Here is a 144,179-nt window from a genome sequence, read left to right on the forward strand (position 1 = left end):
TAGCCTGTGCGCTAAATTAACCAACTCACTAATACCTTAAGCCTCGCTCCCCTCAGTTTGTTACTGTAAATTTCTGTAAACACCGTGTAAAATGTATATATTTTTATAATTGATGAATCTGACAAACAAGATATAAAAAAAAGAAAAAAAGATTTTTTAACTACAAAAATGAAATAAATTGAGAAAAACTTTACATTTTGTGTAGATATTGTTGGTATATTCCCTATGTTTAAGAGGTAATCCCTATGGTATAGGTAATTATAGGTCAAGAGGGAGCTCTCTCTTTGCTGTTCTAAATAACATGGGGAAAACACGTTTTGGGGCCCCCCTTTTTTCTCAACCCCCGCTTGACGAATCACCCTAAAACTTTGAAGACAGGAGCTGACCGGAGCGGGCCACTAGTTTCACAAAGATTTGTCGCCCGACGCCAAAGTTATTGGGAAAAGAAATAATGCTTTTCCTGTGGAAACTAGGTCCTAACTATAACTACCTACTGGCGACCACCAGTAGGTAATATATATATGTATATATATATCAGGGCCACTGGAATTATGCGGCAGGAGAAGGATAAAATATGCGGCAGGGTTAAGTAAATTATACGGGAAGAAAAGGCAACATTCCCTTCATAATGCAGCATATTTTGCAGTCGTATTACTTCATTGTTTTGTTATTTTTAGGTTGAGCCTAGGCAGCGTGCATGCGCTGTCTGGAAGACCTGGAGTAATCCGTATACAGAGTAAAAACCCGCCTGCTGCTTGCTATTGGTTCCCTCCAATGTTGCTCTGCATTCCTGGCTCCTTGTTGGCTTTGCTCCCAAAACGTCCCTTCCATTTAATGGGAAGCATCACCGACCAACTAAAGTTTAGTTACACTGTAGAGCTGCATCAGTTTAGCTTTGGGATTACTTTATTTTTATTTTTTTGCCATGTCGACCACTTTATGGGCCGCCATGCTGCTAACATTTATTTATGTGCACGGGTGCCGCCCTTTGTGAAAGCGCGACACCGCTTTCATATTTTTCAGGCATTTTTTTAATAGGGCACAGTATTCTGCAATGTCAACGGGGAGAGCATGTGGCCTATAGCAAGAACTGCCGACTTTGGAGGTGGCGAACCGGGTTCAAGCCTCTGCGTCAGCTCACAATCCTGTGATTCTGGTAAAATCATTTAATCTCCTTGTGCCTACCAAAAAAAATAGATGTGTCCTTATGTAATGTAACTGGTGCCTTGAAATGCCAAATCAACATTTTTTTCTTTCAGTTAGCCCCCATACCATGCACTCAGCTCCCCAGAGAGCAGATGCCGCCAATGCCGGAACAATTAAGGCGATTTAGGCCACCAGCGGGGCAACAGCGCAGCATGCAGCACAACTTAAACTAACAAGGGTAGCGTGTTAATTAAACCACTTTTCCTTCAACGTTCCAACTGACTTATTTATACAGGGCGTGCAGCAGACCCCCTAATCTAAGTATGAAATGGGTCTCTGTTCAGCCATTCTTAGCCTGTGCGCTAAATTAACCAACTCACTATTACTTTAAGCCTCGCTCCCCTCAGTTTGTTACTGTAAATTTCAGTAAACACCGTGTAAAATGTATATATTTTTATAATTGATGAAACTAACAAACAAGATATAAAAAAAAGAAAAAAAGATTTTTTAACTACAAAAATGAAATAAAATGAGAAAAACTTTACATTTTGTGTAGATATTGTTGGTATATGCACTATGTTTAAGAGGTAATCCCTATGGTATAAGTAATTATAGGTCAAGAGGGAGCTCTCTCTTTGCTGTTCTAAATAACATGGGGAAAACACGTTTTGGGCCCCCCCTTTTTTCTCGGCCCCCACTTGACGAATCACCCCGAAACTTTGAAGACAGGAGCTGACCGGAGCGGGCCACTAGTTTCACATAGATCTGTCAACCGGCGCCAAAGTTATTGGGAAAAGAAATAATGCTTTTCCTATGGAAACTAGGTCCTAACTATAACTACCTACTGGCGACCACCAGTAGGTAATATATATATGTATATATATCAGGGCCACTAGAATTATGCGGCAGGAGAAGGATGTCAAAGTCAAAGTCAAAGGATTTATATAGCGCGCTACATACCCGGAGGGTCTCAAGGCGCTTGTAGAAGGGTGGGGAAATACTTGTCGAAGATCCAAGTTTTGAGTTGCTTTCTGAATGCTAGGTGGTTCTGAGTGAGACGAAGGTGAGTGGGGAGTGAGTTCCAGATTTTAGCTGCGAGGTAGAAGAAGGATCTACCTCCCATGGTGGTTTTGTTGATGCGAGGTACAGTGGCAAGGGCTTGGTTGGAGGATCGTAGCTGACGGGAGGGGGTGTAGAAGGAAAGTCGTGTGTTGAGGCATTCGGGTCCGAGTTCGTACAGTGCTTTGTGTGCGTGGGTTAGGAGGCGGAAAGTAATCCTCTTATTGACGGGGAGCCAGTGGAGGTTTTTCAGGTGACTAGAGATGTGGTCTTTACGCGGGATGTCTAGTATGAGTCTGGCTGATGCGTTCTGGATGCGTTGGAGTTTTTTCTGGAGTTTTGCGGTGATACCGGCGTATAGGGTGTTTCCGTAGTCCAGGCGGCTTGTAACCAGTGCATGGGTGACCGTTTTTCTGGTTTCGGTGGGGATCCAGCGAAATGTTTTTTTGAGCATGTGAAAAATGTTGAAGCAGGATGATGAAACGGCGTTGACTTGTCTGTTCATCGAGAGTGAGGAATCCAGGATGACGCCCAGGTTCCGTGCGTGGTCCGTCGGGATGGGTGCTTTTCCAAGGGCTTCTGGCCACCAAGAGTCATCCCAGGCGGAGGGGGAGGTACCTAAGATAAGGACTTCTGTTTTGTCTGAGTTCAGTTTCAGACGGCTGTGCTTCATCCACTCGGCTACTTCTTTCATTCCTTCATGTAGGTTGGTTTTGGCGGTGTTTGGGTCTTTGGTAAGGCAGAGGATCAGTTGAGTGTCGTCAGCGTAGGAGATGATGTTGAGGTTGTGTTGGCGTGCGATGGTCGCGAGGGGGCTCATGTATACGTTGAAGAGGGTGGGGCTGAGTGAGGATCCTTGTGGTACGCCGCAGATGACTTCAGTGGCCTCTGACTTGAATGGTGGGAGGCGGACTCTCTGGGTTCTTCCGGTGCGGAACGAGGTGATCCATTCCAGTGCTTTTCCCTGGATTCCGATGTTTTTGAGGCGCTGTATGAGTGTGCTATGGCAGACTGTGTCGAAGGCTGCGGAGAGGTCGAGGAGGATGAGGGTGACTGTGTCTCCATTGTCCAGTAGAGTTCGAATGTCGTCTGTTGCTGCGATGAGGGCAGTCTCCGTGCTGTGTTTGGCTCGGAAGCCGGACTGTGAGGGGTCGAGGGATTTGTTGGATTCGAGGAAGGCGGCGAGCTGGTTGTTGACGGCTTTCTCGATGACTTTGGCCGGGAATGGCAGGAGCGAGATGGGGCGGTAGTTTTTGAGTTCGGTGGGGTCCGCTGTGGGTTTTTTCAGAAGGGCGCTAAGTTCTGCGTGTTTCCAGCTTTCCGGGAAGGTGGCGGAGTTGAGGGAGCATTTGATGACGTCTCGGAGGTGCGGTGCTATGATGGAGCGGGGGCCAGGAGGTCTGGCGCTGGGCGCGGTCCAGGCGCGGACGGGCGTAGACGGGCTTACCTTTGGCGCACCTTCGGCGCGCATGGGGCGCGACCGCTGCGCGTGACCGCTGCGTGCAAAAACATCTGTCATAAGTGGATAGTGGAAGGGGAGGGGCGACGGAGGGTCAGCAGGGAGGCGGGAGCGTGATTGGAGGGACGGGGCTGGGACTGCACAAACAACAAAACAAAATGGCAGCAGCAGTAAACAACGGTGATCAGGGAGAGGATGGGGCGAGCAGTGAGCACAATATTAAAATACACAGCAGCGCTATGGTTACAGCGCGTTAAAGCAGGGTGCAGCGCTATGGGATGTGGCAAAAATGAAATGCGGTACAAGTAGCGTCTACTCACAGGCACAATGCGTCTCTAATAAATGTGGCAAATCAAGTTAAGTTATTAAGCACAAGTAGCGTCTAAACATGAGGCACAATGCGGCGCTATGAAATGAGATGGAATGCGACCTCAAAAGATTGCAAGCAGAGCCCAGGCAGCGTGGAACAAGAAGAGCTACGATACCAAAAGGGAATGCGGGGAGCGGCCGCTTCTGTGCAGGCAGGGTTAAGTAAATTATACGGGAAGAAAAGGCAACATTCCCTTCATAATGCAGCATATTTTGCAGTCGTATTACTTCATTGTTTTGTTATTTTTAGGTTGAGCCTAGGCAGCGTGCATGCGCTGTCTGGAAGACCTGGAGTAATCCGTATACAGAGTAAAAACCCGCCTGCTGCTTGCTATTGGTTCCCTCCAATGTTGCTCTGCATTCCTGGCTCCTTGTTGGCTTTGCTCCCAAAACGTCCCTTCCATTTAATGGGAAGCATCACCGACCAACTAAAGTTTAGTTACACTGTAGAGCTGCATCAGTTTAGCTTTGGGATTACTTTATTTTTATTTTTTTGCCATGTCGACCACTTTATGGACCGCCATGCTGCTAACATTTATTTATGTGCACGGGTGCCGCCCTTTGTGAAAGCGCGACACCGCTTTCATATTTTTCAGGCATTTTTTTAATAGGGCACAGTATTCTGCAATGTCAACGGGGAGAGCATGTGGCCTATAGCAAGAACTGCCGACTTTGGAGGTGGCGAACCGGGTTCAAGCCTCTGCGTCAGCTCACAATCCTGTGATTCTGGTAAAATCATTTAATCTCCTTGTGCCTACCAAAAAAAATAGATGTGTCCTTATGTAATGTAACTGGTGCCTTGAAATGCCAAATCAACATTTTTTTCTTTCAGTTAGCCCCCATACCATGCTTTTACTTATGTAGTGGCTCGCCCCTTTTTAGGTCGAGGACCGTCGCACTGCATAGCAGTGGGCGGAGTCCGAAGATTTTATATTTTTTAGTTAGGGGGGCTTGAACCCGCCCCTCTTCTCCATTGGCTGGCTTCCTAAACGAGAACGTTTGCGGCCGCCATTTTTTTGTTGTTGTTGTTGTTGCCAGGAACAGCCTCGCTGCCACTCCAGGTAAGTTTTCTTCTGCCCCTGATTGTGCCGTTTTTCTTGTTTCTGTCATCGCCTTGTTCTTATTTTTGGTGGTGGAAAGTGACTAATATGAATACACATGGCCCTGGTCACAAGGATATTTTGAAATTAGGGTGGGTTCTCTTCGAACCCAGCGCAAAGTTAAATTTAAGCATTTGTTTTGTGTTCTCCTTTAAAGGCTAAATTACCCACATGCACCGTGATGACGTCGGCACTTACTGCATACCACAACTCCACACATGCAGCGGTTCTGCAGCATAGGGTTGAAGCTTGTGTGTATTTATTTGTGGTGCGCGGTGTCAGATGAGCGAAGTACCTCTGCATACGCTGTGGGCTCGTAAGAGGGCGACAGAACGCCGCCTTCTGATTTAGCTTCCGTGCATGCGCTGAAAATATTTTATTTAAAACAAAAATATGATGTGTTCGACTGGTCTTGGCTGCTTTTGAGTCACCGCCAAGGTCAAAGCTTTTATTTTGCAAAACATTAGGAATATGCTTGGCTACAGTGGCCCCGTCCTAGCGTACCTGCTTTCCCACTCTGCACCTTCCCCACCTCCTCATCCTCTCGCCTCCCCGGTACTTCTACTCTTTCCGTCCGACATTCAACAGCGCCTCCTTTGCTCCTCCCACCGCGACTCCTCCCTTTCCTCAGCACCTCCATTCCATCGTTCCTGTCAGTCAGTTCACCTTTAAACTGGTCTCTCCTGAGGCTACTTTCAGTTTACCTCCAAGTCTTTTACCGCGTTCTCCAGAGCTGGCAATGGCCTTGCGGCTCCTGCCCTGGACTTTACTTCACGCCCCGGCGCTGACGACCTCACCCTATAGGTGAGTGAATTTCACAAACTTAGGGTTCAGACTGTTTTGAGGGTACGCAGGACAACTCTGATAACTCTTGGCACTGCCACGCACCACTCCACGCGCGCAGGTTGGACTGGACCGTGCACGAATGGGCGAGTGTAGGACATATATAAGACCTTATCTGAACTCCGGGCAGATGAACATACTGGGGGCAGTGGTGCTGGGGCATTGAGAAGAGACTTTAAGGGTGCTGGGGAAGAGAAAGGGGCGAGCGAGTTACGTTTCGGTGCGGCATGTTGTGTCAGTAAGAGAAGATCGGTCAAAAGCGCGATGGTGCTGCTTGTTGACAGTGACAAGTCAGGTAAACTGCAGCTGAAGCGGAGTTATCGACAGTGCAGCTGGTGTAGTAGCACAGGGCCCTGTTGGGCTTTCTACTGATCCATTGTACTCCATTTTTAACTGTATTTTACTATCTGTTTACCCAAAGTAAAGGCGATGGGGCATTTCCTGTACCAGGGCCCATAGCACCCTTGAGAAAGGGTACAGTGAACTCTGGGCTATTAAGAAGAAGGCAGATAATAAAATGGTTAGCGGGCTCTGGGAGTGCTGAGAATGAGATCTGACAAGGTCGTGATAACTGGGGTGAAGGAGAAGGGACTGGGGGTGAGCAAAGAAAACCGATGCACGTGACGAGGGTCCCGAATCACAAGGCGAATAGGTGAGTAAGAATGGGCCAGAACACTATGAGGGAAGATGTGAGTGATCAGGGGCTGAGGTACAGTGAGAAGGGATTGGCCAATTTGGACTGGGTTAACATACCTGCCAGCTCACATGGTGCCACCGTGTGATATTGTCTCCCATCAAAGGGTCTCCAGACGAGGAGGCAATATCACATGGTGACAGGAAAAACGAGATGATAGCCACTGCAAATAGTGGTCAAGTGAAGTCTTGTGTGTGTGTGTGTGGCTCTGTGTGTGTCTGTGGCTCTGTGTGTGTATGTGTGTGTGGGTGGCTCTGTATGTGTGGCTCTGTGCGGGTGTAAATGCAATAGGTCATGCATTTGCGAGCGATTAAGCTATTGGCATTGTAAATGACAATGCCATTTATTTAACAATTAAGCTATTGGCAATATAAATGACAATGCCATTTATTTATGTCTAGAGCAATGCCAATAGCTCTGCCTTTAATAATGCCGAGACCATTGCATTGTAAATGCTTGTTTAGACACTGCTGCTTTATTCTGGTTACAGCGTGTCTAAAGATAGGGGTGTGCACACCATTAAAGTGAAAGCAGGGTATTTGGTGCTTTTACCAAAAAACATTTGTTTGTGAACAAGGAGGTGAAAGTGTGTGCCTCTCTGTAGATCTGTACCCAGTGGCACTTTTCGGCTGGTACCGGGTCACCTTTTGCTTTACAGACCATAAGCAACGAGCATGGTGACTTTTTTGAAGAAACAATAACAAAAATTCAGATTGCTGGGGGCAAAGCTATGGAATTCTCTTCCCCTCCACATCCGTTGCATCGACAACCTCTCAGCTTTTCGTAAAGCCATTAAAACTCACCTCTTCCCCCCCCCTGTAGGCCTCCTTTCTTTTTTCCCCCTCTCAGTTGGTTATGATATGGTTCTTAGCGCCGGGACGCCCCGTCGCTGGGGCAGCTGTCGCGCTCTACAAAAATACATAACATAACATAACATTGCAGGGCTCGACAGCAGGAAACATCTCCAGACTTTCCTTCCCACTGCTTTACACAACTTTAGAGATTATTTTGAGAAGGGAACGTGATCTAATACTGAATCTATGTACTGTGGCTCTTGCATGCTAACTCGGCTTCCACACATGTCCAAATCCTGTGTTCTCCTGAAAATATTTATCGGACCCTCCTGTCTTTAATTTGCTCGATCTGAGGACGCTAAATTTCGAAATTATGTGTAGAGAATCGGTAGCGTATGTAGATTTCAAGCGCTCTGCTTAGATTGTAACGTGACACTGGGTTCCGAAGTATGGCTTACTTTAAAGTAGTGCTAAAGGAAGCATGCAGTAAAACCGAGAACATTATCAGCTAAAACACCGCAATTAAACTAGAAAACAGCATGAAAAGCTATAAGTTTCCTTCTGACAAGCGTGATAGGGTTTTTAAAAAATATGAAGTATGAAAGCTTTACCCAATTGACTAGTGACATATAGAGGAAAGTCTCAAAGCAGCGTTATTGTTCACTGAATTTTACAAGGCATAACCAACAATGGGGTATATTCTCAAGAACGTGTGTTAATAATCGCAAAATTCAAGTAACACAACTTTGCATATCGCATTATATCGCGGGAAAATAACACTGTGTTAACTTACTATTCACAACACGGGGGTACCATGCGATAGTCCCACGATAACGCTTCAAATGTCCGCGATAAAAATAATGTGATGCCGAAAAAAAACGCAAAACACGAACGGGATATTATAGTAGTAATGAAGCCAATCGCGATACAAAATTCAGCGTGAACCAGCCGAACAGTCGGATTCTGTACTAACTGTGACACACAGAACTCTGAGTTCGAATCCGTGACATCGTAAACAGCCTCTCTGCACAGAGGTGACACACCTACCATCCATTAACAAATCATAAAATTGCTAGCACTACATGTCGCACTCACACTTGTCAGAGTGATGTGCTTGTATAGAGGAGTGACATGCACGCAGGGAATGTGTGTTGTAATGAATTTATTTACACACTAGCAGCCCGTCCCGACGTTGTCCGGGTATGAATTGCTGCCGGCCAGTAGTATATTGTTTCGTAGGATTTCGTTTTGATAGCATTTCTTATCTGTGACAGGCCTGTGAAACGCTCGGATTCACAGTGCACTGCTGATGCACTTAAGAGTGCGCGTTCAGTAGTGTGTGAACTCGAGTTTCCCTATTTTATATTCCTTGCAATATTATATAGCGCGAACTCGACAACATGGCATGAGCACAATTTACATTACAGAAGAACACATTGATTTGTGGTAGGCACGGGGAGACAAAGCGATTTGCCTGGAATCACAGGATGTTGAGCTGATGCCGAGATTCTAACGTAGCTCCCCATCTCTAAAGTTCGCAATTCTAGAACTTGTGGTGGGAGGTGTGTCTAAAAGTGTATGTCGGTGCTGGCCATCAATGAGGGAGACCTGTGCATTTTTCAAATGGGTGGTGAAAAAATATGAGTATGTTGCTGGAGATGTGGGCCGCCGTGCCACCAATGTACATACGGGGGAGGGTAAACACCCATTATTCCGCAAATTTCTTTCCGCATACCATCACTCTGCATACTTTCATTACGAAAGTACCATGACTCCGCAATGCCATTATAACGAATGGCATTACATTTTATATGCTTTTACCACGCATACATTTACAATGAAATTCGTTGTAAATGCATGAATGGTAAAAGCATGTTTTTTAAAAATATTTAGATAAGGCAAGTATGGGTATAGGTGTATATGTTTTGGGGTACTGAGGTATATGTTTTGGGGTGTTTGGGTATTTTAATGGTTCAGATATAGTTTTGGGTTATGGGGTAAAGGGGTATTTTTATGGTTCAGGGCTAGGTTTGGGATTTGGGGTATAGGGGTATTTTTAGGGTTCAGGGCTAGGTTTGGGTTTTGGGATACAGGGGTATTTTAAGGTTCTGGGCTATGTTTGGGTTTTGGGGTACAGGGGTATTTTTAGGGTTCAGGGGTAGGTTTGGGTTTTGGGGCACAGGGGTATTTTAAGGGTTATGGGCTAGGTTTGGGTTTTTGAGTACAGGGGTATTTTAGGGTTCAGGGGTAGGTTTGGGTTTTACGGTACAGGGGTATTTTTAGAGTTCAGGGGTATGTTTGGGTTTTGAGGTACAGGGGTATTTATAGGGTTCAGGGCTAGGTTTTGGTTTTGGGGTACAGGGGTATTTTTAGGGTTTAGGGATAGGTTTGGGTTTTGGGGTACAGGGTATATTTATAGGGTTAAGATGGGTTAGTATTTAAGGGTGTTGGTGTATTTTATAGAGTAAGGGTGGGTTATGATTATGGGGTGCAGGGGTATTTAAAGTAGGGGTGGGCGGAGTTGGCGCGAACTTGGTACAATAAATCCGCAATATTTCGTTCCGTCAGATTTCCAATTATTAAAACAGAAACCTCATATATTCAAGGTAAAATAACAAGTATTTCTACATGCTAAAATGCATATAGTCATTTCACAAAAGTGAAATTAGCTTCCAGCAAGCATTGAGAGAGGTGATGATTTTGAGATCAAGCCCCTGCAAACCATTATGGGACGAGATTAGCAGTGGGAAGTGAATATTATAGTATCCAAATAATTCTACAAAGAGCTGCAGTTCACCTCGTTCTCCCCAGTTGTCCCCAAGAGGCAAATGCAATAGCATTTAAAATATTATACATCGAGCTGCAGTTCACCTCATGGTCCCTAGATGTCCCTGATGAGGCAAATGCAATAGCATTTAAAATATTACACATCAAGCTGCAGTTCACCTCATGTCCCTAGATGTCCCTGATGATGCAAATGCAATAGCATTTAAAATATTATATATCAAGCTGCAGTTCACCTCGCCGTCCCTAGATGTGTGGAGAGGTGTGGCTCACTGGTTAGAGGCGGCAGACCCGAGTGCAGAGAACGGCCCGGGACCAGGGTTCGATTCCCGACGCGGCAGGGTCTTGGACCAGGATCAGCGGACTGATAATTCTCGCATCGGTGCCTACTCCGACCAGGGAGCACACTCGGCAACTCTGGGCATTAGCTTGCCACATCTCCACAACGGCCCCACACAAACGCCGGGGATGCCTGGTTTCACCTTGGAGACCCCCAGGAGGGACTATCTCACAGGGAAAGCCAGGACGGGTTCCCCAGCGGTCTATAGCGCTACGAGGCCTCCGGGTAGCAGTGCGCTTTACAAGACACAACAATTTACAATGTCCCTGATGAGGGTAATGCAATCGCATTTAAAATATTATACATCAAGCTGCAGTTCACCTCGTCGTCCGAAGATGTCCCTGATGAGTAAAATTCAAAAACATTGAAACCCTTTCATGAATGCCAAAAATTATGCTAAGCTTATCCCATAATGCTTTGCACCGCCTTTTAGTTGTATTTTTGCCCATGACTGTGCTTGGGGTGGTTCTAAGAGAATGGGACCACCAATGAATTACTATTTAAAGGGAGCAGGAATGTATAGAACCTGGGAAGAAAAAACAACACTTGTAACGGAATGCCCCCAGCACACACCCACAGCACAATGCAGACACGCCCACAAGGGACTACTTTGCTGACACGGTTCTTTTACATTTTAAATGTATATGGTGCGCGTCTGCATAGCCTATGTCCTTCTGCTGCAACTGCCCTTTCCAACGCTGTATTGGGTGTTGTGATTGGTGCTGTGGTTCCCGAGTTTACCTGGCCAAAAGGTGCAAGTTCTCTCTTTATAATAGTAGTATAGATTCTCCACCTGTGGTCATTTTGTAATGTCCCATGATTGCTAAGGACCGTCACAATGTGAGGTGCTCATGTGATGAAACTGTCAATGATGTAGTCCTTACAGGCTATTCCTGCTGCGGCTGCAGTGGGGAGTGGTCCACCTGCCTCATCTTCATCGTCCGGTGCATCTGGCACTTGGATCCATGGGGCATTGCTGCGTACACATATGTTGTACAACACACAATATGCAACGATCATCTTGCACACGATGTCCAGGCTGTACAGGAGCCTTCCATCTGTGATGTCCAGGCACCTGAAATGTGACTTCAACACGCCAAATGTGCATTCCACGATGCCCCTGGAGCGTTAGTGGGCTGAATTGTAGTCCCTCTTGGCCTGCATGTTCGGGGCTCGGAGGGGTGTCATCATCCATTCGCAAAGTGCATATCCCTGATCACCTGTGACAGTGCAGAGAGACATGAGTCAACACTCTGTAATGTATGATGTTTTGGCAGGCTCAATGGTTCATTGGTGTGTGATATGTGTGACTTAGGGATTTCTGTATGACATGTGCTGCTTGTTGCAAATATTTGCAAACAAAACAGGTGATGGACCGAATGTGGATCAATGTCACACACTCACCCCAGTCCGAAGATCTGGGCCCAAATCCATCGTTTTTTTGCACTCCACACCACCCTGGGTTAGACAATGCGATATGAAAATCAGCTCTGACCCTGTGCCCCATGGGAACAGTCCAGTCCGAACTACAAAAGCCATGTCCTTCCCAGAACGGAATCAAGCATCCGAGGACCGGACCGGTTTCGAGGTAACACCTCTCATCAGCCCGGCTAGCTTGACTCCAGTGGTGTGGAGTGCCTGGGACCCACGTCTGAGCATTCCCAGCGCACTTAGGGCAGAATTTGCAAACAAAACAGGTGATGGACCGAATGTGGATCAATGTCACACACTCACCCCAGTCCGAAGATCTGGGCCAAATCCATCGTTTTTTTGCACTCCACACCACCCTGGGTTAGACAATGGCGATATGCAAATCAGCTCTGACCCTGTGCCCCATGGGAACAGTCCAGTCCGAAGTACAAAAGCCATGTCCTTTCCAGAACGGAATCAAGCATCCGAGGACCGGACCGGTTTCGAGGTAACACCTCTCATCAGCCCGGCTAGCTTGACTCCAGTGGTGTGGAGTGCCTGGGACCCACGGCTGAGCATCCCCAGCGCACTTAGGGCAGAATTTGCAAACAAAACAGGTGATGGACCGAATGTGGATCAATGTCACACACTCACCCCAGTCCGAAGATCTGGGCCCAAATCCATCTTTTTTTTGCACTCCACACCACCCTGGGTTAGACAATGGCGATATGCAAATCAGCTCTGACCCTGTGCCCCATGGGAACAGTCCAGTCCGAACTACAAAAGCCATGTCCTTCCCAGAACGGAATCGAGCATCCGAGGACCGGACCGGTTTCGAGGTAGCAACTCTCATCAGCCCGGCTAGCTTGACTCCAGTGGTGTGGAGTGCCTGGGACCCACGTCTGAGCATCCCCAGCGCACTTAGTGCAGAATTTGCAAACAAAACAGGTGATGGACCGAATGTGGATCAATGTCACACACTCACCCCAGTCCGAAGATCTGGGCCCAAATCCATCGTTTTTTTGCACTCCACACCACCCTGGGTTAGACAATGGCGATATGCAAATCAGCTCTGACCCTGTGCCCTATGGGAACAGTCCAGTCCGAACTAAGCGGCATAACTGTGTATTACGTAGCCTCACTGCTGCTCCTCCCTCCCACCGAGCCCATTCACTAGTGTGCGCAGCATCACTTGCACCCCTACAGCACACCATTGTCGTGCCTGTCTGCGCATGTCCACAAGCCTGACAATGACACAGTGATGTTGTGCTCTGAAGCTGGTCTGCCACGTGTATGTAGGCCTACAGTAGGACAGGGCGGACACAGATGTAGAGTACATGCCTGCCTGAACTCGTTATGCAGTTGAGGGTAGACCTTTGGCTTACGATGCAGTATTAGCGCCACACACAACAGTTGGCATGTCAGAACCCTGACCCCGAGAGGTCTTGCGCTTCCTTATTTACCCCTTCGGCCGATCGTGCACCCCAAGGGCATGCTACATAGCAACATTGTCCATTGCAGGACAGGTGGCACACTCCGCTCACACTTCCAGGGGGACGTAACAAGCTACATTTCTGCGATCTGCCCCAGTGGCTGAGGTAACTGGTAGCGTCCACTGTGCACTACACTCCAGGCCACAGCAGTATATGTCGAAAAGGAAATGTCTGTGGTCTGCATATCCAGCACATCCATGCCACAGTTGGCATTGTGTCCATTCTCATTCATGGGTCACTTGCCTCCTTCACACATGCCTGGTTACAACCTCTCCCCATATACTGCTAATGTGTGGCTGAGGTGCCATGTTGTTGATGGCTTATGCACATGGCTAGCCTAGGTAACTCAGTATGCTGTGCTGTCGTGTATGGTGGGGGGGCATGTTGTTTGGCATGTTGTATATGAATTTGTAACGTGTACATTCCCAGAGTTGAGAGTTGCATGAATATGGAGTTGAGGTGTGTGGTGTGTTCATTTGGTACTTACCAACGAGCAGTACATTTCTGTAGGTACCATCCTGGAAGTACTGGTTGATGATGGACTGTCGGAAGATGTAGGAATCATGCACACTGCGTGGGCAGTTGGTGACGGCATTGGTGAAGAGTCCCCGGTGGTCCACTATTGCCTGCACATTGATGGAATGCGTGTGCTTCCTGTTGCGGTAATTGTGTGCAGTGGCGGCACTGGGCACGAGGAGTACAGGTGTGCAGTGACTTGCCCCCAACACGTGCAGGAAGCCAGCTATGGTGTAGAAGCCTTACTTGGTCTCCAGCTGTTCCTGCGCAGTGTGGGGGAAGTTTGATTTTTAACTTTGGATGCTGCTACTGTTTTAAAATTGAATTTTAAAATCTTCGCTCACCTCCACACACGCATCACGCAAATCCCGGCTGCCAGGTGGGACATCCTAGGCCGCCATCTTGAACACTGAGCACTATAGCTGTCGGGGCAGTTCACTATAAGGCATGGCCGCTACAAGGACGCCAGCGCTTTAGGAGGGAGGTGGCTACCTCTGGCTCTAATGTGGGTGTGACCTGGACTCTTGCCCCATATTGGGCGCTCTTGTATTTCTAGACATCCCACTGATTTTAGAACTCTGATTTTTAGTCTTTATGTGCTGCTACTGTGATTTTTATTTTGGATGCTGCTACTGTTTTAAAATGGAATTTTAAAACGTTCGCTCACCTCCACACATGCATCACCCAACCCCCGGCTGCCTGGTGGGACATCCTAGGCCGCCATCTTGTTCACAGCGCGCTCTAGCTGTCGGGGGGCAGTGCGCTATAAGACATGCGCGCTTCAAGCAAGCGCAGCGGACTCGCAAAGCGGGCGTGCTGACGGCAAGCCCGTCTGCGCCCGTCACCGTCCCGGAAGCGCCCAGCGGCAGCCATACTGCCCGTTTTTCATCAGAAGCAGCCAGCGCTCGCCGGTGTTTGAGTCGCGCTGAGATCCTGTTGATTGGTGCTCACATGAGTAAGTGTGGACAGGAATGGAGGGTCTTGGACAATCTCTCCAGGACCTGTCGGAGGTGTAACTATCATTTTAATAATTTCTTGGGGGCTACCTCTCCTGCCACACATGACCCTATCGCCCCTCCGAAGTCCAGGTGCATTCAGGCTGCCCTAATGAATGCACGATCCCGTGTCAAACATGCGGCTGACATTTTTGAGCTGCTGGCCGACAGCAAGTTAGATTTGCTATTTATATCGGAGACTTGTCTCAATGAGTTTTCGTCTCCAGTTATTGCCCTGGCCATTCCGGAGGGGTACAAAATAGCCAGGACTGACCGCAAAACAGGCAGAGGAGGGGGATAGCAGTAGTATTTAGGGAGAATTGGATTTGTACGCAGGCAGAATCACATGACATCGTGGATGGGGATGCATTGGACTTTGCCCTCACCATCTCACCATCTCCTCACACTTTTTACTGGGGGCCTCACCAATCAATTTATTGCCCTCCTAGCTCATCCAGCTCCTTTTTAGAAATGCTAGGTGAAGCCATTGTGCTGTGAGCCCTGCACTATTCTAACTATCTCCTTCTTGGGGACCTTAATATCCATGTGGATTGTGCAGAGGCCGCCGACACTAGAGATCTTGCCCACCTAACTCAATGGATTCATTCCCCATTACACTGCGGGGGACATACCCTGGATGTAGTTTGCTCCAACTGTCCTATATCCGTACAGGATCCTCTCCCGGTTCCCTGGTCCGATCATTTTTTAATTTAATGTTCCTAGTCCACCAAAGCCATGTATCCACCTTTGAGGTCTTCAGAGAGCAAACCTCCCCACGTATGGAGTCTGCTGCTCTCTGCAGAGTGCTGTTGGATACTCGCCCTGTCACCTCTGGAGTTCTGTCGGACGCGTTCGGGGACTTTAACAATTGGATCTCAAGTGCGGTGGAACATTTTTCAACTTCACTGGTCCATAAGTGTTAGGGGACATTGAGACTATATGGGGCACAGACGGCGGAATATTAGCCGCAAACTACATTTCCCAGTACGAGGTGCGCCGCGCACGACGTGATCAGATTGTATCCGGGTCACGTGGGCGAAAACGCATATTGCTGGTGGAGTCGGGCAGGACGCTGCCGATTATTCTTGCCTTGCGGTTCCCGTGATGTGAGGCAGAGTTCCTGGTTCGGTAAGGGTGTTGATACACCGAGGATCCGTTTAATCTCATCCCCTGAGTCAGCATCAGCTGGTGTCCGGACTTTTGTTGCGTACGCCAGGATTGGGCACGGTTGATATGTATTGGATGCGGTCGGACTGGTAACTCTGCAATCTGTGTATAGCAGTTTGGACTATACTCTTGTCTTTCGTGGTGATGTCGGGACTGAATCGGGGAACTTTGAAGTTGATGCCAGGCATTTAGACGCATCAGTGTTCTTGTTAAAGGAACATGATGAATATGTACCTTGGATCCTTATCGGTGCTTTCTTTCCCTTCGTTGGCGAGCTTTACAAAACCGGCTGGTTTGTGAAGTTCATGCGAGGGAGAGAATCTTGGTGGCAAGAAATGGTATTGACTTTTAGCCATCATTAATAAATCTGAAATAAGCTTGATTATTATTTCTGAATTGTGGTGAAGAAAATGTTTACCTCTAATTTGGCATGGTGCACAATGTCATAAGAAACGGAACCAAAGTATTAGAGGTTTTGTGGAGGAGAAAGAAGATCAAGGATTTCTCTTCTTTAATCAGAGAGACTGATCTCATGGTTATGAACAAACTGAATTTCAAGTGAAGTTACATGCTCTTTTTGGCTGAGGTCCAAGAAAAGGTGTTATTGATACATGCAGTTGTTTTAACCGTTGCCTGCTGTTTTCTTTTCTTATATGCAGGAGTGTGTATGGTTAAAGAAGTTTCTTTCGGCATGAAAGGCATTTGGGTTTCTTCATCAGTTAGGATATATGTGCTAAGAATATTATATAGGATCCTTACGTCTTCTGTTGTTTTTACAGCTTCATGACTAGGAAAGATACTATGTACACCTCTTCTGCATACCTGATTATTGTATTTTTCTTTACAGGTTAGTAATGTGGAATTGTGTATTTAATATAGAAAGGAAGGGATTAAGGAGTCAAGCTAATTATCCTTTCTGTCTTGTGTCTTCTGACAGATCTCCCTCCCCGCTGTCCCCATCCTTTCCTTCCTTGTTATTCACAACCTTCCCTCGCTTGACCATCTATAAGTCTGCTTATTGTGTAAATGCAGATTTAGGGCGGTTGAGAGGTGGATACCATTTGAGCATCGCTTCAATCCTGAGGAGTCGCATTGGCCTGGAACAATAAGAGAGTAAGAATGACTCCCTCCCTGTGTTCCAACAATCTAAAAGAACATAAAAAATCTTGTAAAAAGCTGGAAGGTAGTTGGAGACTTGCCTACGGCCCACAGGCCAAAAACGTAGAAAATGCCAGAACAGCTACTATGCCGATATTAAGAGGGCCAAAGGCCTCTTTTACGCAGAGCGCATTGCACAATCTAAAAATAACTCTAAGGAAATCTTTTCAATCGTCCAGGGTTTCCTCTACGGGTCCTTCCCCCCGCATTTTAGGGACGACCTGTGGCCCGAGGGCTATCCCATGATGAAGGCCATGGGAAGGCCAGCAAAAAATTTGGGGGTCTGGTTTAGTGAGGACCTCAGATTTCTAACGCAGATCAATAAACTGGCAGGTGTCTGCTTCGCCACTTTGAAACTTCTCAAGAAATTTCTGCCATTCCTTCCGAAACCTGCTAAAGAAATGGTGACCCGGGCTCTCATTCTTTCGCGGTTAGACTATGCAAATGCTCTGTACATTGACCTTCCTGCATAAAAGCTAAAAAAGCTTCAGACCATCTGGAATGCAGCCGCTAGAACACTACTGGGTATTCCGGGTAGGTCCGGTGCCAAGCAACCTCTTCGCAATTTACACTGACTTGCGGTTGACCAGTGTGTTCTGTTGATGGCCCTTACCATCACTCACGCCCCCCTTTATAAATCAGGACCTATGTATCTCAGGAGACGCTTTTACTTTTATGTTCCTCCTAGACACCTTCGTTCCACGGGACAATGTCTTGCAGTTATTCCTCACCACCGCCTTGTCAGAAGGGAAGGCAGCTCTCTCTCAGTCAGGGCTACAAAGGCCTGGAACAGTCTGCCCTTTGAGCTCAGGAACAATCAGGACCTCAGGCTGTTTAAAAAGCAGCTACAAACTTTGCTTTTTAATTAACTCTCCAGCCAGGGCTTACGTCATCCTCTCTCCTCCAAGTTGGGCTCCGCGCATCTGCATAGCTAGGGGAGGAGTGGGGGGGGGGTCCGCCCCAGGCTGCACCTTATCTAAGGCGGCTGAGGCGGCCGGCACTCTCACTGACTGACTGGAGAGGCGAAGCCCGGCCGTTGCGGCCGCGGAGGCCTGCTGTGAGTGACCTGCACTGCTCAGCTGTGCTGTACCTGTGACTAGGGTGGCCGCGGCGCGCGGTGGCCGTGGTGGCCGGGCGGTGCTCAGCTCAGCTTAAGTTTACATTACAAAAGATGACATGACAGTTACAGTAGGAGGCACTTCCGATTGAGAACAGAAGCACCTGATCACGACGTCTGACGTCATCATCCATCAACTATCTCAGTACAGGGCCCCCACCACGTGCCACCTCCCTCCCAGACTCGCTCACAGGGCCGTCAATTAGGTAGTGTGCATGGTGCGCACAGCCGCAACCAATGATGACGGCCCTGTAACATTTTGGGCCAGCCCTCGCTCTCGCCGCCGCACTGGTGACGCGTTACGCGCGGCGCGCAGTGCACGCCGGCCCCTCCCGTCGTGTCGAGCCTCGAGGTCCGGGTGTGGAGACCGAGACCAGCACCATCCATTCTTGCCGTAACGACCGTTGCCTGCCCTGGCCCTGCTGCAGCTGCCCTGTTGCTTGCTAGTGCTACAGTAGTAGAGTACAGTACTGGGCTGTGGCTGTGGGTGGCTGCGGGCGCCGGGCGGTACTCTCTCTGCACGACTGGAAGCCTCTGCTGCCTGCTGCCATCAAGGCTCCTATCAGACATCGTCACGCACAACTATAATTGACTGAGGTGAGCTGGTGAGAGAGAGTCGGATCACAACTTCGCAAGTGAGTGAGTCAGTCGAGTCCAGTCATTGAGATGGATCATGGGGGCGGCACAGTGACCGTGCACGGCAGGCCGCAGACAGTCGACATACCAGAGTGGTGGTGGGGCTGTGATGCAATTGCATAGCTGCTGGCCTGGCCAAGGTTTCAAATCGCTACCTATGCTATGTGTAACAACATCTTCATAATTTCAGTATACGAGTGGCATTTCAACTACTATGAGTGACACACTGTCTTGAAAGCCATACAATGAAGACGAGGGAAACTTATAAATATTTCATTTGAAATTAGACTCACTTGAGCATAGCTGCCAAGGTTTCAGATTGCATTGCTATGTGTGACATTTTCTTAATTCCAGTGAAATTATGAGTGACATTTCAATGACTATGTGTGACACTTTATAGGAAACAAAATCAAGCAAGGAAGACTAGGAAAACATATAAATAACAGCAATTGCACCCATTTGAGCAACAACACTCTCTAAGAAGATGTTTAAACTCTTGGAAATAACCAGAAACTGAAGCACCTAGTGCCCTTCTAAGCTGACCATACTGTTAAACAAAACGAGGACTCAGATATGCACCACTCATTGGCCGTGCATGCCGCACCACTGCAAACAAAAGAAGGTTTCTCTAAATTTTACCAACGGGAGTTATTGTAGTAGGGTCAGATTATGTGTTGCAAAACCAGCGCAATGTGCCACTTGCTCACCTCATGTACAGAATAACAAAATGACTGCTATAAGGGGGGTGGGGAGAAAAGAAGGCGATGAGGACTGTTTTCCAGATTGGGTCTCATCACTTGAAATCATACATCATCGGTCGCTGGGGTACTGAATGTATCCGAGGCGCAGACTCAGCTACCGAAATTTTTAGCAGGTGTTCCTCTTAATTTCTCCTGCTCTGACAAACGTTACATTTTATTAAGAGCACTGATAAAGCACATAAAAGGACAAGGGAGGGAGGAATGTAAAGTGAGGTGACAGGTGAAGTTAGAAATGTGGCTTTTTCAGATAAAAATGCAAGATATTAGCTGAGTTCTAAAATCATTAATGGACTTGTAAATTGAATTTTAACACAAATGTGTACAGAAAATCTGGTGCATTTCTTCTTAACACGTGTTTTTGGATTTTATATATATATATATATGTAGGGACCAGTGAAAAAATTTAAGAGACTTGTGGAGATAGTAAGCGAGAGATGGGAGTAAGAGAGGCAGAGCCAGTGAGAGAAGGATAGCGGCTGGGTAAAGATGAGAGGCAAGTGGAGAGGACATTTGGATGCAAAGGCACGGAACCAGCAAGAGACATGATGAGCCTGGTCATAGGGAAAAGGGCAGTGGCAGTGCTTTAGAACTCACAGGTACATAAACGCATTTCATGTTTTTGATATGTGCTCAGCAACTGGTACAGAAGCCAATATTGTTCCCTTAGCCTGGCCCCTAACTCCTCCCACTTGCCATACCTCTAGCTTATTTTTATGAGTACCTGCACTTATTTTTTCCCATTAGAAGCACTGCATCAGACTCACTATTATTGTCAAGGATGTCACTGGATGGACCCACCCTGCAGTCGGTATCTGTCTATGGACAACGTTTTAAGCTACTTTGATAGGGGTTGCACATAGGTGGGGCCGAAGAAGGCACAATTACGAACTAAATTATCAAAATCATGTCACACGGTCACACCTAGCAATCTGAACCCTTGGCAGCTATGAAAGAGGGGTGGGCATCCCTTCACACGACAAAGCTTTGAAGACCACGCCCATACTTACATATTTCATAAAAGTGTTGATAGGAAGTATGTGTTTTATTCTATTGATATTTTATTGTAATCATGAGTCCGCCGCCACAGACATTTGCACCAGTTTTAGTCCTTTTCGAGTGTCTCGTTGCTGACTGCTCAAATAGGTGTAATTACACACACATTGTTTTTATTAGGTATATCATGAGTGCATGTAAGCCCATTATGAGATTTAACAAACTGGATTTTGCTTTGGGGTTGTGCTAAAAAAGTGGCGCAATCCCAATGCAACATCTGGGCCTCAACTAATTTTAATTTTTTTTTAAAAACCCTGCCAAAAAGAAATTGGCAACAAGGAGAAGCGTGTTAGTAGAACTTTTATGCTTAATTGGTTACAAAGTCTGCATTTCCTAATATTTTTATAGGGTTAAGGCATCTGCTTCAGAGGTGCCCAGTAACTATCAGGTAATAACAATTGGTGCGATAACCCTGGAGGTTAAAGTATTTCTTGGAGAAATTTCTGTTTTGTGTAGTCTCAGATCTGACTCGAAGTAGTATAGAAGGTTAATGTGCCTGCAAAGCACATCTTGTAATATGCAGGTGACATATTTTGTTTTAATGTAGCTAGGTAAAGTTACTGCTTTTAACACAGCCAGATCCTTTTGTTACTTGCAGTTTATAAATAGTAAGCCTTTTAATATAGCACAGTGAGCTATGTAAGATATGTGACTGCTACTACTTTTAACCCTCACTGACTCATGCAACAACACATCTTGTTCACTGATTTACACGCTTGCATGATTTATTTTCAATCTGTATGTGTTATTAAAATCACTCTGACGGGGCGTGGCCAAGATGGCGTCGGAGTAGGACGCACTTTCGAACCTCTCCGGCGCCGCTTCTACAAAGCAGCGTATAGCGGGGTCCTGAGAGCGCTGCTCGGCGCTCTGCGAATTGTGGTGACTGGCGGAGTGCTCCGGTGCCGCCGAGGAGGAGTTTTGGAGCCTGCGGCGCCTCTGGGGGTCGATCCAAGTTGCGGCCTGTGACGCCGCGTCCTCGCGTACTAGAGGACCCGGCCTCTCCTTGAGCGACGTCTCGCCCCTGGCGGGCCCGGCTGCTGCTGACGACCCCGGCGTGGGTCAGACGAGGAGCGAGGCACGTCCCTGCGGGGAGCTGCGGGGAGGAGCGCATCGGCGGACCCAGCGAGGCGGGCTCACAGACAGCGGCCTTGACCCCGACGGAGGCGGACAGGCCGGGGCGCCTTTGCTACCCCCGCCACCGGAGCACAGCGGAAGGTACACCGGAACGGCGGTGAGGCGCGAGGTACTGGCGGAGACGCGCAGGGCACCGCGGCTAAGTGGGACCTGAGCCGAGGGCGGATCGAGAGCGGCGCCTGCGAAACAGGGGCGCTTCCTCTACGTTGCTTGGTCCTGCCCGAAGGAGCATTCCACCTGCACCAGCGGCTGGGACAATTAACTGCCTGAGGTGGGAGACCCACCGTGCAGACTGGCGCCGCCATCTTGATGTACCCCTGTTTGGCGCTCGCCCTCGCTGTGCTGCTGGCTGGAGACGCTCACCGCGTTCCCCTCGGACCTGCGCCCGGCTGACCGCTGACCCTGTGCTGCTGCCCCTTGCACCCTGAGGTAGAGGAGGGGACGCAGCTGGAAGACGCGGAGGCCGGATGGTGGCGAGCTGCATTCACTGACCACCAGGAGGGGGTCTCTTCCCGCAACGGCCCGCATGGTCCTGTGAGCGCTGGAGGTGGGTGCCCAACCCGGGCACCGGAGTGCAGCAAACGCCCCGAGAGGGGGAGGCCGCCTTGCCGACTGAGCACGCCTGCTTGAACCCGGGACAAGGTGAACTACGCCGCCGACAGGAGGCCCGACGCTGTGAATCCCTTGCCGGTGACTGGTCCTCCCGACCGCGTCTGCCTAGAGTTTGGTGGAAGGAGGGTGACGGAGTTCACGGCCATGTCCAACTCACAGCGCAGAGGAGGGAATAAGGGGAAGGAGGGGGCCTCCAAACCGTCGCAGCAGCCTGCGTCGCCGGGAGCCAGTGGTTCCTCTAAACAGTCGGATGATGAGGCTCCGGCGACCAAGGCTTTCATGAAGGAACTCTTCGCTACCATCAAAGAGGATATTACCGAACTCCGTACACAGCTGGCCTCGGACCTCAGAGAGGTGCGGAGGGATGTCGATGGGATCGGCGAGAGGGTGGCGACGCTGGAGGACCATGACCTTAGCATGGCGAATGATGTGCACCAACTCCAGCAGGACATCCTACGTCTCACGGAGCAGAATCTGAGCCTACAAACCCACACAGAGGACTTGGAAAACCGCTCCAGAAGGAACAACATACGTATTAAGGCGGTACCGTGGGATGGTGAAGCGGGGGACCTGCGTGGGTACGTCCTGGCCTTGTTCCTTCAGATCCTAGAGGATGAAGAAGTGCGGGAAATCCTGATGGACAGAGTGCACAGAGTGGGGCTACCCAGGAGAAATGGGGGCCCACCGCCGGACATCCTTGTCTGTGTACATGACTTTCAGATGAAGGAGAGGATATTGAGGAAGGCTAGAACCATCTCCTCATTACAATTCAGGGGCCACCACCCCCAGCTGTACCAGGATCTAGCGGCGACAACCTTACAGAAACGGAGGGATTTCCGACCTGTGACCGCCTTCCTCCGGGAGCGCGGGGTGTCCTACTCATGGGGTCACCCCTTCCGGATCGTCTTTCGGTGGGAGAATAGATTGAGGCAGATCAACTCCCTACAGGTGGCGAAGGAGCTGCTGGGCATCGAAGAGACGACACCATCGCAGGAGGCACGTGGCTCGCCATTCCGTAGGCGGCGGCGCTCTTCCTCATGGCACAGGGTGGGCCCATCACCGGAGCGACGGCGACCAGATTCGGCGGCTAGTGCACAGGAGAGGGATGCAGCGGTAGCATCGGTAGCCTCCGCCACTGTGGCGGACTCCCAGCTGAGCTCTGGAGCAGCTTGACCCCACAACAGCGAAGTGGCGTCGGAGGGGGCTCTTGGTCTGAGGTCCTCGGGGTACTAAGGTACTTTTGGAGAAGACACCCCGGATTTCGGACCTGGGGGTCCCAAGGTGGACTCCCCTGCCCCTACCACAGTCCAGTGGGGGACTTTTGAACCGTGACCTGCTGGAACTGAAGACTGCGAGGTTCAGGTTCAGTGCCTTGAGTGGCATTTTGTTGTTCTTTGTTCTTGGAGGGGTGCTGGGGGGGTTTGTTGGCGCTCTGATTGTGGGTGACATAGCGGGGTGTTTTGGGGCGGGGTTGGGTGTTCGAGGGGTGGCGGCGACACTGTGTGGAGAATATGAGATGACAGGTTCATTATCGTTACTTTCATTTGTGTTTTACGTGGGGTTCTGGGAACTACCCTTGTTGACCCTTATGTGCCTTGGAGATGTGGCTGCCTCATGGGACTCGCGGGGTGGCCGGGAGGGCCTCCTGAATTGGTTGTGGCTGGGTTTCTTCCCTGGAGACCCCGTGGTTGTTCTTTCTCTTTGGGCTTGGCTGGTGGGGCAAGTACGAGTCTGGGGCGGGCCTCGTGACTGTTTGATGGTGAGCATGGCATGGAATCTGTGTGAGCCCTTATGCCTGTTAGCGTAGGGACTTGGAATGTCAAGGGCCTTAACTCCCCACAGAAGAGGCAGAAGCTCTGGAAGTACATCATAGATCACCATCTGGATATAGTGGCCCTCCAGGAAACCCATCTAGCTAGGAAAGATGAACTGAGGCTTCGTCATCGGCAGTTCCCCCTTATCTACAGGGCCTCTGCAGCCACGAAGCACAGAGGGGTGGCCCTACTCTTCCGGGCTTCCCTTCACTTTCAGCCCCTGGGTGTGAGTGCGGATAGAGACGGCCGTTGGCTTCTGGTGAAAGGTCTGTTGCGAGACCGCCTGTGTACCTTTGCTGTCTTGTATGCCCCTAATACGGGTCAGAATGGCTTTCTGCAGGATTTGCTGGACAGAATGGGGGACTTTGTGGAGGGTCACTTAATAATGCTAGGCGATTTCAACATGGTATGGGACAGAGGGCAGGATAGCTCTGGGGGCCGCAGGGTGGACACAGGCGTCTTTTCGGACAAAACTAAGCAACAGTTGAGAGATCTAGGGTTGTTTGATGGTTGGCGCTTTCTTCACACACAGGCCAGAGACTACACCTTCTTTTCCAACGTACACCACACATACTCCCGTATTGATTATATCCTACTCAGCCAGGCTCTTCGGGGAGATGTACAACTGGCGAATATTTTTCCACTTTCACTGTCGGATCACAGCCTCGTTGTTCTGGGACTGCGCTGGGCCGCTGGGGGGGATGGTTGGCGTAAGTGGTACTTTCCGGCGGCTCTGGTCCGGGACGAGAAGTCGTGTAAGGCACTGCGTAAGGCAATTGGTGATTTCTTCCTCCTTAACCCACCCTCGGACACGTCGGTATATACCACGTGGGACGCATGCAAGGCCTCCCTGCGGGGCACGTGCCTCGCTCTCAACGCGAACCTGAATAAACTGCGGCGCGAGGAGAGGGAGGCTCTGGAATTGGAATTGGCTACCTTGGAGCAGGCCCACAAGGCGAACCCATCCAGGGTGACCCTACGCCCCCTAACAGCGGTCCGAGGGAAACTGAGGGCCCACTACAATAACAGGGCGGAATTCACCCTTCTGCGACTCAGGCGTACCTCCTACTCCCAGGGCAACAAGATCGGGCGTCATTTGGCCCGACAACTGCGGGACAAACACGAGAAGGAATATATCGGGGGTATTCGCGATCAGGCAGGATCTGTCCAGCATAGAGACGCGGACAAAGCAGCCATCTTCGGGCGCTTTTACGCGGCACTCTATTCGAGTGACACTCTCGATCCCGGCGCACAGTCCAAATTCCTGGAGGGCCTGCCACTCCCGAAGGTTTCTAGAGAATGGAACGAATTGCTATCCTCCCCCGTCACCCGTGAGGAGATCTTGGAGGCCATCAAAAACCTGAAGCTGCACAAGGCCCCCGGCCCTGATGGCTACACGGCCCTCTTTTACAAAACATTTGCTTCTGAACTATGCGACTACTTGGTTTCCCTCTTCAACGCAATGGCGATTGAGGGCAGAACCACAGACTCTATGGCTGAGGTGCTAATCAGCATTATTCCCAAATCGGGGAAGGATCCTACCTACCCTTTGTTCATCCTACCGCCCGATAGCACTCCTCAATTTGGACGCCAAACTGTATTCCTCTATCTTGGCGACTAGGCTGCAGGACTTGATGCCGGCCCTGATCCATCCTGATCAATCGGGATTTATCAAGGGCAGACAGACCCATGATAACCTGCGCCGCGTCATACACCTCATCGAGAAGGCGGAGCGCTTCCACATACCCGCGGTACTCGTGGGGCTCGACGCAGAGAAGGCTTTCGACCGCGTCGACTGGGGCTTTCTACATCGGACTCTAGTGGCTTTCGGCTTCTCACCCGCGTTCGTGAAGATGGTTGAGGCTAATTACAGTGGGCCCACGTCCCGTGTTTTGGTCAATGGCCATAGATCCACGGCTTTTCGCCATTCCCGAGGGACGCGCCAGGGTTGTCCCCTCTCACCCCTTCTCTTTGCTCTGAGTATTGAGCCATTGGCATTAGCAGTCCGGGGTAATGAGGGGATTTTGGGTCTTCCCTTTACGGGTGAACAGCACAAGATCTCGCTCTTTGCGGATGATGTTCTGCTGTCCATCAGGGACCCGGCGCTGTCGCTGCCACATGTCCACTCAGTGCTCTCGGCCTACGAAGAAGTGGCGGGCTTTAAGGTGAATTTTGATAAATCCTACATCCTCAACCTGACTCTCTCGACGGGGGAGGTACACGCGGCCGGGCTGCTCACTCCACTTGCCTGGGCTTCAGAGTCCTTGCTCTATTTGGGCGTACGACTGACCTCTACCGTGAATGCCCTGTTCCACGCTAATTTCCCCCCGATGCTATCCTCCGTGAGGGCTGAGCTGGAACGCTGGAAGCCTAAATACATCTCGTGGCTAGGCAGGGTGCACGCCCTCAAAATGGTGCTCCTTCCCAAACTGTTGTATCTATTCCAGGCGTTACCTATTCCGATAGGGCTGGACTACTTCCGCCAATTAAAGACCATGATGCTCCGGTATGTCTGGCAGGGTGGCCGAGCACGGCTCCCATTCCACGTCCTGAGGCGCCCACGCTCGGAGGGGGGGGTGGGCTTTCCGGACCTGCATTTATACTACAAAGCTGCCCAACTGAGGGTCATTGTAGAGTGGTCCCAACAGCAGTCGGAGAAACACTGGCTCCACATGGACCGTAGCGTGGCGGGCCGCTCCGTTTGGGACTTAGCCTGGAAACCTAAAGCGGACCACCCCAGGAATGCCTACATTAGCACCCCCACGAGCACGGTGCTGAAGGTATGGGACACGGTGAGCGGAGACGACCGCTGGACCACGTTCCCGTCCCCTTTCACCCCAATTCATTTCAATCCGGCTTTTCCACCGGCTCTGGAGGAGGGACCGTTTGACGGATGGAGGGAGGGTGGCTGTAGAGCACTCACCCATTTGTTCCATGGCGCCGTACCCCTCACTTTCCACAACTGTATGAGGGACTATGGTGTCCTCCCGACGGAGCGCTTTAGGCATCTCCAACTCCTGCATTGGGCTACATCACCTGCAGTGGTGGACGCGGCTACCAGACCCTTGTCAAAATTTGAGTCCTTCCTTCTTCACACTACTACCATGAGGGGCGCGATCTCCTTCCTGTATAAACTGTTATTAGACTCTGCCGTGTCACCACGCCCACGATATCAAGATCACTGGGAAGCCACGTTGGGGAGGGACATCTCTGCTATCGAATGGCGGGCCCTATGGAGAGACGTGACAGCGCACAATCACTCTGCTGATCTCAGAGAAGCGCATATGAAAGTCATCTTTGATTGGTACCTATATCCCTCAAAGTTGCGCCGCATATTCCCAGCTACTTCGGATAGGTGTTGGCGGGGCTGTGGGATGTTGGGAGACTTTAAACATATTTGGTGGGACTGCCCTACCATCCAGCCGTACTGGGCTGAGATTCTATCCCACATTAGAGGCATCTTGGGTTACCCGATACCGAACTCCATGGACTTTGTCCTACTGGGGCTTAGAGACCCGCTACTTGAACACCAGACTAAGGCGGATAAGCGGGTGATGTGGCTGTGTTTGGGTGCGGCCAAAAAGACTCTAGCGGCAGCGTGGAAATCCCCATCTGCCCCGGCCATTTCCTTGTGGCATGCCCGACTGTGGCGTCTGTTAAGCATGGAACGCCTTTCTGACATCTTCCTGGGGCGCTTTAAGAACTTCATGTACAATTGGGGCTCACTTGTGAGATTTCTATCCCGAGGTTTGCCCTCAGCTGTGTGCCCGCCAACATTGCGATCTCTCCATCTTTTCCAGATTTGATTTCAAGAATGCCTGTGTTGAGTGCTATGAGTGCTAGTCGCCGTCACTGGGGGGAGGGTGATGTTGGGGAGGGTTGTGGGAGGGGGATAGTTGGGGTGTTCGTTCTCTGTTCTCCTTTCCCCCTTTTCTCTCGCTGCGACTAACTGTGCCTGGGGAGGGCTACAGTGCCACGTGCGGACTTTGAGCGTTGCCTCGCTCTGCCGCTGCCTATGTTGGACTAGAATCCCTATTATGGATGGACTATGGAGCTCTATCGCCCTTCCCCTTTGGATGAGTCCCTCCCCCTTCTTTGCGCCCCCTGTGTGGGGTTTCGTGGCGGTATGTCGCCTGTTTTTTTTATTTTCCCTTTTACTATACTGCAAAATAAAGGTTTTACAAAAAAAATCACTCTGACACTCTGCATTGGGATGTGTAGCGTTATAAAAGAAAGTAAAATAGTACTATTTAAATTGTGTGTAAATACTGGGACAGACCAACACATCTGAGATACTTTCAGTACATGCACTTACATAAAGGGGCCTAACAAAGTCAAAAGCATGCCTCTTAAGTACCTGTGAAGAGATAACCAGCTGTATGCTTTTTGTCTCCGTTGTATTTACATTTAAGTGTGATGTTCCAGGCCACTCGATCATAAGGAGGCCTAATGGCCCCTTAACTGAGCCGAGCTCTGACAGCTGGGACGTGATGTGATGCCCCCCCCTCTGTATGATACTCAACATACAGACTGTGTCAGATAACAAGATAGTGAGGGTTACAAGGTGTAGGAGTCACATGCCCTTCTTGTCTCACTTAATTTTATTGCAATTGAAATGGAGCAGACTACAAGCTAACATTTTGAAATTGGATGTATTTATCCGTTATTCTTTTTATTAAGAATATCTTTTTCTTATTCTTTCAAGCTTAAAGATGAAGCGAATAAAAGAAAGCGTTGCACCCTTTAGAAAAAAGAAAAAGGCTAGAGAGGAAGAATTAAAAAAGTATGAAGGTTCACTACTGAAATACCTCAGTCACGAAACAGAAAGTACTAATACTACCACAACTACTGTTACTGAAGCAGAAACTACTAGTACTACTACTGTTACTGAAGCAGTTTCTGATTTTGAAGTCAATCCATCATCAAAGACAAGTGATCCTTCAACAAGTGATAAGGGGTCTGATGGACAACAATTTCCAGCTGTTGACTTAAAAGATGTTGGTCTTCGGCCAAGTAAGAAGATTAAAGATGACACACGTATCTTGCTGGTACAACAAGGGTCGTCTGTGGTTCAACATCTAGATTCTGATTTTGGTGAAACAGAAAGTACTACTAATACTACAGTTACGGAAGTAGAAACTACTAGCACTACTACTGTTACTGAAGCAGTTTCTGATTTTGAAGTCAATCCATCATCAAAGTCATGTGATCCTTCAACTTCAACAAGTGAAAAGGGGTCTGATGGACAACAAATTCCAGCAGTTGACTTAAAAGATGTTCGTCTTTGGCCATGTAAGATTAAAGATGAAACACGTATCTTGCTGGTACAACAAGGGGCGTCTGTGGTTCAACATCTAGATTCTGACTTTGGTGAAGTCAATCGTGAGGGTGCTTTGATCAAAGGACGAACCAGAAAACGTACACGTGAGTGGTTTTATCAAACTCTGCCAAATATTGAAAAAATGTTGAGGTCATGGTTGGTGTACTCTCCTTCAAAGAAAGCTCTTTACTGCTTTTGTGGTAGACTATTTGCTGACAGAAGTCATTCGAATTTTGATTCTGCAGATGGATTCAACATGTGGTGGAAACTGAATCCCAGAATTTTCAATCATGAATCTAGTGTTGCCCATGTTCGATGTTTCACACAATGGAAGGAGTTGGAGATTAGAATCCGATGTGGAGCTACAATTGATAAAAAGGCACAAGAACAAGTTGAAAACAAAGTAAAGAAGTGGAGGGAGATACTTTCAAGATTGATGGATATCATTAGATTCCTAGCTAAACAAAATTTGGCTTTACGGGGTCACCGAGAAGGAATTCATTGCAAGACTGATGATGAACCTGAATCAACAGGAAATAGAGGAAATTTTCTAGAGTTAGTTCATTTGTTGGCAAAATACGATCCAGTGCTATGTGAGCATACTGTAAGAATTAAGCTGGGAAAAAAGTATGCTAAATCATATTTGTCGCCTACTATTCAGAATGAGTTCATAGAAATTTTGGGAGAAAAAGAAAGAAGCAAAGTTATCGAGCAAGTGAAAGAAGCAAAGTATTTTTCTATGATGTTCGACAGCACCCCTGATATTTCTCATAAGGATCAGATGAGCCAAGTTTTACGCTACGTTATGATCAATGGAAATAAAGTGATGGTTGTGGAATCATTTGTCGATTTCATTGAAACTAAAGGTAAAAACGCAGAGAATATTTCAACTATGATTTTGCAGAATTTAGAAAGCAACGGAATTGATATTCAAAATTGTAGAGGACAGGCATATGATAATGCTGCTGTGATGGCTGGTCAACATACTGGCGTTCAAAGACGCATCAGAGAAATTAATGAAAAAGCAGAATTTGTCGCATGTACAAATCACTCGCTGAATTTGGCTGGTTTACATGCAGCTTCTGTTGCTGTGAGTTCTGTTACCTTTTTTGGAACTGTGGAGCGTTTGTTCACGTTTTTTTTCTTCCTCGACCCATCGCTGGGATATTCTGACTTCAGTCACTGGTCAGAGTGTCAAGCGTGTAATAGAAACTCGGTGGAGTGCACGTGGAGATGCTATGAGTGTTGTAAAAAAGAATTACTCAAAAATCTTAAGTGCTGTAGAACGTTTAACTGGTGAAGAAGAAAATGGAGTTACCAGGTCAGATGCTGGTGTGCTGCTTGTTGCTTTACAACCTTTTTCCTTCCTCTGCTGTCTTGGCCTGTGGGAATCTGTCCTTGTAGACATTAACGACACTCAGGTCTACCTCCAAACCACAGCATTGAATATACAACAATGTGACATAAAGCTCAATGCTTTAAAATCATTTCTAACTGAAAATAGGTGTGAATTAGTTAACAAATCAGTAGCTTACGCCAAAGAAATTTGTGATGATCTTGGGATAGTCATGGATCGTTGGTGTAGAAAGAAGATAATAATGGCAGGTGAAGAATCACGAGGTGCTGAATTGTCATACGAAACTGAGTTGAGGAGAGAAATGTTTTCTTCACTGGACAGAGTGATCCAAGAAATCACCACAAGATTTCAACAACTTCATGTTCTTGCTGAAAAATATGCTATCCTTACTCCATCAAATGTTTTGGATGATAAATACGAATGTCAACTAAATCATTATCATGATGACATTAACGAGGAAGAGTTCCTGGTTGAGAGAAAAAGACTTCAGAGTTTTATTTCTGTTGCTGCTACGCAAGACGAAACAGTGACATGGAAGGACAGTCCCCTTGAACTTTTGCAGTTTATACTAACATACAGTCTTGAGAACTCCGTTCCAAATATTGTAATACTACTGCGAATTTTCCTTACTATTGCTCTAAGTGTTGCTAGTTGTGAAAGGAGTTTTTCTAAATTGAAATTGATTAAGAATTACCTAAGATCTACAATGAGTGCCTTACGTTTAAGAAATCTTGCCATACTGTCTATAGAACAGCAACTGAGTGATGAACTAGACTTTGATGATGTCATCGATGATTTTGCTAATAGAAAAGCAAGAAAAATAGCAGTTTAGAAACTTTGGATTTAAGTTTTATTTGAAAATTCAACATGGTGTTTTCATTTACTTTCCCATACATCATTTTGAATTTTTGTTGTAATTTTGATGTGTATTAAGAGGGGCTGCAAACTAAACCAATAATTTTTATATTATTACAAGACCGAAGGATAAAGTCATATTAACCTTATGTGTTCTTTGTGCTGAGGCTGCTCTGAAGGAGAGATGCACTATTACAAGATGGTTTTGTGTCCCAAGAGCACACAACTTTTCATTCCCAGGGAGTTGGTTGCTGCTGCTTAGAAGTAATGACAGGGTGCGACCCCTGGTTGTTGCCTTTGGCCCACCAGAGTGGGCTGTTTATCCAGTCTGTGTTGGCAAGGTGGAACTGACTGACCCGTTTGTGCTGTGTTTAGTTCTAAGGGCCCACAGTGAGTCAGTCCCTGTGATAATAATTAATTTGCTGTTTTTGAAAGGTAAAGAAACACAGGCTTCGACACTGTTAAGTTGGTTTTGGGTCCCCAGAGCACATCACGTTTGTGTAGATCCACACTTCTTTAATGGGGGGACTATGATATATGGTCATTTAATGGTCAACTGTAGATGATGGATCCCTGAACAGTGTCATGTATGTGCATGTTTGCTTTGTGCTGAGGGGTAATTGTTCACACAGCTCTCTGATGGATGTCACATGTGTTTTTTCTGAGTCCCCAGGTAGATCATGCAGTCTTGTGTGTTCTCTTTTGTACTGCCAGTCACCGGTGTATTCAACTGTCTAACCTTTGACCGTGTCATGTATGTGCATTTTTGCACACTTTGAACTATTTTTCCATCCTCTCAAGAGCATCCCTAGTTTACAGTATTGTTGCATTTTATGGTTATTGGTCTTGTGTTAAGTCTATGCATAAAGATATGTATTTTTTTTATAACTACTTGTGTGGTGTCCCTTTGTAGTGTCCTTCACTGTGTTACTGTGTATGATCATAAATGCTTTACACACTACCTCTGAGATAAGCCTAGCTGCTCGTGCTACGTTACCACAGGGTTGAGCAGGGGTTATCAAAGGGTGTAGCCCCCTTACTCTGACTTAGGAAGAAGGGTCCCCACTTGGACAGTGGCCAGCCATTGCTAACTAGAAACCCCCATTTCTAACAAAGAACCATTCCGATTTTGAGAGGAGTAAACATCTCAATGCCCATTAGATTCCCCATGTTAGACTAATGTTCTGATTTGTTACCTTTGCCTCAAATTGTAAAGCGCTCTGATTTCCCGCTATATAAAACTTTATAAATTACTAAATGTAACTTTCATGATCGAGGTAACTGTTAGCAGCAATACTACTTGTCTCTCCTCGGAGACTCTGACATCTTTCAAGTGCTCACCGTCCTTTTTCCCCAGCAGCCTCCCTCCCCCCCCCCCACCATCCCCTAAGGGGCGGCACTCTGAAGGGTAGCCCCGGCTCTAGCTACGCCCTGGCTCCGCGTCGGTACACGGAGTTCTTACCTCTCTCCATGCTCCTGGTGCCCACAGGCGGCAAGATGGCGTCCGTGACTGGCGAGACTGGCGTCAGGCGCTAGGAAAACCCACCGAGGCTGGCGACTGCACCGGGGACGCTGGAACCCTGCTGATGCGACCGGAAGATAGCCTGCAGCTCCCGATCATGATCCCGGTGAGGAGACGGTGCACGCAGGTGGGCGGGGGCCGTCCAACACCATCTGCTTAGCCCCAGCTGCCTGACCCTAAGACGACGGCGCCCGGGACACGACGGACGCCATTTGGCGCCGAGTAAACTTTTAAGCAGTAGGCCCCACGAGATCCCCAGTGAGGACGGCGGAGCCCCTATATTGCCCGGGGCCCAAGTAGTGTGCTGCGGAGCGGCTTGCTCAGTTGGGAGAGACCCGGGGCGCACAGCGCATTAGTGCATTTGGGAAATAGGTGCACGTTACAGAACCACACCAGCGCTTCACGGCTGCTCACGTGAGATGCGTGAGCTTTGGTAGGGGCCGTCCATCTCTCCCGTTCGGAGCGCACGGGAGCGCTACAAAGCGTTCACCCTGCCCCAAAACTTGCAGAAAGTAGCAGAAACGCGGGGAAAAGTAATTTAAAGATCAACAACCTTTGCCAGATTGACACGCGTGGAATCTGAGGTACCGGCGCTTTGATCCTAAGATGGCGGGTGCAATCTGAGGATGAGAGATGTCCGTCGGTTCAACAGCAAGTAAAAATAACCGAGTGCCTTGGGTAAGCGCGTAACCAGCTGATTTGGTGTGATTGTACTGGGCGGCTGAGCGCAGAGGTTGAAACAGAGACCAGACCCAGCTGTTGCTCTCAATCTACTTTCTATACCTGACCCCGTCATGGCCGCCAAGTAAGACCGAAGCCGAGGTGAGCTTTGTTTTTTGAGCGTCGGATCGGCAATGAAGTCCTGGTGAAATTGTTGGGCACAGGGCTTGAGTGATAAAATCCTCGCTGCCAATCTACTGTCATGGAAAAGCTTAGCCAAATGGCTGTTGGAAACAGATTTCATTCCAGTGCCAGATGCACCTTCTTTGCCTTCTACAGCTGCGCAGCAAGTAGTGCCAGCTGCACCGTTGAGGCCTTTTACAGCTGCGCAGCAAGTAGTGCCAGCTGCACCGTTTAGGCCTTTTCAGCTTCTTCAGCTGCGCAGCAAGTAGTGCCAGCTGCACCGTTTAGGCCTTTTCAGCTTTTTCAGCTGCGTAGCAAGTAGTGCCAGCTGCGTCGTTTAGGCCGTTAACAGATGTGCAGCTAGCAGAGCTGCTTACAGTTGCACTGTTTTTGACCCTTTTCAGCTGTGTGGCTATTAGCCCTTCTGCACCCAATTTTAGTTACTTCTCCTTGGGGTCAGATCTGATTAAGATGGAAACCTACTACAGAGACAGCACCATTGACACTATGGTTTTAGGGCATGTGAGTCCCCATCCGAAATGGCCAGTAGATATTTGTTGGTGTTAGAAATCGCTTTGCATATAGTATGTTCTCCGCACCCTGCCCTGAGCACCTCTACTGATAGTCTTAAGATGTTGAGGCTGGTGTGCACACCTAGGCTTTGCTAGTCCCAAACGGCACATTAGCTCTGATATCCTCACCTTAACGTCCGGACTATGTGCCCCCTTTATGCCCTTCTATTTCTCTTCTCCACCGCTTTCCCAGTAACACCTTCCTCTTATCCCCCCCACACTCCTTCGCCACTTTTTACCATCATGGTCACCCCCCGAGTTAAGGCTGGAACTAATTGCTACAAAATCATTTATCCTCCCAGCCTGTCTAAAGCTGCAACTAAACGATGGAAACATAACACTATTGAACGTTTCCCAGATTCCCTTTTTGTTGATCAATTTTACAATAGTCGTTTTGGGAGGCTAAAAAATGATTTCATTTTCTTCACTCACGACATCCCCTCCTGGTCCAACAGTTTTTACTATTCCCTCAACGTCACCTCCTCCTCCTCTATCCCCCATGGGAAAAAACTAAAAATTTCCCCCTCTGCTTGCTTCAAAGGTAACCTCACTATCTCACTCTATAACAACGGTACTGTCCTGATCCAAGGCAAAGACAACTGCCTCTCGCTCTTTGACTGCCTCTTCCCCTCCCTACTCCCCTCCTCCGCAACCGGATTTCCCCATGACTCTCCTTCCAGCTCCACCCATTACTCCCTTTCTCCTCCGCAGACCCCACCTCACTCCAATTGGCTGCTCCCTCGAGAAACACAGGTCGGCCCCCTTCCCTCCCCCTCCTTTGTGACCTCCCCTCCTATTCCTCCCCCCTCACAGTATATCCCTTCACACATCACTTCAACCTTACCACAAGCCAATACGCTCCTCGTCCCATCTGCACCATCCCATTTCTCCAATCTCTTCTCCTCCCCCATTTTCCTTCCCATCACCCCCCTTTTTAGCCCACCTCTCCTCCGTCCCTCTCCCCAAGTGTACTTTCCTTATGCTCCCCTCACCCCTTCCATCCCTCCCCCCTACCCCCTCCTCCCCTCGTTATTCACCCCGTCCTCTCCTCAATCCCACCGCATCTCTCTCCTCCCTCCTACTCCGCCAGTAATGCTGCACTACTCCCCTTCCCCGCCCAGTAACCCCTTCCACTTCCCTCCCTCGGGCCCAGCAGAACCACTTCCTCTCTTCAACTTCCCTTTCTCCCAACCCCCCTCAGTCTGCCAGATGCCCGTTCCCTCACAGCCACCTCTCCTAGCTGACAGGTCCTCCACAACCACCGCACCTCTTTTCCTCCCAAACATCCTATATTCTCATGACTCCACACAGGCCTCCCCTCTCATTCTACCCAACCGCCGTGTTCCGCACCCCTCTCCCCCTAAATTTGTCCTTAATTCCTCTCCCTCTTGCAACACCAACATAGACAACTCTCCCTTAACCTCCGTTTCACTAACTCCGCTCTCACCCACCACCCTTCCCCACTTATGAACCCCACACCCCAAATTACCTCCTTTCCTGCCACCTCTCCCTGTCTGCCACCACCCACTCCACCCCCCCCCCCCCTTGTTTCAATAGAGCCACCCAACCTTTCCCAACACAACCTTCCGTGCTCTGCCTCATTCTCACTGGAAAACACGCGAGGCTCTCCTATCACCTCCATCTCCCAGCTTACAGCTGCCATTTCACTTTTATGCTCTAAGATGGTCACCCCTTCTTGCACCGCTACTCCTTCCCAACTTCCCACGAGATGCACCTTGCCCCCTCACCCCAGTACAGCCAAGCTTAACCTATCGTCGGAAAACTCTGTTAACTCACTCAAGCCCTTGAACGCCACCCCTCCTCAACCGGCATCCCCTAGCAACCCTACTATCTACACCATTCCGATCATCACCTCTGTCAGAACAAAGCATCCACCTAAACCCCCCCGAGCACCCCCTCATAAGTACAATATCCCGATCACCCTTCAGAGCCCTAGTGCCCCCGTCACCAAAACAGTCTTGACAGAGCTGCGCTGCATGCTTCACAACTGCAGATCTGCAGTAAAACACAAACTTGAAATCTCCGACACCATCACCCTTCATAATATTGACATGCTCTTCCTCACAGAGACCTGGTTCAAAGATACATCTCACTCTATATTTGATCTCCTATTACCCACAGGCTACTCTTTATTTAGGAATGACAGAACTGACAACACGGGGGGAGGTGTTGCAGTCATCTTTAGAAACACCCTCCAACTCAAGGCCTCTCCTAACAGCTCCTCCAAAACCTTTGAATGCCTTTCTCTTGAGCTTCAATTGCAACACCGTTCACCCCTCAGATTCCATGTCATTTACCGCCCGCCTCGTAGTGGCCCTTCATTTATGGATGAACTCACCGACTTCATCAGCGACCAATACTCGAGAAGTGACAATCACACCTTCGTGGGTGACTTCAATCTCCACTGGGGAGTACCGCAAGACTCCTCTGCGAACTCACTGGCCACTTTCCTCTCTACAAACGATCTTATCCAACACTGCACTGAATCAACACATTCTAAGGGCGCAATCCTGGACCTTGTTATTTCTAAAGCAGGCATGCTTTCTACCACTACCCCAATTCATGTAGATTGGTCTGACCACCTCCTCATCCCATTCTCTCTTCAACTTGCACACTCTATAACTCTTGGCCAACCCAAGAGGGCCATCTCATGGTTCCGGAATGCCAAAAATATTGATGTCGGTCCCCTCTGTGAATCAGTTTTGTTATCTCTTCCAAGGCTCGACCCGAGCCTAGATGTTGACGAACTCACCTCCCAAAGCCTCATAGTTCTTGCAGCTGAAATTAATAAAGTCGCTCCACTCAAAAGCAAAAGGTTAAGGCCCACTCCCTCAGCACCTTGGTTCAGCAAATCCCTTTATGAGGAAAGGAAGCAGCTAAGATCCCTGGAGAAACAATGGAGGCAAGTGCCCTCCTCCGACAATTTGGCCAAGCTTCGCTCAGCAAGATCCAAGTACCACAAGCACATCTTCCTTAGGAAAGCGACACACTTCAAAACCCTCCTTGACTCCGCCAAAAATAGACCCAAAAAACTATTTGATCTCATCAAAATGCCTAACTGCTCTCCCCCAACCTCCAAGGTGGAGGATTCTACAAAGAGAGCAGCGGATTTTGCTATTTTCTTCGATGAAAAAGTGAAATCACTTGTGGATCAGGTCGCTCATCCTACCCCTCCAGAGGAGCGCAAATCCTTAGCCATTTGGCAGAGCTTTGACCCCATATCTGAAGATGCCCTTCTCAAGTGCATACGAGAAATGAAGCCATCCAACCATTCTCTTGACCCTATCCCCAGTGCCATTGACTTCTATACCCATTCCCTCTCCTATTGGACCACTCTGATCAACCTCTCACTCTGGCAAGGCTCCCTTCCTGCCTCCTTCAAAACTGGGCAGGTCACGCCTCTGCTTAAAAAACCCACTGCTGATGCGAATGACCTCAACAACTTCCGCCCCATCACTAACCTTCCCTTTCTGGCGAAGATCACAGAAAGATGTGTAGCAAAACAACTCTCCTGTCATATCAAGGACAATGATCTTCTTGACAACTGTCAGTCCGGCTTCATCCAAAACTGCAGCACTGAAACAGCCCAACTGCAAGTGGTTGATGACGCGTTAAGGATACTCGATTCAGGGGGGTCCTGTCTTCTAATTCTCCTTGACCTTTCCGCAGCCTTTGACACTGTCAATCACAACACCCTCCTCAATATTCTTCAACAGAGAATGGGCATGGAGGGCACTGTGCCTAAATAGTTTGCATCCTTCCTTTCTGGCAGATCCCAAATGATCAAAATAGCGAACAGTCTTTCACCTCCTGTGGCGGTAGGTCAAGGTGTTCCCTAAGGCGATACTAGCTCCCACACTGTTCAATTCCTATTTAGAACCACTGGGAAATCTCCTAAGTAAATCCGGGATTCACTAGCATCTCTATGCTGACGACACTCAAGATTGCCTCTACTCACGATCTCTCCATCCTAAGCTCCACTCTCGACTCCATTCAAAACTGGATGTCAACTCATCAACTGATTCTGAATCCCTCCAAAACTGAATTCCTCCTCTTCTCCTCCTCACTCTCTCCTCCCCCGGTTCAATCATGGATGGATCAGATGAATCTACTAAACAATAAACCCATCATTGTCGACAGCGCCAAATCCCTTGGTGTCATACTAGACAAAAAACTCAATCTAATTCCCCACATCAATTCCATTGCAAAATCAGCTCGATACCAACTGCGCCTTCTTTGGGGAATCCGTCGCTTCTTCCCGGAGCGGGACCTTATAACCCTGGTGCAAGCACTGGTCCTCTCCAGACTCAACTACTGCAATTCTCTTCTTACTGGCCTCCCCAAATCCCACTTGTCCCCACTTAAGTCTGTTTTCCACTCAGCAGCTCGTTTCATTTATGGGGCCAAAAGAAGCGATCACATCACACTGATGCTATCTACCCTCCACTGGCTTCCCTTTGAGGCTAGAGCTATCTACAAGACCGCTTGTATCACCCACAAAGCCTTGCACTCCTCCTCTCCTCGCTACCTGGCGAATAAACTGAAGCTCTCTGGAGGCTCTAGACCCTCACGCAATGCGGAGAATCTACTGCTTGAACCTCCCACTTTCAAGAAGGAAAGAACGATGGCCCAATCCTTTTCAGGCAACGCAGTGAGAATCTGGAACTCATTCCCGCCTCAGCTCCGGACCACCGCCTCCTCCCAGGCCTTTAAAAGGGACCTCAAAGTTCTCCTCCTCCAGAGACACCTCCAAAAGTAACTCACGTCCTCTCTTTTACCTGAAGGAAGACGTCCCACTACTGAAAATTTCTACTTCTCAAGTCCATGGAAGTGCCTTACCAGTGTGTTCTTGTGGTTAGAGTGTTTGCCTTTTATTGCAGTATTATCCATGTACTTGTGTCTGGTACCCTCTTGCAACTTGCACTCACCACTTTGCCCCTGTAACACACGGTTTGCTTCCTCTCACATGTTTTTTACCTTTGATACTTGCACAAGTGCCACTTTTGCCTACGTAATCGTTTGTTCTTGTGCTTGAGTGTCTAACATATATTGCAGTATTGTACCGCAAATTATACTCTATTTTCTCTTGTAGCCTGCACACTTGTCACTTTTTCCTCCTGTGCACTTTTTACTACCTCATGTATTTTTGGTAGCTCACATTTTTACTACCTCATGTATTTTGTTTGCTCACAAGTGTCACTATTACCTTTACTACCTCATGTATTTTTGGTTTCTCACAATTTTTACTACCTCATGTATTCTTGTTTGCTCACAATTATCACTTTACCGTATGTAATGTAACGTATGCTTCTGCAATCTGTTGTTCGTGTAATGTTCTCAGTTTGTATCATTTCTGTTCCTATTGTGAAGCGCTCTGACGCCTTCGGGTAAAGTCCGCGCTATATAAAACTGCATAAATAAATAAATAAAATAAATACACTTCTGAGTATCCGTGCGCGTTACAAATGGTGGATAACATAACATAACAAGTATAGGTACTGGGGTACCAAGCTGATAATTGCATCCAAGACAGGTGTGAGGTACTTGGATAGGGCTGGCTGTAAGACTCCTCCGCCTCTCGCAGTTGTTGGTTGGCAGGTCCCAGAGGCCACAGGTGCAGCACAGCCAGCAGCTTTGTCTGTGGTGAGATGTTGCCATTTATGAGGAGCTTAGATAACCGAGAGACGAAGAGAGGACATTTCAAGGTCCTGAGTCTAGAATAGAGCAACATCGTTTAGCATATCTCTGAGTGGAGATGCACGTATTTTAAAGAGAAGTTGATACAACTGAGAGTCGGATTGAAATTGCACCAAACAAATTCCTTTCGGAATGATTATGACTGAGAGTATTTATTTACGATTATGCGATTGAAAATACGGAAATGAACTCAGTTTTTAAATCTGAGTCTTGAGAAAGCCCAGGGTGGCGAAACGTACGTCGGCTGCTGGTGTTTTCCATGTACAAGGAAATGAAATAAAACAAGTAAAAGGACCTGATTCAAGATTCTTTGTGGATTTCTACAAAATGACATTTATTTATGACGGGTTGAACCACACATTGTGGAAATTTTGGATAATAGTTACAACCACTTGGTGTGCTTTGGTGTATTTTGGTCAAATATTGTTCTAGGCTGTTTTCAGTCCTAGTGGAAGCATACCCTGGTGGGTGGGTATTGTGACACTATGAGAACACCCTCAAATATTGTTATTTCAAGGACATAGCTGAAAACAATTAAATATTACTGTTAATGGATGTGCAGGTCATAGGGCATATCCACAATCTTTGGAAATAGTATTGGTTGTCCGCTGTGTTGGTACCGTCAGCCTGTGGGCAATGATGGTCAGAATGCGGAGGATGGTTGTCCTGTTGAGCCTGTATTGGGCAACGACATTCTTTGATCTTAGGCCTGTGAGGCTGGTACGGTTCCTGAAGATCCGCTGTCTTTGTCTGCCCTGCCTCTATGGTGGTCTGGGGTTGGTAGGATCTCTGGATGCCTGCTTCAGGCCGGAGCTCCCTTCCCCTTACACTGTCACAGGAAGAGTGCGAGGGTCCAAGCAGTATTATAAACAGAGCAGGAAGGGGCCTTTGTGTGGGATATAGAATCCACGTCAGCCTCTACAGCCCCTAGTGCTCAGGCCAGCTCCGGGGTTCAAGTGCTTAGCCTGAGTTCTAAGCGCTGCCCCAATGATGATAGGGGACGGATTGCCCAGCAGCATGGCAGAATCTATCCAGCTAAACAGACCTTCAGAATTTCCAAAAGGTGAGGCGTTTCACCCCTCGGGGTCTCATTCGAACATCCTGGCCTCTCCCTGCTAGCTTCAGCTACTCCAGCTCTCCACTCCTACTTCTGTTCATAGCCCCCACCTTCTGCTGCACATTCAGTCCCATGGATTTGAGCCCTGGTCCTCTGTTGCCTTCCCCTTGTCACCAAAGTCTGCTCCAGCCTCTGAACAGAACTGAAATATTGGCGTATACATATCCAGGCACTAGTCATCTCTAGACTGGAGTACGGCTACTCTACCCTCTCGGGTTTACCCAAGATCTCCTTGGCACCTTTAAAACCCTGCCTCAACGCGGCCACCAGGCTACTAACAGGTTCAAGGAAGTTCGACCACATTTAACCACATCTGAAAGCTCTGAACTGGCTTCCTCTCAGGTCAGTATCCAACTCAAAATGGCCTGTATCGCGCACAAGGCACTATACTCAAACTCCCCTGCATATCTTGCCAAGAAACTCGTGATATCCGGAGGAACCAGAAACTCGCGGTCCTCCAGAGAGCTCTTGCTCCAACCTTCACGTTTTCGGAAAAAGAAAACTTACAATCAGGCTTTCACCAAGAATATGGAACTCACTCCCTCCTGCCATCAGAAGAATCCTTCTCTGGCTTGCTTCAAAAAGGATGCAAAAACATTCCTAATGGGCAAATTCCTCACCTAATTTGCATCTATTTCACAGAGACCTTGCTCTATTTCCTTTCTATTGCATCCCCTGGAGTAGACAGACACTATCCTCCCTGCACCTCCGGGCATCCCTACAAGGGCCTTCATTTCTTGTTAAATGTAAATGTAAATTGTATTCTGTCCCTTTTATCCCTTTGTATCCAGTCAGTACCCCCCCCCCCCTCCCTCCAAGTCCTTTGTATACTACTGCTTGATTCCTGTAAAGCCATCTGATACCCTAACGGGTCAAGTTCGCGCTCTATAAAACTCAAAAATACATATGCAAATATATGCGATTGTTCTATAGGCAAACGTATGCCAGGCCATTCATAATTTACTTTGTCATTTGCTGCTTCATATTGTGTGAAATGTAATTACACGGCTTAAATTGTGACCAGTGCTTGTTTATACTTGAAAGTGAGCCGTTTATAAAAGTGACCTTATTTTTTAATTTAACAGTTATAGCCTAACTTAAAAAGCATTTGCAATGCAATACATCTCGCATTTTTTTGAAACTTTATCATATTGCCATTGTGAAAGACAATAGTTATTATTTATGTGCACTTTGTACTTTTAGTCGTTGCTTGCAGGTTTTCAAAACACATAAATTAAAGGCTCAAAATCTCACAAACGCGAGACCTATTGCATTGCAAATGCTTGTTAAACTTGGTAACACTGTCTGGGCATTGGTTGCACCTCATTAGTACCAGTTTAATACCCAAGTTTAGCGATAAGCATTGGAAAGGTGACCAGTCCAGCTTTGCTAAGGGCCTTACACTGCGCGGAAACACGTGTCACTGCATTTTTTGTAACTTTTGAAACTTTTGAGTTAGAAACAAAAACATTTTTGTTACAATCTGCAGATTATGCTGCATGTGATGATTTATGTGCAAATTTACAATTATGTGAACAGACACATCATTCCAGGGGCCCTGATATATATATATGAATATGATTCCCTGGGATCTACAAATTGATTTTAGGGGTGCAGATACACATCATTAAAAAGCATCAGTGTCAGTGAAGAGCCCTGAGGGACGTGAAATAGGAAAAGGTTTAGACTGATAAGGCAGGAAAGGCGACTGCCTGACAGCAGCATCCCCTGCCCCGAGATTCATGTCAAGCAATGCGCGTGCGCATGTGTGGGATACCTAAAGCTCTGAGCATGCGTATTAAAAGTAGGCTGTGTCTGGTGCTTTGCGCATGTGTACTGTATGTTGAGTGCTCTGAGCATGCGCAATGCTAGGATAGTGTCTGGTGTTCTGCGCATGTGCACTGCATGCTTGCCAATTCAGGACCAGAAAAGAGGGGATTTAAAAGAGAAATAGTAGCGCTTTTCTTTCATGATTAATTGTGTTGAAAGGGAGGCAATTTTTAGTATGATAAAGGTCAAATAAAGTATTTTGTTTGAAGAATATGGAGTCTCACGTCTGCCCCGGTGAGTTATGTTTGACTGTTCAATTGTGGGAAGTGGGCGATTAGTGTCTCGTGCCTGCGCATGCGCGGGGCACAGCAGACGTCACTGGTAGAAGAGTCGGGGGTCAGTATCTCATGGTCTGAGCATGCGCAGTGCGGCGCAGGGATCCAGCGCCTCCTCCCCTCGGTGCATTCATGGTTTCTAGGCGCTCCTGGATCTGCCTTCACCCCGGATCTATGGGACAGAAGCGTCCAGGGGCCAAGAGGAAGGTTCCAGAAGGAGCCGAGGCGGTGAGTGCTGCCCTGGGCAGGCGGGGACGGTTGTTTGTTCCTGGGACAGGCCTGACAGCTCACACACTGAGACCACAGTCTGTTTATTTATTTATTTATTTGTGCGTTTTTTTATAGCGCGGACTTTACCCGAAGGTGTCAGAGCGTGAGGGGGCGGGGCTAAGTGCAGAGAGCTGCCTAAGAGCCCCTCACCAGGCCCCCCTAAAAAAAAGGAATAAAAAGGGTCACTGAGGCTGGTACCGGTGTCCTGGGTGTTTCCACCCCCTGTGATGGACCTCTGCCCTTCAAAGCCTCCGAAAACGAGCTGGAAATCCACTGTTTACAGTAGTCTTTTTTTGGCATATTTATATAGCGCGAACTCGACCCGAAGGTATTGGCGCGCTTTACATGAGCACCGTATTTACATTATACATTCAGGCGCCGGGAGATGAAGGGATTTGCCCAGAATGGTTGCCGCCTGTCCCCCCCCCCCCCCCCCCCCCCAAGGGTTTCTAGCTCGTTTCCCCTGCCACTGTGTGATTTCGGCTCCTCATCGTGTGAAGGGAGCCGAAATCGTGTGACACCAGTGGTAAAAGTAGGCGTGATCTGAAGGGCACGGCGTGCCCCTACTTTTAAATATTATTCCAGTCCGTTCCCCCTACTTCTTTCTTTAAAAAAAGCATCCTGGGACGGCAAGTATAGTCCAACTTTAAAACGATAACATTTTCTTTCAGCATCCAGGGGCTGCTCGCACTTCTCTGTTGGACTCCAGAGGCTGCAGCAACCCCGCCCTGAGCTCGCACAGACCGAGGGCAGGCCCATTGTCATTCCGATTGAGGCTGATTATCCCCTTTGGAATGACAATGCGCCCGCCCGCTGCCTGCCTTTAGCATATCATGCTGAGTTAGTGATTACAGAACAGCTTTCCCCAGACAGAGTACTGTGGGGAACTTGCCACCATGTAAAATGTGTCAATGTTATACACAGACAGAACTGGGCAGGAGCAATGAAGGGACCGAAGAGGAGACAGGAAAAGAGAGGTGATGGGGCGGGAAAGGTGACTGGGCATGAAAAGTAATGGGCAGGAGAAGTGACAAACCAGGAGAAGTGAAGGGGCAGGTAGAAGTGATAGGGAAGGAGAGGCGACGGGACAGAAGAGGCGACGGGACAGAAGAGGCGACGGGACAGGAGAGACGATGGGGCAGGAGAAGTGAAGGGACAGGTAGAAGTGACAGGAATGGAGAGGCGACGGGGCAGGAGAGGCGACGGGGCAGGAGAGGAGACAGGGCAGAAGAGGCGACGGGGCAGGAGCAGTGACGGGGCAGGAGCAGTGACGGGGCAGGAACGGTGACGGGGCAGGAGCGGTGACGGGGCAGGAGCGGCAACAGGAAAGGAGTAGCAACAGGAAAGGAGCGGTGATGGGGCAGGAGCAGTGACGGGGCAGGAGAGGCAACAGAAAAGGAGCGGTGATGGGGCAGGAGCGGTGATGGGGCAGGAGCGGTGACGGGGCATGAGCGGTGACGGGGCTGGAGCGGTGACGGGGCTGGAGCGGTGACGGGGCAGGAGCGGTGACGGGGCAGGAGCGGTGACGTGGCAGGAGCAGTGACGGGGCAGGAGCAGTGACGTGGCAGGAGAGGCAACAGGAAAGGAGAGGTGACTAGGCTGGAGTGGTGACCGGGGCAGGCGCAGTGGACGGGGCAGGAGCAGTGATTGGGTAGGAGCAATGATTGGGCATGAGCAGGAGCGGTGAGCAGGCAGGAGTGGTGACCAGGCTGGGGAATTGACAGGGAAGGAGTGGTGATGGGGTAGGAGAAGTGACTTGTACTTATGTTCTTTGCCTATTTATTTATATACTATTGCATGATATCCACTGATGTGTCTGCTAAGCATAGCTGTTGCCCCTGAATTTTTATCCTGAGTTTTGACCTCTTCTGAATTTTGACCCCTTGTCCTGAATTTTTACACTCCCCATCCTGAATTTGCATCCATGCCATTGTTCCTGCTTATATTTCGCACGCTTTACATAAACCTGCATTCCCTAGGAGTATTTGCTTTTTCCTGATTTAAATCAACTAAACATGTTTATCCATTGCTTGAATTAAATAATGTTATAAGCTGCAACTGGTCAGTGAAATGCTAAACGTAAAAAAAATTGGTATGTCTTGCGATTTCTAGCCACACCCCTGACTCCGCCCACTGATCCAATCTTTGTTTATTCCCGCCCCCTGATTCTCCACTCACAGTTCCCCTACTTTATATTCCCCACTTGGACCACTGTGTGACACACGGTGTAGGGTGCCAAGCATCCCGGATTTGCCCGAGCAGTCTCAGTTTTTTGCCAACTGTCCCAGCAGATTTCAGGAAATTAAGCTCATATCCCGGTTTTTAGAGAGGGACAGCTGAAAACGGCGGGAGGTATCTCTATGTTTTGTAGAGCAGGGATAGTTAGCACGTGTTATAAGAAAGCAGTTTAATTAACAGCATGCTACTGCCTTTAAAAATGGCATTTTATGTACGTTCTTACTGCCTCTTCTGTAATTCTCTGCTAAGGAGTACTCTCATTCTGTCCGCTGGGTTGAAGTAAAATTGTCGTCTCTCTTTTATTTTTGGGAAATGTCCCGGGTTTTGGCTTTAAGATTCTGTTTACCCTAGCACAGTGGCGCCGTGTGAGTTGCCAGGTATGCTGTAATGTGCACTCGCTCTGCAGGGCTCTGATCTGCAGGTGGTGGCAGCTGGGGAGAACAACAGGGACGAGGCCCCTTTTAGTTGGGGTTGTGTTCAGAATAAGCGGGTCTACCTGCTGACATCGGTACGTGTCCTCTGTACACATTTAGCGACGAGCAGCGCACAAGCCCCAGCCCCTCCATGGGCGCCCCTTCTCTACGTCATCGTGCCCGCTGGCTGGAGCCCGTCGTGTCCGAGTCTGATGGCTGACGGTCGGTGCCCAGTGTAGCCAGATTTATAAACCTGCCCAGGTATAGCTCTCAGCACAAGAATAGCCTTCAGGAAACCATTTAAGCATCATTCTAATTACTATTCAGTACGCATATAGTGAGTGGAGGTTCAGTGGGCACCTGTGTACTTCCACAATCCTGTCCATATTTAATTAATGTCTACTCATTTTGAAGATCAGTCCCCACTGTGCCCTTTGAACTGGTGCTTCTGTCTCACAAATCCAAATCTTGCACTGTTGAATAAACTCTATATGAGCAAATTAGAATCCACCTCAATGAAGTCTAAAGGCCTGGATGTCAAAGCACTTTCAGCAATTGTGGGTCCGAAATCTTTACGTTAAAATAAGTGTTAAGCATTTATATCCTGAATATTTTTGCAAATGTTGTGACGTTTATCATATACTGCATATAGTTTATATGTTTAAACTTCAACAGCGTATCTGACAATGCAATAACTTTTTTAATCTGGTGATTTACATATTCATAGCGCTTTTGCAGGCCCAAACTTCATGGCGCTACAAAATCACTACACGTCAACCAAACAAGGTTCAAATCAGTGGCCCTCCAATAACACACAAAGATATTGAAAAGGGTTACATTAATGAAGTGAGTTTACCTACCAGATCAACTCATTGCCCCAGATTAGTTTAACTTGCATAGTTTTTTCATTTTTGATGTGTGGATTATATTTTAAACAGCTAAATGTAGATAAAAGGGTAACAAAACTGGGAATATGTTATTCTGTGAGGCCACGTGTCAGACCTCACCCACACTCACTAACCTTACCCTCAGTTTACTCTGGATCATAGCTTCTCTCATTTAATTTTTTAATGCATTTTGACTGCTGCCTGCCCACCGTCCACTGCTCATTGACCTTTTGCCCTTAAAATCCCTACAGCCATGGTCTCACCTCGCCAATGGGCCTACAGAACTGGCTGCGCTCTATGCCTGACTGCTGCTTCCATGTTTCTGATGCTAGAGAAGGGACTGGAGAAATTCCTTAAATCTACATCCTAATTTAGCGCAGCTGGAAAGGGAGAGGCTACTTCATGTTATGGATTCGGGACCGTGGTCCTCACTCACTTACCCCGTCTCATCCTAATGGTGAAGGTCCCATTTGTTTCAGAAGGATAAGGCAGCTACTCTGACATCACCCAAGTTGGGATACCACAAAGTTAGGGAGTGCAGGGAAACTACAAGGTCAGGTCTATATGCACCATATGGGTACTGCTATGTGGGCTAGTGAATGTAGGCCAAAGGATTCAGAGCATCTGGCAGACAACAGTGTGTTTCCAAGATGGGACAATGAGCAGGATAACTGGAGAGGGTATCAGGAGTTCAAAGTGTTAGGAAGAGAAAGAAAGAGGTCAGTTATTAAGAATCTTAGTAATGGACTGGATTGTCTTTCTCCTGTGACTGTTGAGCGGAAGCAGCGCATCAAGGGAGTCCTGGCCCTTCCATCTACAGGGCCTCTTTCCTCGTTTGTCTACCTGGAACCTCTCTTCTCCTCCCATACTGTCAGAGAGACCACACGGAAGGGGGGTGCGAGGGGCATAAGGAGGCAGATGTGCTGGCAGGGTGGAAGGGCTCCAAAGACAGCATGGAATAGCAGGCCAGAGTCTGGAGAGGGAGGGGACGTGGGCATCCAGTGCACCAAAGCAGAGTTATATTTGTGGCAGAGACGGCTAATGATAATAAGACTGAGGACTGTGCTGGTCTGCAGATGTCTCAGGTCCAGACCTCAAGTACCTGTCGTCTGCCGGCGCCCAGGCTCCATCAAAATGTAAAAACCACAGTTGATGGACAGAATGCAGAACAATGTCATACATTCATCCCAGTACACCCCGAGTGGGAAGGGTATGCTCAGACGTGAGTCCCAGGCTCTCCACACCACTGGATTCAAGCTATCCAGGCTGAAGACGGCTGATAGCCAGAAACCGGTCCCCGGAAGCTTGTTTCCGGTCCAGGGAAGGCATGGCTTGGCAGTTAAGGCTGGACTGTTCCCATGAGGCACAGGGTCAGACTGATTTGCATATGGCCATGTCTGAACTGGGGTGGTGTGGAGTGCAAAAAAACGATGGATTTAGGCCCAGATCTCTGTACTGGGGTAAATGTATGACATTGTTCTGCATTCTGTCCATCAACTGTGTTTTTTGCATTTGTCACCCCGAGTGGGAAGGGTATGCTCAGACGTGAGTCCCATGCTCTCCACACCACTGGATTCAAGCTATCCAGGCTGAAGACGGCTGATAGCCAGAAACCGGTCCCCGGAAGCTTGTTTCCGGTCCAGGGAAGGCATGGCTTGGCAGTTCGGGCTGCACTGTTCCCATGAGACACAGAGTCAGACTGATTTGCATATGGCCATGTCTGAACTGGGGTGGTGTGGAGTGCAAAAAAACGATGGATTTAGGCCCAGATCTCTGTACTGGGGTAAATGTATGACATTGTTCTGCATTCTGCCCATCAACTGTGGTTTTTGCATTCATCAAAATGTAGCTAATACTTCCTGCCCCTGTTTGCAGGAGTTCACAAACGTGCTGAGCTCCCTCTTTAGCTATTGTGGCTGAACAACTGGGCTGCAGCAACTCCTCCGGTGCCATGGCTCAGAGGCTTCCAACACCACCAATGTTTACCTAGATTATGTGTCACCTGAAGGAGCACAGACTGGAGGAAGCAGGGCGCGAGCTCTCCAGGAAGACTGGGGGAGTGAGCACAGGGTAATGGCTTCCAAAAGAGCACAGGTAATGAACTATGCGGTGGGCTGTGAAGTAACCTGGGATGGCCTGGCACAAGATGGAGTCATTGAAAGCTTCCAGTGACCTTGATGAGAGGAAACCTATGAAATGCCTTCCTTGCACACTACTGTGATCCGTCTGTAGCTCCTTTTCTGAGACCAGTGCCTCTCATATGGGGCCATGCACACCGAATAACTTCCAATGGGGCATATCCATTGGCGTATGAAGCATCGCACACACAAAAGATGCATTTTCTTTTCCTTCCCATGCTTTCCCATTTGATCATTTCTGCAAAGAGTTCCCAAATTAAATCCGCACGTTGTATAAACACATTTATGGCACAGCCTTTAGTTTTGCAGCATAGTCTACTAGACTGCCATGTTGCATGAAAAACAAAACTACAGAAGCATATGGAGACCTTTTAATTGGTGCTTAAATAACCAATGCTATGTGTGCTCTGTACAGAGGCCAAGGCAAGGATTAGAGGAGCATGTACTATCAAACCTTTCTGACAGCAGCAGGCATTTTGAAAACACACAGAGATTTGAGCCTCAACTTCAACCGTCAATCATGCCCCATCATACAAATCAATCCACACTAAACTCGTCCATTCTCTTAGAATGTTGCTTGAAAATGAAAAACAAGAAATCACATATGGAGCATTACATTATAACCATCTCTCCAATGAGGCTAAGGAGCCATGACCATGCGTCTTAACTCCTTAAGGGCAATAAGAGGAAGACTCTCACATTACTTTAAGTGTCGGCTTCAAATCTAGAGCTCTTGATCATGCCTTCCAGGGAGCGCTCTACAGGGATCCCATGTTACATGCAACACAAAGCTACAGGAAAACATTTGGAACAGATGCAAAGTAGGCAGCCTGCCCATTAGAGCACGCCGATATTTCTCAATTTATATGTGAAGTTCTACACCAATGAGATAATTGTGTATGATCATGTGTAATGAGCACATTCTCTCTGAAAAATGCTTTTGTAAAGTAAAAATCAGCAGAAAATAATGGAAGTTTCTTTCGGAATACTTGTATAGCTTTGATGTGAACTGCACTTAGGGACATAGTTCAGCATCTTTGCACCAGGGGTGCTGGAACAATTTTCAAAGCAGGTGGACTCGCATCAGTTTGACATCACTGAAGTCATAGGGATTGTGAAAAATCCCAGTGTAGTGTTTTCATCACTATACAGAATGACCAATAATGTGCTTAATTTTTGCTATCCGAACTGCTGATATGTTCTAAAATATAAGTGCAGTTCATTTACAGTATTTTTATTTTGTTATGTGTTAAAAAAAATTGACATCCTACAACCTTTCCCTACACATTACTGTACCTGAGCAAGATTGTTCCATAGTTAACTTTAAAAAATCCTTTCACTTTGTAGTCGGAGAAAGAAGAATAAATACCATTCCCCATGTTAAAGGAATAAGCAGAAATTTGTCAGAAGATATAGCCTGACACTTGACCTCTGTCTGCAAAGCACAGCAAATGTGTTGAGATAAATACAAAATATAAAGGCATCCTTATTTAGAGCTCTTTTTTGACTCAACAGATACCAGCTGGTGACCCACATTTTGGGGATCTCTGGTTTAGTAGGTCATCCCCTCGAGGCTTTTCTCTCTGATATTGTTTAATGAAGACCACCCATGACTGGTTTTAGATGACCACATTTTGGGGATTATTGTTTTTTTTGAAGTTCCACATTTTTCTCCTAAAGGTATCATTGTGTAATTGTGTCCAGTACATTTATTTTCGCCATGCGCCCAGAGTTGATACCTGTGTCACGTGTGGTCAGGTTGAGGAATCAGGGGTGGTAGAAACTGCCTTACCAGTCCGAGGGGGGGGGTTGTGTGTGGATGAATGGTGTGTTGCACTAGACAAGTGAGTGTGAGTTCTCTGGGATAGGGAACTTGCTGAATACCTTGTGAATTGTGTACTCCTGTTAAGCTCAGACCCCTAGGTTCCCTGTGTTAATCTTTCCTTAGAACGTCCGCCAGAATGGAGCCTGTTTTTGATTTCAATGATCTAGGTACATACAGTACGTGGGAGCTGGAAAGGTTCTGTAGAGAGAGACCTAGGGAGGGGTGAGTCAAACGGTTACATACTTAAGAACCTCCTGGTCCAATGGCAAAAGGATCAATGGGATCTTGAGCGCAGTGAGCAAAGGGCCTGGGCCTCACACCATGAGGGTGGTGGGTCCGTGGGGAGCCCTGAAGATTCAGAAGAGGAAGGAGAAGATGACACTGCATGGACGCCAGTAGAGAGTAGAGACCCCGTAGGTAGGGAGTCCCTTGCTGGGTCCAGTGTAGGGGGCACCACCTCATCCCTTTCCCTGTCCCAAGAGGAGTGGTTGGATAGGAGGGAAGAGAGGGAGCACCAGCTGGCTTTGGAGAAACTCCGGTTAGAGCATGCCAAGGAGATAGCGCAGCTGGGTGTGCAGGAGAGGATTGCAGAGGCTGAGAGGGCCTTGGCCAGGGAGAAGATAGCCCTAGAAGGTAGACTATCCCCTACGCACAGTTTAAATTTTCTGGACTCCAGTGGTGGCAGCTATATAGAACCCAGTGCTGGAAGTCCCACCCCCAGTTCCCACAGTCTGGTACCTGTTTCCCCAGAATAGGAGTATAGGTTGAAGTTCAGGGACAGTAGGAAACTGTCTCTCCAGTCTTGGGAGGAGTTTGCAGGTGACTGTCAGTGTGCACTGATTGAGTGGTTAGAGGTTCCCACGGGACCTGATTTTGACAAACTGTTTGATCTTATTCTCAAGGAACAGGTGCTCAGTCGTTGTTGGCCGGAGTTGCTGCAACACCTGTTGAGGTTGGGGACCTGTGATCCTTGGAAGCTTGCCAGGGAAGCAGACAGATTGGAAAGTGCTAGAGGTTCTCTATAGTCATTGGTGAGTGATTCCAAAAGTAGTGGTTCAGGTATCCTCCAGCCCAGCATGGTGGAGGAGGCTCAGTGTAGCCCAGCTAGGTCCCAGGATAGCGAGGCGGGTGTAGGGGCTCACTGCCTGACTCAGTGGAGCAGAAGTGAGTGGGAGACCGAGGGTCCCCAGATGCACGAAGCCCTGCCTCAGGACTTGGATGGTTTCTGTAGGGAACACCAGGTTGGAGACCTAGGCTGTCCTGTTACTCCATTTGAGGAAGATCTCCTAGAGAGTAGAGGACCTGGAGAGTCTGTAAACAGAGCTCCTGTGTTTCTAGAGTCTGGCAGTACCGCTCGGGTAGGGAGGGTACAGTAGTCCAGTGTGAGGAGTGATTGGGGGATGAGTTCCCCAGTGGAAGAACCAGTGGGTCAGGGAGTACCCAGTTGGGCGAGGTTCCCATGTAGTGACCATGATGACACCACTTCTGTTTTGGGGGATCTTCGCGCACTGTCAGGTGGACAGGGGACGGCAGATCTGCGCCAGACAGACAGTCACACAACATATGAGTCATGTGTCATCCTCAGGGGGATGGTGTGTAAATCCCCAGAAGTCCTGGAGGGCCAGGCAATTATTCCACCAAAGGTTCTAGACCAGAGGTTGGAAGGCCAGGTTCAGGATCCGCCTGACCTGGAGGGTGGGACGACTGTAATCAGTGTCCTGACCGGTTCTTCTTCCAGAGGTGCCGCCCCGGTTGGGAGGGAGCAGGACTCTGGAAGGGGGTGCAGAGGGTGGGAGAGCCCACCTCTGACCCCGGTGCAACCTGAGGGGTTAAACCCTGGGTTGGAATGGCGTTCTAGGTGTACCCCTCGCCGGAGGAGGAAGAACCCTAGGAGAAGAGGTAGGGGGGGAAGAGCCTTCCCTGAGACTCCTGGTCCGCCTGAGGTTGTAGACCCTAGGCTGGAGAACCAGTGGCAGTCTAGTCCTGTCCTGGAGACAGGAAGAGTGGAAAATGGCTACTATATGCCAGGGGTTCCTACCACCCACTCTGTGAATAGGCAGGAACCGCTGGCACCTGGGTGGCCCAGGGCCTGGTCCTGGCTGCGAACAGCTTGGGAGTACCATTGGGGTAGCCCAGGTGGTCAAGATATTGGTTTTCGAAGGAATCCGAAGGGTTCACCGTGGCGTAGAACAGGAGGGTGTCCCTGCAGTTGCGGGCCCGCGTCCCTGTTCTATCGCCCCAAGCTGGGAAGTCCATCACGGTGGTGATTGGTCTCCCCTGCGTTTTGGCTGGAAGGGTGTTGTGTTGGACTTGGCCCTTCTGGCAGGTTCACCCCTAAAACTTTTTTGCTTTAGTATGTGACTTGAAGGTAGTGATTTTTGGTTTCTGCGCACTTTCACTGTGTCCCAGTGGAAAGTGCGTGCGCACTCTTGAGTGCGTGGAATAATTTATTTATTTATTTATTTAGACGTTTTCTATAGCGCTAACAAGACCCGAAGGTAGCAGAGCGCTTTACAGTAAAAGGAATGAAAAGGTGAACAACAAGACACGTAACAAGTAAAGGCGATCAACGAAAGACAATTTGGGAGGAGGAAAAGTTTGTACAGTAGGACTTCTTGGTAATAGGATACAGAGATACCACATAGTTCTGGGGATGCTTGCTGATCCTAGTTACCCACGACCTAGGGGGCGGATAAGGAACAAGGATTTGAGTTGGCTCTTGAATTCCGCATAGGACGGTATGGTTCCTATGTGCGGGGGGATAGAGTTCCATATTTTGGGGGCATTTCCTGTGAAGGAGCAGTCCACAGTTCTCTTCTTTCTGGTTTTTGGTAGGATGAGCAGCAGGGAGTTAGAGCTTCTCAAATTTCTAGCTTGGCCTACTTTTTTGAGCTTGTTTGCCAAGTATTCTGGTTTTCCAGTATGGAGGGCCTTGTGGGTTAGGCAGGCCGTTCTGAAGGTACTACGCATTTCCACCGGGAGACATTCGAGTTCTTTGAGTGCTGGGGAGATGTGGTCAGATTTTTTGCATCCTGTGATCATTCTCGCTGCCGCATGCAGTGTTGTTTTTAATGGGGCCAGGTGCGATTTGGGGATGCCTGTTAGGATTGATTTCCCATAGTCCAGTCTAGATAGGACTAGAGATTGCGTGGCTAGTTTAAGGTCCTTGTTGGGAATAAAAGGTTTGATTTTATTCAGAAGTCTGAGGTTAAAGAATGCACTTTTTGCCGAGTTCCTAATGTGGTTTGTCAAGGTTAGTTTGGGGTCTAGGGTGAAACCCAGAGATTTTACTGAGTCAGCTAGCGTGAGAGTACCTTTAAGAGCATCGATCGACTTCAGCCACTCGATGATTTGAGGGTTGTCTTCTTTGTTTGAGATGAGAAGAGTTTCGGTCTTGTCGGGATTGAGTTTCAGGTGATTCGTTGTCAGCCAATCTTGAACATCATTTAGGACAGCATTTAGTCTGTGGATGTCCTTAAAAGAAGAGGTTTCCAGGTAGATCTGCGTGTCATTCGCGTAGAGGTGGAAGTGGATGTTGGCATTCCTGAGTAGTTTGGCGAGCGGTTCCATATAGATGTTGAAGAGCTGAGGAGAAAGTACTGATCCTTGGGGGACACCCTTGTTGACTTGCTGGGTTTCGGAGGTGAAGTTCTTCATTTTTATTATTTGCGAGCCGTTATTTAGAAAGGAGGAAAACCACTCGGCCTGCCCTCCCATAGGAATGCATGGGGGATGTCTGTGTCCCTGGTAGCTCCTGATGCATGGATAAATTATGGAATTACAGAAATTATGTGTTTGCTCATGCACTAGAAGATTTACACAGCTACTTCATACCATCTGTGTGTATTTTAGCACACATCTTTTTATTTTTTCCCAAGACATCAGGTTGCTCAAGAATCTTTAGATGACTTCGTAGCAGATTTAAAAAGATTGGGTATTCCCTTAAAATTTGGAACCTTTCAAGATGAGTTGATAAGGGATCAACCGCCAGATTCATCAACCAAATTTGCGATCGCAATAGCTGCGAATTAGCTATTGCGATCGCAATTAAAAGAAAAGCAATTCATGATCCCAAAAATTCCAAAATTGCGAAATCGCAAAAAAATTTTGCGAATTCGCAAAATAAATCGCAGAATCTCGGTGGAACCCCTTTAGCGATTCGGAAATAGCGAGAATCCAAGGATTCTGCGAAATATTTTGTGAACTCGCTAAATAATCGCAAACTCAATTCATGTAAACTCGCAAATAGCGAAAAATCGGAAAATCGCTATTTGCGACGCGCAATTTAAGGAGAACCCAAACCAGGTGGTAACCATGAAGTTAATACCCAAAAAAAAAAAACTAAACTAGCCCCAGGTGCTGGCCTGTCCAAACACACTTAAGGAGACACAGTAGGAGCATGTGGACTCACACAATGCCAGGACTCTACATGGTGGTAAGGCGGCGAAGGCTCCAGGCTGCGGCAAGGAACAGACGCGGGATCCATGAGCGAATATTCCATCAGCGGATCACCCTTCTGGGCCAAACTGAGGAGCAAATCTACTCCAAGTACCGGCTGAATGGGGCAATGATCATCAAGCTGACCCGGGACCTAGACCCCCTGATGCAGCACCCAACAAGGAGGACCAATGCTGTGCCCACCCATGTGAAGGACTTGTGCAGCCTGCACCTCCTGGCCTCCGGAAGCTTCCAGGGAGTAGTTGCCGTTGCAGGGGGGATCTCCCAGAGCACCATGTCCCGCTGCCTAAGGAGTTTCCTGGAGGCAATGCTGACCCGGCTACACCATTACATCACATTCCCAACCACCCAACAGGACTTGAATCAAACCAAGCTTGATTTCTACAACATTGCGCAATTCCCACATGTAATAGGATGCATTGACTGTACCCACATCCACGTCTGCCCACCTGCACAAACAGAATACATGTACCGGAACTGCAAGTCCTACCACTGCCTGAATATCCAGATGGTGTGCAATGCTAAGACAATCATCACGGACATAGTGGCACAATACCCGGGGAGCACACATGACTCCTTCATATTCTGGCACAGCGGCTTGCACACACGACTGGCCAGGGGAGACTTTGGCGAAGGACACCTACTAGGTAAGTACACATGCCAACAAATAGTACATTGTGACCATGTAGTTGCGCATAGCAGGTATTCACCCTCTGCTCCTTTCATTCAGGTGACAGCGCCTACGGTCTCCGTGACTACCTCCTCACCCCATACCTGAACCCTGCCGCACCACAGCAACGGCGTTACACTACTGCACACATCCGCACAAGAAATTGCATTGAGAGGACATTTGGGCTTTTGAAGAGCTGATTCAGCATACTACACAAGACTGGTGGGCCCTCAAATACCAGCCTGAGGTCTGCTGCCGTATCGTGGCCGTGTGTGCAATACTCCACAACATTGCTACCAAGCGGAGGATACCTGTAAAGATCTCTGGCAGTGAGTCGGAAGGGGACAACCGCCCACCTGCACATGTGCCTCATGCACGCGGTGAGAATCCTGCTGAAGGACACAGGCGCCGCAACCAAATCACAATGAACTGTCTCTAGTGCACCCACTCCCCTCACCCAACACTTCACTCATGAATGACAAATGAAATAATGACATGAGTCAGATTAACTGGTACTGAATATATATTCTTGTTAATTTCACCATAATGTGTCATTTTTTCTTACAGTTACATGAGATCTGTATTGAGTCATACATCCCCATGTATGTGAGGAGGGCATGCTTGTTTCATCAGCACGGCCATGCATGGTACACAATAAATTGTCAGTAGCTCCTCCGGGCGGACGCTCCCAGTCGCCTTTCCACCTCTTCCTCAGCATTTGCCCGTGAGGCAGCAGTGGGCCTGGTGCTGCGGCGGGGTACTGTCACCAGTGGCAACGACAGGCTGCTGTGGCTGGAATTGCCCTCACTTGCGTCATCCCTCCCACCTGCCTGGCCATGGCCAGTCGCCTGCAGACTCTGCAATGCAGTGGTGACTTGCTCCAGTGCCCTAGCGACATCCTGGCAGCATTGCACCATTTGTATCTGCATCACCAACGAGCGACGTGAGAGTCGGGAGGTGGCATTCCCAATAATGTAGTTCGAGCGTGTGTACGCTGACAGGCAGGTCAGCAGGTGGTGGCGGCGGTTGACGTTCCGCTGGGTCAACATGACCTGGGTGTTTTCCTCCACAGCAGTGGTCATCCTCTCCATTCTGTCTGAGAGCTGTCCCACATTCCGTGCAGTCTTGTGCAGCTGCAGGTGGATGGCTGCAAGGTGACGTGCCTGCTTTTGGTGTACGCGGAGCATACGACGCTCAATTGACAGGCCAGGTACCCGCATATTCACCCCCCTGCCGGCGTGTGGTGTTGTGTCACGCGGCTCCCTCACCAGTCCGCTGGACTGTGATCTCACAGTGGCTGTGCGCCTTGTTTGCTTCCGTGCAGCAGCTGTAGTTGTCAGTGCCACTGGCATGGGTGTCACACGGGTTGGTTGTGGCGCGCCTGTTGTTGCTGGGGTGGCCCTGTCCACAGGGGCAGGTGGTGGTACTACTGCTGGTGCTGGCCCTGATGGTCCTGGTTGAGGGAAAGGATGGACCTCTCCCTCGGTGTCCTCGGGATTGTCGTCTATTTGCAGGGCCTCACTATCAGTGCTGGGTTCTTCAGCGCCACCTGTGATGTAAAGTGGACGTTGATTAATGACATGTATCTTGCACATGTAAGGTTGCTACATGCATGCAGGCTAGCATTCTCTGACTGGTTGTAGGATTGACGCTCACTGGACAGGTCTGGCTGTATGGGGCTAGATGGAAATTGTGGTCAGACTACATGTCCCACAATGCAATAGGGCTTTTCTGGTCTTCATGGGCGGCATGACTGGGGTTTCTAATGGGTAGCTCTGGGGCCATGGCCATTGTTAGGGGACAGGGTCGCAGTCGCATGGCACTTACCTTGGGATTCTTGGGTGGGTCGGGAGGAGTCCAGCCGGGTTACTCCCACGCATGCCTCGGGATTGAGGGTGTCCCCCACAAGGTCCTCCAGTGGGGTGTTGGGTGGTACGGTGGTCTCTCCTCCTCCAGTTGCAACACGCTCCCCCAGCCTCTCTGCAATCCTTTCCTTGGCACGCCCTCTGAGGTCGTACCACCTCTTCTTCAAGTCATCTATGGAGCGCTGGGTCACTCCAACTGCATTTACTTTGGCGCGGAACTCGCATCCAAATTCGTCTTTTCTCCGCCTCCGGCACCCTCCTTGAATCCTTCCCAAAGACCCGGTCATGGTCTTTGCTCACTCCCTCAATTAAGTATTTCAATTCTTGCTCAGAGAATTTGATTTTACGTTTCCTTCCTGTGGAACTGCTGCCTGCTGCTTCCTGGGACATTTTCTGCTGTGGGGTGTCTCCTGAATTTGAGCTGGAGGTGGTCTGGAGTGGAGCTCTGGCCAGTGCTGCTTCCACTTCAGGCTCAGTATGCAGAATGAGGGAGGGAACTGCCTGCTTCCTGGTTGTGATGTCATCACTCTGCTCGAAATGCAACATCCCGTAGCGAGATCGCAATTTACGATTTCGGTAATTGCGAGATCGCAATTTATTCTCTGAAAAAGGCCGATTCTGCAATTTATTTAGCGATTTGAGCAAAATCGTAAACGGCAATTGCGGCCGTTTGCGATACGCTTTTTTTGGATGCATTTCTTAACTCCTTTGACGCTCATGACGAGCTCAGCTCGTCATGGTGTACACCTCCATACACTCATGACGAGCTGAGCTCGTCATGAACAATGGGAATCAACATAACTCAGCACAGGAGGAAAATAGCACTAGCATCGATGGTGTTAATGAATCCCATTCTGCGAATTCTAAATTGCGTTTCGGTATTTTTCGCAATTTATAATTTGCAGAATTTGAGTTTCCTGAATCTGGGGGCAAATTTTCAGGCACGCTAACGAATCCAACGTACAAGAACGTTTGTGAGCCAATGGTGAAACCACCTTGAAGGAAGCTATTGAGATTGATAAAAAGCAGAACTATCTAAATGATGCGCCAAAGCAGCACTAAAGAGTACAAAGAAAGAGGATTCCGTATACACTGTTGAGTCACATTTTGTTTCCTTTAATGATCTCAAGAAAAATACAAGGAAATCTACAGGGAATAGAGAACAAATGGGAGGAGAAGATGTCATCTACTAAGTTGTGTTATAGATGTGGGAGTAAAGGCCATCTAGCGTACTTTAAGCTTTGTCCTGCTCTTTACATTGTTCCACATGTAGCATAAATTGACATTTTTCCAGACTGTTGTAACAAAGGTGCATCTGCTTCTGTGGAGTATGTGGTACACTCGTACAGGCGGGGAGGATGCTTGTATTGCGAATGGTTGCAGAGAGGGTGATATAGTAGTCCTGTTGCACACTTATACAGTACACACAATATCTATTGAGTTAACCACATTAGTGTGGTGCTTTTAAGGAAGGATGTCCAACCATCATCCCCAAAGACACCCCGGACGTTCGTAAACAATACCACAGCCTTAAGCACATGCAAATTATATACACAATTGTGAAATTATTTCTCTGAGACAGATTTTCGTTATTGATAAATGTTCAGTCTTTATTGGTCCTTCGCCCACTGCCAGCACATATTTTGTCGTTCGGGCCGCTTGTCCTACGACTTCATCAAGGCTAAAACAAAAGCGAAATCCTCTGTTTTGCATAGGTCAAACATATGTTCTCAGCATGAAAAGATGATCACTCTGTGATATAATATGCATTCTCCTTATGTCAGGATCAGAATTGACGCATAGTGGAAACCCATGCACCAGCGAAATTCAGAGATTAGTAAGCAGGAAATAGTCTACACATACATGGACCCTTAGTCCATAAATTATCTAGACGAACATGAGACTGTAACACTCTGTGTTCAGATCCCTCTGGGTCAGTTCGCTGCACAATAGGGTCCACCTCTCAATAGCCTCAATTCTGATTGCTATCACTGCACTGAAGTTTGAGGTGATCAGGTGAGGGAAGGAGGGGAAGGGAACAACAGGCAAGGAGACCTGCATTAATAAAAACCTATAACAATCACTCTGAATTCCTGATTATTTATATTCCCTGTTACCTTGGGTTTACCTGTAACAAAAGCAATCTGTACTTCAAGGGACCAGGATAGACAATGTATTGATTCTGTTTCTTTGCATCCATATGCTTCTTTAGCATTTATTCTGTAATTGAAAGTGAGTATTAATATGTACTCCAGCACTCATTGCCACCTTATTCCTGATATGAGGAGCATACAAATACCTACTCCACTTAGTATGATTCTGTGACTCACAGGGGAAAAAACAACTTTAAGATTTCTATGAAGGCCCCTGTTAAGAAATGGCAAACAATAGAAACCAAAATGAATATCACCAAAAATGTTTGCATATTCCACTCTTAGCACTCCGTGTGATATAAATATATTGTGAGATGTAGATAGCGTTATTGTGAATCATAATCCACAGTTTTGCTTCATGAAGTTATCCCCAGTGTTTTTTTATCACCTTAAATTTTTTCCATGTAGATCTTTTTGACAGCTTTCTTTAACGTCAGTACTGTTAAGTCTTGATAAACCCAAAATAAGTAAACGGTGGCAACGGTGTTCACGCAAGGCAGAATATGGCCAGAATAAAGTCATGCTCAATGTGAGATTAAGAAATCATGGCCCCAATATCAACTGAACAGAAACACCAGCCGCTAAAAGACTGGCCATAACCTCAGCGGTCTAATAAAATGCAGTCACAATAGCGTACTGCTCCTGAAATAAAAAGCAAGCTTCACACACTCCCACTGAAATGTATTTATTTATTTAATTTATTTAATTTATTTAAGACACTTATTAAGCGCACTGTCACCTTGCAGGCATCCTGGCGCTGACTGGTTCAGAGGAGCGGACGTTAACAGGTGGAGCGTGACCCTTCAAGGAGTTGCCTTGGGAAATAGCCATGTTTTGATCTCCATACTGAGCCTTTGATCTAGCATGACCCCTAAATTACGGACTGAGTCCACACGCCGTACTTTGGTCCCTGTTTCAGGAGGCCAAAAGTTATCTGGCAACGGACAGGAGATCTTATTCCCGGCGCTAAAAAGTACCTCCGTCTTCCCAGCATTAAACTGAAGGGAGTTATCCTTTAGCCATTGTGACGTATCACGCAGGCAGTTGTGGAAGACCTCCACGGATGTTGAATCCTCACCCTCAAAGGAGAGGATTATCTGCGTGTCGTCAGCATAATTTACGATCCTGATGTTATAGGTTTTAATAAGTGAGATCAAAGGTCTGAGATAGAAATTAAAAAGTATGGGACTAATTGCTGAGCCCTGAGGGATCCCGTGAGTGAAGGCCGATTGAAAGGAAGTGAACTTTCTTAGAAAAGAACAAAAACAAGTTTGGTACAGGCACCATTACCACCACACCATACAGGGATTAAGGTTTTGGAATAATCTGCATCGTTTCACCAAAGGAAGAGTCTTTTATGGATATTCTGGCTCAGCACATTTTGACAGTTACCTTGAGGATTAGGCAGCAAATCTGCAAGTTTTCATGAAAACTGTAGTTCCTTACTTGTTCTTCCGCTGTTGTTTTTCCCGCCTACTTCCACCAAGGGGTTTTTGGATTCATTGAACTCCACTTCCCCGTGAGTGTGCAATGTACTGTAAGCTACCTTTTTACCCCTGTTAGATCTACCTATCTGTCGGTAACAAATGAAATACGCTTGTTCCTGACAGCGTTCATGACGTCCTGACTCGTTAAGTTTGCTTGGCCAGAGACCTACAATATTGATCCATTGACTAATACTGCGAGTGGTCATCTCATGCATAAATGTAATCAGGCAACATTTGCATGGATATACAATTCTAGCCCAGTGTGTTGCATGTCAAGTCAAGTCAAGTCAGGAGATTTGTATAGCGCGCTACATACCCGGAGGGTCTCAAGGCGCTTAGAGAAGGGAGGGGAAATTACTTGTCAAATATCCAAGTTTTAAGTTGCTTTCTGAATGCTAGGTGGTTCTGAGTGAGACGAAGGTGAGTGGGGAGTGAGTTCCAGGTTTTAGCTGCGAGGTAGGAGAAGGATCTACATCCCATGGTGGTTTTATTGATGCGAGGAATGGTAGCAAGGGCTTGGTTGTAAGATCGTAGCTGGCGAGAGAGGGTGTAGAAGGAAAGTCGTGTGTTGAGGCATTCGGGTCCAAGTTCGTAGAGTGCTTTGTGAGCGTGGGTTAGGAGGCAGAAAGTAATCCTCTTATTGACGGGGAGCCAGTGGAGGTTTTTCAGGTGGCTAGAGATGTGGTCTTTACGCGGGATGTCTAGTATGAGTCTGGCTGATGCGTTCTGGATGCGTTGGAGTTTTTTCTGGAGTTTTGTGGTGATGCCGGCGTATAGGGTGTTTCCGTAGTCCAGGCGACTTGTAACCAGTGCATGGGTGATTGTTTTTCTGGTTTCGGTGGGGATCCAGCGAAATGTTTTTTTGAGCATGCGGAGAATGTTGAAGCATGAGGATGAAACGGCGTTGACTTGTCTGTTCATAGAGAGTGAGGAGTCCAGGATGACGCCCAGGTTCCGTGCGTGGTCCGTCGGGATGGGTGCTTTTCCAAGGGCCTCTGGCCACCAAGAGTCATCCCAAGCGGATGGGGAGGTGCCTAAGATAAGGACTTCTGTTTTGTCTGAGTTCAGTTTCAGACGGCTGTGCTTCATCCACTCGGCTACTTCTTTCATTCCTTCATGTAGGTTGGTTTTGGCGGTGTTGGGGTCTTTGGTGAGTGATAGGATCAGTTGGGTGTCATCCGCGTAGGAGATGATGTTGAGGTTGTGTTGGCGTGCGATGGTCGCGAGGGGGCTCATGTATACGTTGAAGAGGGTGGGACTAAGTGAGGAGCCTTGGGGTACGCCACAGATGACTTCAGTGGCCTCAGACTTGAATGGTGGGAGGCGGACTCTCTGGGTTCTTCCGGTGAGGAACGAGGTGATCCATTCCAGTGCTTTTCCTTGGATTCCGATGTTTCTGAGGCGCTGTAGAAGGGTGCTATGGCAGACTGTGTCGAAGGCTGCGGAGAGGTCGAGGAGGATGAGGGCGACGGTGTCTCCATTGTCCAGTAGGGTTCGAATGTCGTCTGTTGCTGCGATGAGGGCAGTCTCCGTGCTGTGTTTGGCTCGGAAGCCGGACTGTGAGGAGTCGAGGGATTTGTTGCTTTCGAGGAAGGCGGCGAGCTGGTTGTTGACGGCTTTCTCAATGACTTTGGCCGGGAATGGAAGGAGCGAGATGGGGCGGTAGTTTTTGAGTTCGGTGGGGTCCGCAATTGTACCTCCATCCCAGAAAAGTCTCTTTGAGCTCATATCTAAAGCCCATACACCAATCCCTTATATACTCAGGCACATATCTGAAAATGACATGGCAAACAGCATCCACGCCACTATGGCGAGTAACTAAGAATTTCAACACATGAGTACTGTGGCAAAAATCTTTCATCCGGTGGGGAGGATGTTGAAACAGAATGTGTTCTTTGTATTGAGCATGATTTACTAGGCCTGCATTACCAGGGTGAAGATAAACCTTCCTGTTCCATTATGCTAGGAAGGATTCCTTTTGCGATTGTGGCAGATTCAGGCTCCCCGTCGCCATCGTTAACCACTCTGTGTGGAAAGAAAAGTTTCATAAAATTCTAGGCAATGTTTTGTTACCCTCTCTGTACACCCTTTAAAATTTACAGATAAACCAATTTCCATGGCAGAGTATTGTAAGCTGAATTTCGAATTTAAGGGAAGAATGGTTGGATGTAAACTGTATGTAGTAGAAAAAGGGACTTCGGTACTAGGCTAGATGGCTCAAGGTAGGTTGGGTATCACGTTGAACCCTATCAATCCTGAACAAGTTTTAGTTTCAGAATGTTCCCCAATATTTTCACAATCAGTGCAGGACCTGCTCCTGACCGTTTTTTCAGGTAAGGTAGGAATTTTAATGGGGTACCACCATAAAATATGTTTTAAAAATTAAAGTATTCTGGTATCACACAAGACAAGAAACATTCCCTTCAGGGTTAGGGCAGAGGTTAAACTCAAATTGAAGGAGCTGGTAGAGGGTGACATTATTGATAGCATTGAATCTAGTGAATAGTTAACTGCCTTTGTCATAACTCGCAAGTTCAATGGCAAAGTCCGATTGTGCAGTGATCTTCACGATCTTCATTTAAACATATTAGTGTACAAAATTCCTTTGCAAGAGATAGATGAAATGCTCGCTATGACTGAGGGAGTCAAATGGTTCAGCATGTTGGATCTAACAGCAGCATACCATCAAATTCCCTTACATTCAGACAGCAAACCCCTCACAGCTTTCATAACGCCCTTTGGCTGCTTCCAGTTCAAACTCATGCCTTTTGGACTTGCGTCGGCAGCAGCAGTATTTCAAAGATTAATGCATCAGTTGTTAAGGGATATTAAGGGTCACTCTTTTTCCAGGACGATATTTTAACCGTGGGAAACACAGAAATGAACATGATTGTAGACTTAACGAGGTTCTAAGTACACTCTGCGAGAAAGGCCATACAACTGAACTAGAAAATGCTGACTTGCTGTAAATCAGGTGACTTATCTTGAACATTAAATCAGTGAAAGAGAGATATTTCCAATAAAAGAACTGTTAGATGCTATATGTAATGACCCTTCACCAACTCCTTACTAAGTAAGGTCCTTTCTAGGTTTGATTGAATTTCATTCGAAATTTGTAAAAGATTTTGCTACAAAACCATTTGAGTTATGGCAGTTATTGATAACCTGTGTATCATTTGTTTGGGTAGAGGTCCATTAAGTATGTTTCAACAGCATTAAAAACAACATTTGTAATGCCATTCCTATCCAGGGTTTCGACCCCTATGATGATACCATCATTTCCACAGACGCCAGTGGTAAAGGCATTAGGGCTGGTATGTCTCAAGGAAAAGAATACAATGTTGAATCTACCGTGTTATTTGCATCTCGTTCGCTTACCCCTATGGAAGAAAACATTACTACTATAGAGAGGGAAATGTTAGCATGTGTGTGGGGCATTGGTACGTTCAGGCTATATGTCTGTGGTTACAAAAGCAAAAAGAAAAAATGATGGACGGAATGTTGAACAATGCAAACATTCTCCCTCAGTCACAACGATCTGGGTTTAATCCATTGTTCTGTTGCTCACCACACCACCCCAGTTTGAACCCAGCCATATGCAAATCAGGCATTACCCTGTTCCTCATGGGAACAGTCCCGCCCGAACTGCCCAGACATGGGTCCCGTGCGCTCCATGCCACTGGAATAAAGCTAGCCTGGCTGATATGGGATAAAACCACAAAACAGGTCCCAGGATGCTTGTTTCCAGTCCACGGAGGACCCAATTTGGCACTTCAGGCTGGACTGTTCCCATATGGAGCAGGTCACAGACTGATTTGCATATGGCTGGGTTTAAACTGGAATGGCATGGGGCCCAGATCTCTGTACTGGGGTGAACGTTTGACATTGTTCGACATTCTGTCCATCAATTGTTCTTTTTTTGTATATGTCTGGGGTTCCCAATTTATTGTTAGGACAGACCACAAACCTCTCACTAAGGTACTTACTACCGTAGGCAATAATGTCATTACACCAACATTGGCAAGTATGTCCTTGCATCTACTTGATTATAATTGTAGAATAGAGTATGTGCCTGGAGTGCTGAATAAGGTGCTGATTTTTTGAGCGGAGCGCCACTGCCGACTGCTTCAAATGCATTGGAAGACAGATGGGATGGTTACACTGTAGCGGTAGTGGACAAGGTGAAATGTGAGGGTGAGAAGAGTGGGTGGTAATGAAATGAAATGAAATGAAATGAAATGAAATGAAAATAAAATTTATAAAGCGCTACAGTTGCCCTGAGGCGTCCAGGCGCTGTGACTACACAGAAATACCTTCAGAGGAACAGGAGTAGTTTGTGGTAGCTAAAATAGAAAAGTTTTAAGATGCTTCCGGAAGCTAGTTAGGTTGGAATTGCATCTCAACTGCAGAGGGAGGGTGTTCCACAATTTTGACACATTGTACGAGAACGAACGTCCACCTGCTCTGGCTCTAAAGATTCTAGGAATTTTGGCCAGTGATGCAGTCGAAGATCGAAGCACCTTGTTGGGCAGGTAGGGGGAAATCAGGGAGCGGTTGATTTCTGGACCAGTTTCCCAAAGGGTCTGATGAGCAATGCACAGCGCTTTGAACTTCACTCTGTCCCTGATAGGCAGCCAGTGTAGCGTTCTTAGGCCATTTTTTATTGAAGTTCTTTGTGGGACTCTCAGTAGCGCACGGGCAGCACAATTTTGAGTGCGCTGGAGTTTTTTAAAGGTGTAGTCTGGTGCCCCGAAATAGAGGGCATTATTAAAATCCAGACGAGATTGGACAAGGCCCTGTATGATTATTTGTCTGGCCTCAAATGGAAGAAGGGGAAGAATTTTTTTTATCACCCTAAGGAGACCAAAACATGTGGCTGACACCTTGGTGGCCTGTGTATTGAGGCTCAATGACTTATCCAACCATACCCCCAGACTTTTGATGTTGTCTCTGGGGGCAGGGGCCGCCCCCATGTACAACTCAGGTCCTGTTTTGAACAAGGTGTACAATTACATATCAGCGGATTGGCCTCTAAAAAAAGAGTATGGATGAAGGAGGCAGACAAAATTGGGAGATCTGAAGTGAGCTATCGTGGGTAATGGCAAAGGTTTTTTAATGAGGGGCGAGGGTGTTATCTCCTTCAAATTTGAGGAATACAATTTTACAAATTAATCATGGAGCACATTTGAGGATTGTCAAAAACAAGAAAATAATCAAAACATTGTGTTGGTGTTAAGCAAGGATAGAAATAGATGGAAACACACTTCTCTTTATCATCCCAAGAGGAATGGTGCTGTTGATTTAATGGAGTCAATATGAGCAGAATTTGCATGGTCATTAGCAACTGCAATAAATGGGAGATGGCAATTAAAAGACTATTGTAGGCCTGTCGAATTCACCCATGTTTATGGGGTACACCCCCTTCAAACTGTTGAGAGGGAGCGATCATTATACTAAGGATAATCAGGCCTGGATGGAAAATGAAATCCTCAATAGGTGGTCCACGGAAAAAGTTAAGAAAAATATCAGTAAGGCTCAAGATTCCAAGCACGCGTGAAGGAAGTTACATTAAACTCTGGTGATTGGGTTATGGTTAAGGAGCCCCGCAAGAAGATCAGGAAGAACCAGAGATTTATGGGCCTGTTTCAAGTTGTTGGATTGTTCTGGAACTCCGCTAAATTGTCTGATGGGAATATGTGGCATTTTAGTAAATTAGCCAGGTGTAGTGAGGAGACAGATGTCAACTCACATCAGGAGGGATCAAATGTCATTTCACATCCGGAGAATGAAAATGGCTGTTCGATGAACCAAACAGATTAATTAATAATGAGGTGCGAGGAACACTAATTTATCCTGTGACCTCGGGAAAGCAAGTGATTTAAATGTAGGTGACACCTCCAGTAGATCAAGCCAAGGTCCTAGCAATGAGGCAAAATAAGGGGATGCCACTACGTCTGGCGTCACCCTCTGTTTGTGAACCTGACCCTGACGGGTATCGGAGTGCTTTACATAGTTCATCATCAGATGGCTAATCATTAAGTGCATTGGAAATAGTGACACAGTTGAAACGTTACTCTCGCGAGGTAGCATATATTTGAGACGTGCTGTACATCACATTACTATTGTGGGAGATGCTGTTGCAGGTGAAGGATTTTTAGTTATTTTTTGAAGGAATGGGTGGAGGAGTTGGTACTGATGGAAGGTGAGATGACATTCCATATTTTGGGGGGCGAAACCTGAGAATGCTTGTGTCAGAGTTCTTGTCTTCTTGCATAGCAGGAATTCCAGACGTAAGGAGTCGGAACGTCAGAGAGATCTGGAGCCTTCTGAGAAGGTGTTTTTATTTGCAACGTAATTAGCTGTTCCTTTGTGTGGAGTTTTGTGGATTCTGCAGGTCAGTTTATAGGTGCTCCTAGCTTCAATGAGGAGCCACCTGAGTGAGGCCAGGACAGGTGATGTGATTGGATCTTCTAGTGCCAGATATTAAGCAGGTTGTAGAGTTGTGGACTGCCTTCAGAAGTGCCCGGTACATTTTGGGAATACTCTTTACAAGAGAGTTGCTGTCGTCCAGTTTTCACAGGACCAATAATTAGAATACCTTTCTGAAGTCTGCATCAGTAATTCATAGTTTGATCCCTCTGAGTCTGATTTTGAGCAATATGCTGTTGAGATAGATGTCACGGATAATGTTGGTGTCAAATGTAAAGCCCAGGGATTGTGGCTTGTCTGGAAGCAAAGGCTTGCAGTCAAATAGGTGTGAGTGGGCTGCCCAGGTCTTTGCAGGTGGGTTCCGTTGAAGGAACTCTTGTTTTCTGGGTGTTAAGTTTGTGGGGGTGTAGCAACATCCACAATTGGAGATACATGAGAGTTTTTGCAAAGGTTGTTAAATCTCCCGGAGAGGAGACTTTTAGGTTTTGTTGTATATCATTAGCGTAGAACAGAAAAACAGTTTTGCATTTTTTTAGGCGGGAACGGTTGACTAGTGTTGATGATAGGATTAAGCCTTGTGTTTCTTCGTGGCACAGATTCATGGCGTCCGAGAGAGAGTTACAAAATGAGACCTGTTGGGATCGATTCGCTAGGTAGGACTGGCACCAGTTTAACGCAGTGCCTTTTATTCCTATTCGATCTTCTAGAATTCTTAGGAGGGATGAGTGGTGGATTGTGTCAAATGCTGAGGATCGCTCCAAGAGGATGAGAAGACAGGAGTCTCTTAATTATTATTATTATTATTTGTAGCATTGCAGGACCATTCTAATTTGGAGTTGCTAGGTAGTGTCCTAGAGGAAGAGATTGAGAGGCTTTAAAATTAGTAGTTTAATTGTATCCATCTCGTCTATGAAGTAGTTGCAGAGTGTGTCAGACGTTTGTTTGTTGTTTGGGAGATAGAGATGGCGTCGGTGAGATGGTTGATTCTCTAACAATGTCAAAGATTTTCTGGTATTTATTTATGACAATTTTTATTTCCTTTCTGATGAGTTCTGTGTGCCACTTTTATCCTTTACGTTAAGTCAAAGAACTTCTAGGGATTCCTTTGATGGATTTGATCTCCATGGGTGCTCCGTGATTCTGTGAATCTTCCGTCTCCCTAAGAGTTGTTTGGAGAATCATTGTGATGAGGCGGTGTTGTGGAGTTTTTTTGTTTGTTTTAGTGGGCGAAGATCATTAGAGCCTTATGTGATAATTGTGTTGTAGTACACTACAGGAGGGCCTCTTCCCCCCCACCCCGTCTAGTGCTGGGATCCCACTTCTGCATGATATCTGGGTGTCCTCCCCTCCCACACTCCCACCGCCTTGGGCGTTAACTTAAAACACATGCCGTGGTTTGGTTAACTTTGTCGCTCTTGATTCCACTTGCTGAAAAGGTGGCTCGTTATTGACAGACCATCCAAACATCTGTAGATCCTTACATACATTGTAGAAAGTGGGGAGGGTTAAATTACGCTTGAGATACTATGCAAATGTGATTCTTACTTCACTCTAAAATGTATATGAATACCTGTTTCCTATTTTCTCTGGCATTGTTGTGCTCTTTGTCCGTCATTTCACTATTATAATTGCAAATAAATAACTAGTAACAAAAAAATAAAGGAGTTGTAGTTCTCGACTAGGCATGCGTCATTGGTTGGTTGAAAGGACACGAGTTTTATGGGTTTATTGGAGCTTAGAAGGGATTAGTTGCCGTTGTTAAAGTGCATGATCTATGCCCTGGGTTTCATAGTTTGAGCTCATGAGGAGGTCTTTGAGCAGAGAAGGGAGAATGGGACAAGGAAGTGGTCGGACTAGTCAACAGAAATTGGAGAGTGGCATTCAGTGTGTTTTGGTGAGCATGTGTTTGGTGGGTAACCTTTCATATGAGTGGAGGTACAATACAATGTGTAAGATTGTTGTTCAGAAAGAGTTAGTCGGGACACTGCTGAGTCCGGTAGTCCCCTCCACTGTAGGTTGACGCCTCAGACAAAAATGTTTTTAGAATTGGTCACCAATCTTTCGGTCCCTCAAGGGTAATATATAGTATGGAATATCGTGGGCTCCTGGTGGGATGTCATAAATGCACCAGAGATCCAGTACGGGCTTGTGGTAGTCAGACAGCCAAGTTTCTGTCATGAATAGAATATCAAGGTTGAGAGTGGCTCAAATTGGCAATTTTGATGCAGTGACCGGCTGCTGATCTGCAGCTGTGAAGCAGACAGTTCAAGGAAGAGAGGATGGAATAACATATGGGTGAGAAGGGGATGGGGTCAAGTGACGTTTTGGGGATTCAGTTGAGTATTTCTTAATTGTGTGTGGGAGTGTCTGTCCAACTTGATGGTTGGAATTGTAGAGTGGAGAGCTGAGAAATAGTAATGAGTGTGAGTAGTGGTGGAGCAAGGATTCCTGTGCAGAAATGATTGGCAATTATTATCTGGTGCAGAGGGTGAGAGTAGGAAGGTAGCTGTGAGTGTGATAAGTATGGTGTTGCCTGTGAGGGATTCTATGTGGGATATGTTGGCAAGCTCTGTGGTTGCTGAGGTTGGGGCTGATTTATTAGTCATGGAGAGGTCATATGAGGAACTGTCAGAACTGTTGCGGGTGGGAGTTGAGAGTGAGTTCCAGGAATTGCAAGCCCTTGGACAGCAGAAGATTGGAAGAAGATAAAGACTTCATCTCTGAGAGTCCAATTTGGCCATGAGGACGTTCTGTGCTGGGGCATAGGATGAGTGTTTGGTTGGGCAGAGAATTCACGGCGGCAGGGCTGGTCAAAACTCGTGTTGTGAGATCGTTTCGAAAAGGAGTATGAGTTAGAGGAGGATCCTATTGCAAGAGAAACAGGTATGTCACTTCGAAGAGCATTCGTGAGTCTATCTCGATGCTGGTTTGTCTAGTAGGGGAATGCGTGGAGGGGAGTTTGTATTTTTGGAATGTGGGTTCAGGAGTTGAGAATGGAACTACGTTAAACAGATCGGTACCATACTTTGGGAGGAGTTGTTAGGGCTTCACTTGTATTTGTTAGTGTGTATCAAGGACAAGAGGGAGGCAGGACTGTTCTCTCAAGGTGGCGAGGTAGGGGAGGATGATGCCATATTGAATGAGAGAAGAGAGTAACATGATTTGTGGGAAAGGAGATATGAGATTGTCTTTAATGGAAGAAATGGGACTCAAAGAGAGACCCAAGTTGAGGGGGATCTGGGGAAGAAGTGAGGGTTAGAGTCATAAGGAGGGGAACAGGAAGTGGGAGAGAGTATGTTCTGAGAGGAAGGGGTGGAGATGTTAAAAACATAATGTTGGAGCGGATTGAACTTGTGGTTGAAGAGTGCCAGTAGTGCAGCTGTTGACAGAATCATTGTCTTGTCGTTGTTTAAGATTGAGATACACTGTTTTCCACAGGGACACGTAGATAGGATTAGGAATAACAAGCTTTTTCCTTGTGGTATTTTGTTGACCTCAGCCACTGGCAGTTCTTGTGAGAGACATTCTTTCCAGATCGAGGTGAGGTGCCGCAAGAATAGGAGATCCAGAATTAGACCTAATTTACGCCCACAGTGGTATTGGTTAGTGAAAAGTGGTTCCAGCACTTCTCTTATTTTAAGTTTGAAGTTATTCATAGCATTCTTAGAGAAATGCAGGCAGAAAACATATTTTGAATGAATTTAGTATCGCTTCAGAGATCTTTTCTAAGTGGGAGTTAAAGATTCAGGATTAGGCCATAGTTTGGAGCGTCAAGAAGACGGTGTCATTGGCACATTTGTTTACCCAGTGGTGGTGGTGTTCAAGTAATCCTATTGTTGAACTTCAGAAGTGAACGTGTGTGGCTTGTACTTCAGGTCAGTGTGTGTTCTGTGATCTTTTTACTTTGCGGCCTGATAACATTTTAATTACTGGTTGTTGGCGCTTTGGCTAAGAAGCGGGCCTTGTTTGTCTTTATGGAAATCCAAGGCTATTCACCCTTAAAAGGTCCTTTGTTTTATTTTGCTGTATTGAAAACCTGTTGTATTATTTAGAACTGTTATCTTCACAAAGATGTACACACATATAAGCTTTCTTACTGTTACAGTGAAAATATGACCCTTTTTTTAAAGTATCTTTACCTTGTCATTACTACACACGTGTAATCTCCTGACTCTTTTTTATAATTCTCCTTGAAGATTCAGCTTAAATCTATTAAAACAGTCTGTTCAAAAGGGGAGCCCTACTCCCAACTTCCATACTGTTGTAGCTCAAGTAGTTGATTCATGATGGCATTCTCTTACTAGGACGACTGGAAACAATCAAATCAGAGCGGTTGGCTTTGACAGTGCTTGTTATCATTGTCTTTCTACAGAGTGTCCCATCTTTCCTTTGGGAGCTCCCCACCCATGTTTGTCTTCATTTGCACATGTACTCTCATGCCTCCTCACCTCAAGGGGACTGAAAACCCCGTATTTGGTTCCTTGATACAAAGTTAGACGTTTCACCCCTTTTGTGAGGGGCCGCACATTTCAGATTAAAATGATATAAACATGTATGCTTTGATTTTATTATCATAGGTCAGGTATCGCTTTGATCCCTGTGGCCAAATAGGTACTCTTTATTTTTATTAGCTTTGTCGGTTGGCTAAATTATATGCAGTTCCTCATGTTTCTTAAATTTTTCTTTTTACCTTTAGTAGGGCTTTCTCTGCCTTGTCAACTGAGAGGAGTCATATTTGTCCCTTTATAGCTGTTAGACCTTGCATTCCTGGCATGGTTTCCCCAGACTTTTTGCCTTCAGACCTCCTGTTTTAGCTGACTTTGTTTTTCTTAGCCTTACGATTCTGCACACTTTACCACCGCTAACCAGCTCAAAAGTGCTTGTGGTCTTTCCATGAAACATCATGACATGGGTACATACCCTATTGGCATATTTAACTTGGTTATAAGTCCCTAGTAAAGTGAACTCACTACCTTTGCCCAGGGCCGGTAAATTAAGTACTGCCAGTGGGCCTGCAGCACTGATTGTGCCACCGACTTAAGTGGCCCTTAACCATGTCTCAGGCTTTCCCTTTGCAGAGCATGTGCGTGCAATTTTAAGCTGCCATGTCGACCTTGCAAAGCAAACCTTTTTGCCAGACCGAAACCTCCCTTTTTAATACACATAAGTCACCCCTAAGGTAGGCCCTAGAGAGTCCCAAGAGCAGGGTGCATTGTACTTAAAAAGTTGGTGATGTACTTTTAAGTTTTACATGTCTTACTATTGAAAAACTCTTACATTTTTGTTTTTCACTACTGCAAGGCCTATTACTCCCACGGGATAACATTGGAGTTACCTTAATACAGCTTCTAAGCATAATTTCCAAATGGGGAGAGATTAGTGTGACCAATCTGCCTCCGGGCCGGGAGGTAAGTCTCACACCTCAGCCTCTGCTCTCTGCCTAACTGGTCTCCTTCAATTATAGGTCTCTAGCTAAACCTAAACTATAGATCAAGGAATTCCTGGAGGAACACTCACTAGATGCTGTCTTCTTGATGGAGACCTGGCTGAATGAGAATTTCGCGTTGGATATTTTGTAAGCCATTCCACAAGTCTTTGCTATAGCAAGACAGAATGGGCACTCTCATAAAGGGTGAGGAATTGCTATTATAATTTTTAAACAATCTTTGCAACGCTCCCTTTCTAAGTTTTCTATTGAGGGGTGTGAAGCAGCCCTTTTTTCCCTTGCTCTTACGAAGTTTGTTGTTTCAATGATTCAGCTCATGTTCTTGCTTGGGCTGGTTGCCAATGTCTCCACCTCTCCTGCAGTTGCTCTGCCCCTAATGGTTCTCCGCTACACCAATTTCTTTGGTCATAGGGGATTTCAGTATTCATTTCGATGATTCAGGATGCTCGGCAGCATCAGTCTTGCTTGCCGATCTAGAGGACTTACAGCTCACCCAGTCTGTCTCTGCCCATACTCAGACTGGGGTATATTCTAGATCCCTTCTTTTCCAACTAGGCCCAGTTAATGTCCGGCCCTCCTATTTCACTTGTCTGGTCAGACCATTGATTATCCTGTTCTCTGTTCCTTATTCAAAACTGACTGCGAATCATTTTCTTACCCAGACAGCACGAGCACGCCAGTGGGCTAAAGTGACCACTTCTACTTGAATGATAGCCGACCTAGTTTGGTTGGCTGTGTTGAAGAAGACCATCTCCTGCTGGAAAATTGGATCTCATGTGCCATAAATCAAATCGCCCCTCGGACCCACTGGTCTTTTCAAAGACAGAAGCCATCTGCTGAATGATTCAGTGATGAACTGATAGATCTGAAAAAGAATTATAAGTGTCTTGAATGCCTTTGGCATAGGGCATATGATCCTGACATCAAAATCAATTACTTGGCTGCACTCAAACAGCATCATGGGCACATGAAGTATGTTCGCTGAGATTATGACTAATAAAATTCTCTCAGTGCTAAGTGAAGTGTTTGCTATTGTAAAGACTCTTACTTCTTTGTCCCAACACTCAGCAGCCATCGTACCTTCAGAGGAGGTTTGTAATTACCTCTCAGTTTTTCTCAGACAAGATGACAAAGATCTATGACTTGTTTCCAGCAGAGTTTAGAGATTCTGCATGTCTAAATTCATGGTTTGAACCTACTAAAGATAGCTTAGGGCTGAAGCATTTCAAACCTATTGAATTTGAGGAGATGTCTGCTCTGATTATGTCTGTCAAGTCGGGTTACCCACTCGATCCAGTTTTGCCCTCTATCTTGGAACAAAAAGTGGAAGCTGTGTTGCCTTTGGTCCATGAGCTCCTTAATAGTTTCCTGGCGGTGAGCCAGGTCCCGATGAAGTGGAAGCACGCAATGGTAGATCCTCTTCTTAAAAAGCCGCTGTTGAATTTTACTAATCAGAAAACTAGCAAGCTGTTTCGCTGCTGTCGCTGTTGGCTAAAGTCACTGAGAAGCATGTAAATCGACAGCTCTTGATGTTCAAGGCTAACTATCTTCTTCATAGTACACAGTCGGGTTTTGCCCGTCCTATACTCACAATCGCCTAATTGAGCATATGTGGAGATGCAGAGACTGCCGTATATCCTTAGTGAGTCCCTTTTAAATCTTTCCACAAAACATCGTTACAAATGGTACTGGACTTCTTTTAAGGTGAATGGTGAAAGCATTTTGTGTCAAGTTTAATGTATTACTTTATTATAGTTTTAATTTATTTATTATGTACTGCATTGCAAAGGTTTTATTAAGCAGTAAAGAATACTTACAGTTAATCAGATCATAAATGTTTTTCCTTCGTTTCAATTGATATTCCCTAATATTCTCTGACCTTCATTTACAGGTGACTGAAGCTTCAACAGAAATATCAAGATGGTGGTTTCCTAAAACTGCGTCAGATATTAATCCCATTATGCCTTTAAGTGGCATATTTGTTTTTAAAAGTGAAGATGCCTCGAAGCTGCAAGAAGCGATCAGTATCTAGGATTGAGGAGTGGTGACGAGCTCGTAGAGGAGAAAACTACTGAACATGAAAGTGATTTCCCTAATTGTATACATTTCATTATGGATCTTCAAACATCCACAGTAAAATGATTTGAGATGTTAATCAAGTATGTGGTATTCGGATGAAATAAGCTCTCAACTGTTAACAGCAGAGGCAAGAAAACTGAAAGCCAGATGTAAAGACCAATTGTAAGAATATGTTTACTTGAAGAGAACATTTAAAGTTTTCCAAAGTATTAAAAAATGAAGAAAGCAACGTTAAAAAGCTGACCAAAAAGACCATCTGATTCCACATGGGAGAAAAAGCTTTTTTCTAAAGCTGCATCTGATTCGAAAGGAAAGAACAGGCACCACAAACGAATGTCATTGTAATAGTTTTTTAACATGTCAGCAACGCACTGGAGCACCATAGTTTGTGTAAAAATTATGTTAACCACCAACTCAACTTCTTGGGCTTGATCTCAGTTGTTCCAGAACTTTCAGACTTTTAGAATTCTGAATTCTCAATTTCCCTGCTTTTGCCTTATGCACACAGCTGGCAACCATGAACTGATAATACTAATAATGTATAATGTGGGAAAAGCTTTGGTTCTGAAATAAGTTTAGTTCAACATGAGACAACTCACATGGAGATATTGGAGAGAATAACCTTTAAGAAGACATTCTCAAAGATGTCTTCTCAGGGAAAGGTTATAGAATGACTTTGGCTGCCTACGGTTGTGACAAGTTATGATCTCCTGACAGAAGCAGTAATGAAAGTGCTAAGAACAGCAATTGTGGCGTACTTGAGAAGTTAACACCATATTATCAAAACGTATTCTGTTTCTGGAATCGGGTTCAGGTCTTACCATGGAATGCATGCAAGACAAATCCCAACTTGGAGACATGAACTCAAGAAAGGAATCCTATAAGTGCACTGAATGTGGGAACAGTTTTGCCTTTCATTCCAGACTCATTCAGCACCAGAGAATCCACACTGGAGAAAAACCTTTCGAGTGCTCTGAATGCCAGAAATGCTTCAGGCATAAGGCCGGTCTTACACTACATGAGAGAACGCACACTGGAGAAAAACCTTATCAGTGCAATGAATGCCAGAAACGCTTCAGTTGCAAAATCCATCTTACTCAGCATGCGAGAAGCCATACTGGTGAAAAACCTTATCACTGCTCTGAATGCCAGAAAAGCTTCAGTCGTAGATCTTGTCTTACACTACATGAGAGAACTCATACTGGTGAAAAACCCTATCACTGCTCTGAATGCCAGAAAAGCTTCAGTCGTAGATCCGTTCTCGCACTACATGAGAGAACCCACACTAGGGTAAAATCATATTGGTGCTCTGAATGCCAAGAATTCTTCAGTGTTAAAAACATTCTCAAGCAACATGAGAAGATTCACACTGGACAAAGACCCTATCAGTGTTCTGTATGCAAGAGGAGCTTCAGTCGTAAGTTCATTCTCACTCAACATGAGAGAACTCACACTGGGGAAAAACCATTTCAGTGCTCTGAATGCCAAAGATGTTTCATGCAAAGAGCCAATCTCACTGTACATGAGAGAACCCACACTGGGGAAAAACTGTTTCAGTGCTCAGAATGCCAGAAGACCTTCATTCATAAATCCAATCTTACACTACACGAAAGAACACACAATGTGCAAATACCCTATGAGTGCTAAAACATGTTTTAGAGTTGAGGCCAAGATCACTAGACATAGGAGAACCCACAATGGGTAAAAAAAAGAGTGCATTTTCAGTTCTCTGAATGTCAGAAAAGTTTGCTGCTTAACGCAAGCTTTGTTCTGCATGAGTCATCGCAAACTGGCCAAAACCCTGTCCCTACACTGAATGACCAAAAAGATATATCTAACAAGCCAAGTGGTGGGAGATGAGGTCTTTATCTGAATACCATGAAGTTTGCCATATCCTCTGGGGGTTGTGAATTCTGATGCCCCCAAATGCGAGAACCCCCGCGTGGGAATGATGAAGGAATAGCCCTCATGCTAATTTTGTTAAATATGTTGAAATTATTCAAAACACTTTACAAACCAAAATAGATCAGCTTAATGAAGAAATCAGTGTGCTTGCGAAACAAGAAACTGTGTTAAAGTTATTGTGAGGAAATGGTTACATGTTTAAAAAAGTGTGAAGACATAAAAGCAGGAAAAGCACGCAAATTTCACCGCAGCAAAGTAGATTTTGAGCAAGGAAAAATATTTACATTTTCCAGTCGTTTTGACAAGTTAAAGAGGCAGAGGCTAACTGAGGGTAATATGGTATTACAGGTTAATGAAGTAAGGGAAATTGGCTCAGAATATAGTTCGGAAATTGAGACCCATTTGTAAGATGGAAGATTGGCTTCTAGTGGCTCTGGAGCACCTCTCAATAGTGAGGTGATTTTTTTATGATTGGACTGATGCCAAACGCTAAGACTGACCAGCCACAATTCAAGCCCAACAGAGGAGGAACGAAAGGAGTGAGCGAAGGAGGTGCAGTAGGAAACACTTAATCAAAACAACCACAATAGAAGAGAAAGTAAGTGACGACACGACCAAGACTGTCATTCAAGTTTCTAACATTGAACTCAATAAAGTGAACAACAGATCTCATCGATTGGGCTGTCGTATTGCCCTGAAAGTACGATGAATTCCACACAGGTGAGAGTCGATATTATTCAATTTGTTCATAAATTGAAACCAAGTACTATCATGAGAACGTTATGCAACAAACTGCATGAGGGGTGAAGAGTGTAACTAATCGGGCCTGTCTACAAGTTTCGGACATACAATTAATGCAGGAACTCCAAAAAGTGGAAAATTAAATCTTGGGCATTTTTTAACCAATTGGAGAGCAACACCTTCTAATAACTATTGCTGTGACCTCATTATATAAGTGTGGCTCACTGTTTAGAGGAGGCATACCCTGAAGCTGAGGTCAGACTCGGGACCAGGGTTCGATTCCCGACGCGGCAGGGTCCTGAACTCAATTGTCCACAGACTCGATAATTCTCGCTTCGGTGCCCACTCTAAGCACGAGTTCACACTATGCAGCTCTGGGCAACAAGCTTGCTTAATCTCCACAACGGCCCCCGCGGCGGGATGCCTGGCTTTCACCATGGGGATGCCCAGCATGGGTGATCTCACAGGGAAAAACCAGGACGGGTTCCCAAGGCAAGCGCCGAGATGCCCAAGGGTAATAATCGAGCGCTATATAAGAACACACATACATACATACATACATACATACATACATACATACACCATGAATTTGAATGTCTATGCGGAGGCTAACACTCCATTTAATCCAGCTTCAACTTTTGTACCGGTAACTGCAAGAGATTCTATTGATGTACTCAATGAGTCTATAATTAAGTAGGTCAAGGCACTATATAGTACAATTAACAAAGCAAGTAAACAATTGGATCATAAACACAGATCATATTACAACTTGATCAAAAAACTCTAATCGAAAAAGCAAGTTGTGACCCGCAATTCATACAAATGATGCAACATTGTGCTGTGGCCCCTTTAAATGTACACAACTGAGGCCTATAAGCAATTGGATGGTGAGCTGGGCTGCACTAGGAGACATTGGGAGAGCATGCAAAATGACAAGTCACAATATCACTTGGAACTACTGGAGGGGAGAAATTCAGGCTTAAAGAATCAAGATGAATATCTTTGTCAGGAATGAGTTCCCAGAGACACCAGTTACATATCTTTTACCCAAGATGCATAAGGATCCAGCCCAAACCAACAAGAAGGCCCATTATCTCAGCCAATGAAAGGTCATTTGAAAATTCTGCGAGATATATAGACTATTTCCTACAGGGGTATGTACACAATGTACCCTCTTTTTTCAAAGACTTTCTGAAAAGAATGTACGACTTATCTTGGAGGGAGGATTACCTTCTAATAACTCTTGCTGTGACCTCATTATATACCAGCATTAATCACAATGACAGAATTCATGCTCTTGCAGGCTTACTAAAGGGCAGGCTCTTAAGCTGTACACACATACAATGATGTTATCCATGATTAGATTGTGTCTTGAAAATAACTACTTTTTCCTTCAACAAGGAAATCTTTAGACCGTTACATAGTACGGCGATGGGCACATGCTTCCCCCGGCTATGCTTGTTTGCATATGGGCTGGTGGGAGAAGCAGGTGCTCATGAACGACTATGGTGCTATCTGCGGTGATCATGTCATTTGTTGGTTGCGCTTTATTGATGACTAATTTGTTGTATGGAGGGGCTCACAGCAACAAACTGAAGTTTTCATAGAGGCAATCACCCAAACAATCTGAACTTACACTTTACAGGTCTCATTAGTGCAACACAAATAGAGTTTCCTGATCTGGAAGTGGTTGTATGCAATGATGGCTGGAAACCAGATTGTTCAGGAAGAAGACTTGCAGGGAATCCCACCCTACATGCACCTTATTTTCTACCCAGGCATCCCATATGGTGATATGTTGAGATTAAGAAGAAATTGCAGTTGCATTGATGATTGGAAGACTAGTAGGGATGAGATGGTGGGTAGATTTGGGCATCGTCGCTACACTAGAGAATCCTTTGTCAAAACAGCCACAAGGGTTGAACTAAAGAGCAACGAATCCCTAGTCTTCCCTAATAGGCACGACTGAAAAGGTGAATCAATTATTAGGTTGATAGCAACGTACAGCAAGCAAGAAAGCCAACTAAGAGGCATTCTGAGGCAGTATTGGCACCTAGTTTAAGGGTCTTGACTTTAGGGACGACGATTCCCAGATCTCCTGCCATTGTTTACCAAAGAGTGTACTCTATAAGGGACACCCTGGCTAAAAGCAGTCCAGAAGGCATAAGCTAGAAATTTGGTTACAGCTTGCTAAGAGCTTCCATAACTTCCTATTGGGTTAACACCATTAAATACACTGCACCCTTCACGGAGAAACCATTAAAGATAGTGGGCCCATTTAATTGTAGCATGGAGTTTCCTCTGTATGTACTGCTGTGTGATTGCTGCAACATGTGGGCAGCGTGATTTTGCAGGTCCACATAAAGAATCTTGCAGCACTTGAGGACTGTATAAAATAATTGGTCATATCTGTTGGCTAGACATGTGAATGAATGTCACAGAAATGACATCAATTGCATGAAGTACTTTGTAAATGAGGCGGTCCCAAGGCACTCCAGAGTAGGCAATGATGAGCGATTGTTGAGACAGATGGAGAGTAGGTACATAATCAACTTAGACACCAACTCACCGAATGGCTTGAACACCGAAGAGGAGCTGTTCTCATGTTTAACTAAAGATATGCTGCTGCAATCACAGATGGTTTTATTTTGAATAGTGCTCAAATTAAAGTTATTTCTTATATATCATTGAGGAAAGCGAGATCTATGTGGAGGTTTATACATTAGTGTTTAAGTGGCATGATAAATGAATTAAGTTATATTGGTAGTACATTTGGACTTAGACATGTGCGGGCAAATGCATCTGTTGAAAAAGTTACATTTGTATCCAGTCTCATTACAAGGATCATTGAGGTACAAGGAAGGAATTAGTTACTTACCTGTACACTATAGTTCTCCAGTATTATCTTTCATAGATTCACATGCTTGTATCTTCCCCGTCGTCATGGTGGGAGTCTCACGGTAACAGAATGACCAAGCAGTATCATAGAGAAGAAAAACTGCATAGAAAATCCCCATAGGGACTGTAGTATTTGGTAACCAGACCATTTCCTTGTTTGGTCCAAAAGTCAGCCAATCAGCATTGCTGCCTTGCCCTCACACTCCCCAGCAGAAGCTTCCTGCCTCAGATTTCCGTCCCCGAGTGAGAGACATGGATAATACCGAGAAACAGGATCTGTCTGAGAAACGGGGAGGCGGGCGGGCGCATGTGAATCTATGAAAGATAATACTGGAGAACTATAGTGTACAGGTAAGTAACTAATTCCTTCTCCAGTATTACATCTTTCATAGATTCACATGCTTGTATCAGAGTAGTAAGCAGTGCTCACAAATTTGTAGCGTTTCCAGGACAGAATCCAGAAGGAAGCTCTGCATCAAAGCAATTGGTAGAACAATACAGATCAATATAATACTATAAGTGCAGATATATATATATATGGAGCAAAATTCTGTTCCCAGTTCTGACCACAGAAGTAACGGACCACCACACGGTTTTGGCAGAGTGTCACAGCGAACTTTTATTATCCATTTCGACAGCAGTTCAGGTAGGTATGACGCGTTTCGGGCAGGAACTGCCCTTGATCACATCTATATATGTGTACAAACAGAAATCAAAGTATTGCTTAGAAAAATAATCAGCCAAGTAAAACATCCCTTACTGAAATAGGCGTTTCAGAACAGCTTGTCCCACTGCCGTGTCCTCTTTCCACGCAGTGTCTAGACAGTAGTGCCTTGTAAATGAATGCACGCTCTTCCACGTCGCTGCTCTGCAGATGTCGGGCAGCGATGCTCCTGCGAACAAGGCCATTGAAGTCGCCATCTTCCTTGTGGAATGTGCATTCACTTTAGAACAGAGCGGCTTTCCCGCTTTCTCATGACATTTCAGGATAGCTGATGATATCCATCTGGCAATACTCAGTCTGGACAGAGGAAGGCCTTTCCTTTGACCTTCGAAAGCAAGAAATAATTGTTTGGATTTGCGGAATGTCCTTGTCCGTTCAATGTAGAACTTCAAGCATCTAGAGATGTCCATAGAGTGCAATGCCCTTTCTGCTTCCGATGAGGGATTGCTGAAAAAGGTAGGCAGAATGGTAGGCTCATTGAGGTGAAAAGGCGTAGGAACTTTGGGAATAAAAGATGGATTTGTCCTTAATATAACCCTGTCCTTGCGAAATTGTAAGAAGGGCTCCTCCACTGAAAAGGCCTGAATTTCGCTAACCCTCCTTGCTGATGTTAGTGCAAGCAGTAAGGCTGTCTTCCAAGATAGGAACTGTAAGTCTGCTTTGTGTATAGGCTCGAAAGGTGGCCTCATAAGTTGTGATAGGACTGTATTGAGGTGCCACGGCACTGGTGGACGCCGTATGGATGGATAAACTCTAAAAAGTCCTTTGATGAATTCCTTTATTATCCTGGAAGACCAGAGGGATGGCTCGTTTGGCTTCCTCCTGAAACGTGATATTGCTGCCAAGTGCACTTTGACCGAGGCATGCGACAGACCTGCCTTAGATAGTGACAGCAGGTAAGGTAGGATACCTTCGGGGTGTACTTCAAACGGATGTAAGTTTTGACTGTCGCACCAGTGGCAGAAACGGGTCCATTTCGCTGCATATGTTTTGTTTGTTGACATAGCTCTGGCTTGCGAGAGAATATGCCTGCATTCCTGCGGAATGTCTAGGTTTTGAAATTCCCGCTCATGAGGTTCCATGCTGACAATTTTAGTGATTGCAGATCCGGATGCAGAATCTGACCGTCTTTCATGGAGATGAGGTTCTGGAATGTCGGAAGCTGGATCTTGCTGCCCTTCGACATCTGAAGTAGATCTGAAAACCACGCCTGCCTCGGCCAGGCTGGTGCTATCCGTATGACATGGCACGTTTCCAATCTCATCTTGCGAAGAATTCGCGGTATCAATGGAAATGGAGGGAACGCGTAGGCAAACCTCCCTGTCCAGTCCATGTGGAATGCATTTCCCTTGGATCCTTGCTGATGGTACCTGGACGCAAACTGAACGCACTTTGAGTTGTTTCTTGTTGCGAACAAGTCTAATGTGGGAGTGCCCCACCTTTGAAACAGGTTGTGAAGCTGAGTGTCGTGCAGTTCCCACTCGTGCGTCACATTGGAAGTGCGACTCAGGGCATCTGCCCGTATGTTGAGGACTCCCTGTATATGTTGAACTTGAATTGAAATGCTGTTGGTTATCAGCCATTTCCAGATTCTTTGCGCCAATGTCGACAGCTGTTTGGATCTCGTTCCACCCTGTTTTAGCAAGTAAAACATAGTCGTGGTGCTGTCCGTTTGGATAAGTACCGACGATTGGCGTATCCTGGGAAGGAATGCTTGAAGCCCCAGAAACACCGCTTTGAGCTCCAACATGTTTATGTGAAGCTGTGCTTCCCAGTCTGACCAAAGGCCCTGAATCTCCAGCTCCTGAAGATGCGCACCCCATCCTTTCAGCGAAGCGTCCGTTGTCATCACGAAGTCGTGATCTCGAGGAACAAAGTTCAAGCCTTGGTCCAAGTTCTTTTGAACCTTCCACCATGACATGGCCACCTTAATACGGTTCGTGATGGCAATCCGATCCTCGAAGGTTCCTTTGGATTGAACCCACTGCTCGTCCAGTTGTTCCTGCAAAGGCCTCATTCGAAGGCGACAATTTGGCACCAGTGGGATGCAGGATGATATCATCCCCAACATGGACTTGTACACTCTCACAGAAGTGGACCTTTTTGTTTGAAGTGACGCCGTTAGACCCATGATCTTTCTCATTCAGTCTTCGGATAGGCCTTCCCTGCTCTGGTGCATATCCATGCCCCTAAGAATTGGATGCCCTGGGCCGGAGTCAGCGAGGATTTCTCCAAGTTGGTCCGTAGTCCCAAGCGCTGAAACAGCCGGATGCAGCACTGAAGAGATCTTGTTGCCTCTCTGAAAGATGGACCTGTCACCAACCAGTCGTCCAGATATGGGTAAATGTAATGCCCTTGCAATCTTAAGTGGGCCGCCACCGGGGCCATGCATTTGGTGAACACTCTCGGGGCCGATTTGAGTCCGAATGGCAGGACTTTGAATTGAAAGTGGCGACTCTCCACAACAAATCTTAAATATTTCCTGTGCTTCCGATGAATGGGAATATGGAAGTACGCATCCATGAGATCCAAAGACGCCATGTAGTCTTTTTCCTTTATCATTTGTAGGATCTCTTGCAACGATAGCATTCTGAAGGGTATCTTCTTTATGTATTGATTCAGATCCCTCAAATCCAATACCTGTCTCCATTTCAGGGTTTGTTTCTTTTTGATGAGGAAGAAATGCGAATAGAAGCCTTTCCCTCTGAGATGTTGCGGCACTTCTTCTATGGCTCCCTTTTGTAGAAGCGAGTGTACTTCCTTCTGCATTTCCTGACGATGTTGGTTGAGCCTGAGCACTGGGGGATGATCTGGTGGTATTTCTACAAATTCCAGAGTATGACCCCTGCTTATGACATCTAGAACCCATTTGTCCGATGTTATGGACATCCAGTTGCTGAAGTATTGAGACAGATAGTGGTCGTTTTCCGGGATCTGTTGTGTGGGGAGCGCCGGCCTGAAATCATTGACGTCTGTTAGACTGTTGATTTTTCCCTCTGGTGTTTGGTTTGCCTCTAGACTGCTGCTGGTAAGAGGAGTTGGAGGACCTGAACTGGTTGTTGGCATTGTATTGTCGATATCCCTGTTGGTTATACGGCTGATATCGATTGGTCTGAAAAGAGGGTCTTTGATTAAATTGACCTCTTGCACCCCTTTTTCGAAAGGACTGAAACCTTCCCTGTTGAAGAGATCCCAGCGCTCTAGCTGTATCCGTGTCAGATTTTATGCCTTGCAACGCCTCGTCTATATGTTTCCCAAATAAATTTTCGCCATCAAAAGGCATATCGACAATCTTCGCCTGCACTTCCGGGCGAAACGATGTCGCTTTAAGCCAGCCTTGCCTGCGAAGCGAAACCGCCCCAGCCATCTGTCTGAAGGCCATAGACGAGACATCCATGGCGATGTCAATAGATTCGGCAGCAGACTTAGCTCCATCTTAAAGGATGGCCGCCGCTTCCTCCTTTCTATCTTCCGGTAGCGCAGATAGTATGGGTGCAAGATCGGACCACATTTGCCTGTTGAAACGGCTAATAAGGGCCATTGCATTTGCCGCTTTAATAGTAGAGGCTGCCATGACCGCAAACCTCTTACCGGCACCGTCCATTCTCCGTCCTTCTTTGTCTGGTGGCACTAAGGAAGTAGCCACCGGGTTTTTAGAATTCCTCTGCGCCGCCTGCGTCACGACTGATTCCGGTCTGGGGTGCCCTATGAGACAGGCTGTTGCAGACTCTGGCGCTCTGTACTTTTTTTCAATCCGAGGAACAGAAACCGCTATGGAAGCCGGTGTTTTCAAAATCTTTAGGCCCTCTTCCCAGATATGAGGGATAATAGGAATTGAACGAACCGATCTTTTGGCATCGTCCTTGAAATCATACAAGAAACAATCCGTCTCTTGAACTTCCACATCCAAATTGAACCTCTTAGCCGCTTTTTCCATGATATCATGGAAACCTCCGATGTCTTGAGGAGGGGAGGTAGACGGTAGTGGGACAGGTGACGGAGCCGATGGCAAAATGTATTCATTCCATTCCTGCCCCGAAGCATCATGAACAAGTTCTCCTTTTTCAGGCTGTTCATCCTCGTCGGATTCCGTTAGGTCATCCCTTATAGTAACTACTGGCAGTGATCTCACCACTTGTTCTTGTGAGGCAGAGTTTGTTTTTGGTGGCTGTGAAGAAGGCACCTGCGTAGATGGTTGAGAGGTGTTCGCCTCTGGGAAACGACGGTAGTAGTCGTTTATCATTAACCTAAGGTCAGATACAAGAGACACAGGTATGGAAACCGTCTCTTGCCGCTCTTCCTCACGTGAGTCCTCTTGTTGCTCCTCCTCCTCATTATAATCACCAGATTCCTGAAAAGACTCGTATCTGGAAGATTGAGGTCTGTCCTTGAAGGAATATACTTCCTCTTCGTCCGTGTCTTGGCTCTTTATCTGAAGCTGAGAAGGACTGTAGGCGGCACCTGAGGACTCCTCTCCATCTGAGTCGTGCTCTAACAATGAGGATGGTGGCAAAGGTGAAATCTGCGTCCATGAGGTGAATTCCGCAGATTTGCTGATAGTCGCCGAACCCCTGGTCGACTGAAAAGACCGGATAGAGATCATGGTCTTCGACTGTGGCGATTTGAATGCTTTCGCAGTTGTTAGAATGATTTTCGTCGACGGTGTCGTCGACTGTGCCGTCGACGGGACCATCGTCGATGGAGCCTTCGTCGACGGGACCATCGTCGACGGGTCCCCCGTCGACATCCTCGACGTCGAACCTGTCGTCGACGTCGTCGACGTCGTCGACGGTCTCTTCGTCGACAGCGAAATCTTACTCGCTTTAGATCCTATCGTCGACGAAGCCGTCGTCGTCGACGGTGAAGTCGTCGACGGAGCTAAAGTCTTCACCACAGATTTTGGAGCAGAAACTAGGGAACTGGTCGATGGAGCAGACCCAGGCCCTTTCAGACTTGACTGCTTTTTCAGAGGAGTAATAGGAAGAGATGATGTTGATTTCTCCTTTGATTTACTCTTTTTAGGCTCCACTTTCTCCTCAGAAACGGAGGCCTTTCTTTTCTTGGGTGTCAAATGAGAAGATTCCTCCTCAGAATCTGAGCCTGATGTGGCCTTCTTCTGAAGCCATAACAGCAAGCGAGCCTCTCTGTCTCTTTTTGTTTTGACAGAAAAGGTTCTACAGTATTTACAATCCTTAGCCACATGTTTAGGATGAAGACAGTAAAGACAGTCCTTATGTGGGTCCTCAGAGTAGAGCCTGGCCTTCCCACAGGATCTGCAAGGCCTGAACAGCCTCTTTTTAGAGCTTTCAGCCATAATGAAAAAAATAGGTACACACAATACCTTAATCCAGAAGACAGGAAAATAAGATTCCAAAAGGTCAAAAGTTCACTCAGGAACAGAAAACTGAGCAGAGCTCAGGGAGACTCCTTTCTCACACGAAGGCGGTTGGAAATCTGAGGCAGGAAGCTTCTGCTGGGGAGTGTGAGGGCAGGGCAGCAATGCTGATTGACTGACTTTTGAACCAAACAAGGAAATGGTCTGGTTACCAAATACTACAGTCCCTATGGGGATTTTCTATGCAGTTTTTCTTCTCTATGATACTGCTTGGTCATTCTGTTACCGTGAGACTCCCACCATGACGACGGGGAAGATACAAGCATGTGAATCTATGAAAGATGTAATACTGGAGAATGAATTTATGAGTTCTAATATTGTAATGTATCAATCAAAAGGCGTATCTTTCCACTTGGGCTCTATTTTGTCAAATGTGAACTATTGCATAGTTGATGTGTCCTGTTAGATGCATATGATAATAGGACCTGTAATAATGTAAGGTTTGCACAAGGTTGCTTAGTTATGGTTAATTTGGAAACCGTGCATCGCCACAATATAAAAAGAAGAAAGGATGATATTATCTGATATGTATTTTAAGCACATTATTTGTGTGTGATTTGCATCACAGTTTTTTCTCATGCCCTTTTCACATTCAGTTTGAATTTACATTTTATATTTGATTTTGATTTTTCATTTATATGTATTATTGAGGATTTAATAGTAGGATTTATGATTTGCAAACTGTGAGTTTGAAAGAAAAGATAAAAAACAAATTATATTAGTCTTTCCTCACTGTGATGGTCACACGAGCGCTATAAAGTACAGTGCTCGAAAAATTCACTCGTCCGCTCGCATTTGCGAGTGAGATTGATTAAGGACAAGCTATTTTTAGGTCCTACTCGCCCTTTCTGGCGAGTAGGAATACAAACTTGACACTTGGCCTCTGAAAGCAGAGGAAATGTGACAAGATAGCAAGATTTAAAGGCATCTTTATTGCTCACAAAGTAAATGAGCAATAAAAATGCTTTAAAATCTTTTTAACTTGTCACATTTGCTCAGTTTTCAGAGTTTGAGGTCAAGTTCATTTATGTTAGGTCGAGGAGATTTTGTAGTTTACTAGACCTGCAGGTCTAGAGCATTTTTTATGATTTGTCGAGCCCTGAAGTAGTAACTAAGATGGTGCTGCACACGTGTGAACAAGGTCATTTGTTTGACAGAATTGCTTTATGGCGGACTTTGAAGAGATTGAAAAAAAAAATGGAGAAAACCTGGTGTCTCTGCCTAATTCTTGTTGGAGTATTGGAGTTGCGGGTGGTGGAGATATATGTATATATATATTCACTGAAAAAATCAAAGATTACAGGTATGTTGTAGTTAGGTTCAGATTAATTCGTACAAAACAGTAGAAATTCAGCAGTTGTAGTTACCTTTGCTAACTATAACTTGAGCCTCCGTAGTGCACTGCTTATGTCCTCACATATTACATCACTCATGACATGTTCAGTGACATTACTGATGGCATCTTAAATGCCATCACTGATGACATCATCCACAGAACCACCCACACCCCCATACAACCTCGTACACCGACTCAGACAACTAGTCACATACCCACTCACAGACCCACACATCCACTTACTCCTCCATAGAACCACTCGCACACCCACCCACTCACTCATACAGCAACTCCCACAGCCAAACACTCACCCATACAGCTACTACACACCCACTTATTCACCTATACAGCCTCTCACTTACCCATACATCTTCTCAACACAGCCACTCACTCAATCATACAACCAATCGGGAAACACCCGTTACAATGACGGTGTATCCACGCGGTGCCATTGCAACTCGACTTTCGCATCGCAGGTGGCATTACAACGCATGCATTCATTTTTTTTTTTTAATATCTTTTATTGCATTTTTTTTTTAGTTATTCATTTGGCAAGTACACAGACGTGAAGTAGTGTCATAAGCAGTGCACAATAGTCATTACATGTCTCTGCAGTTGTTAAGGTACACTGATGTATACAAATAAGAGACACTATGATAAAGGCAAAGTGGTGTACACAGTATGACAAGGTCACTGGTTATAGTTGCACAACAAATCTAGATAATTTATCGCATATCAACAACAGCAGTTCGCTTAATAAACTATTTGTTTCTCAACTCTCCTCCAAAGGAATGAACAGGATGGAGCAACAGATATGTTACATCTTTGGTACTGTGGTCAACCAGATGTGACAACTATGCAGTGTATATTCAAATTTTGTCTAAAACTAAAAACTGTGAACAACAACCTGAGATCATAAAGATTAAAGACTGGTCGAGGTCAAATCTATGAATGTGTGGTTCAGTCGGGTCAGTCAAGCTCAGGCGTGTGTGGTGTCATATTTACACATGGGGCTGCGGGATGCAAAGCACCGTAGGCGGGATGAGGAAGGGGGAGAGAGGACAGGAAGTTCAATCTAGAGGTCCAATCTGAGGCTCACAGGGGGGCAAGATCTGCGCGGCGAGTGGGGGGATAAAGGGGGTGGGGGGACGAAGGGGGGAATGAATGGCTTGGGGGAAGTGGGGGGAGGACAGGGGGATACAGACAGATCAGCGGTCCTGGTGCACCCAGGTCTAGGTGATACCGTTCTGTAGGCACACTCTGTGGTAAGCGGTCAAGGCATTATCCCAGTCTTGCGCTATGGGGAACATGCGCAGTCCCGCCGTCTCCTCTCTGTGCAGAGCTACACTCTCCGCCCTCGCCCAATTATCAAACGAAGTACGCCAGTGTATGGCTTGTGGGGGTACTCTATTTTACCATCGTTTGGTGATAAGGCGTTTCGCAGTGATCAGCCCTAGGTCCCAGAATCTAGCCCGTACCTTCGTCCGTACCGTTCTCTTGAAAAGACCCAAGAGGCAAGCTTCCCAGGTGTGTGGTAAGTCGCTCCCCTTTGCCGTTGCCAATGAGGTCGACACTAAATTCCAATATTCATTCAGAAGAGGGCAGGCCCAAAGCATGTGCAGCAGTTGCGCTTCTACAAGTCCGCATCTGGGGCATGCCGTTGAGTCCAGGCCAAAGTATCTATTAATTTTGTCTGGGGATAGGTATGCACGGTGCACAATATAATATTGTATAATCTTGAAACGGGAGTTGCGTGGGACACGCGTGGCCCCAGCTAGCACCAACGCCCATTCCTTGTCTGTCCAGGCGCGGCCTCTGTCAATAGTCCATTTGTCTCGTAGGCGTTGTGACGAAAATTGTGTGTGCGTATGTAGTGCTTGGGCGAGCCAATGTATTATGTGAGAACCATTGCCCATCAGTCCCCAATGCGTGGAAAACAGCCATTGTAAAGCCATTACAAAAAAAGACTTTACATGACCCATCTGTCCTAACTAATCTACGACCGATCTCCCAACTCCCTGCACTGTGCAAATGCACTGAAACCGTGGTCAACAGACAGCTAACAAAGTTCCTGGAAATAAATAACATTCTACATCCAAACCAGGCTGGATTCAGAGCCAAACATTCGACTGAATCAGCTCTGTTATTTACAACAGAAACCATAAGAACTGCACTAGACCAGGGGGGCAGAGCTGTCCTTGTCCTCCTTGACTTATCGGCAGCTTTCGACACGGTGTCCCATACCATATTATTACATCGCCTAGCCGAGGCAGGTATAGGGGGCACCGTGTTGAACTGGTTTACGAATTTTCTGTTAAACAGAAAACAAATCATCAGGCTAGGACAATTCTACTCTAAGGAGGAGGAGATTGGCTCAGGGGTACCTCAGGGCTCCAGTCTAAGCCCTACCTTATTTAATTTTTATATGGCTCCCCTGATCAGTCTTATTGAGTCCTTCAATGTGAACACGGTCGCATACGCCGATGACACCCAACTGGTCCTGATTCTGGACAAAGATATAGCCAAAGCAGAACGAGACCTAAAAGAGTGTCTGACGGCAACCTTTAAGTGGATGCACGAAAACCATCTGAAATGCAACTCTGTAAAGACAGAGATCATACCATTTGGGAAAAATAACTCATTTTCCCCATTCACCTGTTGGCCACCTGATGCGGAAGTTCCCCCAGACACCATCAATGCCACTCGAAATCTGGGCATAAAATTCGACAACTTGCTTTCTTTTAAGCAACAATCCAAAGAAATAGCAGCTGCCTGCTTTAACATCATGAAAGGGTTACGCAAATTCTTTGACTACCTACCATTGCCCGCCCGCCGAACAGTAGCAGTCGCCTTAATAACATCCAAAATTAACTACTGTAATAGTCTGTATGCTGGAGCAACAAAATCTACCTTACATAAACTACAGACCATTCAAAACGCGGCAGCGAGATTAGTCCTGAGGTTGCCCAGAAGATCATCAGCATCAGCTGCCCTGAACAAGTTGCATTGGCTTCCTATTCAGAAGCGGATCTTATTTAAAATCATTGTGATCACATTTAGGTGCTTTCACAAACAGGGCCCAAAATACCTAAATGATAGATTCCACAGGTATTATCCACCGAGAGAACTCAGATCAGCCACAGCCAATTTGATCACTGTCCCCAAGTTTAAACTCACCACCAAGGGGGGAAAATCACTGACAGTTCTTGGGGCCAAGGCCTGGAACACGCTCCCTACAGAACTTCGTCAAATATCATCAGAACAGACTTTCAAAAAATCTTTAAAAACTTGGATATACGGACTCCCAGAATCCAAATGTAAAACTTTGGTCTGATTATACCCAAACATCCCAAACACAGTCAAAACATCACATTACCGGTCAGCAATGAAAATCAAGCGCCAGGATGCTCCCTGGAGTGACAGAGCGCTATATAAAAACCACAAAACATCAAACATCAACATCACATGCAGGTATTGGATCAGTAAGTGAACCGGTAGTTCCACTGTTAGGTCACCCCAAGCTTGTGTTAGCAGGCGGATAAGTGTCGCATGTGTCAGAAATTGTCCAGGAGGTATCCCCGTGCTAGCCACCAGGGACTCAAACGAGAGTAGATTGCCTTCTGCAAAGAGGTCTCCCAAACTGTCCAAATCAGCGTTTGTCCAACCACTCAGCGCTGCTTCCGTGAGAGTGCCTCCTTCCCAAGGTGTCCCCAACAGTGGTAAATTATGGGCATACGGTGCGACAGAACTTGTAAGTTTTAGGCTTCTCACATAGCACTTTCTCGCCACAGCAAGGTGCAACTGGTCCGGGCAGCGCTTCTTAGCTAGGGGATGAAACAGCTCATGTATCTGAGCCACTGTCATGACTGTGTCAGCCGAGGTCGCGTCGCTCAAATTCTTGCCGCTCAACCAGTAGGCAACCAATTGCAGTTGCGCTGCTAGGTAGTAGAGCTCCTGATTAGGGACAGACAACCCCCCATGTATCGTTGCGGCGTATAGTGTCTTCATCGCAACTCCAGGTCGCCCTGTATTCCAGGTTAGTCGCCTGGTCAGTGTTTCCAGTTCTCGGAAAATTCTGGTCGGGACATACACCGGCAGGTTGGCATAAAAGTACAACAGCTTAGGCAGTACTATCATTTTAGTAAGGGTAATCCAGCTGGGGACATTCAGTGGAAGGGAGTTCCAAAACGTCACCTGCGCTTGGAGTGATGAAATGGCCCTCATGAGCAATGTTCCCTCTAATTTTTTCCCTCTGTGGGCGGCAGTGTAGGGTCTATGTGCGCTGCAAGGAAGACTATGTGCGCCAGTAACCAGACCGCGTGTGGGGGAGCAGCGCCAAATATCACTCTAAACCGTTGCTTTAAAAGGGGAAAAAACTGCATTTCCGCACATACAGCGCCACGTTAAGGGTCTTAAGGCAGGTTGGCAAGTTGGATACACACACCTGTCATATGGTTACCATGTTTCTATATATTGTGTTAAGTTAGCATGTGCTTATTAAATGTTTAAACGCCATATTTTCCTTCTGCTTCGGTTTGCACACGACACCTAATTGTTATTGTAGCTTTCAACCTAGACGAAAGATGGGATTTATTTGAGAATAATATGTTATTGCCCTGGTATCAGTCGTGCTTGGTACACTTGGTACAACTGTCTGCACACTGAGAACTGCACACTCTAAGAATAACCTAACACAAGGTTGCTGAAGGCCTGATCCTCGCACCACGTTAGTCATAACACAAATAATGTTGCTGCCAACATTGGGCTCTACGTGAGTTTAAGATAGAGTTACAGGGAATGGAACAACACACTTGATGCTTCGCATGCTGAGAGCTGGTAGCGGTTGATGTGATCTCCTCCTACTGGGAATTAGAGGTATGGGTCCGCCCTGCTAAGAACCCAGATGAGACCTTCTTAGATATAATATAATATGCTAATTAGGGTGCGCGAAATATAGGTGATACAGAATTCTATAGATCTTTGCATCATAACATGCTATCACCTTTTGCTTATTATGGATTAGTGACTATGCTGCTAACTCTGATTTTTATAATATGTATGTTGATATTATATAAGATACTGCGTTTTAGAATGTTGCATTGAAAAATAAACATTTCAAACTTGCACGTGTGTTCTCTGCCTCCCAGTTTCGGTTTGTAATGATTATATAACGAAAGAGTGTTCATGTGTTCCACGATACCTGAGGTACTCTAAGTTCATATTCTGGATTGTCTAAGTCATTGGTAAGTTATTACTACCGATGAGACACTGTTGCTAGCTTGGTAAGGGGATTTCTGAAACAAAGGTGAGTGGTGGGTCACCCCCACTCACCCAGGTTCTTGATCTCTGTGCACAGTTCTGTGGGAGAACGGAAACCCTGCTACATGGCGCCCATACGTTGGTTGGCCTTATATCATGACACTCGAGTAGTATAACATTCAAACCTTAACGCCTTCATTCCCGTTTCCGGAAAACGGCAGTGTCGGAAAAACCTACCTATTTTTAAAATAGGTCTTATTCAAGCTTGAATCTATTTGTAAACGGTTTCTTTGAATTACTACCCAGTTGTGCTACAAAGTAGTCTTTGTGTTTTCACTTTCCTGTGCTGACATGGCACAAGCCGTGGACATCCCGCTGCATAGTCGCATTGCGGTGCGTGACCATTTGCGGATGTATGATGTTCCTGTGGAAGGCTTGGCTGTCGTTCTGGTAGTGAGTGCGGAACATGCTTACCCGTACGAACTGTTTTATTCGTGGGTGACATTTCCGGCGGTGGACGCTAATTCTGGAGTGTTCCATTCATACACTGCTTCAGATGTACCGGTTGCGTATGCTCCGTACAGAGCACTGGAGGTTCCTATTGATGCTTGGCAGCATGGAGTTTGGTTTGGTGGCACCCTACCACACTCCTTTTCCGCTTCGAGGTTAGGTCCTTTGTCCATTCCGGGCACACCTTGGCCCGCTTTGGCTGGATTCACTCCTCACCCTCTACGCGCCACTTGTAACGTGGCTGATCTGCGGCGGCTTCATGAAGTCGCGGTGGCAGTGATTAGAGCGCTTGTTCATTACACTAGCCGTAATGTTCAGGACGCGGCCCCCAGGGGCGCACAGCTTCGTGCAGAACATGCTGGTCTGAAAATCCATCCGGTCATGGTAAACTCCGTGATGGGTAAAAAGCCCCAGGAAAAAGATGATTTTCCTTTCTGGCTTGCTGAGAAATTCGGCCAGTTGGAAGCTGTGTTTCCCAATACGAGTCCGGGTGATAAACACCGGATTCTTACACTAAGTTTGCCGAAGGATTTGGCTCCTGAACTTGTTGACTGTGAGACCTGGGGCAAAACTTTTGCAGCGGTCTATTCGAGGTGCTATGGCTCCCCGTCTGTGACCAATCTAGGTGGGGTCCTTAAACGTGTTCAGGACGAACACGGACCGGAGTCGGCTGTTGAATTGGGTATGCGCCTGTGTGGCTCCTTTGATGTGGTTTGCGATCTGATCCTTGCGAATGTCAAGGGGGATGCAGTGAACTTTCAGGTTGCTAACGCATTGGCGTTGGTTCCCGAGGCCGAACGACCCCGACGGTTAGCAAGGATAATTGTAGCCGCTTACAAAATGGTTGGCCGCAATGCGAAGGAGGTTAAAGCTTTTCCTGATAAGGAGAAGAAACAGCCCCAGGGTCAGACATCGGAAACTGGTGGTCAACAAAAGTCCAAAAAGCAAAATTGGCCTAAAAAGCAGAATCAGGGTAAGCAACAACAACAACAAACACAGGTTTCTGCTCCTGCGTCTTTGTTACCTGCGCAGTCGGATCGTGTTTATGATTTGCGCGACCGCGCGATGATTAAATCGCCTGAGAGATTTCAGGCTTCTGACCAACGCTCTCCTCGTTCCTTTCAGGACTCATCGGCTCCGTCAACCGGTGGTGGAGGGGGCGGCAGTGATCAGCAAGGACGTGGTCAGCCCCGTCCGCGAAACAGTGGAGAGCAGCAGGAGGGTTCTACGCCCAAGAGACCACAGTTTGCCACGAAGAAATTCGCCGCCCTGACAGCGCATCGTTGTGCCCCAGATAGTGAGAACGCGGCTTCGGAATCTGACGTGGGCTCTGACCTTGCTGGACAGCGCAGCAGAGATTACCATAGTGAGAGAGGCCCTCCGTCCACTGTTGAAGGTGACAGCGACTGATACTTATGTTGTTATTGAAACAGCTGACACGCATGTTGCTCCCCCTGAACGTCTTTTTCAAATTGTCCTGTTAATTGAAGGTGACATGCAGCAAACTGTAAAAGGGGTATTTTGGGAAAATCTCTCGTCTACGTATGACATTTTGCTTTCGGAGGCTGACTGGCCCCCACCTTTTGTTCTCGCAGCTCCGCGAGGGGAGGAGGTAATCCTACCCAGCTTCGCGCACACTGTGCCGAGAGTGGAAGCGCTGCATTTTGCAGAAGAGTGGGCTCTGGCGCTTGCGCCGGCTGTGTACCGTAATCAGTGTGGCTGGGATAAATTGTCACCGAGCCACGAGATTCCTTTACGGTCTCAGCCACAGCCTCAACCTCAATATCCCATACGACGTGAAGCCAAAGCTTCAGTCGCGGCTATCCTTGAACAATTGGAATATCAAGGTGTAATTGAAACGTGTGTGTCACCGATGAACAACCCACTTTTTACTGTAAACAAGCCAGACGGCTCATATCGTTTGGTTTTGGATTAGAGGCATTTGAACTCGCATTGCCGTAACTGCGCAGTACAGAATACTCATGGCTCTGCGTTAGTGAATAGTCTTGAGCGTAAACGGTTCAAAACCACGCTTGACATTTCCAACGGTTTTTATGCCCATAGATTAGACGGTCTAAGTTCCCAATGGACCAGTTTTACATGCGGCGGTGTGCAAAAAATGTTCCGGCGTCTCCCAATGGGCTATAAGAACAGTCCTGGAGTATTCTCCGCCCGCATTGTCTCTCTTCTTGAGAGCTTCGACCCAGTTGCTTGTTCGTATGTGGATGACATTTATCTAACAGACGACGATCTTTGGGAGCATCTGTGTCGAGTGAATAGTATAATTTGTAACTTTGCTGACATAGGTTACAAGTTTAACTTTGCAAAGTCGCACATTGCAGAGTACACAGTGTTGTTTCTAGGTTACGAGCTTAACAATGAGGGGAAGGGTTTAGCACGCCATTTCCTGGAGAAGTGCGCACAGTTGCGCTCTCCGACAACACTGAAAAAATTACAATCTCTGCTGGGCTTTTTGAATTTCGGGAGGACTTACATTCCGGAATATGCCCAGCGTATCAAGCCTTTGTATGCTTTGATACAACCATCTTTTTCCAAATCATGCTGGCTGCCTGAGCATTCGGCCATTCTGCAATCTTTGCAGGCTGATTTACTCGCTTCTGAATACTTACAGACTCGTGATAACCAAACCAACCTAGTGAGCAGAATTATCCCTGGGGCGGTAGGTTTCACGTACCTGACTTTTAATGAAGGAGATACAGTACCTATTGCTTACAAGTCACACTTATACACTTCGGCTGAACTGCGATTTTCCACCGTAGAAAAAGTTTTAACGGCAGTGCAGATGGCGATTCTTAAAGAACGTGCCCTGTCACAAGGAAAACGCATGTTGGTTGTTACCCCGTGCCCACTCTGTGCCAGAGGCGCGGAGTTGTGTCGCCAGGGGTTACATTATGAGAGCAAAGATTAGGGGGGAGAGGGGACACCCTTGCCTAGTGCCTCTGCGGACTCGGACCAAGTCTGATAAGAGCCGGCCCGTGCGCACTCGCACTACAGGACCTTGGTAGAGGAGTTCCACCATCTGGAGGTAGTCATCTCCCAAATCAAACTTCTTCAGCACTTGCAGCAGGTAAGGCCATTCCACCGAATCAAATGCTTTCTCTAAATCAAGGACCAAACACCCCGATCGAGGCCACCTGGACGTGGCCAGGCTTTGCACTCGTAAGAGACGTCTAATGTTGTAAGACGTATTACGGGTTGGTACAAAGCCGTTCTGGTCAGCATGTACTAAAAAAGGGCACCAAGGGCGCCAATTTTTGGGCTAGGGCAGACGCCAGGATCTTATAATCCGTATTTAGGAGGGCAAGTGGCCTATATGAACCCATGTTGAGTCCATCTCTACCCGGCTTCAAAAGAGATATGACGTTTGCCTCATTCAGGGTGGGAGGGAGAGCTGAGTTCTCTATTGCTGCCTTATACATCCGCAGTAGTTCGGGTATGAGGATGACAGAGTAGGCCTTGTAGAACTCTGCAGGCAACCCATCTGGGGTCTTACAATTGGAGAGGGAAAAGATGACCGCCCTAATCTCTTCGGCCTCGAGCGGTGCACCTAATTCATCTTGTTGCACATTGGTGGCCGATGGAAGGGGTAGTGCCGATAGGTACTCTGAGATTTCGTCCTCAGTAACCGGGAGCGATAAAGGCTCTCGTAAGGGCTCGTAAATGCCTCGTGTATAGCTCTCTGTGTATAGACAGTGGTGCCTTGTGCGGTATTTAGCAATAGTGTTGGCGCAGTTTGGGTGTCTCGTCTTATCAGCCAAGATAATAATTTGCCCGGTTTGTCACCAGCGTGATGTGTGCGCGCTGAATGGGCAGCGTAATTCAGGTTCTTTAGTCTGTCTAAGAGGTGAGTGTGTTGCTCTCGGGCCACCACCAATCTCGTGTCATCGCCTTCAGCTGCCTCGCGTTCGCTATCTAGCAAGGTGGCTTCTACATCTGTCAAGTCCCCTTCCACCTGTCGCCGCATGCCTGCCTGCATGCCCAGGCAGTTGCCAGGTATGACTACCTTAAACGCATCCCACTCCATCTGCGGAGTAGATGCAGTGCTGTTGTTGTCTTCAAAATATTGCAATATACGGTTCGAGAGTGCCTGCCTATATGGGGCATCCAACAATACATCTGGTTGGAGCCGCCACTTAGGCACCGGTGGGTGAGGGCGTTCCCAGGCAAAGCCTAAAATGTGTGGATTATGGTCAGAGTGAGTGCGGCCCAAGTATTCGGTGTTCGTGACATGTGGGAGTAAATCTCTTGTGAGCAGGAACCTATCTAGTCTGACGTGCAGTGTGTGGGCCCCCGAGTAATACGAGTAGGTTCTCGTGTGTGGATTTCGAGTATTCCAGACATCATGTAGGTCCCATTGTGCTGCCCATTCTGCAAGTGCCTTCTGTGCCCCACTCGCCGTCGCGTTTGCTAAGGGGGGGAAGGAGCGATCGAGTGCAACATCTAATACACAATTTAAATCACCACCAAGTAAAAGCGGCATTCCCGGCCAGGGCGCAAGCACCTACGACAATCGGGAAAAGAAGTGTCCCTGTTCCGTATTAGGGGCATAAACAGAGGCCATGATAATCTGTTGTCCATCTAGTTTGCCCTGCAGAAGTACATATCTGTCCTCAACATCTATTGTACTGTGAGTGACTGCAAAGGGGACCCCAGGGCGTATCCAGATTAAAGCTCCCCGGGCAAATGCCGAAAAACCAGTGGCAAATAATTGACCCCTCCACCTGCGGTGCAGCGTAGACACCTCCGAGTCTGTCAAATGGGTCTCCTGTAACAGTGCTATTTGTATTTGGTGTCGCTTAAGGTATGAATAAACCTGGTAACGGCGTCAAGGTGTGTGCATGCCACGCCCGTTCCAGGTACAGAAGTTAACCGTAGTCATGGTTTGTCCGTTTCACCAAGTCTCCCTCCATCCACCCGCCCCCAGTGAATAATTGAGATATATAATATTTCAGGAATCCCCATAGGTCAATGCAAATCATTTGCCCTCGATCAGCGCCCTGCGAACACACATTTGGGAAATAGGAATAAACCACCAGTCTTACAAACAAGGGAAACATCAACATAATACCATAAGGTCGACAGCGGAACATGATGTCGTCCAAACGCTCTAGTGAGCACTAAAAGTCTGTAAATTCAAGGGGGGGTCACTGAGCCCACAGTTCTTAGCGTTACAGGGTGTACATGCAATCAGGGCGAGGGTGCTGTCCCCCACCACAGGTAGCTATTGATATCTAGCACAGTTCCAGCAAGAGTATTCAATGTCAGGCGAGGGCGTCTCAGCGTGCTCAGGGACTCGCCGCTCGACAGTGGCATATCTCAGATCACAGCCTGGCACTCACCTTCGGGGGGATTCGTCCACCCCACCAACACAGTCTCATAGCTCACCAGTAGTGATCACCTCCATGTCATTGTATCAGTACAGAGGTCTGCGCACGTGTCTATGTCAGGCAAGTGCGGGCGCCCTTACGAGGCCAGGGTCACCTCAGTAGCCACATCTCTGCATGTGGTAGTTCCAGAAGTGTTTCCGCTGTAGCTCCCTCAATGACTGTTCAGTGAGACATCCGTCTCAGGACGCACTCAGTGTATCATATCTGCGGTTTGTGGTGTGACATCAGGGAGGTCCAATGAAATCTGGGAGTTTGGTATGCCGTATAGGTATTCATCGCCGCTCACCTGGGCTTCAGGGCTGGCCTCCAAGGCAGGGTCCGCTGTTTTTGAACCGCTGATTTCCGCCACCATGCGGAGGGCCTCCTGTTGTTCACTCTGCATGCGCTCAGGCGTGGGACCCACCTCCGGTTCCGCATGCGTTGAATTCGCTGGCGAGGGCCTTCTGCAGTGTCGTCTCCGGGATCCACGATCACGTCGCGTCCTCGGCGGCATCTCTCTAGGTTCCGCATCGACACCCGAGTCAAGCCAAGCCTCAACCGCCTTAGGGGTAGTGAAGAAGTGTGTCTTGTCCTGTGCAATCACACACAGGCGGGCCGGAAACAGCAGAGAATATTTCAGAGACAGGCGGCGAAGTCGCTGTTTTACCGCCAGAAAAGAGTGGCGTTGGCGTTGCACCTGCACTGTGTAATCAGGAAAGAACATGATTTTGGAGTTCTCTACTCTGACGTCAGACAATTTCCGGGTCTCGCGTAATATAGTATCGCGGTCTCTGTAGTTCAAGACTCGGATGAGCTGAGGCCTCGGATTGGAGCCTACAGGGGGAGGACGTGTTGGTACTCGATGGGCGCGCTCCACCACAAAATGTTGTGATAGGGTATCTTCTGGCAGTAGGTTCATGAGCCAGCGTTCCATATGTTCCGCCGGCTCTCTGCCCTCCCATCTTTCCGGCAGGCCCACTATGCGGTCGTTGTTCCTCCTCGCCCGCCCTTCCGCGTCCTCCGCCCGATCTTCTAGGAACTCCACTCTGTTAATGAGGTCTTGGACGTGCTTGTCTATCTGTGAGAGCTCGGGTGTCATATCCGCCACAGTCGTTTCAAGGGCAGTCTACCGGTCCGAGAGCTTCTTATGGTCAGCCCGGAGGAGCGTCAGGTCAATAGCCACTCCATCAATCTTAGACTCTAGAGAGGCGCGGGTCTGTTGCATGGACTCCTCTAGTCTCTCCATTGCTGCAAGCATGGTGTCCAGCTTGGAGGCTGTCTGATCCGGTTCAGTCTGTTTCACCATCTTCCCTTTCACCTGTGTGCCACTCGCACCAGCTCTTGTCTTAGGCCCTCCAGACATGGGAATCGCGAGATCGTCTCCGTTACGGCGTGGTTAGGATGGTCTCCCACGGCGGCAGGCAAGGAGAGCGCGGCTGCAGCGCGACACAAGCCAGGCGGGGGGAACGCGGGCCATCCGGCCCCTAGGGTCCCGCAAGAACCTTCCTGTAGAAAGTATGATCCCACGTATGGGAGGTGTCGGTGCTACGTGTCTGATGTCGCTCCCAACATCAGCCAGTGGTCGCCAGTGGGGTCAGATGGGCCTCAAGCGTAGTGAGGCAGCCGGCTTCTCCGATGTGTAGGTTAGGGCAGGTATCATGTGACACCTCACCCCTCAATGCTCCGTCACTCGCCCGTCAGTCCCCCCCGGAGGGCAAGAGACTCTCTGCACTTCAGGAATCCATGTCTGGTGACCAAGTGCGGCGGGCAACTGCGAGCGCATCCCCCTCCCGCTCCTCAGGCTCTCAATACAGGCAGTAATAGTTCATCTCCCTAGTGACACACAGGCCCAGTGTAGCCCCGAATCGTAATCGCCACTAAGATCGTCGCAAAAAGACCCTCTGAGACAGTCAGTGATTTGTCAAGTTCTCAGCAGCGGGGTCTCTGCTCTCAATATCCGGGACTGCAAGCCTTAAATGGGGTGTGCCAGGGGCATGCTCCTCAAGGCACTCTGCAGCCGCGTGCCCCCTCACCCCTACTCCAATGAGTTCGTGCACTAGGGTGAGGTGACTCTGTGTCCATATACAGTAGGTGTAGGTGGGGGGTGCCGCCAGCAGCCACGCGTCAGCCAAAGAGAGGGGGGGGGAGGCGGAGGACGAGTCACAGCAGCTGTTCCAGGAAATGCCCGCTTGTATGATCAGTAGGGGTCCGGGCGAGGTGTAAGGGGCTCCAGAGCCCGTATCGCAGGTAATCTTTTGTCCAGTCCGCCACTCCAACCCAAATCCGACTTTCCTTACCGCGGTCAGCAGGCGGGACCCGGCCCCTCAACAGTGTTGGTGGTAGTTCCCGGCTCACGGTCCGCGGGCCTCCCCACGCTGCTAGCGTGGTCGAGGACACAGTCGCCGTTTCAGTGGTGCCTCAGTAGGAGTCCGAAGGGAGCGAGGACGGTTTCGCGGCGCCAGAGAGTGCGTGCCGAGGTCCACCGCCGCAGGGCCTAGCAGGCCCGATTCATCCCCGGCCTCAATTAGTTGTAGGCGCCGGCCGGAAGGGGCCGCCGGCGGGATGTGTGGTCTCTGTTTTCGGCAGTGCGGTCAGGAGCTAATCGCCGACTCCAAACTTTGCCAGCATAGAGAGAGCTACTGTAGGTTACCTCGCTGGTGTTTTCAGCCAGTGTCGGATGCGATATGACGGATAAATGCCCTGTGGTAGGGGAGCTTCGCTTGGAGCTCTACCCAGGCATGTCCGTCTCCATTGTGCGCTCAGCCACGCCCCCAACAACGCATGCATTCATAACGCATGCTACAACGTCGCAGTGACATTTACATCGCAAGCTATTACATCGCTAGCAATGAAAACGCAAAACATTGCCAACGCCTTTGTAATGCGTCTGCCCTCCTTCAGGGAGAGAGGGGGAGAGGGCAACGCGATGATAAAGCATTTACAAAAAACATGAAGCACTTAAAAAAAGATTGATGATATGACAGATGAAGCACTTAAAAAACCGTGAAGCACTTACAAAAACATTTCCAACTTGCCAACGCCAAAAAGAACAGGAAGCACTTACAAAAAGATTGCTGACGCCGCATTGTAGCGCTTCTGCCCGCCTTCATTTTGTGTTATGGCACTTCAGGGGGAGAGGGGTCAAGAACCAAGGAAGGCCATGCGGGGTGTGCAGGGTGTCTAATTTTTTTTGCAAAAGCGGCGTAAAAAAAAACGGGGAAGCATTAGAAAAAGATTGCCAACACGGCATTGTAGCGCTTCTGCCCGCTTCATTGACCAAAATTGTGGATGGATGCATGATGGGTGAATGGATGGATGGATGGATGGATGCATGGATGGCCAGAATTGTGGATGGATGCATGATGGGTGGATGGATGGATGTTATTTTAAAACAGTGCTGATAAAAGTTTTAAAATCTTTTTATTGTTTCAAAACACTAACAAGACATGAGAAGGGACTAGTACAAATGCAAAGAACCCCACATTTCGTGTTGAGATCGAACTCGACAAATATTCAGCAACTAACAAAGCATATAATCCCTATTCCAAATCTAACGCTGTAATGTCAAGCTCCTTCAATAAACATAGTGTCGCGTCTGAGCTCAAGGCTCTAAGTCCTTAATCAATGCCCCCCTCAATATCTATTAACTCCCAATCCCCCCACCCCTGCCGCTGGTGCTTTTGTTAAGACAAGAAGTGTTGTCAAGGTACTACCCTCGTGTGTAATATGCTTACAGGTCATCTCATCCACTATACTAAGATGCGTCATAACCTCCCATGCTTCGGGGACCTCCCACTGCGCTAATCTCCCCCAGTCCAGAGGAAGCCGCTGGTCCCTGCTCCTCCCCCACCGATAATCCAGATTCCGAATCAATATCCACGTCTAGCATCTGGAGCTCCGCCACCAAGGCCTCCCACGCCTGCGCCGCCTCCAGCGCTTTATCACTATGGGATCTATGGGCTTGTTGCATTCTAACTGAGCTCTCGCTGCCCGCCCACATTAGTAGCGCTGCCTTCCATCTAACATAGCTAGGGCCAGCTGCTGCCTTCCAATGTGACGTAATTTCTCTTTTAGCTGGGATGAGGCCCAAGTCCATAAACTTGCTAGTTATCTTATTTGTACTAGTGTGCGGGAACCAGTGTAATAGGCACGCCCCTTTATCCATATCAATCTGCCGCGCAGTTACCCTACAGAGCGACCCGGTCACCTCCTCCCAGTATGTTCCAAGCTGAGGACAGTTCCACAACGTATGGTTCAGGTCCGCACCCTGAGACTGGCATCGGGAGCATATTGCAGTATTGATCAGAAAATACTGATTAATTGTAGCTGGCGTGAGATATGCCCTATGTAACACAAAGAATTGAAGCAACTGGAACCTGGCGTTCCTGGTACTCTTCCATGGCCTTCTAAGTATCTGTGACCAGGCCGCATCTGGGATAGCTTTGTCTAAGTTCATCGCCCATTGCTCCGCAATTTAAAGTATGGATGCATGATGGGTGGATGGATGGATGGGTGAATGCATGAATGCATGGTTGGCCAAAATTGTGGATGGATGCATGATGGGTGGATGGATGGATGGATAAAAGTGTGAATGGAGGCATGATGGGTGGATGGATGAATGGATGGATGGATGGATGGCCAAAATTGTGGATGGATGCATGATGGGTGGATGGATGGATGGATAAAAGTGTGGATGGATGCATGATGGATGCATGATGGGTGGATGGATGGATGAATGCATGATGGGTGGATGGGTGGATGGATGGATGGATGGCCAAAATTGTGGATGGATGCATTGTGGGTGGATGGATGGATGGATAAAAGTGTGGATGGATGGATGCATGGATGGCCAGAATTGTGGATGGATGCATGATGGGTGCGTGATGGCTGGATGGATGGATGGGTGTTATTTCATTGCCGCATTATAGCGCTTCGCCCACTTCATTGACCAAAATTAAAGATGGATGCATGATGGATGGGTGGATGAAAGTATGGATGCATGATGGATGGATGGATGGCCAAAATTGTGGATGGATGCATGATGGATGGATTAAAGTGTGGATGGATGCATGATGGGTGGATGGATGAATGGATGGATGGATGGCCAAAATTGTGGATGGATACATGATGGGTGGCCCTCTGAGGCGCTCCACTATTACTGCGCACGCACACCTCAGTGCACTTCTGTTTATCCCTGGGTAGGGCGCCCCGTTTTATGGTGATGTTATTTGTTATTTGCTCAACCAATTTTTCAGCGATCAAATCGTTCGTTTCTGCATGGAGCGGTCCACACACACAGTAGTTCCCTACGGTGCCAGGGACTACTTGACAAGGTGTGCTCTTCGATAGTAAAAAAAAGTTTGGCCAAAGCATGACAAAACAAAATAAGTACTGACAATGCGAAAAGGTTGCCAGACATGTTTTAAATAATTGAGTCCAGCTGTTCTCATTCTATCCGGAACAGTTGTGCATTTTATTTGTGAAAATGCTGGAAAGGGATGCTGCCCTTAGCAGAAGTCACATTTCTTTTATCAACACACATATCCTGTCAACAAGCTCTAATTGCATGCTTCACAGAGAGCATCTTCAGTTGATAACTGTCAAAAATGGATTATGCATTGGTTTTATAAATGCCTTTCAGTTGTTGTTTGTAATGAATAACTGTTAAAATGTATCCGTTGGTTTTATAATGCTCTGCTCTCGGGTGCCCCTGCTACCTACCTTAATCGCGCACTGAGCTGCCCTCGGCCACAAGTGTAAGCACGCTGCTACTGCCGCAGCTACTCCGCTTGCAGCTTGTCACACTGGGCACCCTGCCACCCACACGCCACACCTAGTGTGAGCAGGTCCATGCAACCTGCCTCCGCTATCTTTGAGGAAAATTAAATTTTGGCCATGATGTGTTCCCTAACGCGTACCCCACCGACTCCATGTACCAGCTAAAAGTGCATGTAACTTCCCTCCTGTGCCAGCTATGAAGACGCAAACACATTTGCGTCCACCGTTAACTTGTCCTCTTTCAGATCCACCATGAATGGATTATGTAGTCCGTTCCTAAGTATGCTATGCCACCGTCTTTTTGTAGTACACTTTTCATATTTTTCCTGCTCTAGCAAGAGTAGGCCCTGAATTCCTGCCATCTGAACCTCTTTTGTGGCTCCTGACTCTGCCCAGGCTACCTCTGTACTCGTGAACTCTGTCCTACTTTCAGCGCGGCCCCTCGCGCTCAGCTAAGCCTGCTTTCTGCCAAGACTGACTATAACCTTCGAGTTATCTGTTTCGCTCCTCGAGAATGCATTCCTGCCTACTAGATCCTGTAAACATCCTCCCCAGCTGCAGAGCCAAAGGGCCGACCTGTCTTAAAGCAAGTAATTCATAGCCTCTGTTGCCATGCTTCCATGGAAGGCCCCGTGCCCCCACGCTTCACATGTAGACACTCAGGCGCTTATACACGCATCCACAGTTAGCATAGAATAGCTTCTGCCCTAGAGACCTTTCCGCCCAGATAGTATAGTTCCTAAACATCAGATATCAGATATGATAGAAGTACAAGTTGATCTGACATGCCAGACTTCTGTCTCTTTCCGTCAGTGTAAATGTCAAGTCCCCTGCTCCCCGTCAATCACACGTCATGCAGCTGCGCGCGCATCCAAGCTTCCGATTTCTGCTGACATTGCAACATTTCTGTTAGCACCACCCCTTGGTGCCACCCACTTGCGTCACCTATCAGTGACGTTTCTAGCACACACCTCTAGTTCACGCCTAGTTTACGCCTCTTGATGATGTATTGGTATCACGTGTATAATGTTATCTTGTCTTCTCTCAGCTGTTACGCCTCTTACATTATTCTTTATGGTATAAATCAAGTATATAAGCTATGTATTGTCAATAAATGAGAGCGCTCTATCCCTTCTGACACCCCTGTGGTGGTCAGAACATGATATCCTGATTCCTTTATGAGGAATAAAACCCTTAGAAACTCTAACACCACGGACTCTGTTTTTTTTCATTCTGATTGAGTTATTATTGATTAAGTACTTACCTGCATAGAAATTAAGAGAGTAAATTAATTATTTACGTCATTTTGGCGCCCGAATAGGGACCCCTCCCCCACCTCACGCGCCGGTTGGTGCGTTGCATACTGTGTCCCCTGCCATCAGTTAGACGGAACACACGTGTACTGGCAGGATTTCCTGCATCTCCCTCTGACCCACGGAGGTGACGAAGACTGCGATCAGTGCCCAGACGAGGCGGTGAGGAGTGCGGAGGATCCCGACCAGAGCCCAGCCGAAAGAAGCAAGGTCCGAGGTGTGAAGAGGCCCACCAGTTTTCCGAAGTTTTCCGAAGTTTTCCGAAACTTTCCGAAGTTTTCCGAAGTTCCGAGTCGAGTCCAGTCGAGTTTTCCGAGGCCTTCTGTTTCCGTGCTTCCCGGTGAGTACCATTGCTGGGTCGTATCTAGACGGGTTTGGGTACGCAAGTCCGGTCTGCACTGTTTTTAGGCAGTGTATCTGTACTGTTTAGCAGTATATCAAGTATTCCGAATTTCTGCACTGTTACACCAGTGTATCTGTACTGTTGAGCAGTACATCCAGTATAGGGGGTAGTTATCTATGTCTTCAATGTTTTTATGTGATTAATGTTGTGGTATGAATGTGACTGTTTAAAAGTGTATTATTGTATTTATCGTATAATCTAGCTGTCAAGGGTATTAAGGAATAAAGATCTAGCGTTCAGTAATAAGTAAGCAGGATGCCGTTTTTCAATAAGTTAAAACAGATAGGAACTAGGAAAGGGTTACTGGAGGAAGAAATTCCTATCCCCCCTAGGGACACTCCAGGCAATTTTATGTATCAGAAACATGGCATAGATGCCATATTATATCTAGATTTATGGGCCGATTACACCAAACACTTAGACGAAAGACACAGATGGCCTATTACCGGAACATGGGATGCCGAGTGCATCATGAGGGTAGAAGAAGCATTATGGAAAAAGAAAGCTAGACAATCTCAGAAGGACGCCATAGAATTTTGGCGTAAGGAATCACGTAAGCGTGCTGACAAAGCCCTCCGTAAAGAAGACAGGCTTAAAGAATCAGAAAAAGACCAAGAAAATGAATTAGTTACTGAAGGGATCCGAGTAAAAACAGAACAAATAGACCGTGCCCGAAATAATTTAGTAAACGGTATGTATCTTGCAGCAGATGGCACATCTGAAGCCATTTCAGAAATACCGAAAAACTTACCGACACCATTAGTTCCAACTAAAGTAATGCATAAAACTACTAAAGACATATTCCTAAATTCATATCTAGAGGATGTAGCACCAGCTTACACCAATCTGCCTGTTCGTGCCCTGCCTACTGACAGGGATGGGGGTGGCACTGCGCCCCCAGATAATGTCCCGCCGGTACCACGACACACCTCCCCTGTTCCGCCAGCTCCGCCACTTCCCGCACTCAAGACTGACCTACCGAAACCAATCCTACCTGATCTAACTAAACGACAAATTCAAGTCCAGATCCAGACTCCGCGGAGAGATAATACTCAAGCATCCGCCTCAGGAGGTGCGACTGCGGGTCTTCAGACCCCGCCATTGACACACAGACTCAATTTAAGGGACACGCAGAATCCTTTCCAGTCTCCCCACTCGACGCGTCTTGACGCATTTAAAGAGAAAATGTCAGTTTGCAGATATGATCCAGTCCCCGGAAGAACCGATCTAATGATATTAGCATCACTACGATTAAGATCTGCCACCGATAGCTTGCTATGCTATGTAGGAATGAAGGAAGTCCTCGACAGATTATATAAGTTTATACGGACAGGGGAAGACCCTGATAGTGTTAAAGATGCCATGCATAAACAGAAAGTTGACACTCAAGCACTGATATTACGATTTTTCATAAATTGTGTAATAAGAGAACGAGACAGGCCCGGGACAGATCAAAGTGAATTAGACGCATTAAACAAGTGGGGTCAAAATATAGCCGATGGAAAATATGACAAGGGGACTTGCATAGCCAGTATGTCCCAGAAAATTAGAAAGGCAGTATTGACTGCACACCAGGAAGAGAATGATAAAACTTCCTCCGAGGAGGAAGATGAACATGAAGCATCAGGAAAATATACAGATACTATAGCATATGTAGGTAGGGGAGCCTACCTTAGGAAAGGTGTCCGTCCAGAAAGCAAGAGAGTTTTTCTCTCTGCTTTAACAAATCCGAATTCTTCTGAACATCAGTTCCAGGAAACTGATAAAAGGCTTCGAGACCGAATGGGGTACCATGTACTCAATTCTATGGATGAACAGGAACTAGCCCGGTCAGCCGTGTTATGGGCCGAGAACCCAGACATGTATAATGATGACACGTTAGTACAGACATTCTTGAACCTTTCCCCGGAAGAGCAGAAAATAGCAGGTGTATACATGATTCAGCACCTCCTCATCAAGTTCAGAAACCATCATTCTGATCCAGGTCCCTTACACGAAACCTTAGAAGCACTACTCATGGATAGATGGAGAGGTTTTAGTACCAAGTTAATACAAATAATTCTAGAACAACGATGTAAGTATAACACCTTCATAAGTTCTGAATATGTTCCTGCCCCGCCTCCAGAAAGAAAAAGGTACCATATGCAATGCGGTAGTGGCATTGAAAGTCAGAACACCTTACGAGAAGTACATCCAGTTATGGGTGAGGACCAACGCTTGAAGCGTGTGTATGTTCACACACCACTGACTAAGTTAGAACTGTTAGAAATGAAGAAACTAGTTCCGTGCCATGATAAAGACCCTGCAGGTTTTCACAGAGAGCTCAAAGACATGTTACTGATGGGAGATTACACGTATGATGATATTATGAAAATGTTAAAAGTACTGTTGCCCACGGGCATTTACGAGAAATTAAAGGAAAAGGATTGGGAGGTGGGAGAGTCAAAGATAGCATGGGCAGAAATAGAAGACGAAGAAAGCAAACGAGTCCCAGGGTTAGGCCTTGGGGATAAGACTAAAGCATTACCAGGTTTAATAGTACAGGTTTTGCCAAGATTATTGACAACTAGAAAGGAAGATTGGGACGCAATCTCGTCCTGTAAACAGAAACAAGATGAAGATACTAGCGACTTTTATTCAAGATTTGAGAAATGTTTCATTATAAATAGTGGCCTAAAAGTTAGCAGCGAGTCATATCCACACCTTTTTGTAACAAAACTAGTAGAGAATGCCCTACCATTAGTCAAAAATAGAGTATACAAAGTTGAAAGTACTTGGCAGGCAAACACGCCATCCCAGATGTTACAAATGTTACAGTATCACCAGAACAGAATTAGGGAAGAACAAGATCAGGAACAGAAACGTATGAAAGACACGAAAATGAAAATGTTAGTAGCTCAGACGATTCCAGCCGACGGTCATAGAAAAGGTGGGGCCCAGACCAATCATTCTGCAGCTCCCGTTAAAGGGACATGTAATTATTGCAAGCAGCCAGGCCACTACGTACATGAATGTCCAGTCCTGAAACATAACATCGCGACAGGTAAAAGTAAAGAAAGACCGCATCCGCCTAGACATGAACAGGGTCATCAACAGACCCCACAGAACGAACAGCCAATGCAGAATACACAGCCTATGCATGATCAGTCCCACACAGTACAGACAGTAGCAGTACCGCAGCCACAGCATGCTCAGACACAGCCCGCTGCCGCAACTCGGCAAGTCTCACAACAGATGTACCAGTATGCCCAGTCGGCATATCCAGATTATCCCCGATACACATGAAACAGCCTAGAGAGGGAAGGTGATTTGCCTCTTATTGAAATTCCTGTAGATCAAGAAGGTCCTTATGTACACAGTCACGTATTAGGAAAAGACAGAAAGTTTTTAATTGACACAGGGGCAAGTCGCACTACCATCAGTCACAATGAAGTCCCAGGGGCACCCCTCTCAGGCTCACAGAATGTTTCCCTTGGTTTTTCAGGACAGCCTATTGTAAATGAAGTATCAGAACCAGTACCACTAGCTGTGGGTCCATTATCTCGAGTTACAGATTTGTTACTTACGAAATCATGTCCAGAAAATCTGTTAGGAATTAAAACGCTGAAGGCTCTAGGAGCTATAATATGCTGTTCCCCGGAAGGAGTCAGACTCTTTCTACGGGATTTCAAGGGTCATTATGTTCTACGTGATTTTGATGTCAGATTGAAAAATGTACCAGATCATTTATGGGCAAAAGGCCCAGCTGATGTAGGTTGTATGCATATCACTCCATATCGTGTTACACTCAAGACAGGAGTTGTTCTACCCAGAATCAGACAATACAAGTTACCACCCGATGCTGTAGTGGCTTTACTGAAAATCATTGAAGAGCTTATTGCCCAAGGAGTGGTCGTAGAGACCGACTCCAATATCTGTAATTCACCCATCATTCCAATTCTTAAACGTACAGACCGCAATGCACCGCCAGTATATCGGCTGGTGATTGATCTTCGAGAACTGAACAAATGCATTGTACCACAGTACCCTGTGGTCCCCGATATCTCTTCCCTATTGACTGCTATTGATTCAGAAGCAACGTTCTTTACTGTAATCGATCTCAAGAACGCTTTCTTCAGTGTACCCATTGACCCGGAGAGCCAATATCTCTTCGGATTCAGTTTAAATGGACGAAGTTTCAAATTTTCCCGCGCACCTCAAGGATTTACAGAAAGCCCCAGCATCTATAGTCAAGCACTGAAAAGACAACTAGATTGTATTCAAATGCCAGTTAATACCGCCTTACTGCAATACGTCGATGATCTATTGATCACCGCACGAAGTGAGCCCGAATGTGAACAAGCATCTCTGACAGTTTTGCATTTCCTGGCCGACAAGGGACACAAGGTGTCCCCTTCAAAGCTTCAATTCTGTGTTCAGCAAGTTGTGTACTTGGGTCACTTGCTGTCCAAAGTGGGGAGACAGCTCACTCCCGATCGCATCCAGTTAATTGTAAACATGCCTCGACCCCAGTCACAAAAGGAAGTGCGGGCCTTCATAGGCCTCACCTCGTACTGCAGACAATGGATTCCTCAATATGCATTTCTAGCTAAACCACTCATCCAGTTAACGACACAGGAGGCAGCGACTTCGACTGTCCTCCCTTGGACTCAGGAACACACACAAGCCTTTGAGGAATTAAAGAAAGCATTATGTCAAGCACCAGTTTTAGCAACACCATGTTACAGCAAACCGTTTACACTTTTTGTTACGGAACGTGATGGTACAGCGTTGTCTGTCCTCACCCAAGACCAAGCAGGTTCACATAAGCCTTGCGCTTATTTTTCAAGTACATTGGATTCAGTAGCCCAGGCACTCCCTGCGTGCTTAAAGTCAGTGGCAGCAACAGCATTAGCAATCAGGCAGAGCGACTCAATTGTTCTAGGTCATCAGTTAACAGTACAAGTTCCACATTCTGTAGAGGTTCTGTTAAACAGAACCCAGACTCAACACTTGACTATAGCACGACTGACAGGTTACGAATTGACATTATTCCAGCCACACATAGAAATCAGACGCTGCAGTATCTTGAACCCAGCAACACTGTTACCTACAGTTATGACAGATCCAGCTCCACATGATTGTATAGAGATCATTAATGCAGTAACAAAGCCCCGACGAGATTTAACAGATGTTCCATTGACAAATCCAGACCTGACACTTTATGTAGATGGTTCATGCATGAGAACAAGTACAGGAGAGTTAGTGGCCGCGTATGCAGTGACCACTGAAACTGAAGTTAAAGAGACACATCGTATTGATACACTGTCTGCTCAAGCAGCAGAGCTCATTGCTCTGACCCGAGCCTGTATTCTAGCCAAGAACAGAAATGTTAACATATACACAGATTCCCGTTATGCGTTCGGAGTCGTACACGACTTCGGCATGCTCTGGCAGGAACGAGGTTTCCTGACCTCTCATGGTACAAAGATACAGCATGGTCTTCTCATTCAAGCACTATTAGAAGCAATACATCTGCCTTCAGCCATATCCGTCATGAAGTGTAAAGCACATACTAAAGTCACAGATTCTGTTTCCCAGGGTAACGACCTGGCAGATCAGACAGCAAAAAAAACAGCACTGACTCACACTCAGACAACTGACACGACAAAGACAACAGATCCGACAAACTGTATGACAGTCAGAGATCCCACACTAGATGTTATTGACATTCAGACACATGCTACTGCAGACGAAATAAAGAAATGGATCGAACTAGGAGGGATCCAGACAGATCAAGGTTGGATGACGAAGGGAAAATCAACATGGTTTCTCCCTGACTCTATGGTTCAAGTCATGATAAATACAGCACATAGTCCTGCACATCTAGGAGAAAAGGCAATGCTAGACAGTTTACAAAATCTCTGGAGCAATAAACACTTACGAGCAGCAGCAAAACAGAAAGTGCGTACTTGCATGATCTGTTGTCAGTTCAATCCAGGTAAAAGGGTCCCTGTAGAGCAAGGTGGATTTCATCCTCCCGATCACCCTTTTGAAGTCCTCCAGATGGATTATATCCAGATGGACCGTTGTCGAGGATTTAAATATGTTCTCGTAGTTGTCTGTGCTCTGTCCCGCTGGACCGAAGCATACCCAGTCCCAGATTACACTGCTCCGACCACTGCCAAACAGTTGGTTCGTGAATTTTTCCCACGATACGGCATGCCTCGTGTCGTGTACTCAGATAACGGTCAGCCATTCTCGTCTGCCTTAATGAAAGAAGTTTCCTTGTTACTGGGATACCAGTGGAAGTTCCATTGTGTCCGACATCCAGAAGCAGCAGGCCTTGTTGAAAGGCATAACGAGACATTAAAGATCCGCCTTGCCAAAATATGTCAGGACAAAGGGGTCGACTGGATAGTCGCCCTGCCAGTGGCACTATTCTATATGAGAATGGTCGCCCATTCGAGATCAGGGCTATCCCCGTACGAGGTGGTCTTTGGCAGACCACCGAATATGTGGGGGACGCCCATTCCTAAAAAGATTACTGATGTTGATTCTAATATGTTGACAGATTACCTTGCCTCCTTGATGTCTGCACTCCAATGATGTCGTTCACAGGTTGCCGCAGCCTTCCCTGACAACACTGATGTGAAGCCTCACGACGTCCGTCCTGGTGATGTGGTCCTAGTTCGCCACTTCGACAGAAAAAGTCCGTTGGAGCCCCGCTGGAAGTCTCCGAAGACCGTTCTTCTTACCACGAGGACCGCAGTCAAATTGGAAGGCAGAAAGGGGTGGGTCCACCTGAGCCATATCAAAATATTTCCCAGGACTGAAACCGGAACAAGACTCACCCACCCCCACCAAAGACTGTGTTAACAAAGACTTTACCGAATCCAAAGGAGAAAAGACTCCTCAAGAACAATATCGTATGAAATTGCGATCTAGCAAGTCAGACAGTTTAATTGTTTAAGTCCTCCCCTAGGTGAATCGGTTAAATAGTTTCTGACATGTATCCCCTAGATCGAGTTAGAGAGAGAGAAGCAAAGAAACGTACATATTGCAAATCACTTCGTAGTCACTGCATAGTGACACTCATAATCATGTTTATTCTCAGTATTTTAATTATTGTTGCCAGCATCTTATTACCCATCTACTATCCTATTTTCAAGCGTGAACAATCTGCTTACAATGTATCTGCTGAACACACTTTTAGTGAGTTACCTCCTCACGAGCTTTCCTACAGATTTGCGCTGCGCAACAATACATTCATTAGTATGTTACATCATTCTCATCAAACTAACAATGCTACAAATTGCTGGATATGTGGCCGACTCCCTCCCTTCCAGAACTACAAGGGAGCTCTGCCTCTCTTTCCGTATCCGTTCACTCACAATGGCTCCTGCGGAGCATGGTTTAAAATAATTAATTCTTTAGATCCCGACATTGCTGTTTTCGATGGGGGTTGGGTTTGGGGAAAAGTGAACTTGGTCCTACTAGACGTCTGTTACCCAGATAAGGAGGGACTTCCCACTAGAATAGGAACTGATCTAGAAAATGAAGTATATGGATTAGGTAATTATACAATCAGCCTTATGATTCTTACTGTCGAATCCGAAGCCACACCCGTTCTGCCCATTATGTCAGTACTGCCAGTCACTGGTGAATTATGTATCAAGAAGAAAGGTTCAGTACACTTAGGTCATAGTAAATGCACTACTGTGGTCGAATTCAGTGATGATGGAAAATCATCTTTCAAAGCTATCAGTCATTCTTACTTTGTTTGTGGTCATACCGCATACATTCGTCTACCTCCAGATTGGGATGGTACCTGTTACATTGCATTCCTTCTGCCACCTGTTTTTCTAGCTCCTCCTGATTACCATAGAAATAGCAATCTAGTAAAGAATAGACCCAGAAGAGATGCCCCACTTGTCGACTACACAGAAACGGCATGGGAACAGTACACTGATTTTAATAAAGGATTCTTTTTCTTTTTAGGACCTGTCCAGAATAGTAAATTAATACGCAGATTAACTAGAACACTTGAAGCCGTAGTAAATGAAAATACCTCCGCCTTAGGTAACTTAACAGAAGAGCAGTCCGCTATGCGGGTTGTTGTCCTTCAGAATCGTCTTGTAATTGACGTCATCTTGGCAGATAGAGGTGGAGCCTGTAAGGTCATCGGGTCAAGCTGCTGTGTTTTCATACCTCAAAAGGCACCATCTGTATATCAAGCTATCACCCGTCTTCATAAAATTGCAAATCAGATACATCAGAATCCAGGCACCTGGACTTGGTCCGGTTGGTTCTGGACAACGTTAACAGCTTGGGGATGGAAGATCCTATCCTTCCTAGGCATTGGCCTAGTCCTAGTATTCAGTTGCTGCCTGTGCCTACAGTGTGGGCCAGCGATTTGTGGACTGTGTGCCACTTCTTGTATTGAACATTCCAGTTTTCTCTCAAAACGTAACAGAAAGAAAGAAGAACAAATGATGTTGCAAGAACAGACTGATCGATTCATGAGGATCGATATTTCATGAAGGGTCCGTAGGGAACAAGGAGGGAATGAGGAAAATTAAATTTTGGCCAAGATGTGTTCCCTAACGCGTACCCCACCGACTCCATGTACCAGCTAAAAGTGCATGTAACTTCCCTCCTGTGCCAGCTATGAAGACGCAAACACATTTGCGTCCACTGTTAACTTGTCCTCTTTCAGATCCACCATGAATGGATTATGTAGTCCGTTCCTAAGTATGCTATGCCACCGTCTTTTTGTAGTACACTTTTCATATTTTTCCTGCTCTAGCAAGAGTAGGCCCTGAATTCCTGCCATCTGAACCTCTTTTGTGGCTCCTGACTCTGCCCAGGCTACCTCTGTACTCGTGAACTCTGTCCTACTTTCAGCGCGGCCCCTCGCGCTCAGCTAAGCCTGCTTTCTGCTTTCTGCCAAGACTGACTCCCTTCGTCATCCAACCTTGATCTGTCTGGATCCCTCCTAGTTCGATCCATTTCTTTATTTCGTCTGCAGTAGCATGTGTCTGAATGTCAATAACATCTAGTGTGGGATCTCTGACTGTCATACAGTTTGTCGGATCTGTTGTCTTTGTCGTGTCAGTTGTCTGAGTGTGAGTCAGTGCTGTATGTTTTGCTGTCTGATCTGCCAGATCGTTACCCTGGGAAACAGAATCTGTGACTTTAGTATGTGCTTTACACTTCATGACGGATATGGCTGAAGGCAGATGTATTGCTTCTAATAGTGCTTGAATGAGAAGACCATGCTGTATCTTTGTACCATGAGAGGTCAGGAAACCTCGTTCCTGCCAGAGCATGCCGAAGTCGTGTACGACTCCGAACGCATAACGGGAATCTGTGTATATGTTAACATTTCTGTTCTTGGCTAGAATACAGGCTCGGGTCAGAGCAATGAGCTCTGCTGCTTGAGCAGACAGTGTATCAATACGATGTGTCTCTTTAACTTCAGTTTCAGTGGTCACTGCATACGCGGCCACTAACTCTCCTGTACTTGTTCTCATGCATGAACCATCTACATAAAGTGTCAGGTCTGGATTTGTCAATGGAACATCTGTTAAATCTCGTCGGGGCTTTGTTACTGCATTAATGATCTCTATACAATCATGTGGAGCTGGATCTGTCATAACTGTAGGTAACAGTGTTGCTGGGTTCAAGATACTGCAGCGTCTGATTTCTATGTGTGGCTGGAATAATGTCAATTCGTAACCTGTCAGTCGTGCTATAGTCAAGTGTTGAGTCTGGGTTCTGTTTAACAGAACCTCTACAGAATGTGGAACTTGTACTGTTAACTGATGACCTAGAACAATTGAGTCGCTCTGCCTGATTGCTAATGCTGTTGCTGCCACTGACTTTAAGCACGCAGGGAGTGCCTGGGCTACTGAATCCAATGTACTTGAAAAATAAGCGCAAGGCTTATGTGAACCTGCTTGGTCTTGGGTGAGGACAGACAACGCTGTACCATCACGTTCCGTAACAAAAAGTGTAAACGGTTTGCTGTAACATGGTGTTGCTAAAACTGGTGCTTGACATAATGCTTTCTTTAATTCCTCAAAGGCTTGTGTGTGTTCCTGAGTCCAAGGGAGGACAGTCGAAGTCGCTGCCTCCTGTGTCGTTAACTGGATGAGTGGTTTAGCTAGAAATGCATATTGAGGAATCCATTGTCTGCAGTACGAGGTGAGGCCTATGAAGGCCCGCACTTCCTTTTGTGACTGGGGTCGAGGCATGTTTACAATTAACTGGATGCGATCAGGAGTGAGCTGTCTCCCCACTTTGGACAGCAAGTGACCCAAGTACACAACTTGCTGAACACAGAATTGAAGCTTTGAAGGGGACACCTTGTGTCCCTTGTCGGCCAGGAAATGCAAAACTGTCAGAGATGCTTGTTCACATTCGGGCTCACTTCGTGCGGTGATCAATAGATCATCAACGTATTGCAGTAAGGCGGTATTAACTGGCATTTGAATACAATCTAGTTGTCTTTTCAGTGCTTGACTATAGATGCTGGGGCTTTCTGTAAATCCTTGAGGTGCGCGGGAAAATTTGAAACTTCGTCCATTTAAACTGAATCCGAAGAGATATTGGCTCTCCGGGTCAATGGGTACACTGAAGAAAGCGTTCTTGAGATCGATTACAGTAAAGAACGTTGCTTCTGAATCAATAGCAGTCAATAGGGAAGAGATATCGGGGACCACAGGGTACTGTGGTACAATGCATTTGTTCAGTTCTCGAAGATCAATCACCAGCCGATATACTGGCGGTGCATTGCGGTCTGTACGTTTAAGAATTGGAATGATGGGTGAATTACAGATATTGGAGTCGGTCTCTACGACCACTCCTTGGGCAATAAGCTCTTCAATGATTTTCAGTAAAGCCACTACAGCATCGGGTGGTAACTTGTATTGTCTGATTCTGGGTAGAACAACTCCTGTCTTGAGTGTAACACGATATGGAGTGATATGCATACAACCTACATCAGCTGGGCCTTTTGCCCATAAATGATCTGGTACATTTTTCAATCTGACATCAAAATCACGTAGAACATAATGACCCTTGAAATCCCGTAGAAAGAGTCTGACTCCTTCCGGGGAACAGCATATTATAGCTCCTAGAGCCTTCAGCGTTTTAATTCCTAACAGATTTTCTGGACATGATTTCGTAAGTAACAAATCTGTAACTCGAGATAATGGACCCACAGCTAGTGGTACTGGTTCTGATACTTCATTTACAATAGGCTGTCCTGAAAAACCAAGGGAAACATTCTGTGAGCCTGAGAGGGGTGCCCCTGGGACTTCATTGTGACTGATGGTAGTGCGACTTGCCCCTGTGTCAATTAAAAACTTTCTGTCTTTTCCTAATACGTGACTGTGTACATAAGGACCTTCTTGATCTACAGGAATTTCAATAAGAGGCAAATCACCTTCCCTCTCTAGGCTGTTTCATGTGTATCGGGGATAATCTGGATATGCCGACTGGGCATACTGGTACATCTGTTGTGAGACTTGCCGAGTTGCGGCAGCGGGCTGTGTCTGAGCATGCTGTGGCTGCGGTACTGCTACTGTCTGTACTGTGTGGGACTGATCATGCATAGGCTGTGTATTCTGCATTGGCTGTTCGTTCTGTGGGGTCTGTTGATGACCCTGTTCATGTCTAGGCGGATGCGGTCTTTCTTTAGTTTTACCTGTCGCGATGTTATGTTTCAGGACTGGACATTCATGTACGTAGTGGCCTGGCTGCTTGCAATAATTACATGTCCCTTTAACGGGAGCTGCAGAATGATTGGTCTGGGCCCCACCTTTTCTATGACCGTCGGCTGGAATCGTCTGAGCTACTAACATTTTCATTTTCGTGTCTTTCATACGTTTCTGTTCCTGATCTTGTTCTTCCCTAATTCTGTTCTGGTGATACTGTAACATTTGTAACATCTGGGATGGCGTGTTTGCCTGCCAAGTACTTTCAACTTTGTATACTCTATTTTTGACTAATGGTAGGGCATTCTCTACTAGTTTTGTTACAAAAAGGTGTGGATATGACTCGCTGCTAACTTTTAGACCACTATTTATAATGAAACATTTCTCAAATCTTGAATAAAAGTCGCTAGTATCTTCATCTTGTTTCTGTTTACAGGACGAGATTGCGTCCCAATCTTCCTTTCTAGTTGTCAATAATCTTGGCAAAACCTGTACTATTAAACCTGGTAATGCTTTAGTCTTATCCCCAAGGCCTAACCCTGGGACTCGTTTGCTTTCTTCGTCTTCTATTTCTGCCCATGCTATCTTTGACTCTCCCACCTCCCAATCCTTTTCCTTTAATTTCTCGTAAATGCCCGTGGGCAACAGTACTTTTAACATTTTCATAATATCATCATACGTGTAATCTCCCATCAGTAACATGTCTTTGAGCTCTCTGTGAAAACCTGCAGGGTCTTTATCATGGCACGGAACTAGTTTCTTCATTTCTAACAGTTCTAACTTAGTCAGTGGTGTGTGAACATACACACGCTTCAAGCGTTGGTCCTCACCCATAACTGGATGTACTTCTCGTAAGGGGTTCTGACTTTCAATGCCACTACCGCATTGCATATGGTACGTTTTTCTTTCTGGAGGCGGGGCAGGAACATATTCAGAACTTATGAAGGTGTTATACTTACATCGTTGTTCTAGAATTATTTGTATTAACTTGGTACTAAAACCTCTCCATCTATCCATGAGTAGTGCTTCTAAGGTTTCGTGTAAGGGACCTGGATCAGAATGATGGTTTCTGAACTTGATGAGGAGGTGCTGAATCATGTATACACCTGCTATTTTCTGCTCTTCCGGGGAAAGGTTCAAGAATGTCTGTACTAACGTGTCATCATTATACATGTCTGGGTTCTCGGCCCATAACACGGCTGACCGGGCTAGTTCCTGTTCATCCATAGAATTGAGTACATGGTACCCCATTCGGTCTCGAAGCCTTTTATCAGTTTCCTGGAACTGATGTTCAGAAGAATTCGGATTTGTTAAAGCAGAGAGAAAAACTCTCTTGCTTTCTGGACGGACACCTTTCCTAAGGTAGGCTCCCCTACCTACATATGCTATAGTATCTGTAGATTTTCCTGATGCTTCATGTTCATCTTCCTCCTCGGAGGAAGTTTTATCATTCTCTTCCTGGTGTGCGGTCAATACTGCCTTTCTAATTTTCTGGGACATACTGGCTATGCAAGTCCCCTTGTCATGTTTTCCATCGGCTATATTTTGACCCCACTTGTTTAATGCGTCTAATTCACTTTGATCTGTCCCGGGCCTGTCTCGTTCTCTTATTACACAATTTATGAAAAATCGTAATATCAGTGCTTGAGTGTCAACTTTCTGTTTATGCATGGCATCTTTAACACTATCAGGGTCTTCCCCTGTCCGTATAAACTTATATAATCTGTCGAGGACTTCCTTCATTCCTACATAGCATAGCAAGCTATCGGTGGCAGATCTTAATCGTAGTGATGCTAATATCATTAGATCGGTTCTTCCGGGGACTGGATCATATCTGCAAACTGACATTTTCTCTTTAAATGCGTCAAGACGCGTCGAGTGGGGAGACTGGAAAGGATTCTGCGTGTCCCTTAAATTGAGTCTGTGTGTCAATGGCGGGGTCTGAAGACCCGCAGTCGCACCTCCTGAGGCGGATGCTTGAGTATTATCTCTCCGCGGAGTCTGGATCTGGACTTGAATTTGTCGTTTAGTTAGATCAGGTAGGATTGGTTTCGGTAGGTCAGTCTTGAGTACGGGAAGTGGCGGAGCTGGCGGAACAGGGGAGGTGTGTCGTGGTACCGGCGGGACATTATCTGGGGGCGCAGTGCCACCCCCATCCCTGTCAGTAGGCAGGGCACGAACAGGCAGATTGGTGTAAGCTGGTGCTACATCCTCTAGATATGAATTTAGGAATATGTCTTTAGTAGTTTTATGCATTACTTTAGTTGGAACTAATGGTGTCGGTAAGTTTTTCGGTATTTCTGAAATGGCTTCAGATGTGCCATCTGCTGCAAGATACATACCGTTTACTAAATTATTTCGGGCACGGTCTATTTGTTCTGTTTTTACTCGGATCCCTTCAGTAACTAATTCGCTTTCTTGGTCTTTTTCTGATTCTTTAAGTCTGTCTTCTTTACGGAGTGCTTTGTCAGCACGCTTACGTGATTCCTTACGCCAAAATTCTATGGCGTCCTTCTGAGATTGTCTAGCTTTCTTTTTCCATAATGCTTCTTCTACCCTCATGATGCACTCGGCATCCCATGTTCCGGTAACAGGCCATCTGTGTCTTTCGTCTAAGTGTTTGGTGTAATCGGCCCATAAATCTAGATATAATATGGCATCTATGCCATGTTTCTGATACATAAAATTGCCTGGAGTGTCCCTAGGGGGGATAGGAATTTCTTCCTCCAGTAACCCTTTCCTAGTTCCTATCTGTTTTAACTTATTGAAAAACGGCATCCTGCTTACTTATTACTGAACGCTAGATCTTTATTCCTTAATACCCTTGACAGCTAGATTATACGAGAAATACAATAATACACGTTTAAACAGTCACATTCATACCACAACATTAATCACATAAAAACATTGAAGACATAGATAACTACCCCCTATACTGGATGTACTGCTCAACAGTACAGATACACTGGTGTAACAGTGCAGAAATTCGGAATACTTGATATACTGCTAAACAGTACAGATACACTGCCTAAAAACAGTGCAGACCGGACTTGCGTACCCAAACCCGTCTAGATACGACCCAGCAATGGTACTCACCGGGAAGCACGGAAACAGAAGGCCTCGGAAAACTCGACTGGACTCGACTCGGAACTTCGGAAAACTTCGGAAAGTTTCGGAAAACTTCGGAAAACTTCGGAAAACTGGTGGGCCTCTTCACACCTCGGACCTTGCTTCTTTCGGCTGGGCTCTGGTCGGGATCCTCCGCACTCCTCACCGCCTCGTCTGGGCACTGATCGCAGTCTTCGTCACCTCCGTGGGTCAGAGGGAGATGCAGGAAATCCTGCCAGTACACGTGTGTTCCGTCTAACTGATGGCAGGGGACACAGTATGCAACGCACCAACCGGCGCGTGAGGTGGGGGAGGGGTCCCTATTCGGGGAAAAAGAAAGCTAGACAATCTCAGAAGGACGCCATAGAATTTTGGCGTAAGGAATCACGTAAGCGTGCTGACAAAGCACTCCGTAAAGAAGACAGGCTTAAAGAATCAGAAAAAGACCAAGAAAACGAATTAGTTACTGAAGGGATCCGAGTAAAAACAGAACAAATAGACCGTGCCCGAAATAATTTAGTAAACGGTATGTATTTTGCAGCAGATGGCACATCTGAAGCCATTTCAGAAATACCGAAAAACTTACCGACACCATTAGTTCCAACTAAAGTAATGCATAAAACTACTAAAGACATATTCCTAAATTCATATCTAGAGGATGTAGCACCAGCTTACACCAATCTGCCTGTTCGTGCCCTGCCTACTGACAGGGATGGGGGTGGCACTGCGCCCCCAGATAATGTCCCGCCGGTACCACGACACACCTCCCCTGTTCCGCCAGCTCCGCCACTTCCCGTACTCAAGACTGACCTACCGAAACCAATCCTACCTGATCTAACTAAACGACAAATTCAAGTCCAGATCCAGACTCCGCGGAGAGATAATACTCAAGCATCCGCCTCAGGAGGTGCGACTGCGGGTCTTCAGACCCCGCCATTGACACACAGACTCAATTTAAGGGACACGCAGAATCCTTTCCAGTCTCCCCACTCGACGCGTCTTGACGCATTTAAAGAGAAAATGTCAGTTTGCAGATATGATCCAGTCCCCGGAAGAACCGATCTAATGATATTAGCATCACTACGATTAAGATCTGCCACCGATAGCTTGCTATGCTATGTAGGAATGAAGGAAGTCCTCGACAGATTATATAAGTTTATACGGACAGGGGAAGACCCTGATAGTGTTAAAGATGCCATGCATAAACAGAAAGTTGACACTCAAGCACTGATATTACGATTTTTCATAAATTGTGTAATAAGAGAACGAGACAGGCCCGGGACAGATCAAAGTGAATTAGACGCATTAAACAAGTGGGGTCAAAATATAGCCGATGGAAAACATGACAAGGGGACTTGCATAGCCAGTATGTCCCAGAAAATTAGAAAGGCAGTATTGACCGCACACCAGGAAGAGAATGATAAAACTTCCTCCGAGGAGGAAGATGAACATGAAGCATCAGGAAAATCTACAGATACTATAGCATATGTAGGTAGGGGAGCCTACCTTAGGAAAGGTGTCCGTCCAGAAAGCAAGAGAGTTTTTCTCTCTGCTTTAACAAATCCGAATTCTTCTGAACATCAGTTCCAGGAAACTGATAAAAGGCTTCGAGACCGAATGGGGTACCATGTACTCAATTCTATGGATGAACAGGAACTAGCCCGGTCAGCCGTGTTATGGGCCGAGAACCCAGACATGTATAATGATGACACGTTAGTACAGACATTCTTGAACCTTTCCCCGGAAGAGCAGAAAATAGCAGGTGTATACATGATTCAGCACCTCCTCATCAAGTTCAGAAACCATCATTCTGATCCAGGTCCCTTACACGAAACCTTAGAAGCACTACTCATGAATAGATGGAGAGGTTTTAGTACCAAGTTAATACAAATAATTCTAGAACAACGATGTAAGTATAACACCTTCATAAGTTCTGAATATGTTCCTGCCCCGCCTCCAGAAAGAAAAACGTACCATATGCAATGCGGTAGTGGCATTGAAAGTCAGAACCCCTTACGAGAAGTACATCCAGTTATGGGTGAGGACCAACGCTTGAAGCGTGTGTATGTTCACACACCACTGACTAAGTTAGAACTGTTAGAAATGAAGAAACTAGTTCCGTGCCATGATAAAGACCCTGCAGGTTTTCACAGAGAGCTCAAAGACATGTTACTGATGGGAGATTACACGTATGATGATATTATGAAAATGTTAAAAGTACTGTTGCCCACGGGCATTTACGAGAAATTAAAGGAAAAGGATTGGGAGGTGGGAGAGTCAAAGATAGCATGGGCAGAAATAGAAGACGAAGAAAGCAAACGAGTCCCAGGGTTAGGCCTTGGGGATAAGACTAAAGCATTACCAGGTTTAATAGTACAGGTTTTGCCAAGATTATTGACAACTAGAAAGGAAGATTGGGACGCAATCTCGTCCTGTAAACAGAAACAAGATGAAGATACTAGCGACTTTTATTCAAGATTTGAGAAATGTTTCATTATAAATAGTGGCCTAAAAGTTAGCAGCGAGTCATATCCACACCTTTTTGTAACAAAACTAGTAGAGAATGCCCTACCATTAGTCAAAAATAGAGTATACAAAGTTGAAAGTACTTGGCAGGCAAACACGCCATCCCAGATGTTACAAATGTTACAGTATCACCAGAACAGAATTAGGGAAGAACAAGATCAGGAACAGAAACGTATGAAAGACACGAAAATGAAAATGTTAGTAGCTCAGACGATTCCAGCCGACGGTCATAGAAAAGGTGGGGCCCAGACCAATCATTCTGCAGCTCCCGTTAAAGGGACATGTAATTATTGCAAGCAGCCAGGCCACTACGTACATGAATGTCCAGTCCTGAAACATAACATCGCGACAGGTAAAACTAAAGAAAGACCGCATCCGCCTAGACATGAACAGGGTCATCAACAGACCCCACAGAACGAACAGCCAATGCAGAATACACAGCCTATGCATGATCAGTCCCACACAGTACAGACAGTAGCAGTACCGCAGCCACAGCATGCTCAGACACAGCCCGCTGCCGCAACTCGGCAAGTCTCACAACAGATGTACCAGTATGCCCAGTCGGCATATCCAGATTATCCCCGATACACATGAAACAGCCTAGAGAGGGAAGGTGATTTGCCTCTTATTGAAATTCCTGTAGATCAAGAAGGTCCTTATGTACACAGTCACGTATTAGGAAAAGACAGAAAGTTTTTAATTGACACAGGGGCAAGTCGCACTACCATCAGTCACAATGAAGTCCCAGGGGCACCCCTCTCAGGCTCACAGAATGTTTCCCTTGGTTTTTCAGGACAGCCTATTGTAAATGAAGTATCAGAACCAGTACCACTAGCTGTGGGTCCATTATCTCGAGTTACAGATTTGTTACTTACGAAATCATGTCCAGAAAATCTGTTAGGAATTAAAACGCTGAAGGCTCTAGGAGCTATACTATGCTGTTCCCCGGAAGGAGTCAGACTCTTTCTACGGGATTTCAAGGGTCATTATGTTCTACGTGATTTTGATGTCAGATTGAAAAATGTACCAGATCATTTATGGGCAAAAGGCCCAGCTGATGTAGGTTGTATGCATATCACTCCATATCGTGTTACACTCAAGACAGGAGTTGTTCTACCCAGAATCAGACAATACAAGTTACCACCCGATGCTGTAGTGGCTTTACTGAAAATCATTGAAGAGCTTATTGCCCAAGGAGTGGTCGTAGAGACCGACTCCAATATCTGTAATTCACCCATCATTCCAATTCTTAAACGTACAGACCGCAATGCACCGCCAGTATATCGGCTGGTGATTGATCTTCGAGAACTGAACAAATGCATTGTACCACAGTACCCTGTGGTCCCCGATATCTCTTCCCTATTGACTGCTATTGATTCAGAAGCAACGTTCTTTACTGTAATCGATCTCAAGAACGCTTTCTTCAGTGTACCCATTGACCCGGAGAGCCAATATCTCTTCGGATTCAGTTTAAATGGACGAAGTTTCAAATTTTCCCGCGCACCTCAAGGATTTACAGAAAGCCCCAGCATCTATAGTCAAGCACTGAAAAGACAACTAGATTGTATTCAAATGCCAGTTAATACCGCCTTACTGCAATACGTCGATGATCTATTGATCACCGCACGAAGTGAGCCCGAATGTGAACAAGCATCTCTGACAGTTTTGCATTTCCTGGCCGACAAGGGACACAAGGTGTCCCCTTCAAAGCTTCAATTCTGTGTTCAGCAAGTTGTGTACTTGGGTCACTTGCTGTCCAAAGTGGGGAGACAGCTCACTCCCGATCGCATCCAGTTAATTGTAAACATGCCTCGACCCCAGTCACAAAAGGAAGTGCGGGCCTTCATAGGCCTCACCTCGTACTGCAGACAATGGATTCCTCAATATGCATTTCTAGCTAAACCACTCATCCAGTTAACGACACAGGAGGCAGCGACTTCGACTGTCCTCCCTTGGACTCAGGAACACACACAAGCCTTTGAGGAATTAAAGAAAGCATTATGTCAAGCACCAGTTTTAGCAACACCATGTTACAGCAAACCGTTTACACTTTTTGTTACAGAACGTGATGGTACAGCGTTGTCTGTCCTCACCCAAGACCAAGCAGGTTCACATAAGCCTTGCGCTTATTTTTCAAGTACATTGGATTCAGTAGCCCAGGCACTCCCTGCGTGCTTAAAGTCAGTGGCAGCAACAGCATTAGCAATCAGGCAGAGCGACTCAATTGTTCTAGGTCATCAGTTAACAGTACAAGTTCCACATTCTGTAGAGGTTCTGTTAAACAGAACCCAGACTCAACACTTGACTATAGCACGACTGACAGGTTACGAATTGACATTATTCCAGCCACACATAGAAATCAGACGCTGCAGTATCTTGAACCCAGCAACACTGTTACCTACAGTTATGACAGATCCAGCTCCACATGATTGTATAGAGATCATTAATGCAGTAACAAAGCCCCGACGAGATTTAACAGATGTTCCATTGACAAATCCAGACCTGACACTTTATGTAGATGGTTCATGCATGAGAACAAGTACAGGAGAGTTAGTGGCCGCGTATGCAGTGACCACTGAAACTGAAGTTAAAGAGACACATCGTATTGATACACTGTCTGCTCAAGCAGCAGAGCTCATTGCTCTGACCCGAGCCTGTATTCTAGCCAAGAACAGAAATGTTAACATATACACAGATTCCCGTTATGCGTTCGGAGTCGTACACGACTTCGGCATGCTCTGGCAGGAACGAGGTTTCCTGACCTCTCATGGTACAAAGATACAGCATGGTCTTCTCATTCAAGCACTATTAGAAGCAATACATCTGCCTTCAGCCATATCCGTCATGAAGTGTAAAGCACATACTAAAGTCACAGATTCTGTTTCCCAGGGTAACGACCTGGCAGATCAGACAGCAAAACATACAGCACTGACTCACACTCAGACAACTGACACGACAAAGACAACAGATCCGACAAACTGTATGACAGTCAGAGATCCCACACTAGATGTTATTGACATTCAGACACATGCTACTGCAGACGAAATAAAGAAATGGATCGAACTAGGAGGGATCCAGACAGATCAAGGTTGGATGACGAAGGGAAAATCAACATGGTTTCTCCCTGACTCTATGGTTCAAGTCATGATAAATACAGCACATAGTCCTGCACATCTAGGAGAAAAGGCAATGCTAGACAGTTTACAAAATCTCTGGAGCAATAAACACTTACGAGCAGCAGCAAAACAGAAAGTGCGTACTTGCATGATCTGTTGTCAGTTCAATCCAGGTAAAAGCGTCCCTGTAGAGCAAGGTGGATTTCATCCTCCCGATCACCCTTTTGAAGTCCTCCAGATGGATTATATCCAGATGGACCGTTGTCGAGGATTTAAATATGTTCTCGTAGTTGTCTGTGCTCTGTCCCGCTGGACCGAAGCATACCCAGTCCCAGATTACACTGCTCCGACCACTGCCAAACAGTTGGTTCGTGAATTTTTCCCACGATACGGCATGCCTCGTGTCGTGTACTCAGATAACGGTCAGCCATTCTCGTCTGCCTTAATGAAAGAAGTTTCCTTGTTACTGGGATACCAGTGGAAGTTCCATTGTGTCCGACATCCAGAAGCAGCAGGCCTTGTTGAAAGGCATAACCAGACATTAAAGATCCGCCTTGCCAAAATATGTCAGGACAAAGGGGTCGACTGGATAGTCGCCCTGCCAGTGGCACTATTCTATATGAGAATGGTCGCCCATTCGAGATCAGGGCTATCCCCGTACGAGGTGGTCTTTGGCAGACCACCGAATATGTGGGGGACGCCCATTCCTAAAAAGATTACTGATGTTGATTCTAATATGTTGACAGATTACCTTGCCTCCTTGATGTCTGCACTCCAATCATGTCGTTCACAGGTTGCCGCAGCCTTCCCTGACAACACTGATGTGAAGCCTCACGACGTCCGTCCTGGTGATGTGGTCCTAGTTCGCCACTTCGACAGAAAAAGTCCGTTGGAGCCCCGCTGGAAGTCTCCGAAGACCGTTCTTCTTACCACGAGGACCGCAGTCAAATTGGAAGGCAGAAAGGGGTGGGTCCACCTGAGCCATATCAAAACATTCCCAGGACTGAAACCGGAACAAGACTCACCCACCCCCACCAAAGACTGTGTTAACAAAGACTTTACCGAATCCAAACGAGAAAAGACTCCTCAAGAACAATATCGTATGAAATTGCGATCTAGCAAGTCAGACAGTTTAATTGTTTAAGTCCTCCCCTAGGTGAATCGGTTAAATAGTTTCTGACATGTATCCCCTAGATCGAGTTAGAGAGAGAGAAGCAAAGAAACGTACATATTGCAAATCACTTCGTAGTCACTGCATAGTGACACTCATAATCATGTTTATTCTCAGTATTTTAATTATTGTTGCCAGCATCTTATTACCCATCTACTATCCTATTTTCAAGCGTGAACAATCTGCTTACAATGTATCTGCTGAACACACTTTTAGTGAGTTACCTCCTCACGAGCTTTCCTACAGATTTGCGCTGCGCAACAATACATTCATTAGTATGTTACATCATTCTCATCAAACTAACAATGCTACAAATTGCTGGATATGTGGCCGACTCCCTCCCTTCCAGAACTACAAGGGAGCTCTGCCTCTCTTTCCGTATCCGTTCACTCACAATGGCTCCTGCGGAGCATGGTTTAAAATAATTAATTCTTTAGATCCCGACATTGCTGTTTTCGATGGGGGTTGGGTTTGGGGAAACCTGAACTTGGTCCTACTAGACGTCTGTTACCCAGATAAGGAGGGACTTCCCACTAGAATAGGAACTGATCTAGAAAATGAAGTATATGGATTAGGTAATTATACAATCAGCCTTATGATTCTTACTGTCGAATCCGAAGCCACACCCGTTCTGCCCATTATGTCAGTACTGCCAGTCACTGGTGAATTATGTATCAAGAAGAAAGGTTCAGTACACTTAGGTCATAGTAAATGCACTACTGTGGTCGAATTCAGTGATGATGGAAAATCATCTTTCAAAGCTATCAGTCATTCTTACTTTGTTTGTGGTCATACCGCATACATTCGTCTACCTCCAGATTGGGAGGGTACCTGTTACATTGCATTCCTTCTGCCACCTGTTTTTCTAGCTCCTCCTGATTACCATAGAAATAGCAATCTAGTAAAGAATAGACCCAGAAGAGATGCCCCACTTGTCGACTACACAGAAACGGCATGGGAACAGTACACTGATTTTAATAAAGGATTCTTTTTCTTTTTAGGACCTGTCCAGAATAGTAAATTAATACGCAGATTAACTAGAACACTTGAAGCCGTAGTAAATGAAACTACCTCCGCCTTAGGTAACTTAACAGAAGAGCAGTCCGCTATGCGGGTTGTTGTCCTTCAGAATCGTCTTGTAATTGACGTCATCTTGGCAGATAGAGGTGGAGCCTGTAAGGTCATCGGGTCAAGCTGCTGTGTTTTCATACCTCAAAACGCACCATCTGTATATCAAGCTATCACCCGTCTTCATAAAATTGCAAATCAGATACATCAGAATCCAGGCACCTGGACTTGGTCCGGTTGGTTCTGGACAACGTTAACAGCTTGGGGATGGAAGATCCTATCCTTCCTAGGCATTGGCCTAGTCCTAGTATTCAGTTGCTGCCTGTGCCTACAGTGTGGGCCAGCGATTTGTGGACTGTGTGCCATTTCTTGTATTGAACATTCCAGTTTTCTCTCAAAACGTAACAGAAAGAAAGAAGAACAAATGATGTTGCAAGAACAGACTGATCGATTCATGAGGATCGATATTTCATGAAGGGTCCGTAGGGAACAAGGAGGGAATGAGGAAAATTAAATTTTGGCCATGATGTGTTCCCTAACGCGTACCCCACCGACTCCATGTACCAGCTAAAAGTGCATGTAACTTCCCTCCTGTGCCAGCTATGAAGACGCAAACACATTTGCGTCCACCGTTAACTTGTCCTCTTTCAGATCCACCATGAATGGATTATGTAGTCCGTTCCTAAGTATGCTATGCCACCGTCTTTTTGTAGTACACTTTTCATATTTTTCCTGCTCTAGCAAGAGTAGGCCCTGAATTCCTGCCATCTGAACCTCTTTTGTGGCTCCTGACTCTGCCCAGGCTACCTCTGTACTCGTGAACTCTGTCCTACTTTCAGCGCGGCCCCTCGCGCTCAGCTAAGCCTGCTTTCTGCCAAGACTGACTATAACCTTCGAGTTATCTGTTTCGCTCCTCGAGAATGCATTCCTGCCTACTAGATCCTGTAAACATCCTCCCCAGCTGCAGAGCCAAAGGGCCGACCTGTCTTAAAGCAAGTAATTCATAGCCTCTGTTGCCATGCTTCCATGGAAGGCCCCGTGCCCCCACGCTTCACATGTAGACACTCAGGCGCTTATACACGCATCCACAGTTAGCATAGAATAGCTTCTGCCCTAGAGACCTTTCCGCCCAGATAGTATAGTTCCTAAACATCAGATATCAGATATGATAGAAGTACAAGTTGATCTGACATGCCAGACTTCTGTCTCTTTCCGTCAGTGTAAATGTCAAGTCCCCTGCACCCCGTCAATCACACGTCATGCAGCTGCGCGCGCATCCAAGCTTCCGATTTCTGCTGACATTGCAACATTTCTGTTAGCACCACCCCTTGGTGCCACCCACTTGCGTCACCTATCAGTGACGTTTCTAGCACACACCTCTAGTTCACGCCTAGTTTACGCCTCTTGATGATGTATTGGTATCACGTGTATAATGTTATCTTGTCTTCTCTCAGCTGTTACGCCTCTTACATTATTCTTTATGGTATAAATCAAGTATATAAGCTATGTATTGTCAATAAATGAGAGCGCTCTATCCCTTCTGACACCCCTGTGGTGGTCAGAACATGATATCCTGATTCCTTTATGAGGAATAAAACCCTTAGAAACTCTAACACCACGGACTCTGTTTTTTTTCATTCTGATTGAGTTATTATTGATTAAGTACTTACCTGCATAGAAATTAAGAGAGTAAATTAATTATTTACGTCATCTTCCTGCACTCTCTCAGTGCAAAGAAGGATGTAACAGCAGGCGATTTGGTGGCTTGCGTTGTAATGCCCCAAAGCAGCATAGACACTACAATCGGTGGTAACAGCATGCACAGTAAATGCGTGCGATGTAATGCCTGAGACGATTTAAGAACAGCGTGGTAAGTGCATGCGTTGTTATGGTTGTCGATCTATCATTATACATCCAACCAATCACACATTCACACAACCAGTTACATACCCATTCACACATCCAAACAAGTACTTAGATATCCGCTCCCGTTACGTAAGATATAATTAGCTCAAGTAACTATAACTGCTGAATTTCTATGGTTTTGTACGACTGAAATCTGAGCCTGTAACCTCTGTTTTTTAGTGAATTTCTGGATTTTAATTCTATTTCCTAACTATAATGTCATTGTAACTTTTGGTTTTTTTAAGTGAATTTCGATATTTTTTTGTAACTAGTAGTCTTATTTGCAGAGTGTTGGAGAAAGGGGGCGGGCCTCCGACCAGCTCTCAGGAGTTACGCCCTGTGGGATTTACTGAAGGTAACAGGAGGGGTTCTTGGCCCCCAACGTCCCTCAACATCCAAGGGGACTTCATCCACAAGCAGTAGTGCACCAGGAGTGGTGGACAAAGTTGGCGGGCCTCCGAAGACCTCTCAGCAATCCTGCTGTGTGGGACCTGTTGGAGGTAACAGGAGGGATTGTTGGTCCCCAAGGACCCTCACAAGCCAAGAGGACTTTGACTGGAAACAGGAGTAGTTGGATAGGGTGGTAGTTCAGGAGATCACTGGGGTTTGCAAAGCTTTTCTTGAGGAGGGGTCTGACCTCTGCATGTTTCCATGCATCGGGAAAAGTGACTGTGGTGATGGAAGAGTTGAGGGTGGTGTTCAGCCGATGACTGATCTTGTTGCTTCCAAGGTTGAAGAGTCGGTGAGGGCATGGGTTGGTGGGTGCTCCAGAGTTGGTAGATTTAACTAAGGCAGTAGTGTCTGGTGTGCTGAGTTGTTGTCATGAGATGAGAGGATGGTCGCCTGTGCTATTCGTGGGAGAGAGGATGCTGACGAGGTCGGTGGGTTGGGAATCAACGTTCCTGTATATGGTGGCGATCTTGTTGTGGAAGTGGCCCATAACATACACTGCTGACCGCCGTCATCTGCTCTCAGATCAGATCTCCATCCTCTACATCAGGCTTCTCCAACCAGCAGCTCGTGAGCTACTCGTAGCTCTCCAGCTACCTATACGTTGCTCTCCTGTGTGCAGTCCAACATAGTAAATCAGAAACTTTTACTTGGATCAATTAATATATGTCCCCCAAGATTGAAAACAGTGTATTTGAGGCAAAATGTGTGTATTTCATATGGTTACATTTTCAAAATAAATATCTGCGATTGATTGATCATTCATTTGGCATTGGTGAGACGTATTACTAACATTACCTTGGTGCTGTGAGCACTGCAGCTATGGCTGTTACGTACTACTCATGACAACGCATCCCAAATTAGCAAAGCCTTTTTTACATGCCTGCTGCACACCTTGCCTGATTCTTGGACATGCTTACTGCTTGTGAATGTGCATAGTGTGGTCACTAATGTATTCTTTTTTTTTGGGGGGGGGAACCTTTATTGTTACTTCAAACAGTTACAAATATGGGCCTACAACCACCAGGGCCGGCCGCTAATCAGTTTATTCACAGCAAGTCAGTTAGGACAAGACTCGGCAGCCCGGGAAGCGAAGGTACGACAAATTCGGTTGAAACTGGCTATTGAGCATATCAAGCAAATGACAGGATTCTAAAGGCTCCATTTTATAATATAAAAATGAAAGGATCAGGTGCCATACAATATCAGAGTCGCACAAGGGGCGGGCAAAATAGTAGGACATCCCCAGTTTGAACGATCTCATTTAGAACTGAGGCGCTAAGGCATACAATTCAGGATAAACAAGCATACAATCACAGTTCGCACCAGTTAAGCGCCCGCCCAATGATACTGATATACTGCAGAAAGAATAGGCACAGATAAGGAAAATTCGATAATAGACACAAGAGTGGACCCACTACGCTGACCCGAAAAATGAAGAAACGAAAGAAAAGGCAAAAGAAAAGATACGAAAGAGAAAAAAGGCCATAGAAACAATAAAGGCAAAACAAAAAAGTTCCCGATCGACGAATCAGAGTCCGGTCCCAATCGCCTAATTCCATCTGCTGCCGTCATCAGTTTACAGACCTGGGCGTCCATAGTCACCTGAAGTGCCTCGAGGGCTGCCCACTAATGTATTCTTGTTTGATGTGTTCATGATGTGATGAGTAAATGTTAGTAGCTCTGAGGATTTCCATTGAACGTAAGTAGCTCTTATTGTTGAAAAAGTTGGAGACCCCTGCTCTACATCCACTCTCCCTTCAACACAAGGGCTTCATATCCTCATTTGTGTCCTCTACAAGCGTTCTCCATTTCTACAGCTCGATAGTTTCTACCTCAACTACGTGAATCAGCTCTACACATGAGTTCTCCTTATCAAGTCACAGCATTCACTTCTGCTCCACACTCCGTTCTCTACAAACATTGTCTACATCTGCTCCGAACACCACTCTTCATGAGCCAAATTCACAATCTTCAACCTGTAGCTGGAATGTTCCATTATCCAAGCCACTACTTGATGCTGCTCTCCACATTGTCTTCACACACTCCTTAACACGCAGTGTTCTATGCTCTCTTGTTCCACAGTTCACATCACCTGTTAGTTAATATCTGCTTTCCTCACTCTCAGATCTGCATAATTGAATGCTCACCATACACACTTTCTCAAAATGTTCACTCAAAGTCATCCCCTTGAATTTAAAACCTAATCTTACTTGCAGCTTCACAACACTGATACCATTTATGTTCTGCCACTTCGATCACCGATCACACACAAGGCCACTTACATAACACTTTGACTACTTAGCACGGCTCATTCCATCTCCCACAACAGTTACGCATTCAATCAATCAATCAATCAATCAATCAATCATGGACATTTGTATAGCGCACTACTCACCCGGTAGGGTCTCAAGGCGCTGGGGGGGAGGGGTCCGCTACTGCTCGAAGAGCCAGGTCTTGAGGAGCTCCCTGAATGAAAGGTGATCCTGGGTCAGTCAAAGGTGGATGGGGAGGGAGTTCCATGTCTTGGCCGCCAGGTATGAGAAGGATCTTCCCCCGGCGGTGGCTCTGCGGATGCGTGGTACAGCGGCGAGGGCGAGGCTGGGCGATCGTAGCTGGCGGGTGGGTGCGTAGAAAGTCCGGCGGTTGTTGAGGTATTTGGGGCCCAGGTCGTGGAGTGCCTTGTGTGCGTGGGTGAGGAGCCTGAACGTGATCCTCTTGCTGACGGGAAGCCATTGCAGGTCTCTCAGGTGGACGGAGATGTGGCTGTGTCGGTGGACGTCCAGGACGAGTTGTGCGGAGGCATTCTGGATGCGCTGGAGTCTTTTCTGAAGTTTGGCTGTGGTTCCGGCGTAGAGGGTGTTTCCGTAGTCCAGTCGGCTGGTGACGAGTGCCTGGGTAACCGTCTTCCTGGTTTCGGTGGGGATCCATCGGAAGATCTTACGGAGCATGCGCAGGGTTTTGAAGCATGATGATGATACGGCATTGACTTGTCTGGTCATCGAGAGGGAGGAGTCCAAGATAAAGCCCAGGTTGCGTGCGTGGTCCGTTGGCTTGGGAGTGGTGCCCAGGGCAGGGGGCCACCAGGAGTCGTCCCAGGCGGCGGCAATGATCCCAGGATGAGGACTCCCTGCTTGTCTGAGTTCAGTTTTAGGCGGCTGCTCTTCATCCACTCGGCGACGTCTTTCATCCCTTCGTGTAGGCTGGTTCTGGCGGTGGCGGGGTCGTTGGTGAGGGATAGGATCAGCTGGGTGTCGTCGGCGTATGAGATGATGTTGAGGTTGTGTTTGCATGCGATGTCTGCGAGAGGGCTCATGTAGACGTTGAAGAGGGTTGGGCTGAGTGATGATCCTTGTGGTACGCCGCAGATGACTTCGGTGGCCTCGGATCTGAACGAGGGGAGGCGGACTCTCTGGGTTCTTCCGGCGAGGAACGAGATTATCCACTCTAGTGCTTTCTCTTGGACTCCGATGTTGCTGAGGCGCTGCACTAGGGTGGCAGACCGTGTCGAATGCTGCAGAGAGGTCTAGGAGGATGAGGGCCGCTGTTTCCCCGTTGTCGAGCAGGGATCTGATGTTGTCAGTGGCTGCGATGAGGGCGGTCTCGGTGCTGTGGTTGGCTCGAAAACCGGACTGCGAGGGGTCGAGGGATCCGTTCGTCTCGAGGAAAGCGGCAAGCTGTCTGTTGGCGGTCTTCTCGATGACTTTGGCAGGAAAAGGGAGGAGCGAGATGGGGCGGTAGTTCTTGAGGTCGGTGGGGTCTGCAATTGGTTTCTTCAGGAGGGCGCTGAGCTCGGCGTGCTTCCAGGTGTCCGGGAAGGTGGCGGTGTTGAAGGAGGTGTTGATGACGTCCCGGAAGTTGGGGTGCGATGATGGAGTCGGCCTTGTTGAAGACGTGGTGGGGGCAGGGGTCGGTTGGTGATCCGAAGTGGATGGTGTTCATCGTGCGAGTGGTGTCTTCGGTGCTGCTCGGGGTCCAGGCGCAGAGGGTGTTGGTGGGGTGCGTTGGTTCGGTGGTTGGGTGCGTGGTAGATGCGCCGGAGCTGTTGTGTATATCGGTGATCTTGCGGTGGAAGAACGAGGCGAGTGAGTCGCAGAGGTCTTGCGAGGGGGTGATGTCGTTGTTTCCGGCGCTGGGGTTGGAGAACTCTTTGACGATGTTGAAGAGTTCCTTGCTGTCTTGGGCGTTGTTGTCTAGTCGTTCTTTGAGTGCTGTCCTCTTGGTGGTGCGGATCAGCTGATGGTGTTTGCGGGTGGCGTGCTTGAGGGCGGTCCTGTTGTCTGTGGTCTGGTCGTGGCGCCAGGCTTTCTCGAGGGTGCGCCAGTTCTTCTTGGAGTTCTTGAGTTCGTCAGTGGACCAGGAGGCTTTCTTGCTGCCGAGTCTGCTGGGAGGGTTCTTCAGTGGTGCGAGGTCATTTGCGCAGTTGGTGAGCCACTGTGTGAGGTTGCGGGCTGCTTCGTTGGGGTCCGTTGTGCTGGCGGGAGGGTTCTGGCGGAGGTAGGTGGTGAGCTGCTCCGTGGTGATCTTGCTCCAGTTTCTGCGAGGAATCTGTGCGGGGGTGGTGGGTCGTCGTTCTTCTGAAGCTGAAGAGGATGCAGCTGTGGTCAGTCCAGTGGAGTCTGGTGGAGTGGTTGAAGGAGATGTGCTTGCTGGAGGAGAAGACTGGGTCAAGCGTGTGGCCGGCATAGGTTCTGGGGGTGGTCACCAGTTGCTTGAGTCCGAGGTTGGCGAGTTTGTCCAGTAGGGAGGTGGTGTTGCTGTCCGTGTTGTTCTCCGGGTGGAAGTTGGCATTCACAGTGCCTGTTAGACCTGGCACCATTGGCGTGGGTCTCTCTTCCATTTTTGCTGTTGCCTCATGTATTTTTGCTGGTGTTAGATGCTTTGGGCACTGTGCCACTGCTGTCCAGTGCCACAGTGCAAGTGCTCCCTATTGTAAATTGATGTATTAGTCAGTGGTTCCATGTTTGGCTATTTTGGTTTACTTGTCAGACCCTAGTCTAGTGCACTGAGTGTGCCCAGGGCGTGTAAATCCAAATGCTGCTGGTGGGCCTGCAGCACTCGTTGTGCCACCCACATAAGCAGCCTTGTAAAGTGTGTCTAAAGTCTGCCATTGCAGAGCCTGCGTGCGGTCTGGTACTGTCATGCTCACTGGGCAAGTGCACCCACTTGCCAGTCCCTAAAAACCTTCATATCAGTCACCCCTATAGTAGGCCCAAGGGCAGGGTGCATTGTAAGGATAAGGTAGGACAAGCCCTGGTGTGTGTGGCATGTCCTAATAGTGAATTACAGCCATTTTCGTTTTTCACTATTGCAAGGCTACCTGTTCTCCATAGGACAGAATGGGCTGTTAGAATTATTACATTCAGACCACTATTTGCCCTCAAGTGCATATAATAGCACTTATTGACGCCTTCTTCTCACAGCCATCCATCAGGGTTATTCCTCACACCTTTTACTGACCAGAACCCTAAGGTACCGTTTACACTTCTCTCCCCTGTGACATCATTATTTCTCTCAGCCACTCTCACTACTTGCCCTTAACTATGCATCACAACATCAGTTTCCACTTTGTAAAGTGTCTCTGAACAGCACTCATACCCACTCAACACCACTTGGTCAAACCCACAAACTGCACAACTGACTGATATTGACATCTCACGACAACACTAGTGAGTCACATCACGACTATCCAGCCACTCATCCGCAGGTGATCGGGTCCCTCATTCACACTACCGCTTTATTTACTCCACTGACATCTGTGGCTTACCAGTGCTTTATTACTCATTCAATGCGTTACTCACCCAGACAATAGCCACCAGTTGCAGACTTATCCACTGTCAATTGTCCAGCATTTTACCCAAAGACATCCACAAGAAAGTTCACAGGTCCGTGACACCCAGTATTCCTCCCTTTGCGTTGGGGGGGCGGTCTGAGCCGGGGGCCTTCGGGTCCTTCAGCGGTGGAGTTTTGGGGATGTTGGGGGGAAGTTAAGGGGGGGAGGGATTCTGTTGGTGACTGTGGGGGGTGGTTTTGTACGTCTGGTTGGATTTTTTTTGTGAGACAGGTTTCTAATCTTCTAGTGGTGGGGGAGTGGGGCGGCGGGTCAAGGTGGTGGAAGGGGCTGAGTCCTCAATGTGAAGGGGCTTCTTCAGGGGGGTGGGGGTTCCTGCCGCAGTCTGGGGGGAGGGGGGATACTATTTTCTAATGGTTAACATTGCTTCTTGGAATGTAAAGGGTCTGAACTCCCCGCAGAAACGCCAAAAGATTTGGAAGTATTTGACGGATCACAAATTTGAAGTGGTAGCATTGCAAGAGACTCATCTTAAGAGGGTGGAGGTCTCTAGGTTGTGTCACAGAAGCTACCCGATGATTTATAACTCCTCTGCCACTTCGAAACACAATGGGGTGGCCTTCCTTTTCCATGTCTCAGCGAGCTTCCAATTCAAGTCTCTTAAATCTGATAGGGAGGGGAGACTACTGTTGGTCAAGGGTCGCTTGAGGGGCAAGCCCTGTACCTTTGTCTCACTATACGCACCAAACTCGGGGCAATCTGCCTTCCTTTCACAGGCTCTTGACCTCATAGGGGTTTTTGCTAAAGGTGCTATTGTGCTGTTGGGGGAATTTAATCTCACATGGCAGGGATCTCTGGATAGTTCTAGCACCAACAGGGCTGCCACCAGTACTTTCCCACGTAGGATGCCACAGAAAATCGCTGATCTGGGGCTCATTGATTCCTGGCGCTCTCTTCAGCCCACTACCAAAGATTATACACATTTTTCCTATGTCCATAGGACGTACTCCAGAATTGATCTTTGTCAGTCAATCCTTGTTTGGGGCTCTTCAGGCTGCTCAGATTCTCCCAATTTCAGTGTCGGACCATAGCTTGATTACTCTGGGCCTTCACTGGGCTGGAACCTCTCCAAGATCGCCTCTGTGGTATTTCCCGCGGGCTCTGATCCGAGATCCAGTGGCCAGCGGATCTACGAGCAGCCATTGACGATTATTTTTTCCATAATGATCCACAAGACACCACCCCCCAGAATACCTGGGATGCCTTTAAAGCTCTGAATCGGGGGAAATGTATCCAGCTTAATTCGAATCTCAACAAACAAAGGGTGAGGGAAAGGGAGGCTCTAGAGAAAGAATTGGAGGCCACAGAGCAAGCTCACAAAGCTAATCCAAACCGGGTTCTTCAGCGGTAATTTACTGCTCTCAGGGGCAAATAAGGTCTATATATTCTAATCGTTTGGAGTTCCCCCTGCTAAAGATTCGCCAGTCCTCTTTCACACAGGGCAATAAGATGGGTTCACATCTAGCATGCCAGCTTCGGGTACAATGAGAAAAGGACTTTATCGGGGGGATTTTAGATCGTCAAGGTCATCTCACACATTCGGACACCGCTAAAGCAGACATATTCGGGGAGTTCAACAGTGAGCTTTATCAGGGCACCACTCTGCACACGGCGCGGCAACAACAATTTTTAGACAACCTAGCCCTCCCGCAGCTATCGAGGGCGTCGGCTGCAGAGTTGGAAGCCCCCATTACCCAGGAAGAGGTTGGAAAGGCTATCTCGAGACTCAAATGGCATAAAGCTCCGGATCCTGACGGCCTTACGACCCATTTTTACAGATGTTTTTTGACAGAGCTTATTCCCCATCTTACGGCATTGTTCCAGGCCATCACTTCCGATGAGCAGGTCTCTGGTTCAATGGCAGAAGCTGTGATTATGGTGATCCCCAAACATGGTAAAGATCCGCAAATTTGCGCCTCCTATAGACCCCTCGCACTTCTCAATCTCGACGCCAAGCTTTATTCTGCGGTTTTAGCAGCACGTTTGGAAACGCTGATGCCTGCATTAATCCATCCTGACCAGTCAGGTTTTATGAAAGGCAGGCAAACACACAATAATATCAGGTGCACAGTCCATCTGATCGAGATGGCTACGAGATTTCGGATCCCTGCAATGTTGGTGGACCTTGATGCAGAAAAGGCATTTGATCGGGTGGACTGGGCCTTCCATTTTTTAACTATGAGGAAATTCGGGTTTGGGGATAATTTTATTAACATGGTGAAGGCCAATCCTACCTCGCGCGTGATGGTTAACTGCTGTTCCTCCTCCCTCTTTGCTCTGAGCAGAGGCACTCATCAGGGATGCCCCCTCTCACCCCTCTTGTTTGCTCTCGGTATCGAGCTCCTGGTGTTTAGGTTTCGAGTCAACAATGAGATCTGGGGCATTTCTTTTGGCGGGGTTGAACACAAGGCCTCCTTGTTCGCCGACGATATCCTCCTCTCGCTTGAGAATCCGGTGCAATCGTTGCAAGCGGTGCAGGGTGAGCTGCGAAGTTTTGAGCAAGTGGCTGGTTTTAAGATAAACTACACGAAGACCTTTATTCTTAATCTCACTCTCTCCCCTGCAGAGGTGCTCCGCTTAAAACTCACAACGCCTTCCCAATGGGATAAGCATTCCTTACTCTATTTGGGGGTGCGCCTCACGGCTAAACTGGGCGATCTATATAAAGTGAATTACCCACCTCTCATGGTCCAGCTCCAACAAGATTGCAAACGGTGGTCGCCCCTCTACATCTCATGGCTGGAGTGCATTAATGCTATAAAAATGACGGTATTGCCTAAATTTGTATATCTATTTCAGGCGCTCCCTATTGAACTAGACGGTAGTATGTTGCCGACACTGCACACGCTGATCACCAAATTCATCTGGCAAGGGGGGAGGGCACGCCTACCGCATCAGGTACTGCGACGTCCACGTGTTAAAGGGGGTTTAGCCCTTCCCGATTTCATCTTGTACTATCAGGCGGCCCAGTTGCGGGTTGCAACTGAGTGGTCGGCCAGGGAGTCCGAGCAGCATTGGCTTCACATGGATCACGCCGTGGTGGTGTTATATATGGGATGTGTTGTGGAAACCCAGAAAGGATCGCCCTTTTAATGCTTATCTTAGTACTCCAACCCGTACGACTCTGATCACTTGGGATAAGGTTACCAAGAGGGTGGGTTGGACTTCTTTTCCTTCCCTGTACACGCCCATTCATTTTAATCCAGATTTCCCTCCGGCGTTACATGAGGGGCTATTTGATTGCCGGAGGAAAGGGGACCGCCTTAATGTAGCCGATCTATTTCGCGATGGGGAGGTCTTGACATTTGCTGAATATAGGAAGGAATTCACGCTCCCGCAGAATGAACAGTACCGCTATTTGCAGCTTAGACATTAGGTCTTGACACCCCCATCCGAGAGGCGGCTGCTAGGAAGCGTACGGAAATGGAGAAGTCTGTGGCCCAGAGAGCGGGTTCCATGAAGGGAGCTATTCCGACTTTCTACAACATGTTGCTCTGCACTGCATATCCCCCACAGGCACGTTACATGACCTTTTGGGAGCAGGTCTTGGGGAGGGACATTGCAGAGGGGGAATGGTCTCATGTCTGAAGGGATATCTCTAAGCATAATTCATCATTGGCTCTTCGAGAAGCCCACTATAAACTCCTCTATGATCGGTACCTGTACCCTACTAAGCTTTGACGTATCTTTCCAGACACCTCAGATTTGTGTTGGTGGGGGTGTGGTCTTCAGGGGGACTTAAGGCATATATGGTGGGACTGCCCTAAGATTCGCCCCTTTTGGGAGGAGATTCTTTCTCATATCAAAGACCTATTGGGCTACCCGATTCTTACCTCCATAGACTTTGCTCGCCTTGGACTTCGAGACCCTCTCCTTATCAAGCAAACTAAGGCTGACGAGGCGATCATGTGGACTTGTTTGGGGGCGGCCAAGCTCACTTTATCCACTGCATGGAAGAAGACGGAGGTCCCGGCACTTTCGCTGTGGCATGCCCGACTATGGAGGATCATGTCCATGGAGCGCCTGGCTGACATTTTCCAGACTGACTATGAAGACTTTGTGCTACGCTGGGGGCCTCTGGTGTTCTATCGGTCCTGGGGTCTGCCCTCTACGGTATGCCCACCAACGGTGCGGGCCATGCACCTATTCCAGCTGTAGTGGCTTTTTTTTGCTGAACTCGTTGGCCTCAGGAGGCCCCCTGGCTGTACTATGGACCGGCCTGTACATCACCACTAGTTCCTATTCCAATGTCCAATACTGTCTCTGCTGTACTATTTTCATATGGTTCGCATTATCATTTAGTCACCACCGGATAGGGGGGAGGGAGGGGGGGGGGGGTCTCTGTTTGTTTTGGGGGGGCTATTACATGTTCTAAACTGGCATCACGCACTCTGTACAGGGATGTGGCTGGTATGGGGATTATGCTAAGCTGTACCCATCATAGCTATCTGTGTTGCAAACCCAACAACTGCCCGCCCCCTTGTAGGCTTGAGGTGACCGTCATTTGTATCTGGCCGTGCAGACCCCTCCGAACTTAAAAACTACCGACCCATATCCCTCCTCCTTTTCCCCACCAAAGTCATTGAGAAAGCCGTCAACAGCCAGCTCGCCGCCTTCCTCGAATCCAACAACTCCCTCGATCCCTCTCAATCCGGATTTCGAGCCAAACACAGCACCGAAACAGCCCTCATTGCAGCAATAGACGACATCCGAACACTACTGGATAACGGAGAAACAGCGGCCCTCATTCTACTCGACCTCTCCGCCGCCTTCGACACAGTCTGCCGCAGCACCCTTATACAACGCCTCAGCAACATCGGCATACAAGGAAAAGCCTTGGACTGGATCATCTCATTCCTCGCCGGGAGAACTCAAAGAGTCCGACTTCCCCCATTCAACTCAGAGGCCACTGAAGTCATCTGTGGAGTACCACAAGGATCATCACTTAGTCCCACCCTCTTCAACGTTTACATGAGCCCACTCGCATCCATCGTGCGCCAACACAACCTCAACATCGTCTCTTACGCCGACGACACCCAGTTAATCCTTTCCCTCACCAAAGACCCCAAAACCGCCATCACCAATCTTCACGAAGGCATGAAAGAAGTAGCCGAATGGATGAAACATAGCCGCCTAAAACTCAACTCAGACAAAACGGAGGTGCTCATCCTAGGATCTTCCCCCTCTGCCTGGGACGACTCTTGGTGGCCTTCCGCTCTGGGCACAGCACCCACACCCACAGACCACGCACATAACCTTGGCTTCATCCTAGACTCCTCTCTCTCGATGTCCAGACAAGTCAACGCAGTCTCATCCTCCTGCTTCAACGTACTTCGCATTCTCAAAAAGATCTTCCGCTGGATCCCCCTCGAAACAAGAAAAACTGTCACCCACGCACTGGTCACGAGT

At 46.9% G+C, this 144,179-nt stretch overlaps 1 protein-coding gene across 1 annotated transcript; it reads left to right on the plus strand.

Moving 5' to 3' along the window:
* Window positions 1-43,955: 43,955 nt before the first annotated feature.
* On the plus strand, window positions 43,956-78,914 carry LOC147736997 (uncharacterized). Its single transcript, XM_086956582.1, has 2 exons — window positions 43,956-44,094; window positions 76,037-78,914. Exon 2 carries the CDS (start codon window positions 77,047-77,049, stop codon window positions 77,869-77,871), a length of 825 nt encoding a protein of 274 aa, XP_086812708.1. The 5' UTR covers window positions 43,956-44,094; window positions 76,037-77,046; the 3' UTR covers window positions 77,872-78,914.
* The last annotated feature ends 65,265 nt before the right edge of the window (window positions 78,915-144,179 follow it).

Source organism: Lissotriton vulgaris, chromosome 1_1, assembly GCF_964263255.1.
Source record: "Lissotriton vulgaris chromosome 1_1, aLisVul1.2, whole genome shotgun sequence".
Classification (NCBI taxonomy): domain Eukaryota; kingdom Metazoa; phylum Chordata; class Amphibia; order Caudata; family Salamandridae; genus Lissotriton; species Lissotriton vulgaris.

Excerpts from the sequence above, each read along its gene's own strand:
- LOC147736997 (XM_086956582.1), top strand. The coding sequence starts at position 77,047 with ATGGAATGCATGCAAGACAAATCCCAACTTGGAGACATGAACTCAAGA.